Source organism: Pseudopipra pipra, chromosome 3 (genome assembly GCF_036250125.1).
Source record: "Pseudopipra pipra isolate bDixPip1 chromosome 3, bDixPip1.hap1, whole genome shotgun sequence".
Classification (NCBI taxonomy): Eukaryota; Metazoa; Chordata; class Aves; order Passeriformes; family Pipridae; genus Pseudopipra; species Pseudopipra pipra.
Window position 1 is genome coordinate 65,041,565 of NC_087551.1, and position 144,179 is coordinate 65,185,743.

At 36.3% G+C, this 144,179-nt stretch overlaps 1 protein-coding gene and 1 long non-coding RNA gene across 11 annotated transcripts; one reads left to right on the forward strand and one right to left on the reverse strand.

Annotated features, from left to right (window-relative positions):
- The first annotated feature begins 23,496 nt into the window (after positions 1–23,496).
- Positions 23,497–102,376, forward strand: TBC1D32 (TBC1 domain family member 32). Of its 10 annotated transcripts, none has more exons than XM_064649660.1 (35): positions 23,582–23,597; positions 24,492–24,575; positions 25,760–25,914; positions 28,805–28,966; positions 30,147–30,324; positions 30,918–30,989; positions 32,131–32,256; positions 33,128–33,206; positions 33,338–33,438; positions 33,525–33,586; positions 34,063–34,207; positions 34,918–34,977; positions 36,834–36,933; positions 37,205–37,342; positions 38,733–38,825; positions 39,069–39,211; positions 43,194–43,318; positions 44,440–44,641; positions 47,949–48,031; positions 50,100–50,238; positions 50,947–51,034; positions 52,508–52,626; positions 53,259–53,375; positions 56,726–56,814; positions 66,860–66,982; positions 68,231–68,339; positions 69,176–69,284; positions 79,708–79,833; positions 84,090–84,173; positions 93,997–94,066; positions 94,855–94,970; positions 95,893–96,047; positions 97,458–97,598; positions 99,267–99,455; positions 101,683–102,376. In XM_064649660.1, exons 3-35 carry the CDS (start codon positions 25,760–25,762, stop codon positions 101,800–101,802), a joined length of 3,918 nt encoding a protein of 1,305 aa, XP_064505730.1. In that variant the 5' UTR covers positions 23,582–23,597; positions 24,492–24,575; the 3' UTR covers positions 101,803–102,376. The 10 variants fall into 10 exon arrangements, with proteins under 10 accessions (XP_064505732.1, XP_064505724.1, XP_064505722.1 ...); XM_064649659.1 differs by lacking the exon at positions 23,582–23,597 and adding an exon at positions 23,621–23,944; XM_064649652.1 differs by lacking the exon at positions 24,492–24,575 and having other exon boundaries at positions 23,499–23,597.
- On the reverse strand, positions 92,095–93,201 carry LOC135411699 (uncharacterized). The gene is made up of 2 exons (XR_010429260.1): positions 93,045–93,201; positions 92,095–92,503 (listed from the first exon to the last, which is right to left on the reverse strand). It is a non-coding gene; the product is annotated as an uncharacterized LOC135411699 (long non-coding RNA).
- Positions 102,377–144,179: the final 41,803 nt, after the last annotated feature.

Consider the following 144,179-nt stretch of genomic DNA (forward strand, 5'->3'; position numbering starts at 1 on the left):
AATCAACTATCTTTTCTGAAAATCCTTGTCTTCACCTTTTATCATGCTCACACTGTGTCACCCTGAACAAGCACTTGGAGGGAGCTCTGAACACCTATCCCCTTTCTCCTTGTAGTGGAGCCTTCTTCCATACACTACCTCACTGAAGTTAGTCAAGTCACTTTTACAGTGATCAAAATTAACAGGAGAACCACACTGTGGTTTGTTGCATTAAAGAAGCTGCCACTACCACTTTAAATAACAAATTTAAGTGTTTTGTTTCAAGCCTCCAGCAACCACTGCAAAATCCAAGTGGCAGAAATAACCTCATCGGTCAAGTACAAATCCAGCTTCCTGCCTTTCCTGTGTCCTTGATATGACCACTTATTTCTTGTCACTCAGGCCACAGATTCTGCTTTCTTTGTATCCAGTCTTGTACAAAATGCATGGAGAAATCACTGTGTAGCTATAATTCATTTTTTGTTCTCCCTGCCCTCCGAAGACATTCTTAGGTTGCAGTGAGCGCTGACTGTTCCTTTAGTGTTACAATTGCATTAACAATGCCAAAACTCAGAATTAAGAGAAAGTATTAGCTAGAAGTACACGAAAAAATGAGGTTAGTGTAGAAAAGACCACCAAGGATCTGTGTTGGAGCAGACCAATCAGTACCTGCAGTATCTCTACAGCTTTTTTTAATTAGCAAAGAAAAATCTTTTTCTCACATTTCATTGTATTCTTCATAACATATCTATAATGTGCTAATGGTTTCTAAAGCAAACACATGGCCCCATCAACTTTTCATGCTTCCCATGGTTTTTGTATCATTACAGTGGAAGTTGTACTATGGCACAGAAAAGTCTTCTCAGTAGACTGAGGGGAAGGAGAGGATGGTGTGACTTTTTACTAAATTGCCTACGCAGACAAGGTACACGTGGCAAAGTGTACCACCAGTGTTTTACAACTATTCAGCACTGGCCAAACACTGGTGAAAAAAGTGGGAGCTTTATGGCTGGCTTGCATGCTCAGTCTCTCTGATCTGTCAGAGGTTCATATAGCTTACAGGACCCAGACAGCTGCCTGCTTGTTCAGTGGACTGTGGTTTTCTGTTCTACACACTAGTCAGGCACAAGCCGAATGTTTGTTTTGGCACAAGCAGGAAAGGTTATATTGTTATACATTAATGGTCTAAACTTTATTTCTGACACGCATAATAGAAAATTAAAATGTTTGCCATACACTTGTACAGCGTGTGACTAGGAATATGAGTCAGTATGATGCTGTGCTGAAGGAAAAGCCTAAACCAATGGAAACACCTATTTCTTCTTAAGTATTTCTGCTACCATCACATCAATATACCGCCAGATAAAGCAGCTGTTGTTAATCTCCTACTCAGTACATGCATAATCAGGGTGGGCCTAATGACTACTATTTGCTACCAAACCAGTGGCGACAGGCATTGGCATATAGACAACTGTATGATATTTGCTGTACCGTGCACATTGTTAGGCAGACCTCATTACCAAAGGAGAAATGCTCCAGCCCTGCTGGGTAGGCAGGGATCCTATCTTGGTTTCCTGGGACCAGTTTTCTATTGCAGGCACCTTCCATCTAAAGAGCACAACCAGGATTTAGATTGTGAATGGTTTAATTTCTGTGAATAATCTTCTTTATCCTTTGGGTAAACAATAATGTTTCACAGTTTAAGACTTACATTGCTGACTCTGGGCTTTTCCACATTGAAAAAAAAATCAAGGAAAGGAATCCACTGTGCTCAGCCCCATTGACTGTACTGAAAAGCAGCTCAGCTAACACTGCAGCACCATCTCCCCAGGCACATTAGGCTTGCTAAGTGCGAGCTGCAGATCTGCTCAGGAGCGCTGAGAGCAGAAGCTTTTACAACTATCTTGTCCAACTGAAAATAACTGGAAAAGATTTTGCAGCCTAGAAAAAAAAAGTAGGGATATGAACGAAATAAACTCCAACTTGTCTAGTAGTCATCTAGTAATTCTTAATAAGAATTTCTTTTAGAATTGTTCTCCATTGTCCCCCCAAAATCTGAATCAAATATTCATTAGCTAAAAAACTGCTTTAGATTTTGTGTTTTGTCCTGAAGGTTTAGGCAAATAAAGATTTTGTTGTTTTTCACCCTTCCAACTTTGTGCAGCCTAATTCAGTTCAATAATCACCAAACCTATCTTCAAAATATATTTAATAACTTAATTTAATAACTTATATTTTCATGTAAAATTAGCTTAATTTTCCTTGCTGTTAATAAAGCCACTTAAAGCATCCTTCAGTAGCATAGTGAAAACAGGTCTATTGATTGACTCTTCCCATAACACAAATTATCAATTGTCACACATGTGGAGAGGGAAGAACAGTTCAGTGAAGCAAAATGTCTGTTCAGGAGGAGTACATCTATGATTCAACAAGCAGGGTATCACTTTTACAAAGCACACCCATCCTTCATTTGTCAAATGACTGCAAAGAATTAATAAAATTTTTTTTCAATGCAGTTTCAGCTTTTTAAGAAAGATTACAGTCAGTGAGGCATTGTGTCTGATTTCATGCTTCTCTCTTCTCCCTCATTTCAGCAGACCACCAGACCACAACCACAGGCACAGTAGAGAAATATTCCTGTGATGTGGTTTCTGAAATTTGTTTGTTTTTCTTCACTTGGTAAAGGCTTATTCATTTCCATGCTCTAAGCCAATCCTGTTCCCAGTCAATGATAGCTGTGTGAATGCATTTGAATGCTGAATTTGGCTTTTTGTGTTCAGCTGGTTTCATAACACCTTTTTCTGACTCAGTGTTCATGCTGGCAAATAAGTCCAATCTTTAGGAAGTAGAGTTACCAGTCAGCAGGTCTTTTTAATAGTAAATAGATCTATTCCTACTACTTTGATTCTATTTTCTTTTTTCTTAAATTTAAAATCAAAATCTTATTTTTAAGAACTGTTTAGAGTCCACACTAGATTAAGATTTCAGGTGTAAATAACATATTGTTCAACCTTAACAGAGCTCAGTCATGCCTGGTGCCTCCTGTAACCAATTGACAAAGCTACTTACAGAATAAGAACAGGCTTTCAGAAGGAAAAACTTAGCATAATTTCTAAACATATCCTTTACAGAATGCAGACATCGAGAGTTTAACAAAGGCTAAAACATCAAAATGCTTGGGAGGTCCTTGGTCCAGCTCTGCTACAGGAGGCTCCATTCTGAGGTCAGACTGGGGTGCTCCTGTGACGTCAAACAGGTCCTGAGGCAGACGCACTCATGGTACTCCACTGTCACCAGACTCCTGGTAAACACAATCCATTACTCGCTATCCTTTGAGCACAACCATCCAACTGCTATTTAACCAACTACCTGTCCACCCATCCACAATGTAATGACAACTTAGTTACAAGAATTTTTTAGGAAACTCTGTTGGAAGCCTTGCTAAAGTCATGGTAAATGACATCCACTTCCGTCAGCTTGGTCAGGTATGATCACTCCCTGGAAAATCCATGCTGTCTGTTGCCAAAGACATCTTTCTTCACCTGCCCCAAAAAGTCCTTCAAGAGGACTTGCTCCATGGTTTTCCTTGGGATCAGTGTTTTGGAGACTACTCTATGTGTAGAAATTGTTCCAACATCCATGTAAAATAAATCATATTGCGTTTCCTTCTATGCTACTGGATGGATTTGAAACCTTCAGAGTGGATACAACATTTGGTTAATCACTGAACTTCATTTAAGTTGGTATCTTCAGGAACCCCATTCATTAAATTCCATTTCTTTCATGAGATCTTTTGTCCATTGCTTGACAGCTGAATTTAAGGCTTATGTTACAAAATTCCATCAAAGCTACTGAAATCTGTGAATATAGGCAAGGGAAGCTTTTTTTTCCAGAAGACAAGTGATGACCATAATTCATTCATTTAAATTCATTGTTAAAACAATGCCTTCTTTTAATTTATTATTAGAATTGTACATATACATTTATTTGCATACTTTTAACTGTCTATTGTTAAAGAAACCTGAGTTATGCTTTGAAATAACTCAGTTATGCTTTTGTGATAACAAAAGAGTTAGAAAATACATTGTTTTGCGTATTTTACCTGTGTTTGGGATAAATGCTCAACCCTAGTATGAGTGTCCACTGAGATGTCTGAAAGCTGGTTTTGCAGGAAAAGTTCACTTGACATTTCCAAATTCCAAGTCAAAAAGTACATTTTTTTTTTTAGCATATAGCTTCTCGCTTGCTCCTGTTATTTTTATTCTGTAGTCAAAAACCTTCTCATAAGAGGAAGAGGAGGGGCAGATGCTGATCTTGTCTATGGGGTGACCACTGACAGGACCTGAGGGAATAGCCTGAAGTTGTGTTAGGGGAGGTTTAGTTTGGATATTAGAAAGAGGCTCTTCTCTCAGAGGGTGGTTGGGCACTGGAACTTTATTTTCTTTCTTCCTTTCTCCATACCCTTGTAGTTTCATATGATGAAATAGGGATTGCAATTATCCTGTCTGTCTGGGAGACCATTAACAAGAACTCAGATTTTCTTCTCCCCCCACCCTCAATCTCTATGTCATACTGCAGGGAAATACATAGATTTTGAGGGTCCTGCAGTAGATTTGGAGGTAGATCTAATTCCAGTCTTAACTGTGTATTTTGGGATTGCACGTGGATTCCATTAGAAAGAAAAACTGTTTTCTGCTTTGGCTTCTGAATCAGACCAGCCACCAACCTTCATGGTCTGTGAATATTTCAGCTCACTGTCATAGTCTTTTCTTGTGGTGCATGTGTTAAAGAGGGAAAATGACAATATCAGGCATTTACATCTCAGCAGAAGCTTGCCAGAGTTTAACAGGACAAAGAAGAAATATTTCATTAAGTACTCTTACTTCTCAAAATCATCCTGCAAATTATACATATGTATATTAAAAAAGAGTCTTGTAGAAAAAGTTTCAAAAATGTTAGTAGAAAGTGTATCAAAGCCAAGATATATCCTCCCTACTATCTCTAGTGATAAGGGTAGACAACATCCTAATACTTTGCAGTTAGGAAGATTTAGTTCAGTCTCAAGATACTAAAAGGAGAGTAACTCAATTAAATATTTGAAGGCTATCTGTAACTGTGCCATTAGCCAACAAAAATGAGGATGTGCTTCATCAACTGTGTCCAGCTTTCATCTTCACAATTCAAAAAAGACATGCACAGATTGGAGAGGGTCCAAAGGAGGGCCACAAAGATGATCTACAAGAACTACAAGAAAAATTGAAGGAGTTAGATTTTTCTGTCATGGAAAGAAAAGGTTCAGGAGTGACTTCATCACAATTTTCTAATACTTAAAGGGCAGCTACAAAGAGGACAGAAAGGTCACTCCTCACAAGGACCGACATGGAGAGAACAAGGGACAACGGGCACAAGTTACATGAGGGCAGGTTTCATCTTGATATAAGGAAGAAATTTTTCACAGTGAGAACAATCTCCCCAGGCATGTAGTGGAGTCTTCATCACTGGAGAGGGTGCTGATATCATCAGGGCTCCCTTTCACATGAAAGTTTGTACCAGATGAACTTCCTATGTCTCTTCTGACTTAGGCTGTTCAATTATTCTGTGATGCAATCTACAGAAAGGTTTTTGTTAACACTTAGCCATGAGTTTGTGCTGGTTTTGGTTTTTTTATTGGGGTTTGTTTGGTTGGTTGATTTTTGTTTGGGATTTTTTTTGGCAGGGGGTTGGTGTTTGGGTGGGGTTGTTTTGTTTTGTTGGGGTTTTTGTTGGTTTTTGTTTTTAATGCAGGAATTCCATCCAGCCTGAAACTGAGAAGCACATGGGACAATTTACCATTTGCTTGCCTGAACAAGAAAACATCAGAGATCTCTCCAAAATGTTTTATTATCTCCTTTATCTCATCCTCTTTACAATTCTCTTGGACTCTAAATCAGAGTGGATAAACTATTTGAGGATTTGGTTCTGACATGAATGATTGTTTTCTGTCTTGGCTGCAACTCATAGTCAGTGCTGAAAAAGAGGCTTTTGTGCCACACATTACCATTCTTCGTGTGACTTCTGGCTGTCTAAAATAGCAAAATTATCACTGTTCCAGTGACCTCTTTTTTCCTTGATGAAGGATCATGCTTATTTTCTAAACTAAATTACTTTGAACATTTAAGTTGGCAGGGATAAAGTAGGGGGAAAATTCCACAGTTGAGAAATCACAGTAAAATGAGAGGAAAGGATTATAAATATCAACCAACAAAATGTAATTTGTGTATTAAACTTGGATAGATTGTTTACTATCTTCATTTGACGTAACTTTAAAGCACATTTCCAGCACATGACCCACAAGGATTTAAAACCATATGAAATTCTAGTTATCAGAAAAAAATAGATGACCCCAGAGGATATTCTGATTTAGTTTTAAAGGCTGGAAAAATTGCAAAATTGCATCTTGAGGTCAGAAGTAGCTGGAAATACCCCCAACATTTACAGAGGAAAGATCTTGTGAAAATTTAGCCAAAACCTCATGAATACCTGGGTGTACATAGTCAGGAGATACATGCTAAGAAGAAAATTAGGAGTTCCAAGCTTTGCAAATTAATGTCTTCAATAGCTCATTAAAAATAATGATGCATGATGCCCACCTTGTTACACAAATTTACCAGTCAAATATTGAAATCTGAATAGGACAATTTGGCTAATAGGCTGAGAATTTTTAAATTACTTTTAATAAGCAGAAAACATTACTAAATGAAGAAGAAGTTCAGTGAAGAGTAACAGAATTGTTCAGAAGGTTGGGACAAATTATAAGCTAAAATTAAAAGTGCTGAATACATAAAACTTAGCAAAGGTTTACTGAGGGGCAATGTAACCAGTCACAGATATTTTTTAAAAAACATTAATCTCAATATGATATGGATAAAGTAATGCTGGAAACATCAGTGTAAAAGTGCAGATGAATTATATGAATCAGTTGGCCTCTGATTTAAAAAAAAAAAAGAGTTTTTTGTGAAAAGGGAGGGAAAAGTCATAATACTACCATCACTGGGAAGGTAATTACATTTCAAATAGCTAAAGAAACAAGTCAGAAAGAGTTTCTCACTGTTGCTGTAGTTACCACTGACTATAACAGTGAGCAAGTGTTTCAGGGAATGAGGGTGAGCCATGGTGTTCCCTTGACTTGCTGGATAAGATTGCTTCAGAAAGATATTCTGACCAACACAACTGTGGTCTCACAGCCATTATCCAAACCTCTCTAAATTCATTGGAGTCTTTCCACTGACTTAAATAGACTCTGACATTCTCTCATAGTGAAATGAACTTATGGCTAGCACCCAAAGTTCAAGAAAGCCTAGGGGACAAAGTCTTGACCTCTCTCTGTCTAACAAGGGGAAAAAAAAAAAAAGAACAGTAGGGGGAGAGGGCAGGGCAGGCAGAACTTATAAAGGAGAATAGCAACTTCGGGGCTATCTCCACCATGGAGAAAATTATAAGGAAGGGAAGAGTGATCATAGGAACCTGGTTCAAGGAAGAGCGAGGAAGAATAGCCTGGCACAGAGAGGGAATAGTACAGTTGGCAGCCCTGTCATGGAGCTCTGATAAGAGCTGCAGGGATTTAAGGTCCTTCAAGTACCTCTCCCACTTTCCTATTCCCATTGCAAATTCAAATAAAACTGAAAGCAAAAAAGCAAAGGATAGAAAGATTAAAGGTTTTGCATTGATGGCAAGAGAAAATAAGTAGGCCAATTATGAGAAAAAAAAGTAATGCAAATCACAGACATATAAAATGCAGTGTCCTGTATTCATAAGTTAACACTGAAGAGAACGTTTTTGCTCAGAAAAACACTTTCTGGTTAAAGTGAAGGATGGATAATCAGAAAAGATGATTAGCTTATGGGAATGGTATAAATGGTCCTATATTACTCAAGGAATTCCACCAGCTTGGATGAAGCAGAATGGATGTCCTTAGAAAGAGATTATGAGAAGAGATGGGAAGAAACAGAACACCCACATCAGAAAACTGGTGAAATCCATATTAACAATAAGCTTTCATTAACAATATTTTAGCCTAAAACTGCACTATGAGAGCCTTAAAATTTGTCTTCCTTGGAGATGGCAAGCAGATCAGCTCTAACCATTTCTGAGGGCACAGTCCCTCACTCAGGCAAGTGTCATGGTCCAGATGGAAGGTGCTAGTCAGGGCTTTCACCAGCAGTGAGTTCAGTGGAAGAGTTTTGCCTCCATCCCCATGCCAGCCAGTCCAAGTACTAATATTTATTCAAATAGGATAAACAGCAGAAACAATTTTTGAAGAAATAGAAATTCAGTTTATTAGGACTGTGGAAACTCAGTGCCAGATATTTGAAAGTATAATCAAACCACTTAAGTCCAGCCATAACATTTAGATTTTGTTTAATCCTAATGTATTTTTGTAACTGATTTTTGATGAATCAGCCTTTTAAAAATCTTTACATAAACTGTTCTTTGAATTTATATGCAAATATTATCCTTTATAAACCTAAATATTGGCATATATTCCTACAACAGTTTACAAGTATGATTGGTAACTACCTTTCAGATTATTCCTAGATTTTTTGATGGTAAATACCATCCAAAGAGAGGAAAATGCTACCTTTTTAGATATCACTAGAATAAACAGCCTTGGAGATCACAAAATTCCCTCTGCTAACATGTTGGCAAGAAGCTAATCTGGACATGGTGGGTTAGCTTGATTTTGTTCAGATTGTTTGCTTAGCATATGCAATGAGAACAGTTTGGAAAATAACCTACATTACAAATGAGGTACATCAAAGACTGCTAGAGTGTCACATTTTGATGTTCCTAGTTGGCCAAAATGGCCACTCTTACCTGAAATTGAAGTGAGATACTGGATTAGCACCAAATTCAAAACAAGCAACAATGCAATTTCTTAAAGACTTACTGAGCTTTCATACCAGGTCAAGTACATTTAGGATGAGATAAGACCAGGAAAGGGACTGTGGACATCCTTCTGCTTATGAAACAAGGATTTCCTACTCTTTTCTGTTCTGTAGAGAAGATTATTCTGGGAAGTATTGGAAAACATCTGAAAGACAACACAGTCATCAGTCACAGCCAGCACAGCTTCATGAGAGGAAAGTCCTCCTTATCCAACCTGATTTCCTTTTATGACAAGGTAACCCACCAGGTTGATCAAGGGAAGCCAGTTGATGTAATCTTTTTGGACTTTAGTAAAGCTTTTAATATGGCCTATCATAGTATCCTTCTGGACAAAATGTCTAGCCCACAGCTGCATAAACGTATCATGTGGTGGGTGAGCAATTGGCTCACAGGTCGAGCACAGAGGGTAATAGTGAATGGGGTGACATCAGACTGGCTACCTGTCACTAGTGGGATTCCACAGGGCTCCCTCCATCTTAGGCCCTGTTCTCTTCAGCATCTTCATAAATGACTTGGATGCAGGAGTGCAAGGGATACTATGCAAGTTTCCAGATGACACAAAACAGGGAGGAGCTGTTGACTCCCTCAAAGGCAGGGAGGCCCTGCAGAGAGACCTCAACAAATTGGAGGACTGGCCAATCACCAACCATAGGAAGTTCAACAAGGGAAAGTGCTGGACTCTGCACCTGGGATGGGGCAACCTCAGATGTTCATACAGACCGGAGAATGAGATGCTGGAAAGCAGTGACATGGAAAGGGCCCTGGAGATCCTGGTCAATGGCAAGTTGAATATGAGTCAGCAGTGCCCTGGCAGCCAGGAGGGCCAACTGTGTCCTGGGGGGCATCAGGCAAAGCACCACCAGCCAGTCGAGGGAGGGGATTGTCCCTCTCTGCTCTGCACTAGTGCGGCCTCACCTGGAATATTGTGTGTAGTTTTGGGCACCTCAATATAAGAAAGATATTAAGCTCTTAGAGAGCATCTACAGGAGGGCAATGAAGATGGTGAAGGGTCTTAAGGGGAAGTCATATGAGGAGCAGCTGAGGTCACTTGGTCTGTTCAGCCTGGAGAAGAGGAGACTGAGGGGAAACCTCATCATAGTCTACAACTTCCTTGTGAGGGGAAGAGGAGGGTTAGGCACTGATCTCTTCTCTGTGGTGACCAGTAATAGAGCCCGAAGGAATAGCTTGAAGTTGTGTCAGGGGAGGTTTAGTTTGGATATTAGAAAAGGTTCTTCACCCAAAGGGTAGCTGGGTACTGGAACAGGCTCCCCATGTGAGTAGTCACGGCACCAAGCCTGATGAAGTTCAAGAAGTGTTTTGACAATACTCTCAGGCACATGGTGTGACTCCTGGGGATGGTCCTGTGCAGGGCTGATTTGGACTTGATGGTCCTTGTGGGTTCCTTCCAACTCGGCATAATCTGTGATTGTTAAAAAAAGGAAAGAACCTTTCATCTTCTTATGTGCCACGTGTTGCTCCTACTGCAATGTATGCTTCTTAAACTTCCTAAGAAACTTGCTTCTACCTATTCACATGGAAGCTTCCATACTTACATAATTTCTCTTGTGCTGCAGGCATCTTCATCCCTGTCCAGTAGTCTGGAGCAGTCAAAAAAGTCAGAGAGACTACAGTGCAAAAGTCATAGTCTGAGTTAACAGGATGAGCAAAGAGACAAAGATTTGGCATAGCTAGCCTTACACATGGTAAAGGGCCCAAAGATGGCTTGTTAGACCAAAAAGTCTCTAATCTCACCTTTTAAGAGGAGCAGAGATTCAAACTTCATCTTGTGTCACCTCAGATTTCCAACAGGTCTTCCCAACCAGTTAAAGCTATCATTTTACTGAAACATCTATAATATTCATGCTGTATTTTGGTGCAGTCTATAATTACCTGCTCATACAGAAGCTGTCAGGTCTCCTCAACTTTGTTTATATATTTCTTATAGTAAAGTATCACAAAACACTCCCTCTGAGTAAAACATCCTGCTTAACATATAGAAACATATAAAACCCCTCCAATAACATATTGCTATTTTATATATAATACTGCAGCTCTAACATCATCTCACACCATTTTCAGTTAGTACATCCTATATAAACACCCTCAAACATCGCATTTGAAATGCAAACGTATAGAAATAATATAGGATACAAACATATGCAAACATATAGGATATAAACATATAGGATACAAACATATGCAAACATATAGGATAATGAAATAATTTACTATGTATCTATTCAGCACAATGTAACATAAAGACAAAGCAATATTAAGTGTTGCTTAAACAGGCACTATAAATAGTTGGGATTTAAGGAGTCAGACATTTTAAAGAGTTCAGACGATACTAAAAATTAGACAGCAAATGTAACAGGGTTTACCTGGGGAGACTTTTAGTTCTTTCTGCATATGTTCTTTAAATGTACTCTTATAATACCAGGAATGACTAGGTCACTAATGCTAGGGTAGACAAATGTGATTTCTTTCTGATAGTTCCATTACACTAGCATAAAACTGAAGTGGAGAATGATGCAGGTGAAATAGCTCCACTGATCTTGTATTGCTGTAAGACTGTAACAGTGTTAAGACAGTCTGTGTTATTCATACTGGAAAAATTATTCAGGACAAATTAATGTGCATAATGTATTATGAACCAAAACTTTGGTGCCCTGATACAAACAATATGTAGTGTTGGGAGATGACAGGTTCAACTAACTTATTAAATAAGATACAAATTACCTTTGACAGACAAATGATATGAAAGGCTGACAGAAATTTTTCTTCATGCTGCCTCTCTTTCAAATAAAACTTCTAAAACACAACATATATAAGCACTTCCTTGTACATTTGATCCAGATTGCCTTTCACTCCCTTCTGTACCCCATGCAGGTTTTAATTTGCTGTAATATTTGTCTGACAAAAAGTCTTAAAATTATACAAAATAAGAGACAATTTGAATACTTCTATGAAGATACAAACATTTTCTACTTCCTAACCCTATTACGTTATCCTAGGTATCAGAAATTGATGTAAGAACCATCACTGACCTAGAGAAAAAGGCACATGTGAAAAATGGAAAACTCTTCGGACGAGATTCAGCAGGAACTCTGGTATAAACAGAACTTGGTAAACTTTATATCCCAAAGTGAAAATTAGGGTGCAGCCTCCTTGGAATTTGAAGATCCCAAATGCCTGCACACCTCTTCACACTTCAGTCTCACAGTGCTCACTGACACTATCTAGCTCAGCCCTAGAAACTGGGAACTCAAAACAAACCCTCTCCTAGGAGAATTTTATAATTGGTGAGAAGAAGGCTAGGCTGAGCAGGACTTTCCTGTTCTGCTGAGAATTTGTGAAGGTCAGGATTTGCCAAAGAGGGAGGAAAAAGCCCACAAGGGGGAGCTTGGCTCTGCAGAAACACTAGGACACTTGGATAGGAGTGAGTTGTGGGACTGTATCTAATGTCAGAAATTATCATGCATTTTATACTAAACAGTTACTGGACTTAATAAAAAGAAAAGTACCAACACTCCCACATCAGTACATAACCACAGTGCTCCAGTCAAGCTTCATCCCTGTATAAGATTTTCAGCTACAGGAATTTGCAATTCTTTTGGGAAAGGAATTTGTTCCTTCCCTTCCCTGTGGAACTCACAATATGGATTGCTGAAAAAGGAAGGTTTGGGGTCCCTCAGGCTGGAGGATGTCTAATATGCAGATCTACTATTGCTAATCTCTCCTAAGGCAGAGACAGGGCACACGCTGAAAAGACACCAGGAGCTTTGCCAAGCTTATTCAAGCAGTCTTGATGGGCACTTACCCTCAGGAGAGAATATGGACTTTGGATACCAAAAGTAGAGAGAGGCATGTACCCACACCCCTGAACAAGGCACCTAAGATCCAGAGAATGATTTGAAGGACAATCCTTCACTTTATATCTTCTACCTGAAGCTTCCTTGTTCAGTATATCAGGGAAGGCAAAAAATGACCAGATTGGTCAAAGACCCATCCAATGTGGCCTTGAACACTTCCAGGGATGGGGCATCACCACCTTCCCATTGAATAATTTCTATCTAATTTAAATTTACCTAATGTAAATGCAAATTTATTTAGTCTCTAAATTTCCCCTTTTATATAACTATGTCAGTCCATGATGGATAGGAATTGGAATGTCCTGGTTAAAATGAAAAAAAAAAAATCTGCATAGGGGTGAATAAGAGAAAGAATAAATGGTTCAGTTCTGCAAAGTGAAATTCTTGGCATCCATTGCCTTCAGAAACAACTGAGAATGTGCAATAACCCTCAGGAGTGATCTTCAAATATCCTCTGCAGCAAAGCACTACAAACATAAGCTAATTTAAAAAAAACAAGTGTAAAAGCCATAAAATTCTAGCAGAGCTTATTTACTGCTTTATACCAAGATCTATGCTTGTATAAAATTTCATGAAATTGCACCTAATTTACCATGGATTATTTCTTGAATAAAAAGTAGGAAGAAAGTGACTAATAATTTCCCTATATTTTTATATAGGTAACCCACCTATAATAAAAAATGCAGCAGCTCTGTTTTGTAATGCTATGTTTATTGTATTGAGTTATATGCAATACAATACATATCAATACTGTATGGTGCATAAGCAATAAAATAAAGAGTATAAAACACAATGGCATTACAATTATTTAGTGTTAAAAACACTATAAAGCATCAGAGTAGCTAGCAAAATTATGCTGAAAACTAAGCAGGAATGTATTTTTAAAGTTTTTAGAGAACTTTGCCAAGTACTACTGATCTGTGAATATATCCTCCTTAAAACTTAAAACCACCTCCACTGGTGTAATTTGAGATAGATCAATGGCATAAATCAAGTTAATCAACATACACCAGCCTAGAGTCTACATCCACAAGAATTCTTCCCTTCAGCTACTTCATTATTCTCCAGTGCAAGCCAAGGAACCTGAGTTAAGCAAAAAAGAGTGCACCAAAGGAAGAAAGACCTTAAAATAGTAATTATCACATTATTAGCACACTTTGCATGCTACAGGAATGCTCCAAGGATTCAGAACAGAGTAATGTCTCCAATCAAGCCATTACAAATTCACAAAACCCATTTGACAGATGAGAAAGGGATGAGGATTACACTCAGCCATATCAAAACAGGATATACTCCCATTTTCTTTGACCGTAGAGCCAAGTTATGAGGTTCCAACACCCATCATCAAGAACTGACTTCTCCCACTTCAGAATCACAGCTCTTTCCCCTTCAGCAGCACTGACTTGCACACTGCAGGTCTGGTGTAGTAAATAAGACTATTTACAAGTCTGGAAAAAAGATACCTTCTGAATCAAGGGACCTAAGTCCTACCTTGTAGATTTAAATAAGCTTCTGACTCAGGAGAACAGGGACTCACTGTGTGTTTTTTTTGGCAGTTGCCCCAAACAGGTATTTATAAGTGCAATTACCTGGATGGAGAAGATGGTTCTCTGGAAAAAAAGAATGGAAGAGATGAGTTTTCTGAACTGAAGAAGAGAACAGGGATCTGGACAGGTTGGATTGATGGGCCAAGGCCAGTAGTATGAAGTTCAACAAGGTCAACTGCTGACTCCTACACTTGGGTCAGAACAACCCCATGCAGTGGTACAGGCTGGGGTAAGACTGGCTGGAAAGGTGCCTGGCAGAAAAGGCCTTGGGAGTGCTGGTCAACAGCTGCTGAATATGAGCCAGCAGTGTGCCCAGGTGGCCAAGAAGGCCAATAACATCCTGGTTGGTATCAAAAATAGTGTGACCAGCAGGATTAGGGCAGTGATTGTCCCTCTGTATTCAGCACTGGTGAGGCCACATCTCAAGTACTGTGTCCAGTTCTGGGCCCCCTCAATTCAGGAAGAGCATTGAGGTGCTGGAGCTGGTCCAGAGAAGGGCAATGAAGCTGGTGAAGGGTGTGGAGCACATGTCCTATGAGGAGCAGCTGAGGGAGCTGGGGTTGTTTAGCCTGGGGAAAAGAAGGCTCAGAGGAGACCTTATCACTCTCTACAACTATGTGAAAGGAGATTGTAGCCAGGTGGGTGTCGGCCTCTTCTCCTAGGCAACTAGCAACAGGACAAGAGGACATAGTCTCAAGCTGTGCCAGGGGAGGTTCAGGCTGGACATCAGAAGGAATTTCTTCACAGTAAGAGATATTAAAGATTGGAATGAGTTGTCCAGGGAGGCAGTGGAGTCACCATCCTTGGAGTGTTCAAGAAATGACTTAGCGCCATGGTCTAGTTGCCAAAGTGGTGATGGGTCCAAGGTTGAACTTGATGGTCTTAGAGGTCTTTTCCAACATAAATGATTCTGTGATTCATGTCAGATGAATGTATTTGCAGATTTCCAGAATCACATTCATCCTTATCACTAAAATTCACTGAATTATACTGAGATGAGGGTGACATATTGACTGTAATAACGCAAAATTGTAACATATATTTTTTTACTACTCCAAAGAAATTAGATTCATTATCTTAAGAAATGTCTGTTTGTTACCAATAGGATTCCATGGTATGACAGATTCTGTTACACAACAATCTTAAATTCAGTTTTCGTTAAAAGACCGTTCTTCGTGGATGAAGGCATTCAGGACTCTGCTTTTCTTCACCCAGTTTTCTTTATGTCAGAAATCATATTTGTTCAGAGAAGCTCCAAAAACTTTTCTTGGATGTAAAATTCTCTTAGGATCACAGACATTATCTAAGCAAAATAAAAGAAAAAGTAAAAACAAATGTTTTCTGGAGTTTAAATAAACAGTGTTGTTACCAAGCAATGCTTTTACTATTTCTTTAAAACATCACTTTGATGTCTGAGGAGGTCACAGTTTGCTAGGACAGAAAATATTTGAAAAACAAAGCACACAGTTCATGTTGCTGAAAGTACACAGAGGAATAAAGCACGGCAAAGGATGGGCCAAATTCTGTCTTACAAAGAGTACAACTTTAAATAAGCAGCAAAGAGCATGATTTGCTTACTTTTCAAGCATTTTACAACATACCAAAAATGAACAGAACAAAGTTTTCTGTGCGTCACATCTGGCTTGATTAATCAGTACTTCTAGAAGAAACTCTTACAAGCAGACTATAACTTATATTAACAAGAGAATATAAAGCAACAGCTTACATAGCAAATGTCTCAAGTACTTGACTCCCTGCAAATACTAAGATTACAGACAGCGCTTGGTTGATGATGCAGGAAGGAAATTGCATTGTGTTTGATGCTGGGATTCAGAACTATAGCAGGATAAGCCATTGTGTAAGGAAAGCTGTAGTATATCTCGATGGATACAATTTTCAGAAGACAGATGGGAAACTGAGGTTAGAGAAGGTATGACGGCTTAACACAAAACCACCTACACAGGCTTTGTGGTATATATGGTGTAATAAAGGAAGCGATAGCAATGACATATTTTAGGGAAATCCAAGAGGGACAAAAATGCAAAAAAGGAATAGCAGTCAGTATTTGCAACAGAATACCACATCAGCAGCTCAGAGGAGCTGATGAATGAATTCTGAAATGTCAACGTGGCAGGTGCAGGAATTAACACTAATCCTGGGAGGAAATCTGAAGGAAGTGTCCTCAGCGATACTGTACAAAAGATGAACATAAAATTGAGCAATTATAAAGATATTCAACCTCAGGATATCAAAGTACTGGTTTTCAAGGTGTGGTGGTTTCAGAGCCCCAAAAATCCAATTTCTAATCTCCAAGTCCCAAATCCCCCCTTCCCCCCACAATTTGTTTCAGTGTGAGAGGGTTTTCCAGACATAACACAACTCAGTATGGGGGGAAGGGAATTATATTCCAATTTATTACTACACAACAAATACTATAATACATTATATACAACAATTCTAATTATCTCTCCTATGGTAAAAACAATATATATGTACAGATCAAATCCCTCCTTTCCCTCCAAATATAAGTTCAGAAGAAAAGAAGAGAATCACTTTTAAGACAGCACAATCTTTTCCAAGCAGCAGATTCACTCCATCGTAGTTGGAAAATATCTCTCTCTCTCTCTTCATTACCACACAGGGGTTTCCTCTCACCCCTTGGCCCTTCGGCTCCAGCCAAAGGTCTCTCTCTCGTGGACTGAAATAGCAGGGACAGGCTTGCCTCACCACGTCATATCATGAAGTGTAGGGCATCTTCGTGACAGTCCCTTCCTCAGAGGATTCAAGTTCCTCCTGAGTCAAAACATTCAGGGCTGTTCAGTTCAGGTTTTGCCCCAAGCATTCCAACAGAGCTCCTTTGCTCCGTCTCAAACTGCCAGCATGGCGAACGGGGGAAAGGAAAGCCTCTTCCCCCCTGCATTCCTCCTGGCCGGCCCAGTCCAGCTCCAGGACACCTCTGCATTTCAGGACTCCCTTCAAGTGGAAGTCCACCTCCTCCTCTTTCAAAAAAAGGGTCTCCAAAGGTTTGGGGAAAGTAAAGTCAGGTCTCACCCCAAACAGTCTCTGTTGAGCTTAGTCCTCTCTCTGTCGGATAGCTCTGTGTCTCTCAGCTTGGTTCCGTGCCTTCTCTGCTGCTTGTTATCTTTTTTGGCTTTCAGCCACAACTCTCTGTTCAGTGCTGAACACTGTTCCGAGTTCCTGCAGCCCCTAGCCGGGGCTAGGGGGCCTCAGCCCCCAGTGGGGCTCTTGGTCCCTCTCTCCTCGTGGCCTAAAACATGGCTACTTCTCTTCCAACTACCTCATCTCCATTCTTTTCCAGCTTGTTGCAATATGTTGATTTTCACAGGAGTGAAAACACAGCTCTGATTGGCTCCACACCAAGAACCCCACCCCCCTGGAGCTGACCACTTCCCAACTACAGGGGAAAACTCTTTTCACTCATGACACAAGGTAGCACAGAAAGTCATTGGTAAGGACAAGAAGAAAGACTGACAATCCTAAGGCACAGGAATATTAATGTACAACTACTAAAAAGGCCGCCAGGTTTGCCGAGCAAACTCCTTAGGAAGCACAGTGCAATAAATTCTGCCAGCATAATTTAAAATTATAGCTTTTGTATTCCATACATATTTGGGAGGGGAGATTACTTTTTTTAAAAACTGCAGTTCCTTCCTTACTTTTCTCTAAGGATGAGACATCCAGGTCTGAAAGTATGAGAGGATTTGGGAAGTCCATTTGAATCAGTGAAGACTCACAGGGAAGCCTCTGCCTAAGTTTTGCACCTCCTTTGGCAGCATGGCCATTGGCAGCAATGCAATTCACAGAATCGCAGAATGGGTAAGGTTAGAAGTGACCACTGAAAGTCATCTGGTCCAACCTCCCTGCTCAAGTAGGGACCCCTAGAGCACATTTCACAGGATTGCATCCAGACAGTTCTTGAATATCTCCAGTGAGGGAGACTCCACAACTTCTGGGCAACCTGTTCCAGTGCGTGGTCACCTGCACAGTAAAGACGTTCTTCCTCATATGCAGGTGAAAATTCTGTGTTTCCATTTCTTCTCATTGCCTGTTATCCTATTGCTTGGCAGCACTGAGAAGAGCGTGGTTGCCCCCTCTTGACACTCTCCCTTCAGATATTCTTATATATTGATGAGTTTCTCTCTCAGATATCTCTTCTCTACGATGAACAGGCCCAACTTCATCAGCCTTTCTTCATAAGTGAGGTGCTCCCATCCTCTAATCACCTTCATCACCCTCTGCTGGACCTGCTACAGGAGCTCCATGTCTCTCTTTTACTGAGAAGCCCTTTCTCAGAGTGGTGTTTCTGGGGCAGCAGTACCAGTACTTGGGCCCTTGTCCTGGATGCGCTGTGGGAGCATGAGAGTCTGGAGTGCAAGACAAAGGGAAGGAGAGCCCTGCTGCAGAGATGTCTTTGCATGCTTACATGATCCTCCATTCAGATTGCATCTGGGATCTGCAAATCCCTGTGCAGACAACTGCTAGCAAAATGAAAGGAGAAGAGAGTTCTCTAAATTGTTCCTATTTCTAATGTTGTAGCTGCCTTACCTCAGTAGCAAAAAACATTTCATAATAGTGCAGTGTACTACATCTAAAGCAAAAGGAGAGGTGTTATAGATTCTCTTTCAATTAAAACCCTGCAATACTGGTTAGAGACAGTTGTCCTGAGTGACTCCAGCAGTGATTTTAAATGATTAAGATCAAATGGAGGAATGGAACTGAAAGGAACCCTACAGATAGACTATAATCTTCCTTCAGTGATCACACATACTATTTGCAGTGTTTTGAAGTGCTAATGTAATGCCTACAAATGAGCTAACAGTTCACTTCAGAAAATGTGTATGATACAGACTTCACTAAAGCTAATGAAATGGATAATTTTAACTGCAAGCAATGGTAAATTGTCAATTAAAAACATTTAATACTTTTGGAATATTCCTTTAGCTTCTGATTTTTTACTGGGCAAAAGAATAAGCAATTCTATCACTCCAGGTCAACATAATTTCTTTCATATTCTGTAGTGATATTGTACATTATATGTCTACAACCACAATATCTATGCCATCAAAGTTTGATTTTAGCATAATGGTCATAAATACAAATATATTTACATTGAAATAAATGCTGTATTACAGGTCAATAGGTTCAAAAGTCAGACATCCACACAAGTTCTGAATATTGCTGCCACCTTCAGGAAACACATGATAAAAAAAGGCCAAAATATTATGTAGAAAAGAAATGGCAAATAAATTGGAGATTTATGATGCCACTTGGTTATTGTATTGTACTTCTGTAAAGTTAATTTTCATAATAGTATATAAAGATAATCGTACTATTCTCAATTACCAATAAAGACATAAGTCCAGTGTTAAGAGATTTGCCTAAGAACAGTCAGAGCCAGTGACACACATGTCCTTATCTCCTTGAAGTTTCACCGAGAGAGCTGTGGATAAGAAAATTACATTACTGGCATTTGGATATATTGTCAATGAAGCTTATTTTGTCTTTGATTCTTTGAGGGAGTTACTTAGCATTACAGTAAAGATTTTATTACTTGCACTGAACCTCAGTTCCAGTGGTTACTTTTCTAACCACAAGCAGAGCATCTATTGAAAACTGCATCATAAAATACAGATGGAAAAATCAGTGCCGATATATTCACTAAGTTAAATTTTTAATCAATAACATTCCTGATTGTTAGTGGACAGGCTGTTATCAAGTGGGTGCTTTACAATGTTATGTGAGAGTCCTATCGATTTCCTGCCAGTTTCTCACTTCTCAGAAAAAAGAGATCAGGAATAGCAATGTAAGCTCTTCAGTCTTTTTGAAATGTCAGCATAACTGAAGTTTAATTACGAAATAAGCAAACTGACCAAATTTTATTTTTTGATTCCTGTTAGAGCTTACAAGCATCTCATATCAGTTGAGCTCTTAATAGGAACATACGAAGTCATCTGATGTAACTTTAGACTAAAGTCATGACACTTTTTTCCTTGTTACAGAACTGATATAAATTCTCTATGGATGTGTTTTAACACAAGTCTTCCAAGTGCAGCTGATAGTATGAAGTGATCCAGCCTGCAAACCTCATGACGATTTACTCACCAATTCCTTAGTGTTTGTTTAAACAGAAACATCTAGCAATGGGCTAGTATTTCCCCAGAGTGTACAGGGAGGAAAGGACAGATGGTCTCCAAAACAGAAAATTTCCTTTGGAGATTATTTAAAAAGATTTTCCCATCAGCAGTAATATTTTAAGCAGTTTCCTTTGGGATATTTATGATTAGATTATGATCTAGTAAAGTCTCAAAACATGTTCATTGTTCCTCCAGATTTGAGAAACTCCCATGAATGTGATGTGAGAGGGCAACAAATGCCACAGTGGTCATAAAAGGGTTGATAAATTGTCTTCATCTTTTACTTGGAGGCTTAAGAACAGCTTAAGGGATGTCAGAGGGTGCAGAAAGGTGGTATAGACTTCTTGTGCTACCTCCAGAACCAGAATTCACACTTACTTCTCCTTTCTGAACATTCATTTTAGTCCTAGTTTGTGAAACTTTAAAGTGAGGATACCTTGGCTCCTTCTGATCTTGATTTAGCTCTGAAATGGGAGTAGAGAAAGTTGATTTTGTTTTGTTTTGGGTTTTTTTTTGGTCAAGTGTACTTTGCCCTCCTCTTTAGTTGATATACACTCCTTTGAAAACTGTATCAGCCAAGGCAAGGCTTCAAGTGGGATTTCAATACATACTGCTTAGGCTAAATTATTCTATTAGATACTAGAACCCAATTCCTTTAGTAGGTCCTACATATGGAGTTGTTGAAAGTCTTAGATAAACATTCTTGGAGAAACCAAAGGCTGTCCACTAACTACATAAAATCAAAATCTCTCCAGACCTTTTAGTGTAATCCAAAAAAGGGTGGGTTTGTAGGCAGTTACAATGAAGAAAAAGAGAAGAGTCAGAACAGAGCAGACGGAGAGGAGAGAAATTATATCCCCGGTGTAATGACATGAGCACCAAGACCAGCTGTTTCCACTACTACCATTAGCTGTAAAGAAGATTCCTTTATTTTCCACAGTTTTCTCCCCTCTGATCTGCCACATTGGAGACACTGCAGGAACATTTTAAATTTACACAAATTTGTAATAAACTGCTAATTCAAATACTGGCATATGTTCAAGGTATGGGGAGAGAATCTTTTAAATTAAATTAAACTTCTCTATAACACTTTAATTACATTCCTATAATGTTTCACAGTTTGGAACTTTGCTTATATCATATGCTACACATTCTAAGAACTTGTGCATTTCTTGTTTCCTCTAAGTTTCTAAAATTATGGAAGTCAGCACTAAGACTTTCTAGCAATGTTGAAATCTTAAGAAGACTTATTTTTATCTCATGCCTTCCTGAGCTGGGGTTAGGAGCCAGGTTTTCCTGTTTGGACAACTGGGAGTGAACATTTGGAATATTTTTACCAATGAGAAGGATGTCTTAGTGTAAGATAGAATGGAATTTTCACCAGTGTGAAATCCACATGAGCAATTTTAGTGGCTGAAACCTCTCTCATATGACTGACCTCCATCTGTGTAAACATAATGCATTTCAGATTAGTGTTGTTCACTCTGCAGTATCACCCTCACAGAGTATCTGCCTTGATGGCAAATGGCATCTGAGCCAGCTTTGCTCATTAGAAAGGGCCCCAGCTTACAACTGCTGCAAACATGTGGCTAACAAATCTGGGTGAAGTACAGAAGGTGAAAGAGGGTAGAAAGGAATGGAAGGATTTCAGAAACACCACAGGTACCATAAGGACATCTTGCTGTGATGCCATTACAAGTGCAGTTTTTCTTATAGGGTGTTTTATAAGATAGGAAGGGCATGTTAAACTAAAGGCTCTTTGACTAAGGACTGAACACTATGTACATTGCATTTCTTTATTCCATATCAGCTATGAAACTGAGATGTTATTGCTTGAATCAGCACTTGTGAAGTGATAGAGAAATTAGCAGTGTTGTACCACTACTTGTAAGTAGGTATGAGGACAGAAAAGAAGCAAACTACACTGTGTCTTGGGAAAGAAGCACCTGGCATGGATGAGGAATAAGATGCTGTCACTTGTAGCCCATTCCAAACAGTGAATTTATAGATGTAGAGAGTGCATGGCCAAGCTAACAGGACTCTGGTGAGTGTACTGAAGATCTTGCAAGCAGCAGTCAGCAGACAATTTTTCCAGTTTTGTTTCATGGGTACCTGAGGGCCCTGGCCACTTCAAAGCACTGAAGAGATCAGTGTTAAAGGTACTTACAACAATTCTGTTGTAAGTGATCAAAATCTTGTTGATGAGGAACAAGCAGTGAGACAGGTTTATGTTGCAATTCCTGAATCATCACTTTTTGGTGGAAATACTGCCGTTTACATGCTTGGCCCCAACATACCAGTAGTTCTACTGTGCAAGTGGATCCCCACACTGAGGTAGAGCTCTGTTAACTGAAGGGGCTACAGATCCATTTAGAGGAACATATCACCATGGAGGATTAGCATTACGTGAAAGATTAACATTAAAGGAATATGTCATCGTGGAAGCGAAGCATTACCGACATTATCTGAATCATTAGAAAAATATAGGAATCAAGGATAATAATGTACAACGTATCACCTTACATGAAAGCACTGACAAACATGAGTTTTTATTATAACTAAATTCTGGATTTTTGTATCTGAACAAATAGGAAATGATTCCAAATCAAACTGCTGTTGCTGTTTTGTGTTATGCATTTATTTGTTGAACAGAAAAAAATACTATTTGCTCTTTTTTTGGTAATATTTCCTTCGTCACAGGAGGAGATGAAGAGTTATAGAGCACCGAAAAATACCTCGCCATTCATTATTTTATTTATTGTTACAATCTGCTTCCCTGCTGATAAAAACTGGGAATAACAGCATGACTGTATTCCTTCGATTTCAGCGGAAAACCTGGGGGCCACCACGGACTGGACAGACAGGAGCCCTGACACACCAGCCTGGAGACAGGGAGGTCCATGTTATCAGCAACTGAGTGCGTGGGGAGTCCCTTATGGATAAACGTATCCCAGATCCACAACTTTACCGAGCCCCTCAAAGCGACGCGCCGCAGCAGCAGCGCCCTCCCGCCCCCGGCGGCGGGAGCGGGCGGGCTGCGGCCTCTCGCGATGTTACCAGGGGTCCTGCGAGACTCGGAAGCGGCCGCCGCCGTTGCCAAGGGCTGCCGCCGCCGCGAGGTGATTCCCGCCGGGAAGGGGGCAGGGAGCCGTGCAGGGAGCCGGGCAGAGGCAGGGAGCCGGGCAGGGGCGCGCAAGGCGATACCCCGGAGTCTGGGCGGAACCAGGAGTGCGGGGCTCCCGGGGCGGGGGAGCGCGGCGCGGACGGCGGACAGCCGAGGCGCCCGGACAGAGCCCGACCGCGCCGTCAGCGACGGCGTGACAGGAGCACCTGGCCAGGTTTAGCTTGTGCCGACGCTTTTGAAAGAGACCAGCTGCTCTGCTCGTACGTGGGTTGCCCTAAGAATGCTGGTCGCTGCCCAGAACTGGTGCGCAGCTGAGTGACCGGCAATAAAGCTCGAGAGGGGGTAGGAATTCTCTCGCGCTGCTCATATTCTGGGAACTGCTGTCCTTGGTTTGTTGCTAAAATTGCCACTCCTTTTTTTCGTTGCCCTACTCAAGCAAAGGCTTGTGTAAGGATAAACGGGCCGCTTCTGGATCGTCCCGTGGGCTGGAGGGCGGGATTTGCAGTTGTGCGGCAGTGCCGGCAAAATGAGTTTGACCTTGAAAAGACTACCTAAACTGGGTTTTGGGTAAGGTTTTTTTAGGGAGAAAACCATCATTTAAACGTTGCCAGGAAACTGAATGGGGGATGTGCCTGCTGGGGAAAAAAAAAAAAAAAAGCAAAGCAAACACCAGAAAACCAAACACAACAAACCACTTTACGAAAGTAAGATAAGTATCTCTGTTAGTGATTACATAAGTCAAGAGTTTTTAAAGAAGATATTCTCTTGATTTGTCTCTATGAAAAAATTTCAGTGGGGCTTTGCCCCGACTGCTTTCTAGTATCTGGATAATTTGTACTTTTAAAAATGCCTATTTATACCAGAATACTAAGTGATTTTTTTACCCCAGGGGATTAGGATATTATCCAATATTAAGGTTTATATAGACTATATCCTGAGATTCTAATTTATAAGAGGACAGCAAATCAAGGGGGTAAGTATATTACAAGGGATTTGCAGTGTTTTGTTTGTTTGTTCTGAATTTAGTTTAATGCTATTTTTGGTAAGATGATTGAGTTAATATTGAATTATATTTGATCAAAATAAAATGTTCAGCAACTGCACTACTTGTTACAGAGGACTGCTAAGTTGGTGAACTATTACTTTTTATAAGAGGTAACTCCACCAGCTGGTGCTATATGGCTTTGGGTTGGGGTTTTTTTGTTTTTTTGGGGAGGGGTTTGTGTGTATATTGTTTATTCACAGGTGCTTAGAAAGTCTTTGATTTCTTAATTAAAAAAAAAGTCAAAGGTCTCTACTAGAAACATATAAGTTAGAACTCCCACTGAGGGTTGAAAGTCTTCATTGGCATATAATGATGTTTAAGCCCTTAATTTTGGTTAATTAATTAATCAAGATCAAAATCGAGCTTTTGTCTTTTTTTTTTGCAACCCTTGAGAATTTAACTGATTGTCTTCTGGACTTGACAGATGTTTCCATTTTCTCACTGTTTCTGCTCCTCCCAGTTTTTCCCAGTAGATGAAGTTTAATTTGACAGAACTCTGTCAGGTCACTGCAGATGATTACCACAGGGTAGTTAAACAGGTCTGATAATTCCACCTGCCCTTTCAGAAGCTGACAGCACTTTCAATCATGGACACGGCAACAGCTCTGAATAGAGGGATCCAAAAATCAGAACTGGATGAGAAGCAGCTGAGAGACTTGTAGAGTTTTCTTATTAAGATACAGTCATTACTCCTGTAAAACTCTCCCTCCTTTTTATTTTTTTAGCCTACAATGTACTCTTGTGACTATTTGATGGGCAAGTCCTCAAGCAACTACAAATAGGAGTATTCAGACTTTTCTTAATGTGATATTTCTTTTAAGAATATTGTGCTACAATTTCAGGAGTTTCATTAAATTTGATTATTTTGATTATTTTGTTTTGTGTGAAGTTTTCCTCTCTGATCGTGTGTTTTGGTAGAAAATCTCATGTTTTGATTGTTTTGTTTTGTGTGAAGTTTTCCTCTCTGATCGTGTGTTTTGGTAGAAAATCTCATGTTGTTGATAATAGGAAAAAATTGGTAGTTTAAGGGAACTGTGCTTTTCTTAGCATCTTGAGGAGAGGAAAACCCCTAAACTATGAGCGCTTGTTATTCTTCTATTTGTTTTCTACAGATGTCTCACTTTACAAGTGAAGATGAAGCTCTATTACAGTCTATGCTTAGACAGTTGCTGCAGAGCATAAAGGAAAAAATTACTGGAGCCCCATCAGTAGAATGTGCAGAAGAGATTCTCCTGCATTTGGAGGAAACGGATGAGAATTTTCACAAGTAAAATATTTTTGCTCTTTTTAGTTTTTTGAAGAAGGTGATATGTGCTAAACTATATTATTCGTGGGAAACGTCTGCATTTCATATTGCTTTGCAAATATGTATATATTTATATATACAGATATTCCTGTCAATAATCAACTCTCAGATGATGCTAATTTAGAGAATAAAATTAATTTTGCCATTTTTCTGGTTTGCATTTTTTTCCTCCACTCTTGGTAATATATGTTAACTGTAACAGTAATTTATGAGCTGTTTATGAGAGAGGAATTTACAAAACTACCAAGCAGTCAAATGATGCATGTACACATGTAATCTATTAAATGTGCACATGAAGAGGAGCAAGAAGAAATCCTCACTGAAGGCTGTCAGTGTTTTTGACACTTGCTAGACAATATAATCTTGTTTTTCAAAATAAAGTAAATTTTCAGAAGACTGTTTGGCTTTCATATTTGATTGTTCCGTCTGGCCTATATTACTGAACATGTTAATTTTATCATGTATATCATGAACATGTTTGTCTTATCTTGAACTTATCATGAACTGAACATGTTTATCTTATCTTGTTATTCTTTTAATTTATGTTTTAAATAAAGCAGAAATGTATCCTCATCACACTTCTGTTAAATCAGACTTGACAGTATGACCTCACTTACATGGGATCTAGATTTCTGGAGCGCACACTCCTCTTTCTGTGATGTTCTAACTTGATTATTTTTTTACTACATCGGAGATTTTCAGTATGCATTTTATGACAAGCTAAGAGACTATCGAGCTGAAATGATGTTGAAGACATTTTAATAAGGCCCAGAGCTCTGAGATGTGACGGCTTCTGAAAAAGCTCGTTCCCTGACAGTTTTTTTCAGAAGTGGCACTACCTTCATTCTCTTAAATTTATGTAGTTTTTAACATTCCTTTGTCAGTGGTAGAAGTTCGATAAAAGTAAATAAATGAAATAGAACTAGAGATTATCTAAAATTTCACTATAACTTTAAACCTTTGAAACTTGTGTGCATTCTGAAGATTCTTTAAAACGTATTTTAGCTCAATTTTAATTTGTATTACAAATTGTATTGGGTGATGCTTCTGTTGGCACTCTTGTGAATTTTGAGCACCAGGTTCCTGGGTGACAAGCGTGAGAGTAAAAGGACTTGGTTATAAACACATCAAAGATGATGCTAATTGAAAGTTACGTGTAATTTTGAAAGAAAAACATTTTTCCTTAAAAGAAGATATGTAAAATAAAAAAGCTCAAACAACAAAAAACCTATGAAATTACTTCTGTCAATGTTTCTTCTGAGAACGTAATAGGAGAATAGCCAGGTTGAGGGAGTAAATTCTACAGCTGGTGGAAACGGTGCCTATATAGCTTTTTACTTTAGAACAGTGAAACCATGACATCCATTACTTTTTTCTTATATGTTTATATTCTTATATTCTTATATGGAGGTCCTAAAGATATTTTCTTTTCATGAGAATGGTTTTATGTTACATTTAATGGAAAATCAAATGATGCTTTCAATGCAGACCATGAGCGTTACTCTTTGGTGCTGGAATATTTCTGGGGGTATTCTTGTCTCGTTCATCACCCACAGCAGTGCAGATTGGTTTTCACAGAAGGTCAGAGAAGTTCTATGGTGCTTTCTTAGTGAGGCCATTAAGAAATTTTCTCCTTGACCCTTAACGCATCCACCAAGTCTGCAAGCTCCTTGTTAGTACTGTGTGCTTTTGGTCTGTCCAATACTCTAGTTCAGCTTAGCATTTTGATCAGCATTGTTTCTGCTTCATGGTTATTTTGCCTCAGTAATTTTACCAGATTTTGAGGCCTTACTTTATCCTTTGTTCCCACTTAGATGTAGAAAAGACAGAAATTCAAGATCCTCAGAAAACTAATAAAAAGGAAAATTGAATTGAGGATTTTAAACTATATAAGTAGCATATTTTCTGTTAGATTAGGGGTTTTTTAACACCAACCCTCATCATACTTCCTTTGTAAGCCCCACCAGATAAGTCTGACTTGATTCTGCATGTGAAGAAGGAGATCTGTCATTGCTGTAACACTGAATTGTTACAAAATATTTTTAAGGAGGAAGAATGATACAGAAGATCTAGACTAGGACATCAAGAAGACATAAACTTAGTGGCATGAATAATGATGTGATTGCTCTGTATTTCGGAGTGCAGCAGTCACTGCAAAAACATATACCCTGTTGCAATACCTATAGCTAATACCGAGATGGAGGACTCAGGGAGAGTCTTTAGTTGGAAATCCAATTCTGATTATTCATTCTTGTTTTCACAAGTTTCTGTGAGCATCTGATCATAAGAGTCCATAAGAGTGCTAATTTCCTTACGTAATCACAGATGGCAGTTTTGTAAGTTTGACTGAGATCTTTTGCATACTGTTAAGACATGTAGAATTTCATAAGCCTTAGATATGCTTATCTGCTCTAATTCATAAACTGAGTTTTCTGTGTTTCCTTTAATCTTGTGTGCATAACACATAAATAATAATACCAGAGAGTTATACTGAAGGACAGTGATATGTTCAGGATGCTCCAAGTAATGTTTCCTTTGGAATTTTAAATTTGAAATTTCTTGATATTCTGTGATTTTTGTCTACAAAACCTTACTCTTCTTTCTGAGTGGACTTTTACTATTTGATATTGTTTCTTCCTGCAATATGCTGGTAATTACCATATTGAAGAAACTCAGACTTTAATGTGTTTTTATTCACTGTTGAAGTGTACTTCTATGCAAGTCATAACCTTTGCCTTGAAGTAACAGGTCTGCTAAGAGAGGAGATAGTGAATGTTGGTATCATGTTGAAAATATTTCACGGTAAAGTCAAGGATACCTGTTACATTATAATTTTGTGTATTTCTTGCAGCTATGAGTTTGTGAAATACCTTAGACAGTATATAAAAAATACTGTGGGACCTGTGATTGAAGAAGAAACAGAAAAATATACTTCTGCTCAAAATCAGAGTGAAATATCTGGCTATGACACACTTGTCCAACATCTTACTAAGAAGACCCGTGAATCAAAAGAGTGAGTATATACATGTAATTCACAACTCTCTTTCTTCTTGGTCCTAGTCATCCTTTCTCTTTTCCATACTCATTTTGAAAAAATAAAATCTGAACCAGTAATTCTGAACCTGTAACAAAAGTCAGTGGTAAGCAGTTCAGATATTCCCACCTTACGTTCCAATTTGTCACACTTAGTCTCATCCTGGAATTAAGGTTATGAACTATTTCATAAAAACACTGATAGCAAATATGTGAAGTTTTTGTGGCATTTAAGATTTTAATATCAGTGGTCATTTTTATGTGTTGCAGAGGAAGAAAACAAAAAAACAAGGCTTTTACTTTCACCTGGAAAATAGATCTTAGGGTGACTGTTTTTCAGATTACACTGTTTGTATCATTTTGTTTCAAGGATCAGGACCTTAGAGTTCTTGTGCTCATTAAAATTGGTAAAAGAAACTCCAGTGAACTAAATATGTCTGTATCTCATATTTTTAATTTGACAGGAGGATATTAAAGCACAATATGATAATTCATATTTTTGATGACTGGAATAAGTAAAAATAGCCTTAAAGTAAACAAATAATTTGAAATAAAATATCAACATTTTACAATAGGATGTTTTCCTGAAGCATTTTTTATTTTGAATTGTTTCCCTGTGGATATTATTCAATTTATGTAAGTTAGAAAACCCCTGGTTTTGTTGAAAGAAAATTATTTTGTGTGCGTGTCCTGTACTCAAGATCTTGAATCAGGATGATGAGTTCTCTTCTACTGAGTCTGCTTTGGGGTTATAGCAGAACTAAAATTGGATGTTGAAACTAGAAGAAACATAAACAGTAACAAAAATGAGAACTGTCCTGTTTTCTCAGGGACAGGTCCTCCCTTTTGGTGGATTTACATTGTTCTTTCTTAACATCCCAGAACAGAATTATACTAGTGGTATTTCATTGAATGGTTTTAGAAGGACAAAAAAAGGAATTTTATTATAATTTTAAGATACAGTTATCTGAAACATCTAAGGTACATACATATTTTGTTGCACATTTTGGATTTGCAGTTGGTATTCATTAATTACTGTAAATTCAGTGAGTTTAGGTCCAATTAGCTTTGTGTCATATTCAGTTATTTATGATTTAGCAATTTTTTTTTACATAGTGATTTTTATGTTCTTTAATATTAAAATCATCTTTGCTTTGAAGATACCGAGAAATGATGCATGCTTTGAAGAATGTCATGATGGTTGTGGTAGAATCTTTGATTAACAAATTTGAAGAAGATCGGATGCATAATAAAGAGCTGGATAGTAAAACAAAGAAAGAACGTCAGAGTGGCTATTTCACAGACAACTGTTCTGACAGTGACTCCTCGTTCAACCAAGTACAGTGTGTTTTCTCTCTTTGTTATGAAATAAGCATGGTACTGCTAAACTGAGTGGAGATTGAGAACAGCCTTAGAAAAAGATTCATTCTTCCTATCTTCCAAGTTACCTTTCTTTCACTTGCCAACTAACCTTTAGGCAGCATATGCTAGATAAGGTTAATATGATGGCTATCTGCTTTGCAGTACCTATCCAAGTATTGTATAGCAAAAGATAAATTAATGGTAAATGCACTGTTATCTAACTTTTTGTTCATTTAGTTTAGGAACCAAATTACATGCTGTTCATTTCCAGATTACTGCACTATGCTATATTGCTTATTGAATAAATTATTGTAAGGGATTTTATGAAGATACAGGAAACTTTGAGTAAAGCAAAGCAAAATGTGTAATGCTAATTTCACTGTGGTAAATTTAAGTTTGGGCAAACAGCAGAAAACATTTTGAATGTTGACTTTATTGTTAAGTTACTAAAAATGTTGAAGTTCTAATTATTAAAAGTAAATTAGGTATCAGGAAGACTGATGATTTTAATCTTCTGCTGTTCAGTTTAATAAAATATATTGATGATCATTTTATAATGTGTGTTGCAGAGTTATGCGTTCATGAGTCAAGAACAATTGCAGCTGCTCACAGAAAGGCTTGACCCTATTCAGCCTAAGGAAGTGAGTTTAGAAGCAAAATGAAATGTTAATACAAATGAATGTTTATGGCATATTGGAGAACAGACTGTATGTACATAAGAGTTGCTGTGTTAATAAGTGGAAACTGTTGGTTCATGTATCTTGGCTTCAGTGCAGCAATTGCTCTGCAGTGCAGTATTTCATTGTTTGTAGCTGTGTGGTTCAAAAAGTAGTGTTGCAGCAGGTATCTATTTTTTTTAGAAGTTTATGTACTATAGATTTGCATTTTTAATTTGAAAAAAGTTGTTCTGTGAGAAATAAAGTTTGTCCTGTATATGTGTCCCTTGCCCTTCTTGGTAACTTCTGTACTGCCCTTTGAGTTACCCCTATCACAAGAGAGAGATGCCTGCTGATTTGCCAACGAGCTACTGCCAGATGGAATGTATAAAGTCCAAGTTAGGTTTGCTTTCCTGTCAGTGGCAGTATTAATTTGTGTCTCTAACCAGCAATCAGCACCAGCTGCTGCTACTTTAGAAGCTTGGAGAGATACCAGTTTGAGCATGCTGTCTCAGTGTGGTTTGTTTGGGATTGTCTGGCAGTTGAAAAAAGCATAGTAGGTAGGAACTGGTATAAACATTGTGATTGAGTTTTATTAGAAAGCCAGGTGAAAAGTCTGATGCTATTAAATATTGTTAAAATTTCCTGTAGTTTGTTTTAGTAAGATGAAATAGATTACTAGAGATTACAGTTGTCTGTGAATAGAACCGTGAAAAGTTACTTAAAAATATTTAGAATACAATACTGATGAAAATTCAGCAGTAAAAATAATGTCTAATAAGGGTAAGTGTCCACTTCCCTTAACTGACAGATTTAGGCAGCTGTATCCTCTGATAACAAAATATTTGATTACAAGAAGAAAGTAGAACATAAACCTTGCATCCAGTATTGAAAACCTATTTAAACTGGTTTTGTTGCTTCTCCAAATACATGTTTTTTCCCCTCAGTGATGTAGTGTTTTGTCTAAATGACCATAAAAAGTATAGCAGAAGATAAGTACTCTAGAATTCCTTATCTACAGCCAGGGTCTGTTCCTTCTTTCGTTCCTATAAATTATATTGTAAATTATGTATTTGAGAGGTTGCTCTGAATGGACGTGTCGTGTTTGTCTTTTTGACCACTTCAGGTTCGACAAGAAGCATTGCAGATGCTGTGCTTTGCCCCCCCCTCCGATATACTGAGCTCTGAGAATTGGCCAAATCTGCGTAAGCATCTGACGATTTCTCTGTCGGATCCTGATGCAACGTTCAGTGTAAGCAAATGTTTTCTATATAGTTATCAGATATGTACCCATAGTAAAGAGTAATGAAGAGGTGTAAGAAGCTACATATGTATTACAAGTAGTCCAGCAGGGTCCCAAGACATTTTATTATTTGTGTATGGGTCACATAAACTACTTTTTTAAGTGAAAGAACTACATGATTCCAGTAAGTCTTGGTTTAAAGGATTGCAATAGGTTTTCAATAGAATATTTAGGCACTCATTTCCATATCTTTTAATGGGAATGAAGAGGTTTGATTTTCTTATAGCAAAAAGACATGTAAAAAATTGACAAAACTATTCTGTAAAACAGTTCATGTTAATATTTTCTGTTTAAGTCAGGCTTATGCTCTATGATGATGAGAAAATGATACATAGTAATATTACACAGGCACTGATAATGAAAAAAATGGCAGCTGCTTAAGCTGCTTTTAGATTATTTATTATGTCAATTAAAATTAGTTTCTTCTCTTTGAATTTTAAAATAATTACAAAATAGATAGGAAAGTTGCCCCAGCTGCTGTCATATATTTCTCTTTCAGCTTAGTTCTACAGTTTCTTTTAAAACAGTGCTAATTAAAAGTTTCTGAGGCGTAATGAAAAAGTAGAATAGCGTTCCTTGAGCTACTTTGTATCTCAGCGAGGCTTTGCATTGGTGCTGTCAGTTAAAGTATTTGAGTAAAATTTCCTTTGGACTGTGGGTACTTCTGTGATGTATATTTTTATAAAACATATTTAACATCTCTACAGATTTCTGAGTCATATGTAATATTAAGAACGATGCCAATGCATATTAATTATTTTGCAATTGTAGTACACAGTTACATGAGTATTTAATACATTGCTTGCTTTTTCACCCTTAGGAGAAAATTCTTAGGTTCTATGCAAAAACCTTTTCTTCTTCACCATTTAATATGACAAGAGAAGTCTATACAAGTTTAGGTATGTGCATTTAATTATATTTCAGACTTCATGACTCATGTAATTCCCAAAAATCAGTATAATACAGTCTGCTTTGTCACTGTTGTCATGGAGGTAAAGTGTTTTTTTCTTTTTTCTTTTTTCTTTTTTAGCAAGACACTTGGAGTTGTACTTTCTTTCTGGAGAACACTCTCTTCGTATTTCAGCTGGTCTGGATGTATCTAACACAGATATAAATCGTTTACTTAAAAAGGTATAAATGAACTTTCTGTACCTTTTTTATCATTACTGAAACATCATGCAATACTTATTTTTTAATTTTAATCATTATGTTTTCAGGTTCGCCTTTTAAATGAGTACCAAAAGGAAGCACCATCTTCCTGGATTCGGCATCCAGAAAAGTATGTTACCTTCAAAACCATGTAACTGTTTCTTAATTTAATCATTTTTGACATATAATTAGACGCATGTAATTTTAGCAAAGTGTTGATTACAGGATGCACAATGGCTGGTCAGTGACAGTAGGGGAAATAAAAATATAGAGTGGGAAAATTAGAATAGGGAAGTTGCATAGTAGTCATATTAAGCTGCTGACTTAGCTTTTGAAGTGTTCTATGTACTTCTGAGCAAAAAACTAATGTGGATGTTTTAAAAGTAACAAGAGTAATATTTAGCACTTACAAAAGATGTAATAATTTAGATTATACATGCATGTTAGTTTTATTTATGGTACTACAAAGAATTAATATCCCTACAAGATAAAGTTAATATTGTTGATATTTATGATTTACATAAGGTTTTACAAGAAGTTTGTCCTGAATATTACTGGTGAAAAGACTTAATTTTTGGTTTCATTTTTTCCTATTTGTGTCATAAGGTACATGGAAGATGTAGTGGAGAGTACCTTGTCACTTTTGTCAGTAAAACACGAGCCTAATCATCCTGCCTGTCCAGATTTTTTGGGTCCCATGTACTTCTTAGCTCTGCTAGATATCAAAGCAGTATGGTTTAAAAAGTGGACGGTAAGCAAAAAATCTCCAACTTAACAACTTTTTAATGTCTAACATATATTTTGACAAGTCTGAGTTATGACATCACAGACCTATTGTGTCCTATAACAACTTATACCAAGAACTGTAATTAAGAAAGTCTGAGGTTTTTTTCGACATTATTTCCACTGCTTTTTAATATTACTCTGTCCCTCAATTTTTGTTCAGTTACCAATTTGCACAGAATTTCTGAGTATTTCTTGTGCTTTCAGTCCCTTTAGTATAATTGACTGACAACCATCAAAGGATACAAGTAGTTTTCTGAAAGAAGTGATGAGCAGGAAAGTGCAGTTATATATGACACACTACACACAACTTGCTAACTTCCAGTGGGCACTGGAGCTTTTTGCAGCCTACCATGTGTAAACTTATAATTTAGGATTTACATGGGAATGTCAAAACACGTAGTTTAGCATTTCAGTAGTTATTGGTTTTCTGTTTTACTGAATGTTCTACTACACTTTTTTCTAATGTCATAATTTTTTTTGTCATCTGAAATGAACTGCAAACAAAAGTCTCAGTTGAGTATAATACTGATTTACATGAGCTGGAGTTCAATACATTGAGTATGTATTGTGCACAGGATCCCTAATAGAAAAGAATCAGAGATCAAAATGTCTGCTTTTTTGTTTAAAAAGCAAAACATGTTTGCAGTTGACATTACATCTTCTTTGTCATTTAAGCATGCATATTACAGCAGAAGAGTGGTACTTAGGCTTTTGGAAAAGAAATATAAATCCTTGGTAAGTACTTCTCTTAATATATTTTATTGATTATATATTCTATATACAGAATATATTTTATAAATATAAATTTTATAAATATAAATATATATAAATATTTATAAATTTTATAAATATAAATTTTATAAATAAAATTTATTGATAGAACAAGGAGTAATGGCTTCAAACTGTAAGAGGGTAGATTTAAATTAGTTATTAGGAAGAACTTCTTTGCTGTGATGGTGAGGAGGTACTGGAACAGGTTGCCCAGAGAAGCTGTAAATGTCCCATCCCTAGCAGTGTTCAAGGGCAGGTTGGATGGGGCTTTGAGCAACCTGGTCTAGTGAACAGTGTCCCTGTCCCTGCTCATGTGACAGTTTGGAACTAGGTGATTTTTAACATCCCTTCTGTCCCAGACCATTCAATAATTCTATGATTTAGCAAGGCAAATTTACTTGCAACTTACTCTTCTTTTACACAATGTGGTTGGAACAAACGTTTTTCCTTTTATTCTGTTCCATATTTGTCTTTCCTTAAATGAATGATTGCAAATGCAGAGAAGGGTATGTGACCAGCATATTTATATCAGGTGTTTAAGTAGGATTATTATTTATTTGTTTGTTATGTTTTTGTTATGTTGTATTCATATTTAGAATTATTGGAATTAGAGTTATTTCCAAAAATGCATAAAAATGGGAAATGGTGCATGAAAAAATATCATAAATACTCTGCTCTATTCGGATTTTTGATGGAAAGAGACTAAAAAAACCACAATTGTGTTCTTTGAGTTGTGATATGAAGCACTAAGGATTCAAAATGTCAGCAAGATAAATCAAAATGGGAAAATATATTCAGTAATATAGATGTTAATCCTGTGAAATATTTTGTATGGGCAGATCTCTACACTGGGATGGAAATGACTTTTTTTTCCAATATGACAAATATGGATACGAGATCCATTCGTATAGACAGGACTTTACCTATGTTTTGCAAAATCTTTTAATAGAAATGAAATATAATGTAAAACATATGGGACTGATAAAACCTTAAGATGGGAGAAGAGGATACAGACAACTGTAAAAGATCTTTATTTTGTTTATCTGTATGCATAGAACAGAGCATAGAATAAAGCATGTTCCATGCAACAAAGAGTTTATGATAGAAAGTCTATGAGCAGAGTAGTCTAATCTAATATATAAGCACAGGGTAAACATCTGATTAAGTTTGGTTTTTTTTCTTATTGTGCTTCTCTGTATATTTTACTTACACTTGTGAATAAATCTTGGCAGCTGGAAACTGTAATAAATGTAAGTGTTCTTCTCAGATCATAAGAAAACAGAAAAAATGAGCTTAATGCCATCTGGAACTAGAACAATATGCTTTGTGTTTCCTTGCTAAAACCATGCTTATAATTTTTAAACTTTTATATACCTTGGTAAGATTATAATGGTATGGTAATGATATGCCACTTCTGCAAAGATAAGTAATATCACTGTCAGCACCCAGCAACCAAACTTACAGTTTAGTAAGTGTATTCAAGGCAGAGTTTTTCTCTGTGGAAAATGAAAATCTTCCGTAGTAGTGACAATGTGGAAATCACAGATTGCCGTTGGCTTCTCAAACCACTTGCATATTCTCTGTACTCTTTTTCATAGATTGTCTTAATGCTTGTCATGTGATGATAATAATAATGTTAGTGTATTTTAATACTCTTTAAAATTTTGCCTCCTGGTGGCTAATCCATCCAAAGCACCGAAATATGAGGTCATTAAAGTGGATATTTAAGTTCTTGTGTTAAAGGACAGTACTTACGTAAAGAGAGAATGAGTTTATTGTAAAATATCAAGTAGTTTATTATTTTGTGCTTTATTCCACAGATTAATGCAGCTGTCCAGCAATGTTTTGATTATTTTGAATTTTGCAAGGCAGAAATTAATAAAAGTTCCAAAGTCAGTGGCTTCTTCCAGCAGCACTGCAGTGAGTATCTTTGTATGTCTCGCATAATATGCATATATATCCACATTCTTTAGGTCTTTGAGCGTGCTCCCTTGAGAGGAAGACATTGCGAACATTGTTTTTCTTCCCAAAATCTTATATGACTGTCTTTTGAGAGGACACTAGTAGCAGTGGTTAGTTACTTAAGCTGTCTTTATATATGAAATGATCCACTTGTGTTGCAGGTAGTAGCTAGGTACTGTGAAGGAAACTAAAAGAGTAAATTTCTAATTTTTTTGCTTTATTGTTAAAGGTGATAAGCAGAATTTTTCTTACACTGGACAAGAATTGCAGTACATCTATTTTGTTCATTCACTGTGCCTCTTAGGAAGATTGTTGATCTATAAGGAAGGCCAGAATCTCTTTCCAGTACAGCTGAAAAATAGAAAAGGTAAGGGGAGGGTTGAGGACAATGGAACCTGTTGAGAAACACTTCATCCATACTTGATATATGTTTTCATTCCAGTGTTGTGGACATTTGTAGAACAACAAATGTAGACAATTGTAGAACAACATTCTGTTCAATTTTGTGCCTGGAAACTTTCATAAAGTTGGTATAGGTAATTTTGAGCACCTACGTAGTTTTTTAATCTTTGATGGATGTGGTTGAGTAGATTGTTTATGTATTTAGTTTTAATTTATTTATATTAATATATTTAATATATTAATTTCATGTTGAAGGGCAGTTGAATCAGCGTGTAAGTGTGCATAATATTTCTGTCAAACCAGTTGATGTAATTGGTTGGAAGAGAGACATGTCCAGGGACCGAAACTGTTTTTCAAGTGTCAAACAAAATCAGTATTTCAAGCTAATTGCAAATTGAAAAGAAGTGCTCTGAGTTTAACCTATTAATTAAGATAAAATAATGGTAGAAGAATAGTTTGGTACCCATGGAGCAGAGTTGTTAATAAGGACAGAAGATATGAGATGGAAGAGCCCTCAGACATCCAAAAAGTCTACATAGAGTAATACGTTGTGCAAGTATGTGAGGGCACCTGTAGTATTCCGTTACTTTAGTATCTCTATTACTTCAGTGTAGAATTCAAAACTTGACTGGATACTAATTCTGAACCTTCCCTTTTGTCCCTCTGGTTTGAGGATCAGGACTTGATACATCCAGTGTAGAGCACTTATAAGAAACATCTGCTCACATAGGGCTTTTGTCGTTTATGGATTATCTGTATAACGCCATTCAAGCAGGGATCCGTGGATGGTGGTTGCTGCTTTTCTCTCCCCTACAAACGTAACAATCTTGCTATCTGTTTTCTTAATAGTGTCCTTCTCAGCTTTATAGATAGCAACTATTTATTCACAAGTTGTCTGATTTATTAACATTATTAGATTAAACCTGGAGCAATAGTTCCCAACTTGCGTTTAGCTACATTTGTTGGGTTTGTTTCAGACCTGAGAAGGAATTATCTGTCAGCCTGTCTTTTTTCCAGTTGTTTCAGCTAATCTAATAGTAAGATAATGCTTTTTTTCTACGGCCACCTATATTGACCATTCTCAAATATTGGCTGACATTTGTTTCAGTGAAAGACATTGTAAAATTTCACTTGGCTAAACTGAGAGCCAAGATCAAGGCTTGTAAGTTGATCATGAAATGCAATAGAGTCCCAGGGACATGCATGTCCTTTGCTTTATTACTTGTACATAGCTGATTTCCTCAATACAGCAAAGCATTCTTTACATATATTCACAAAATCCATTTTATGTGGAAAATTAAAGTTATACTTTAATTTGCAGATTAATTTCCTGTGATTTGTTTTTTTTTTAATAGATAGTGTATCCATTACCGATATGTTGGTGTTATTTACTCAGCTTATTTATTACTCTCCAAGTTACCCAAAGACAGCTTTGACAGCACATACAGGTAAATGCTTTTTTTTCATTATATGCTAATATATGTAATGAGTCATGGGATAACTTATTTTGCAATTTTTAATTTGTGTCTGTTATTTGTACAGATTTTTCTTTTCCTTTCCTTTCTTACCCTTCCTTCCTCCCTCTGTGTTAAATCAGTGCTTAACGAAATTGTAGTTCAGAAGCAACTACATAAACCATATAGATATTTGTGTAAGTTAAAATATAAATAAATATTTCTTGTGTTCACCAGACAGTTATTCTCCAGAAGGTCTTGTTATGGAGATTCTTCAGGTTTTTTGTGATCAAACAGGATGTGTGGCTGAATGTTTATATACAGATGCAGTGATAGATGCCCTACTTCATCCTGTTCAAAGTTTGCTGAGTGGCACAGAGGTTTGTAGTAATCTTCCAAGAAATTTTTACATCTATAGAATATTACCATTTTTCTGTGTAGATTTATTTACTCACGTGATATGGTAGCTTCTGTGGTATTTTTTGCATTAGCTATTGTGGTATGCATTAACTAGCTTAAGCTGTCATTATGATTGATCTGACAAACTTGGTTTTCTTCAAATCTTGTGAATGGTAGCAAAAATTGTACTGTAGTGAGACTGTACAAAAATATTGCTTAATTTTTTTTATTGGTTTTGGTTTTTCTTCTGTCATTTGCAATATTTCTTGGATAAATATTTGCTTTACCTGCTATTTGAAAGGCAACCTATTTTTATTTTTAAATTCAATTGGCAATTTGAAGTTGTGTTCTCAGTGAGTATTACATGTAAAATATTTAATTCTTTATGGGAAACTACTATTTTCTGAATTGATAAAAGGAAGAGGGTTTTTTTTTGTTCTTTTTTTTAAACTCTTCTGTAAGAATTATAAAAATATTGGGAAACATTGTCTGTCTGTAGGTGGTTGAAAATCTAGTTATAGTCTGTCTGTCCTGTTGCTTTTGTTTTGACTGAGATGATTTAATTGATCTAGGTGACTGTAAGTCTCAAGACAGGCTGTGGGTCTGAAATGCCCATGGAGGAGCCTGAGCTGTCTTACATGAAGAGACTTTAAAGAAATTATTGGCTAAGAAGTTTTGAATTTACGTCCTAAAACTCAGTTTGGGTCCTGAACTTAAATATCTCATCTAGGTTCTTAAAGTTGAATTTTGTCAGTATCCTTCTGCTGACTTTTTCAGTACAGTTTATTTTCCAGAACAGATTCTTCATATTAAATCCTGAAAATATTTTTACCCGTATAGAAATATTCTAGTGCTCTTTCAAAAGTGTAAACAACCAGTTACAAGTACATATTTTAAAGTATGTATTTCTCTAAATCTTAAAACCATAGTCCTGTAAAAACTTGATCATGCCAATAACGTAACTCTTCTGTGGGCTCTTCTGTGCTGAATACAGTAGCATGACTTATACGTTTTATATAAGGCTAACTGTGGATGCTTTTGCATGACTAACACTTAATGTTGTGTAGTTTTTAGTGTACATAGCAAAAACGTAGTGGAAATTTTTTTAAGTACAAAAATGACCAAGTCTGCATATGCTTTGAACATTGATATCTAAATCTGAAAACAGTACTAAGGCAATACTTTATTGATTTGCTGTCGTGGAGGCCTGTGCAATACCCCAGGCAGTCTTTGTGGTCACATGATATTCTAAAGTGTATACAACTCTTTTCTTCTTTGTTATACATTAGTAGTTAAAAATAAATTATCTCAACAATTAATATCTTCCCTTTTTTTTTTTGTTGTTGTTTCTGCTGTGCTCAGCTATCTCTCTTAAGTAGCTGAACTCTTAACAAATTGTAAGCCCTCCTATGACTTTGTAACTGGTCTAACAAAAAAACAGCTCATGTCCAGGAATATTTAATGCAATGTAGCTGCAGGAGGCTGTGTATGTGTTGTGAATCTGGAACATGTCGTATTTGTTCTAGTTTGTATTGCATCTGGCAAACCAATAGCTAAAAAAGATAGAAAAAGAGAGAATTACCCTCTTTCTCTTTTACAAGAATTTGAACTGGTTTTGTTTCCCAGCAAAGCCATTGGCACTTCTTAGACACCCAGTAATCCTAGTTCTGAACCATGCCTGTCTCAAAGGGAAGGCTAAGACCATGCATGCTTCTTTCTTCAGCTGGAGTTGGGCAGTGGGTAGCTCTGGACTTGCATGTGGGGCTCCTTGGTTGTATGGTGGACCTAATGAGCAACCACAATGCTGTTATTTTACATTTGGGTTCTGAGTTCACTTGGATAAGTGCAAGCCTTACTTGCCTTTTAAGCAGAGTTGTATATCTGTAGGAGAGAGGGGAGGAGAAACTCAGTGAGCAGGAGTTGTCAGAAGGATCAGTTTGTGGGCAGCAATATTGACCTTTTGGACTCTGCAACCTCTGAGTTGCTGCTGAAGCATACCTGGTGCAGAAGATTGCATTCACATTTTAAATAAACAAAGTATGGTAGTTTTGGTGGGTTTTTTTTTTTGTTGTTGTTGTTTTTATTATTATTTACATTTTTTTTGGTGTTTCACAGAGAAAGTAAAATAATAACAGACTTGAAGGAACAGTGACAGCCCAATATGTTCTTTTCTTAGGATCCTGAAGAAATATACCCACTGACCTGAAAATAAAAGGTCAGGGAGATTTTTAACTGTCTGTCATTGAAAATTTGAACGGAAAAGAACAAGCCAAAATTGTATCTTTCTCTTGGGTTGCCTTGACCCACCAGGATTAATAGTACATTCCTTAGATTTTAAAGTAGGAAGGCTATTTATTTTTCTTCTGTGCACTATATAAAATATAAAGCTACCTATAAGAGAAGACGTAGGAGCTGGATTGAATGGTATTTTAAAATAATTTCTCTTGTGAGTCCAGCTGTCATTCATGATTAACAGAAGAGTGGAAAAGATTTAAGCAGTGGACTTTAACTTCAGCAGAGTTGTGCTTTATTGCCTATTCTGACATACTAAATATTTAACAAGTGTTACTGGAAACAGTAGTCTCACCAAGCTCTCTATTGCCTAAAATTCATCTCACTGTTGACTTCACGCTATTGTCCTGGGTGTCAATAGGGGAAAGCTACCACACAGGACTTCTCACTTTGCAAACTGTCCTCCTCCTTTTTTAGCATGTTTATGCATAAATGCTAGGAATTTGTAGTGTTTCTCAGTCCCTGAGTGAGAAGGGATGCTTTGGGTATCTTGATTGTATTACTGAGGCGTATGGACAGGAACAGTTTTGCCCAGCACCTTTAGGATGCTGCTTTAAGTTGTACAGAACTACAGCTGCTGTCAGGCCCTTGGCACATCTCTGTCCTGTTCTCATTCCCTGCCTGTACTATGTCGTGGCAGCAGTGAAGCCCACTGTCCCATTGGTCTGAATCTTGACTTTCAGACATGGTTTGCTTCACCTCGGTCCTACCTTTTCACTATAAATCCAGTTGCATGGTGATCATTGGGCTGTGTTTGATCCTGGTCACTGTGTCTGGAGTTGACTCTAACTCACCAGCTTGTTTTCCTGGCTTAACCTTGGATCTCCCCCATCACTGTACAGGGAATCTGAACTGGTAGGTGCACCAGGTTACTATCACTGGACCTTGATTGGGTATGTTGGGACTGCCTGCCCATCTGATGGCAAACAAGGCCTTTGCCTGCCTTCTTACCATGTTCAGCTCCTGGCTTCTTGTCCCTTGCAGAGCTTCCTGACAGGTTCTTCATGGAGCACCCAGTTCTGCTTGTGTACCTATGGAGTATTGACATCACTTATTAACAGGCAATGGCAAATTTAACATTAATTTGGGCAGTGTATTCATTAGTCATGATAACCGTACCAGTTAGTCTGAATACCAGTGTTAAATGTTCAAGTCTGCTTGATTACAGCGTAATTGTTTGTTATACAGTGCTGTGAAGTGAATAAGAAATTGATAGAGGACTATTTCTTTACCCCAGTGAGGAGGCTTTCCTCAAGCGAGGTGGACGTAGAAGATCTTTTTGGGAATTGGAATTCCATTTCTAGCCAAAGAGTTGCCAATGCATCAAGGAGGGAGTTAGCATGTTTCTCACCTTGATTCCACTATTGTTCTTTCACCTTTAAATGGCATACCAAGAGCCTTTGCACATTCATGGTGGGAAGGGAGAAAAAGTTTAGAAATGCCTGTTCTTTGTATTTGTGCAGTCATTGAACTTCTGCTGAAATAATTAAAAGTGGCATTTGGGATGCAGATTTCTATGATGGCATTTGAACATAGGCTGTTTACTTACTATGTTTAAGCCATTAAGAAATCATTAGAAAGGTGACCTTCAGATACCTAAGACAGACTTGAAAAAATGGTTTTCACAAAAACATTAAAATTAAAACTTCCTTTTTTCTCTCTTCCAAATAGGTGTGTATAAATTGTCTTGAAACCACTTTGTTTGATGTAGCTGATATTTTGGCAAGGATTACTGCTTCAGAAGATGGTCTTTCTCTTCTTCTGTATGGAGAAAATGAAAAAAATTCCAAAGATAGGTAAGAGAGCATTAATGAATGGCATTAGTGAGCACTTCTATGAATTACATTATTCTTATAGACACATTTTCTCTTCTTTCATTTATCTATAATGTGATACATTTTGTTTATGTTTGGAGTAACGTATCTGATTATAAAGTAAAGTACTAAGTGTTTTGGAGAATGTATTATGAGGGTATTTATGTGTAGAACTGGATGAAATGACAATGTAAAGAAATACTTATAATAAGGGAGATTTCCATGTTTTACTTATTTTTCTAATTCATGTGAGAACTTTCATTTCTCTGAATGTAATTCCAGTAAATTCATGGTGCTACTGTTCAGACCAATGGCCTCTCTTTTCCATTTTTCTTTGATTTTAGAATAAATATTAAAATAAACCAAATTTATTGAAAGAATAGATTTAATGTTGCATTCACTTCTCAATATAGCTAGTAGAGACCGATCCTTTATAAGAAGCTCCCATGTGTAGTGTTGTGCCTCATTTAGCATCAGTGTGATCCTATAGGTTGTATATTGTTGGCTGATGCTTACACTGCAAACAGCAATAAAATTGAGATGAGCCTTTGAAAATAGCTAAGCTGCAGGTCCTGAAAATGTTTGGACTGTATGTCTTCTAAGTGGAGAAGTCTCAAAATTATGTTTTTAAGGGGGTGGTAGTAAGATAGCATTTTGGAGAAAGAGTTGTCCTGGGCATTACAAATGTAGAATACTTGAGAAGGACATCTTGGATAGGAAAAAATGAGAAGAAGGACAAATTTTATCTTGTAGTGATATACTTAACACTGATTAAGCAGAAGGAAAAATGATTGTCTGGTTACTCTTCAGAATTGGACTCCTCTAAAACACAGTCTGTGTAGTTCATGGTCATGTGGGCTGGATGGAAGACAATGGATGTATTTTTGCATTGTGTAGACCTGTTAGCCAAAGTAAAATCACTTGCTGTACATTTCTTCTGACTGGTGTAGCAAGTTATAGCTTGTCTCTCCATAGTGGGTCATAGACTCTTTCTGTATTTTCTTTTGCCATAGAAAAATTTAAAGTAGTTTAGTCAGAGGATTTGCTTCAAGGCTTATTGATTACTGCAAAACAACATTTTAAATGTGTTATTTTATTTCTAGTCCTACAGCTGCTCATGTAATTGTTCAGTTCACAAAGAAACTTCTTCATGATGACCTTTCTCTTTTATCTGGATCCGAGCTTTTGCCAGTTGTTAAAGGAGCTTTCATTTTTATATGTCGTCAAATGTACAGAACTTGTGAAGGCCTGCAGATGTTAATTCCTTATGGCTTGCATGAATCTATTGCAGAGGCCTGGAGAAAGGTAAATCTTACTTTTGGATTGGGGAAATTAGAAAAAATCTTACACTAAGAGGTTCGACTTGTGTAATAGTTGTTCTTTGCTTCAGGTCGAGTATATTTAAGTAGTGAGATAGTACTTGAAAATTTAAAAATTAAATTCTACTTTTCAAACTTTCCTTCTGTATGTAAACCTAACAGAAGCTTGATTTGAGAATTCTATGTCTTAAGATTAAAAGAGGAATTCTAAAGATGCATCAGTAGACCTGTCATTCACTCTACTTGGTGCTTGAGGTCACTTGATGTCATGATAACCACTGTCCACCAGAGATCTTGTTGTCACTCTTGGTTTGGGATATTTTGAAAGAAAAGACTACTGAGATGTGCTCTTACTAATTTTTGGTAAACTAGTTGGTTACAGTGAGAATCATGGAGAAGAAAATGTAGATTCCAAATATTTGATTTAAACAGTTAGGCACCATAGAATTATCCTCAAAAGAGACCATAATGCAAAGTGCCAGGCAGGAGTTCTTGTCTTACCTGTGTACAGATATCTTATGAAGTGTAGACTCTGTCTTTCAGCTTTGGTTTGATTGCTAATCCAGTGCTTTTTCTGCAGGCAAGAAAGAACTTGGATCGAACAGTTCTGTGTATTCTGCTTTCTGTTATCACAGAATCACAGAATGGGTAATATTGGAAGGGACTACAGGGGGTTATCTTGTCCACCCTTCCTGCTCAAGCAGGGTCATCCTAGAGCATATGGCACAGGATTCTGTCCAGACAGTTCTTGAATAGTGACGGAAATTCCATGACCACTCTCTGTTCCAGTGCATGGTCACTTGCACAGTAAAGAAGTTCATCCCCATATTCAGGTGGAACTACTGTACATCAGTTTCTGCCCATTACCTCTTGTCCTGTTGCTTGGCACCACTGAGAAGAGCCTGGTTCCATCCTCTTGGCACCCTCCCTTCAGATACTTATGTACAGCCTCTTCTTGAGGCTGAACAGGCCCAACTCCCTCAGCCTTTCCTCATAAGGGAGATGCTTCAGTCCCCGTATCATCTTCAGTTCAGTTATGAATTTACTGAACAAGGTATATGGATCTCTGCCTTATTCATTATACTTTTCTATTTTCATTGTTCCAATAGTCATATGCAATAGTGTGAAAATTCTTATGTATTATAAAAGTTTACTTCAGATGAAGAAATGACAGCAGTTCCTTCAAATGCAGTTTTCAAGAAGTTCACAGTGAAGCAAATTTAATAAAAACGTTTGAATCTAAAACAACACTGGCACCATTTAGGTAAAAGTAGCAAACAAATCTTCAGCTTCGGCTTCCAGCTAAACTGAAAGCATATTTAAGCTATAGGTATTAGGACTCTTAGTGGAAGACCACTGCATTATTCATACTGAAAAATGGAACCATGTTTTTTTTTTTTCCTCTGGTGACTCTAAAGTATTTTCTTAGAGAAGGATCAGACCAAGCTGGGACAAAGAATTGGCTAAAGACTAAGTGGTTTTTTTTTTCTGGAGGCAAGGAAGCAGGAGGGAAAATGAATGCAAGGTAAAGAGAATGGAACAGCTATTTTTCCTGTCAAATGTTATATGCTTTTATTATGATTAGACATTTAAAAAGTACAATCACAGTGTAAACTGAAGCAGAAAATATCAGAAAGATAGAACATAAATAGAAGAGACTTAAATCACCAGCTTGTGGGTATTTCTCACTGCTTCAAATATGAATATTGTCACAAAGGCATACATTTTTATTGTAAATAAATATATTATTAATTAGAATCGTAATTATATCGCAGTAGACTATGTTTTTCATCAAAGAATGTTGGTTTTGAAACTTATATTCTTCCTTACATTGAAAACTGGAGGTTTTTTTCTTGAATTAAGGAACTTAGTTCACTTGAATCATGCTGTAATTTACATAACTCATCAATCTGTTCATTTTTTTATGCTTTCCTATTGTGTAACTAGTCAGTCTTACTTGAACTAAACCGTTGCTCTATTTAATGTTTATCACGGGCAGACTGTTAAAAGCTTTTGATGGGCATTTCCAGTTATTTGCTCTAAAACTCATTTACACATATACAAAAGACTTCTTAGCACATTAAAATCCTTTATTATGGTATAGAACATTATTTAGAGGAATTGTCTTGACACATACAAGATATGTAGACTGAATGTATTGAATTTAAAAAAAAGAATCATTTAACTGACAAAATGCCATTTCTATCCATCACTTTAGTGGTCAAATTGAGACTGAAGTATCAACATAGTCAGGACTTCAGGAATCAACAAGATAGTTCAGGAAAGTTCCATTTGCAACTCCATCATGCTAAAGTTATTTTCTGTCATTGTTCAATTTTAAAACACCTGCAGTTTATAAAATATTCTACCATTTATAGCGTAGCAAAAATGATGGACTTTCCAAGCAGTAGTGTCAATTTTTAAATGGCTAGACTGGTAATTTGTTTTCTTTTCATTTACATGTCTCTTGAAGTTTTAAGACTGACAGAGAAACAATTTTTTTCTTGGCAGATTCTGATGAAATTCTGGGACAGAATTTATACAGATGATAATAAAAGGGGAGCAACAGATCTAGTACACTGACTAGTTTAATAGAGGAATCTTTTGTGGATTTATTATGTCATGTTTATAAGACAGTAAATTAAGGACTGCTAACTTTCATTTGAATTGTGCAATTTGCTTTTTATCCCTAGAAACATAAAACAATTTAAATAATTAATTTAAAATATACAATGTCTTTCACACCAGGTATTTTCAAGTATTATTTAAACCATAAACTCCATCAAATATAAAAATATGTATATATATTTATGTCTGTAGCTCTATCTCCATACCAATATAGATAAATTTATATAATTTATAAATAAATAAAAGTGGCATAATCAATAAATTTGATGTTGCATTGTTGACTCCAGAGACTGTTATTTCCATTTCCTGTGACAGAAGTGGAGTAAGGAGTTGTGTTTGATTTTTTTTTTTTTTCCTTTTAAATACCAGTTTTTGCTTTGGGAATCTCCAGGTGGGAAGTAAAGAGGTTTTATTTAAGAATTCTAATAAAAATTTTAAAAATATACTAGCTTTAAAATTGTTTATACCCAAGGAAGAAGGAGAAAATAAGCTTGTCTGGAATAAAAAATGTAGTGGAATAGTGTATTCTGTGCCAAAGACTAAACTAAAACCTGATCACTGTTATTTTTTTCTTTAATATATAACATGAGAATTAGCAAGATCTGGAGTTTAAAAATAGTGTAAATAAACAGTAAGGAGGTACTTATTTATTTTTTATTTTACAGACAAATTTGCTTTCAGAAAGAGTATCTACTCCTGTAGCTGGTGCAGACTCGACTTCATCAATAAGTCTGGAGTCAAAAAACACGTAAGTTTATGCTTAATTTATGTACAGGTACAAGTGTGAACAGACACTGCTTCTTTAACCACAGTTGAGACATCTTGTAACCCCATGTCTTTGTTTTAGTTTGATCCCAGATGTCAACTAAATACCACACAGCTGTTCACATCCCAGTGGGATGGGGAGGAGCATCAGGGAAAAAGGAAATTAAAATTCATGGATTGAGTGATATGAACAGTCTAATAATTGAAACAAAGTAAAATTTGGTAATACTAATAATAGTAATACTACTAATGATAATAATAACAATAAGAGTAATGAAAAGGATAAATAACATACAAGAGAAATGAGTGACGTGTAACACAATTGCTCACCGCTCTCCGACTGATACTCAGCTCATCACTGAACAGTGATTGTCCCCTCCTGGCCAAATCCCCCCAGCTTATATACTGAGCATGATGTCCTGTGGTATGGAATATCCCTTTGGCCAATTCAGTTCAGCTGTTCTGTACTCTCTCATGGCTTCTTGTGCACCTGCTCACCTGCAGAGCATGGGAAACTGGAAACTCCGTGACTTGGATAAGACTAGTCGGCAACAACTAAAAACATCAGTTTTAGCAACATCATTCTCATCCTAAATCCAAAACACAGCACTGTACCAGCTACTAAGAAGGAAATGCACTCTTTCCCAGCCAAAACCAGGACAGTCTTTTTGCGAAAATGATAGTGGTAGGTAGAGGGATTGAAATCATCCCAGCATAGGTCTCAGTAGAGTTACAAAATTGTTCCTGACCTTTGAGGAATTTCTTAGCTTAGAGAGTGGTATAAAATTGACTTATAGCTGATTCTCTTTAACTACAGAATTTGGTTTGAGGAAAATGTGAATTGGAAAGCATAGAACAGAACAGCTGTTAGTTTATCTTAGGGCTTTGATGTGCTGCTAATTTAAAATGCTGTTCTGCTGAATCATATTTACACCTTCGAAGTATTACGTAGTAACATTGGCCAATGTTGGTATTAGTGCAGAAACTAGTTAGTTAAGTAGATTCTTACATATACTTCACCATAGATTTAATGTATAATTTGTAAAGACACCTCAACAGTTATTACTGTAGCCTGCAGTGGTAGCATGTGGACTGGTTATAGCAATTCAAATCTAGTAGCAAAAAGAGATCTATGGATGCAGAGCTCTGACTCTACCATTAAAATAAGCAACAATGTCTTCCTAGCATCTAAGTTTTTCATTTAACTGTGGAATAAGACATGCTGATAATTTTCTGGGTGTAATCTTTGCTTCTGAACATGACGCACAGGAATTCTGCAGAAGTAGTGATTAAATTTTGAGGTGATGGGTCACTGCTATTGGAGAAGCTGCATGCTGCTTGCTGATGTGTATCTCAGAAATGGAAATGAGATCCAGTAAGCAAATGCTTTTAAAAAAGCAGGATTACAACAGTCTAGTGATACCTGCAGGAGTGGTACCTAGTCATGGATGATGTAATTGCTTCACTTTTCTTTGTAGGGCAGAAGGTATCATCATAGTTTATTCTTGCAGTTGCTATTCTTCCTACCATGTGTGTAGAAAATATTTTCCATGTACTGCTCTTAATACATGAAGCTATTATGTAAATATAACACCTTTCTTCATAATTCTGTACTAATCTCTAACAGGAACCTTTAGCTCCTCAAATGTGAGTTTCTCATGATGTTTTTACATTGCTGAGAAATTCTGTGCCTGCTTTGCCAACTTGTAACTCCACATTAATACCTGAAGACTGTATAGAGTCAGATAGTAAGTCATACATATGTTTAAGGATGGCATAGGTCTTTTGGGTTCCCCATTACATCATCTTTCTATTCTGTGTTCCTACCTAATAGTTTCACCAAGATGAGTTTGAGTGTTTGCACAAAATACAGTCTCATATATATTATCTATTTTACAAATGCTTTTTTAAAAATAACATAAATTTATAAAATAACCATAGAGTTCAGTGAGTGAAGTACTGTTGTTTTTCAAAGTTAGAAATTGTATGTTTTCTTTTTTTCCCATGCTTTTATACATATAATTTTTAATTACTATTTGTTACTCTTGCAGTTTGTTATGGGAAGAGACTTTGTTAGACGCCTTGCTAAATTTTTCTATGACACCCAAAGGATTATTTCTGCTTCATAGTACAGGTGCCATGAATGACTGTGTGAACTTTATGTTCAGCAGTTTATTAAAAAAAATCCAGGTAAGCATTACCGAGTGTGCATGGTTTTTCTTTATGTTTTAATTACTACAGTAAAAGAAAGAAGAAAGAAAATAAATCCGGAAACCATGCTGTTACTTACTTTTTGCAAAAATGAATGTAAAATGTAACTTATAATCTTTGATATTGGTGGCACACTGAATCTAAGTTTGTTGGATGTTGCTCATCTTCACAATTCTGGGCATATATTTAGTTTCTCAGACTTTTTACTGTACAGGTTGAAATGCTAGGAAAGATATTTTTTCTTTTTTTTTTTTTCTTCTAAGTGCAGATTTTTCTAGACCAAGCTGGCAGGTGATGCTGAAATCTAGATATGCTAGACAGTACTTAAAATATAACAAAAAAATCAAATAATATGCATTTTTAGGGCAAAAAAGTAATGTCACAGACATCCTACTGAATGTGTGCAAAAACCATTATAATACTAATGGTTTTATTTGCTGGTATTACATGTCTCTAACCAGAGTCTTTGCATTTAAATTTTTAAAAGATACTTGATAAAGATGTTTGGTTTGGAGTCTGACCCTGGTAGGTGTGCAGAGGGTAATATCTGTGAGCCGTTCAAGTCTAATCATGAAATGGATTAAATTCTGTAAACAAGTGTAAGAAAGATCAATATTTAAGAGATCATTTCAGAGTTTCATGTCTTCTGAGTAACTAACACTGTGCTTCTATATTTGTTATCAACAGACAAATGAATATGAAGAGCTTGGTAATCAGGTGATTGTTACACAAATGGCAACAACACCAATGGGTGCGGTAGCTCTACAGAGTTCAGGTAAATTGAAGAATGCTGTAGTCTTGTATATTAGAAAAGTGAGAAAGATGTTAAAAAAGATAAACTGAGTGGAATAATTACACAGTATTAACAAAGACTGCTTAAATGTCTGTTAATTTCTTCTTAATTGAAACTTATTCTCTCCAGCTTTCAAGTCATTCATTAATCTTGATGCCACATTTGGGAGTTTGTTTTATTTTTTCTTCTGAAATAATGCAAGATCTTTACTTCATTGGTTTGGATTTCCAGAAATTTCCTGTATGTGTGTGAAGACATTTATACTGCTTAAAAATAAGTTAGGAACAATTTGCAAGTGCTTCTTATTGATCTGCAGATCAGAATTAATAATTGTTGATATCTTTAATTTATGTGTACATTTCCATGGTTATTGACTGCTCAGAGAGTGAGGAACTTCAAAGGCCTGAATGTCATTGGTGCACTTATACAGTAGTGAGATGTAAATGAAAATGTCTGAATTGGCAATTATTATATGTCAACCCATAGCACAAAGTCCCTTCAGGTTCAATCTCAGATTACTCAACTGTTACCATATCAGCAGTCCAAGTAGTCATTATATTAAAAATAGAATCTCATCAATAAAATAGAGGTACTGTCTTAAGTTGCTAAGGAAGTTCATGAGGTACAAAAGTTGAAAATCTTCTCTCCGAGTATGTAGAAGTGACTGGTGTGTAACTAAGATGACTTGACTGAAAGACTGTCAGAAAGGCAGGCAAATTCTGCTAGTCAAGGAAACTGATTGTTAGTTGCTTATTATTTATGCCTCTGGGATTTTTCAGAAAGCAGGGAGCAGATCTACTTGAGGAGTTACCCATCTGCCCTCTTTAAGGTTCTCAGCCAAATTGCTTCTTACGGGCCTTGGCGTCAAAGACAAATGATAGACCAAACAGCATTGATTTTCAGCCCTGAGAGGTTGTGTGATGTATGTAAAGTTTCTGTTAAGCCTGTAACTTACCTTTGAAGATTTCAGAGTTAGATGGCTATCTTTCCTCTTCTCTTTAAATATTTAATATTTTAAATTCAACTAGTAGTGCTTCTCCTAAATTATTTTTTTTGTCCTTTTCTTTGTGGTATGTTTTAATTTATTAATGAATTATAGTAAATCAGTATTTTTAGAACCATAGAGAGAGTACTAGCTAGGCCTTGATCTGTTGCAGTTAACTTGTTAAAGAAGATCAGCAGCTCATTTATATGGACGATATATAAATATCGTCCTAATCTAATGTAATAGTCTTTGGAAACTGTTGCTGTAGATTTTAGATTGAATATAAGCAGACCACTGTAGAAAAGTAGTTTTAACTAAAGGATTGAGAATAGCAGGGAGAGTAACCCTCAGGCAGTCTGTCTTATGAAATTTTAGTCTGCAGTGTAGAGAATTTTGAGAATCTGAGTTAGAAGTTTAGTGTAAAATGTTTTTAATATGAAATTGATAATTAGAACAAAAATTTTCTTTAGGCTTTATAAAGGCACTTGTAACTGAACTGTGGTCTCTTTTGGAGTGTGGAAAAGATGATTTGAGGATTACGCAACCCAAATCTGCTCCAGTTGACCCTATTGACCAAAGCTGTCAGAAGGTGAGAAATTATTTAATCTTATTATTTAGTCTTATTTAATCATAGAAAAAAAACACAACAATGCTGTGTTTCAGATAGGATGATACATATCTTTCTGTAAATTTTTATTGCATCTAATCTTACTTCTTGGCACATGTGTCAAAGCTGGTGTAATACACTGATCAAATGATGATTGAAAGGATACTTGTGTTGCTTGGCAGGTCACAATGCCAAGCATTCACTGTAAATTAATGAATAACAATCGTGACAAAACTGAAAGTCTTAAATACTGACCATCAGTTCATGTATCTGATTACTGTAGTAGAATCAGGAAGAGTGATGTGTTATAGCGTATTCTGTGTGATTTTAGAATTATGTGATGAAATACTGTAATTTTCAAAATTGCTATACAACGTCATAAATAATACATATATGTCACATATAATACATATTTCACCGACACTACTGCCCTTTTAGATTATACAGATGCCTGCCAGGGTACGCAGTCTTATTTTGAGCAGCTCTGTTTATGTCAAGTTCAGCCTGTAAAGGATAAAAACAAACAATCTAAATGGGAAATAATTGCTAATATATACTTAATTATACTTAACTGGTTAATACTCTCTTTTGTCCCTCCTTTTTTCTTTCTCTAGTCTTTTTTGTCTCTGATAAACTTGCTCACTTACCCTGCAGTTTTTGAGCTCCTGAGTAAACAAAATATGCCAAATAAACCAATGTATTCATTCCGTGAAGTACCCTCAGATGTTATTGTAAGTATTTTGAAAGAAAAATAAATACTTCTGTGAAGACATATATCCTAAAAAAATGTTATTTTTTTGTAATAGAATAAGGTATTTTCTCTTCTTATTGAGAGATTTTGAATTTTTCTGCATTTTGTATTATATACAGCATGAGGGCAGTATGTGCACATATCACTTCATGTTAACTTAAATTTTCATTTTGAAATCCTAAAGATAATATAAAATTTGATGCCTAATTTAAAGGTCATCTTTTCTGGCTTGTGCTAGAATTGTGTTTTTCCATGGGAAAAAAGTGGCATACGTAAACCCCTCTGTATGTGCATGCAGTTACATGCTGGAAAATGTGTATACTTGTATTTCATACAATATTGCTCTATCACACTATCTGTGGATTTAAACAGAATTTAAAAAACCTACAAAACCAAAGTATAGAACCACAATACCTTCAGCTTTTTTGAATAACACATGATTCACACACACACACACAAAAAATCAGTAATTGGAAAGCTAGTGATAAAGGCATATTTCAGAAAAATAGTTTCACCACTTCTGTATTTAGCATTATTTTGTATTTGATCATCCAACCACAGTCCATTAGGGTTTTTTTTCTCATATACAAAGCACAGACAAGTTTAATTTGTGACCTTGAGTAGCAATTAAAATCAGATTTTTTTTCTAATGAGCTAGCACTTCAAATTGCTGTTATGCTGAAGTGTCTGTTTAGCACAAACTCTGGATTGGTGGTAGCTTAGATTGTTTAGACAGAGTATATCATAAATAGTGTATGTTATGTTTGGAAGGGATTTTTGAGTTCTTCTTTGTAATGTTGTTTTGATGATTTCAGGAGGAAATGGGATGATAAATTTCATTTTTCCAATCTACTCAATTGGAATGAGTAGTATGTCCACCAATGGATAGTTCTATGCAGTCATGAAGTTTTTTGAGCTACTGGGATCAAGTGAGATAGATGTATATTGAAGGTGATAAATATTTGAGAGATTTCAAATTGCGGTAGATCTTAAGTAATGATTTTTGTGACTTTTGAAAGCCACTGTTGTTTTCATTTCTGAGGCACTTCAGTATTTTTATGGAAATCTCTAGTTTCCAGACATACCAATACCAATACAATTGCTCAAAGTTCCCTGAGCAGTTACAGATGTTTTTGATGGGGTTTGTCTCAAGTACTGTGCAGCAGTGGGTTTTGTGAGTCTAAGATAGACATCCAAGATTATATAGTTAACAAAAAATAAATTGTCAGATTGTCTAATGTTACTTGAACATATAATAGCTATGTAGACTAAGTACTTAGAAAACTTCTGCAGTTAAGCAGAAATAGAGGTTTGCTAGAACCATGTTTTTGGGCAGTGATTGCACAAAGTGAAAGATAAAAGATTTTGACCGGATATAACTATGATTAGAAAGCAAAGTAAAAGCAATTTCTATGCTACTAAAAGATTTGATTGGAAGACCTAATTACTCTGTGGGCTTCATTTTTTCCTCTGTTGCTGAATCATGTCACATTGCCACAGAATCTGACTTGTTTATGCTGAACTATATGTGATAATGCACAGAACTTAATCATCTTTGTATGCCCTTTATTTCTTAAATGCACAGGATTTAAACATTTGTTCCTCCTTTATGTTTTTATCTGACTAGTTGCATCATTAACTGAGCACATTATTAGTTGGGCTTTTACTATTTTCAACTATTGACTAAAACCAGGTTTTTATTTTGTGCCCTTTAGAAAATTTTTCCTAATACATTCAAGATCTCTCTTTACTGTATTTGGCATGTAAAGATATTTTAGAAAATGGAGTACATAAATCAAGAGTCCTACCTGCCTCCAGTCTTGCTTTGAGGGTATCTACTGTAATGTATTCAAGGGAATCTAGCTTGGAAGGTACCCTCCAGATCTGTAGCTTTGAAAGACATTAAAACAGGTGATCTTTTTTTTTCACTGATTATGGAGAATCTCGTATTTAGAATAGTTAATCTTAAATGTTCAAAGTAGATGACATCTGACCTGTAATATTTAATAACTGCTCTGTAGCTAAGCAGTGCAGATCTATCTGCACATTTTTCTGGTGGGACAGTGTGTTAGATCTCATTCATAATCTTCCTTCCTAAAATCTCAAAACAGAGTTTGGTCTCCTTTCTTAGTAGTCCTCTCACTGTGCTTGCTCTTTCCATTCTTGCAGGCTCCAAACTTTGATGTATAAATGAGAGAAGGAGGTTGTTGCTAGAGAAATATCCCTTAGCATTTAAGTCTTTGTATGTGCAAATATCTAAAAAAGTCTTAAACCGCAAACAAATCAGTTGCTTACATTACCAATTTTGTGAACAGCCTTGGGGGCCAAGTTGAATTATTTTAGTGTGAATGATATATGTGGAAAAATCTGTCTCCCTCACCATCCCAAAAAATCTAATAGGAGAAATATGCTTTCACCATATTTTAAATGAGAATGCATTTTATGAAGCCAGTTTACTTGGACAAGTTCTAGACCTGTTTTTCTACTATTTTCAGTTTTACTTGCGATTTTTAGTTTTCTCTGTTGAAAAGCAGAGCTTTGGTTGATTTCATGAAAGTATGGATCTTAACTTTTCTCTCATATTATATTGAAATAACTCATTGATCTAACTAGTTGAATAATAACTCCCTCTGCTGTCTCTGAAATGGTACTTAAATATGGAGGAAATAAATGTTTTCATTTAATCCAGATTAAATAAAACTCATGAGGGGCTTGTCGTTTGTGAGCATAGCACAGCAATCTGTTTCTGAGGTAACATCAGTGAATGTTTTTGTGCATTTCTTAGTCTTTTAATGAAATTATTTCTTAGAAGCAGTTTGGATATGCAGTGAACCAGAGGGGAAGATAATTAGGTTGGATTTGTGGAAGAAGTGGGAAGCAGCCACAGGTCACTGTCTGTTACATGAGATGCTCTAGGATAAGGGGTGTAAGCCTCGACATCTGAGCCAAGCCTTGCTACATCGAGAATAAATGGCTGTGTCTTGCAGCATGTGGTACTAACTAGTGTTAGAAAGGGTATTATATTAAAGAAATTGCTGTTCAACATTTTTGTTGTGGTTTAATACTAAAGAACTAGGATAGTTGATATGCAACGATCTTTTCGTATGCTTAGTGAATTATATTTTTTAACAGATTTCTTTTTTTCCTAACCTTCTGCATAGTTTCTTTTGGCCATTGACTTTTGAGTGGAAAACACCTCTTGTTACAGAAATAATTTCAATGGATATTTCAGTAATGGTTTTCATTTAACAGTAAACATCCCTATGAAACTATTATTTGCATAAAATATAAAATTATGCTTGTTTTTTCTCCTTTCTCTTCCTTTGGCAGGATATCATTGACAGGCTTATAATTTTAAATTCAGAAGCTAAAATTCATTCCTTATTCAGTTATGAACAATCCCATATATTTGGTCTGAGGTAAGTTGCTTGGCTTTTTTTATTCTCTGGTCTGACCATTAACTAAATAGGATATAACATGCTTGGATGTGTTACTTCTGACAAGATAATATTGTTTGGGTTTTATTATGTATGAAGGTGAAATTCCCCTCTTTTTTTAGCATAAGATTAAATGAAAAATGACCTGCAAAATGAGAACAGTGATGAATTCAATGTTATTACCTGTAAATGGTTATATTGTAATATGAGAAGCAGTGGTAGAAATTACATGTTATTTTGCCTACTTGATTATAAAAAGCGTGTTGTACATCACTGTAGTGTATAAAACAAAAATCATACCAAAATGCTAAAATAAACAAATTACTGTGTTTATATCAGAGTTTGGTTTATGTAGTCTCCCTGTACTTAAAATTATTTTTTTTAAGTCTTGGTTTAATTATAACCAATTTTATCAAAACTTATTTTGAGGAGAGTACCATTTGATCCCAAATATTTCTAGAACCTGAAGGCACACTTAAAATATGCTCACACTGTCATGCTCATGTTTTGTAATATTAAGTGCTTTATAATATTTTAACATTGTGTTGCCTTAAGAGACCACAGAAAACAGGACTCTGAGCCAACTTAGGGTATAAGATAAGATAAAATGAGTAGGTCCTTTAATTTCAGACCTGAGGCCCACAGGAATACACGACACATCTCCCGTATCCACGGGATTCCACAATTTAAGGTATTGTCCCATCCAATCCCAGATTTATCCGCCCCCCAGCATCTCCCCCTGGCACACCCCTCTGGAAATTGAGGCAGGGGGCTCTGGGACCCCCTCTTCCTCATCCTCCTCTTCATCAAAGCACGTTCAGTCCTTGGAGCTTCTCCAAAGTTCTGGGTTTGAAGGTCACTTTGCCTGTGTCCAGACCAGGGTGCAGATGTTGTTAAACAGAATAAAGGCCTACCTTGAAGGAAGTCTAAACAAGCTAACAGAATTTTGAGAGAGTGAAATGGGATGGGGTAACAGTGTTGGGTAAATGTGTAAACTACTGTGCTAAGGGTAATAATACAACTACTTCTAAAATCTACAAAAAGCTAAAAATCAAAAAATCCATAGACATCAATTGAAATTAGTTTCTGCATTTTTATTCTGTTTTCCAAAGATGAATATATAAATCCTTGCATTCACGTTTTTTTTAGGAACATATATTTTGTGCAACTGAAATAAAAGATCATATTACAGTGTACTTCATAGTATGGAAAACTTTGATAACCTTGCTTGAGCAGTTGATTAAGTCCTGCAACATTAGCTTTCTGCAGCTGTATTTGTACTTTGATATCACAGTAAAATTATTTCATACTATGTATGAATAGCCATAAGATACAGTATAATTCACTGATAAGGATGAGCATGGAGGAGATGAACAATGGCAGAGTTTGGAGTTGGGAGATAAATGATTTTGCCATATGAATCAGAATTTATAGATGCTGCTTTGGAGGAAATCATTAGTTTATAGAGGAATGAGAAGTCCTAAAATGAAATTTGAAAAATAAAATACTGTTTTTCATTTAGAATTAGACTGGCTCCATAAAAAGATTGACAGAACTTCCATTGATTTAATTAGGATTAAGAGAAAGTGAGATGGTTTTCAGTTTAAAATAACAGGTGGTTGAGCAGCACCAAGCCTGACAGAGTTCAAGAGGCGTTTGGACATAGCTCTCAGGTACATGGTGTGATTATTGGGGTTATCCTGTGCAGGGCCAGGAGTTGGACTCAGTGATTCTTGTGAGTCCCTTCCAACTCAGGATTTACAGTATTAAGACTTACAAGAAACCCTAGCCTGTATTATCTGAACATGAGAGATACACAGTTCATTTTACAGTTCCATGATCTTTCGTGTGGATGCTCCTGACTGCAGACATCTGTAAAACAAACCTTCCCTTGTGTAGTTGGTTTGCTCCTTGACCAAATTTCATCAAGAATACCAAGTTCAGCAGCAGTTAGATCGGATAATTTTAGATGCTAATGCTCTGAAAATTTAGAAATTAGAAAGAACAAAAGATCTACGTTTCTCTTTGCTGCTATGTAGAAATAAAATATATAGGTGTTTTTGGTAACTGCAGCATTGAAAAACAGAATGATTTTGTGAAATATTTGTCTAGAAACATTTCTTCTAGACTTATTACGAATAGTACAACCAAAGCCACGTTCCTTTAATTGTTCACAGATTTACACAGCCATATACTTTCTATTTGTACATGTTCCTCACCCAGAGCTGAGTGCTGAACTTCATATCTGTTTAACTTACAGGTTATATTCCAAAGGTCTTGCTTTTCTTGTTCAAAACATTTACAGATTTACCTTTGCGAATGTCAAACAACTTCTTCAATTCAAAACTACATTTTTCTTCATGTGCATGCTGAGCTTTAGTGACTTAAAATTATTTTATTAGTTCTTTAATTACATATAAAACTTAGAATATATAGATACTTCCACAGTCTGTTTAATCCAGAATGCACAGGTGTATCTATTTATGTTTGTAGTGTTAATGCTGCATTTTCAAAGGGAAACATAGGGAAGCTAGATATGGTTTGCAAAGCCAGTGTCTCTCAGTGCATTCATACAGACTAGGGCATGTGTGATCAAGGTAAAATACTCAGTACCACAATAATTTTTGTATAGAAAGATTTTCAAACTGTCAGTTCAACTTTCAACTGCAAAGCAGATTTATGGTATTTAGAATAGAGAAGTCTCACAGTCGGCTTGTATTGGTTGATAAAAGAACACTGAAAGCTGTCTTAACCACTCTTTTGTACAGGCTGAAAATCTGGATGCACAGGAACTAATGCAAAAATTCTCAGTGCTTTTTCTGTTTTAGAAGATTGTGAACTTAAATTGCCATCAGAGCACAAATCCTAGAGAAAGTAAAATGACAGCAGTAATGAAAGTAAATTTTTAACATACTAAACACAGAGATTTTTCTTAATTTAATGATGTTTTATTTCTTTGCTACAAGTGTTCCCATTGATCTGATCTTAGAAGGTATTGCATGTGAGAAATAACAATTTTCTTAAAATCTGACACTAGAAGTCTTAGCCACTTCCCTTTCAAGACCAAGTTCTTTGAATTTCTGTAACTTATATTAACAAAGGAATTAAGAAAACAGCAGTAAAATACTTTTTCTTTCAGATTTATGGTTTTATATGTCATCAAGGCAACTTAGCTAGTATTGCAGTACGGTGAATACATCCATGAGTTTTGAGTTTTTACAGCCTACCAAGAAACTATATGCATAATATATATATTTTCAAAGCTTCTGCCTAAAGCCTGATTCAGGCATTTGCATACTGCTGTTCTTTCTATTCAGAAAATGAGTTTTCTGTGAATGTTAGTGACACCGTGTTGTTGGCAGGATTGAAGTGTGGCAGAGTAACAGATTTGTACCTTTGATAATCAACCTTCCGTCTCTAAAAAATATCAGTACTCCAAAATAAATTCAAAGATAATCTTTCAGTGTCGGCTTGAATAAAAAGCAGAAGGAGTAACAGTGTTATTGGGAATATGCATGGACTTTGGGCAGTGGGAGGGGATCAGAGTAGGCAGCTTTGCAAAAATTTTCTTCATTTAACAGAGTGCTTTCTTAACATACACTGTTCCTGGAAATTATTTTTTCCTTTTTTCTTTTTTTTTCATGCATATGTGATAATATGACAGTAATAGGCATCAGAATACTTTGAAGAGGAAGACTAGACCCTTTCTTTCTTTGCCTGTCTTATATACATACATATGCCACTATCGAATTTGTGTTTTTCTTTTTTTTCTCCCAGTGACTTACTTTGGCCATAAATCAGTAAAACTCCTAAATATTGTGAGATCAAATTTTGTATGTACATTCTGAATTGGAAGAATCTTTGTTAGCCACACCCCTGTTCACTGAGACACCACGTGCTAGTGGGTGTCAAGCAGCCAGGACAGCACTCTGTTCAAGAATTTGGCTTTCTGCAGGGAGATACTTGGATGACTCTGAGGGTAAATCCTGTTCTTTCAGATATGCAAATTGCAACTGTTTTCTTTGTCATACAAAATACCATGGTGAATATATTTTTTATTTATAATGCTAGTTTTCTTGCTTACTGAATGGGTGCAGAAGATGGTAAAAATGCATTTTGTCTATTTCTGTTGCTCTACAAAACTACTAGAGAAAGATTTAGGAAAGAAAGTTTAAATAGCTTATATTAAACTGACATAAAAATCAATCGGTCTCTTGAAATTTGCCTCAAAGCAGTATGTCTTAGTAAAAATTTCATCTAGTGCACTCCAATGAAATCCAGATGAATGAATTAAATCCTGCAGGAGCTGGGAAATGAAAAAGAGTGTGATAGGCCAAAGATAACTTTGTGGGTTTAGGAAATACAGATAACAAACACCCTTGTGTTCTTTTCCTTTCTTTTTTTCAACTACATTTTAAACACCACGCCTTATATATAATTGAATTTTAATAATTAGGTATATTAAGTGTATATAAGTAGTTTGTTCCCTTAACTGTACTTATATGTATTGTTAATTAAGAGATGGTGCGATTTTAATGATTGTAACACAATGGGAGAGCATTAATTGTCTTGTTTTCTAAAGGTAGAAGACACGAATCCTGATAATTCTTTTTCTTCAGGTCAACATGCTGTTTAGATTTAATCTCTCTTTCCCTTTCTCTTTATTAAAAAGCATTCTGAGTAGCAGAATCTAAAGGTAAAAGAGGACAGAGTCTGTATTGCTAGTGATTATTGGTGATGGCGTTTTGCAACAGGATTGTGTGGGCATGCTTCCACATCATCTGTGATCATTTTTTTGTGAGTTTATATGTTAATAGTAGTTTGTTAGGGTTATTAATTGAAAACAATTTATTAATAATAAAATAGAAACATCAGATTCTGTGATCAGATTATGTCACTTACTTTTCTTAACTTCACTGAGGGAAATCCAAAACACTTTTCTTTGGAGTCCTCTAGGCTGTAAGTGATGCTCATGGAAAACATTTTTGTTTAGCTAGGGAAACTTTTACAGTTGGCAGTCACATTACATGTGATTTCTAGGTACATGGGGTAGCTAAAGTGGTGTGGTGCTCTCTTGAAAATCTTTTCATGTGGAAATCATCTTAAGGAATACATCAGTCCCTGAGTTTTCTCACTAGGAGAAACATGACTGCCCTGAGGTAGTAGCTTCCACTGCCCCAGACATTGAAGGTGTAACTTCTATATCCAGAAGAGCTCATATTTTTTTTTTAAAACTGTGCTTTGCCTTCAGTGGAACAATTACAAGTCTTGATCCTTTAGCAAGACCAAGTGTAGAGACATCTTCTCTCTGCTCCTTACTGATGCCTCTTGTTCAGTCTGCAAAGTCAGCGTGCAAAGGCCGTTTGCATTCCAGTGCTGACTAGGTAGCTTTTACCTTCCTTGGGGTTTTTTTGGTAGCCCTTTGCCTTTCTCTGCGTGTTTGGCACTTGACAGTAGTTGCCACTCAGTATTTGGATCCATGTTCTTGTTGAAGCTCAGGTTGTTACTCAAAGTAGTATAATAGAGAATAAATCAGTTGGTAATGTAGGCTCTGATGTTAAACATTTTGAGGCTGTCTCCCATGATGACAATACTGGAATTGTTTAATGAAAGTTTTGCTTTGGCTTTCACTGTTGGTATATGTACTTATTTAGGAAGAAGGAGATCCTGCTGCTGCAAAGAAGTTCCAGTCCTTGTTTTATTCCATTTAAGTTTTTAATCTTTATTTCTGCAAAAGAAAAGAAAAATCTTACTTTGTCCCACAGCTGGGGGAGAGCTCTCTACAAATGTCATGCTTTATATTTTGCACTGGCCTTAATCAGCCATGCCTATATCTACAGAAGGCAGTAACTGCAAGCCAAAAGAAAACCTTTCACTAAGGACCAATTTAACATTTCAGGATCACATCACAGGAACACCTTGCAGGCAGCATAGACATAAGAATTTCATGTTTAGTTAGCCATTGCATGCTTTATGAACACATACATTACAGAGATTGTAGTATAGTTTATTTTGGATTTGCTAGTTTATATTTTTCCATATGGTGGATGGACTGCTGATTATAGCATGAAATTTTATCTTCTTTTGGTGGACTGTGTACTGGCTGTGAATGAGTTAATTTTTTTAATAGCACTCTACATAGGTGCTGTGTTTTGAATTTGTGACTAAAACAGTATTGATACTACACTGGCGTTTCCACTGACACTGTGCAAGGAACTGCTCAGGACTTACTTTTTTTTCCCACTCCCCAGCAAGTAGGCTAGGGGTCTGCAAGAGGTTGGGAACAAACACGGCTGGGACAGCTGACCTGAGCTGACCAGATGGATGTTCTATGCCATATTATATCCCCCTCAGTAATAAAAACCGGGGGTTTAGGGTTTGAAGGTAACCATTGCTCAGAGAGTGTCTAGACACTGGTCTGCTTGTGGAAAGTGAGGAGTGAATGAGCAGCTGGGTGAGTGCTTAGTTGCTGACTGGTGTCAACCCACTGCAGACTCATTCAGGAGCAGTATCTTGCATCTTTCACCTCCAGCTGAGCATTTGCTGATATCCTTGAAGTGAGAACAGAGCATCAGATTGACTTTGGAAAGAACTTATATTATGAAAGTAAGGAAGATTGGTGTATTGGAGTCTAGTGGGAACTGCAGAAAAATAAAATTGGGTTTACCATAATAAAGGTGGTGTTTGAGAGAGCCATGATTTGATATTAGGAGAAAAAAAAGACAACTTGTGAAAATGGGAATTCTTTAAATGGAACTCACAGAAAAAATACTGAGAAGTTTGATAATAAGCTGTCCTCATAATATGTGTTTGTAGCAACTCAGAGAAAATCATGGGCAGTTTAATTATATTATTTTCAGATGAAAAATTTTAAAAGAGGCAACATAAAAAGTGGCAAGGTTTATATACTAGCTGGTTTATATCCCATGAAGGACTTCTGTTCTGTTGTAATTAAAGGGGTCATTATGATTCCACCTACCAAAACCATGGAGATAGTTGGTTTGTGGAGATACACAAGTACTAGCTAGAATGCTTTTTTTTTAGGTTAGGCGTTTCTACAGTGATGTATAAGTTGTGAAATTGTAGTTGATGTAGTAGAATGCAGGGAGCACCTTCCAAGAAAGACAGGGATAGGACAGGAAATGCAGAATTCAGAACAAAATTACTTTTTGCTACCATATATGATATGTATTTTAATATTTTTTAATTTTTTTAAAATTACAATTCTATAAAAGACTGCTTCCAGATAATCTTTTGGTTTATCTGCATTACACTTTGTTCCTGGCAATATGGTATATCTTATTAGTAGTGTTCCCAGAAGTATATAATCAGATTTGAAAGGGAGAGGAAAGATTGTGTAGTACAACTGTAGTGCAACTGCTCTGCTCAGAGTGAGTTCAACTAGAGAGTATGACTCAGGGCTCTGTCCAGTCTGATTTAGAATACTGCCAAGGCTGGTGATCCTGCAGCATCTCTGGGCAGTTTGTTCTAGTATTTCACCATTGTCACAGTATGTTAAAATGGAATTTCCTGTCTTTCAGTTCATGCCCATTGCATCTAGTCCTTTCACTGGCTATCACTGAAAAGTCTGACTCAGTTTTCAAACTTTCCTGTCAGATGCTTATACACATTGACAGGATCTCCCCTGAGGATCCTCTTCTCCAGGCTGAGCAGTCACAGCTCTCTCAGCCCCTGTGTCAAATGGCTCAAACCCTTTATCATCTTCTTGACCTTTTGCTGGACCTTCTCCATTGCATTGATACTTTTACTGGGGAGCCCAGAACTGGACCCATCACTCCAAGCTGTAACCTTACGTGTACCAACAGAGGTGCAGGGTCACCTCCCTCTCATGATCTTTTGGCAGCACTCTTTGTTACACAGCACAGGATGCCACTGGCCTTCAAACCAGCATGTTGCTGGTTTGTGTTCAACCTGTTGTCCACCAGGAGCCCCCAGGTTCTTGTCTTCAGAGATGCTTTCTAACTGATCAGTCCCAGCCTGTACTGTTGTGTGGGGTTCTTCCGAGGTACAAGACCTTGTATCAAAGCCTGTATTCCACTTTTTAGCAGTATTCAAGTTGAGAATTCTATCTTCTGCATCCAAACAAAATTTTAAAATATATCTGAAAAAGATATGCTTTGATTTTATTGTATTATATGTGTAAAGGTTTTATACATTTTCATAAGCATGCACTCTGTATAGGTGGAATATTGAGATGAGGAGTCTGATCCAATTCTCAAGTTTCAAATGGAATGAAAAAGAACCAAAAACGAAAAAACTCCACAGCCATATTCAAGTATATTTACAAATGTACACACAATATGACATTTTTTTTAGTTGCAAACTTTAGTCTATACATTTATGACTTTAAAAGGCACAATAATGGAATATTACCTTTAACTAAATATATGTACTTCAGTGATAGCATTTTTAACTGGATTTTTCTGTGTAGGTGAAAATTTCATTTGAATTCCTAAGCAGCAGCTGCTCATGTTAGATCTTGTGTATTTTGCCATTTATCCTACCACTATCCCATCTACCTAGTTTTATTTGCTTATGTTTGGTTGGGTTGGGGTTTTTTTGCTCTGCCTTGTCTACCAGAGGAGATGTTTTAAGGCATTCTCAGCCACCAGTCTTCTTCCAAGTGGTTTTTAACTGCTGGAAACACATCTTTGCCATTTATTATACTTAAGAGAAGAAGTTATCTATCTTCATAATGGTTTCAATGCTATTTTCTGGATTTTTTTCCTCTATATAATAATAATAATAATAATAATAAAAATTATAGTTGAGCTGTCATTTCTTCTGTGATTTAGAAAAGTACTGGAAACAAATCAATGTCACAAAATAGTTAATGTATATTAAATAAAACCTGAAGAGGACTGAAACTGAGCAGGTCAAGTTGTATTAAAAAACAACAGGAAAAAAAGAGACATTTTCATCTTGATTTTATCCTTGGCCACAATTGTCTGAATTTGCAGGTGTTAAATTATTGAGAGAATGGCTTGTGAATTTTTGCTGTTGTTAGGAGAAGCATATTGGAATTACAGGGAAGAAAATAAGCACTGACTAACAGACTACAAATTTAAAATAGTATGTATTTTCCAGTTCGTATCAAGTCTTATGTGAATGCAAAATATAACGCTGATCAGACTTAATTTGTTGTGTGTTATGACTGTGATAAAACAGGAAATAAAACAGTAAAAAGAACATTTAGTCATAGTATTTTTCTTGAACAGGAAGCCCTCAATGAAATTATTCTGTTGTGGTCTTAGAGTGAATAGATTAGTTTAAAAAAATTGCATGATTTGGATTGCTCTGTGTCAGATTTATATGAAAATATTTTGGAATACTTTCACCATTAAGTTGTCCTGAAGTAAAAGAAAATTGTATATAATATACTGTCATGTGCTCTTGTGATTATTAATTTAATTCACCATTGTTTTACTTTCTCTGGAAAAAAACGAACACAGAAGATTTGTTGGTTTTGTTACACATTAAATCTTTTATTGTTTTTGAACTGTGTTAAATTGGATTATACAGAGGGGCTTAAAAACCTATTTTCTCAAGGAAAGATATTTTTTTTCTTTCTGCCTTCCTTCCCCTTCAGACAACCTGATTCTAAGTTGCCTTACCAGCCTATTATTATATAATTTCCTTACATTTCACATGGAATGTCTTACTAAGTCTGCATCACTTTTGTTACTCTGTGATATAAAATCAAAAGCAGACTGAACTGACCAGTGGATATTTTCTCTGGTTGTTCAATGCACACAAAAAAATCTGTTGGAAACCATTCCCTGCTTGCTTACGGTCGTGCCACTTGAGTGGCTAAAAAGGATATAAAAGAGTGTTCCTGACCTAGTTCTATCTGGGTGTTTTTCAGATACTTCAAGTTGGTTTTTCTGTTGATTTTTTCCCCCCTCTCTTTCTATTGTGAGATCTCATAAACGCATTCACTTTTGTCTTATTGTGCATTACTGGATTCCTGACTGATGTTCTGTTGTTTCAATGTGTCCTTCTGCAGGTTGTTAAATGTGCTGTGCTGTGAGCTCAATACCCTTTTACTCTTGGAGACTCAGTATAAAGTGTCACAAGTTTTACTGACTGCTCAGGAGGAAAACGTCACAGAAACTTCAGAAGGACCAGGGTAAGAACTGACTGATGTAAATGTTATTTTAACTGTCAAACTCTTCTCCTGAGAACAAATGCATGGATGCCTTAGTGGCTTCAAACATACAAATGCTTTCACTTAAACTGGCTATTAATGTGCGCAGGTTTCCTTGTGCAGGTTTGTCAGCAGTCTTAAATTATGAAAAGATACAATGGTCTTCTCTTTCTCCCATGTCCACACCAAAAATATAAGAAATAAAAAAGCAAATATTTTTCTACTTTTGATTTGTATTAATCTTAGTTGTTTCTTAAACAAAAAGTGTGCATAACTTGCATATGTAAATATGCCTTCTAATTCTGTATGTTTTTTAATGTTATGTATTTATTATAAAATTAGAGTATTGCTTTAATGTTTATGAATTAAAGGCATCATCTGTACTTTGGGTTTTTTTGAGAGGGTGTTTTTTTTGTTGTTGTTGTGGTTTGGTTTTGGCTTTTTTATTTATTTATAACTTAGTTGACTCTCCAACTTCTGTGACTTTCCATTACTGTCTTCTAAGTAAAATTACACAGCACATCCTTTCAAAAGGAAAAGTATATTTTTGGGTCAGAAGTGGACAGTCATTTAGTTACAGACATTTTTTCCTTTCTCACAGCATGCTGAGTGTTAAGAATTTTCCTCTTGCTGTTTGTTGTATGTAGGTGAAGTCTCCACAGATATAGATCATAGTTATTTACCATTTGAGGATGAAACCTACTATTTCCGTACTGAGGCAAAAGTTTTATTAAGAACCCTGGTGTATAAAAACTGGATATTATAGCTTTTAAAAAATTTGTGTCTTGGCCTGCACAATGACTTCAGACAGCAAGACAGCTGTCTTTTAAGTTGTGAATAACTCTACATATTTGCGACAGCAGAAGTATACTGGTAGGCCAAATAAGGAACAAATTTTGATGGTCCATTAACTATCTTTACTCTAATTACTGAACACGTGGACATAACAAAGCTTGTAAATTTTCTAATCTTATGTGTCCAGTAATTGCTCAAATGTTTCTAATCAGTAATACGTAGCAAATACAAAGTTAGAATAATGCTCAGAGACAAAATACTTCATGTTTCTGTTTATTTCCTTATGTCTATGTGTATTCCTGGTTGCCTTTAAGTCCAGTGTCTTTCTCGAAGTATTCTTTCATATAAAAGTTTTTTGAATTAGTCAGTAAATCAAATTCTAATTTTTGGAGTTTTTTATGTTTCTCTTAGTTTTGTTTGGTTTTTTTTCCACAGAGTTTTTATAATTGATGGTCTGTCAGTGGAGAGAAACCACATTCTTGTAAGAATAAATCTGATTGGAGGACCACAGGAAAGGATTTTGCCTTTGAGAGCACTAGATAAGGTTAGAACCTAAAGTTTAGCAGTTTCTCTTTGCTTAACTCCTGACTTCATTAATTGAACATTTTTGCTGATAATTCAGCATGTGAAAAATTACTTAAATTAAGAATTACTAGACCACCTTTAGCTTTATAAAGTGCTAACATTTAAAGAAGTGATATACTGAAAAAATTGTTCCCACTATCTGGGGATTGGCATGTACCTAGGACATACTGCATTCAGATGACAAGTGTATTTTGCTCCATTTTGATGTTACTTTTAAGCGAATACAGTTTATATTTTTTTTGCTTTTATATTTCTGTGGATTTTTTTATTAGCTTTCCATTTGTCTTCCTTTTATTTTATATTTTTTTGATGCTTGGGTTTTCATATGCAGTATCTAATACGTGGAGCTTTCATCAATTCTCTAACTTAGAGTGTTTGTTAGGCAACACCTTTAAGTGTTCTAGTTCTCCCTGGCTGTCAGTCTCATAAAGATGAAATGAAAATTACTATCAGCACAACCAAGACACCTAGATCAGTGTATGAAATTGGAAATACAGTTTTGTGTTTTGTGGTTTTTTTAAAAATTTTTATAAAACTTGCAATTTCCTCTGTGTTTGAAATAAAAGCTGTAAAATCAAAACTGTCAGTGGTATATATCATAAAAAACTCTGGCTCAAATACTTTTTGGATTTTGTATCTTTTCTTTAAGTTATGGTACATCTCGTTGCAAATTGTAATATCAAGTGTCATATTGATGGATAGGTAGTAATTCTGGGAACTGCACCTTTGTGTGTTAATTGCACAAAAGCTATCAATGCTTCTCCTAAATTAATTTATTTTTGGTCCTGTTTCTAGGGCAGTGATCCATATCCTTGGCCAATGTTTTCATCGTTCCCTTTGCCAAAGTGCTATCTTGCAGGAATTCCTAGGAAAGCTGAATTCAGACAAGGTACATACAAAGCATGTAAGCAGTGTAGATGTCACACAAGCATCTTGGTCAATTTTAAAATTTCCTTTTCCTTCCTCCTTGCCCCTCCACTCCCCCCCTCACATCCCACGGATTATAATCTATTTAAGTACTTAAGTATATTTTATTGTTGGCTGCATTTCGAGCTAAATAAATTGGTTTGGTTTTGCTTGTCTGGTTTTGTGCAACTGTCAATCTGCAAAGCTCTGTTTAGTAATCTAATTCTTATGCAAACGTCAAGATTAACCTTTTGGCTGGTGTCAGGTGGGTGACTCATAAGGTACATTTGTATCATCCCTCTAGTAACTGAAGCAAGACAGTGTGGTTAAGCTACAGATTTTTTTTTACACTATTTTTGTGATTCACTTCCCCGTGTTTACAAAGCTTGGTGGTGTGTGAAATAGAAAGCTTTTAGGATAGTTGGTTTCCACATTGAACATCAATTTGGAATGTGAGCAGACTGAAGAATCCTTTGAAGAAGTGACTAGTCACAGCAGTTTAATTCACACAGAGAAACCTGTTTAAGGTTTTAGTTTGCATAGACAATGCAAAAGAATCTGATTAATAGTTTAGTAAATAATTCATTATATTTGTTCATGTTTACTATATCCTTGAGATGTACTTATTGGAAATTATTTGCTAATTTCCTTAGCAGAGACAGATTTTCAGAAGTGGTAGAAATTCTATATTAACTGTAGAAGACAAAACAGTCTGTTTGTAAATCTCTAGGAAAAAATAACTTGAGAAGGTGATTCCCTGCTCCCACAAGAGGAAAGGCTATGTAATTATAAAAGAAGGGAGTTTTCTATATCTTTTCTAGGCTTCCCAAGGCAATATTCATAAGACAACAATCGGATAAAAAGTGGGTGCCCAGTTGTTTTAAATATGTCTTCAGGGAGGCAGTAGTATCTCTCTTGGGTTGGAAAAGCATATCATATTGTATCCCTCAGAACTTCTCTGTTCTCTTGTTCAGAGCAATTCTCTTGCTCATCATTACATAGTGGCATAGTGGAATAACGATTACAATTGTCCCTTTTGCAGATGTCAACCAGCTAGGAAAACTTGGGTAAAACTTTGATTAACAGTAAGTTTGCTGAAATAAAGTTTCAAGGGTTTGCAAATGAATTTGATGAATAATTGAAATAATGGTATCAAAGAAGTATTTCAATTTGAAGTGGCATTTTTGGTATTAACCGTATCTTAAGTAAAAGATTATATAACTGCAAAATGAACAGAACATTTGGTTTCAGAGTCAAAATATTTTGTGTTTGTTATTTGAAAAAAGGAAAGCAAACATTGAAAGTGTTCTGTTTCAGTACTCCAAAATCACGAAACTGTGAACATATGATTTGCCAGACTGAAGCTTTCAGTATGCGTAAGTTATTTTGACAGAAAGTGTTGGAATAAATAGACCTAAAATGAAAAGAATAAAATTCATAAATCACTATTCCACTGCTTGGGAAAACAGACATCAAGAGCAAGAGTAGAAAATGGAGAATATCTGAACTGTATTCTTCAGCACTACACTATGGCAGTGATAGAAGTGCTCTTCCACAAGAGAGGTTAAAAATATGATTATGATAAAGATCTGTATGTTACATTTATACAAGATAGAAGAGCACCTTTACACAACTTCTTTGGGGTTTTCAATATTCAGAATTCATATTGTGTGTTACTTGCACAGCTTGCTCAGAGGTTTAAAAACAGGTTAGAAAAACACTTGTTAAATTTTAATTCTGCCTCAGTGCAAGGAGATGGACAGGGTTCACACAGACTTACGCAAGAATTCTGCAGCCATGAAAAACACTTGTACATCGTATGAGGAGGAATGCATGACTACTTCTTCGTATCTGTCATCAAGGACTGAAAGCCAGCACAATATTTCTGTTGTTCCCTGAACCTGTCTGTGTTCAGATTTAATGCTGCAGTGTTCCATTATGTAACCTTTGTGGTATCATTCCTGTCCTCTTTTTTGGGCTTTTCTAGGACACGAATAATTAAGTCTACTAGATTCATATTACTATTAAATAATATAAAGGGTTTTTTGGCTGCAAAAGCTGTAACTGTAGGTTTTGTTCTGTCTGTCCTGACCTCTTACTTGCCTCCTCTCTTATTGCCCATGTGACAAGGACACCTAAAGAGAAGCTTACCTTTTCTTTCTGCTTTGAAAATACGTCCTGTATCCAACATACAGTTGTGATATCAGGTGTAAAAATATAACCTGAGTTGATATTTTTTTAATGTATCTATAGAATAGATATTGGAAATGGCCAGGGGAGAGTTAAAAAAATAATAATAAAGTTTACAGATGTAATATAACACTGCTGATACTGCTGGTTTTGACCCTCCTTTTAGATAGAGTTGAAGGACAGCTGCAATAACAGAACCTTTGTTTCCCAGAAGAGTATCTCAACTAATGGAAGGTGTCTTTCTGAGTGCAGGCTGAAATTGCTTACTGAATATTTTGGAACTAGTGAGCTGAATTGAGGTCAGGGAACAGGAAGCTTCATTTCCACAGCTCTAGACCTCATGTAGCCTGTGACTGTGTCTAGTGTAACACAAGCCATGGAAGCCACTTTCACTCTCATGCTGAAAGTAATGTAAAAGGGGTTGATACTAAAAAGGACTTACTCACACTGAGTTTTCAGTAAAGAAAACCTAAGAAATGGGTGGATTTTTTTTATTCTCTCTCTAAATTCTTTTGAAGGGGGATCAGAATGGGCTGCCCAAGGTGGTGGTAGAGTCACCATCCCTGGAGGTATTTAAGAATAGACTGGATATGGCACTTACTACCGTGGTCTGGTTGACAGGGGGATGCTAGGTCAAAGGTTAGACTCAATCTAAGAGGTTTTTTCCAACCTAGTTGATTCTGCGATTGTGTGACAGTGGTAAACGTGTGACACTGGCACCTTTTTGGGTGTTCAGTTTGGGGTGGAAAGGGAGGAGAACTAATGAGCTGTAAGAAAAAGCAGAGCAGTGCTAACTCAGATTATTCTGATAGAACATGTGTTTCCCAGCACGAAGGCCTGAAGGCTGCAACTAAGAGAACACTTTTTAACACTCTTGCTATTATTCTGTGCAGTTGTAGTGCTCAGAGATATCACTCATGCAAGTGGATATTTAGACTAATTGCGTCAAAAATTAATTTATTGTAATTTATGTTGGTAAAATTAGTAACTGAATTGGAGTTTTGGAGTAATTTCTGCATTTCATGATGACACTTTGAGTGAGTAGACTCACCCCAAAAGTATATTTGTATTTGGGAAAAATCTGTAGTGCTTCACTGTTTACAACCATCTGCACTGGTTTTGCAGATGTAGGTATTGGTCCATGTGGTATATGTGTCTGTCGGAAAGGATTTATAGAAAAATAAACTCACTTGGTTGTGTATTAATATGCACAAATTCTTTCAGCCGGTACTCAGAGTTTGAAAACTATTGGTTAGCAGTATATTAATGATGCACTTCTGTCTAAGATAATTTATGGTGAAGCTTCAAATGATTTATGTGAATCATTATTTAGGTGTGGAAATTAATTATGCCATTTCCACTTGTTTACACTGCAGCAAGACACCTGTTGCTTTTCTTTTGTTTTAATTGTTCAATTATTATTTCATTAAGATAATTTGAGGAAGAACTATCAAGTGGTTTTCAAAGAATGATAGTTCTTTATCATTCAGGAAACAACTATGAAGAAGTTATTTTTTTTACTTGTAATTTTAACTATAGTGTAGATTTTTAAAAGTTAAACTCTTTAGAACTCTTTAGAACTCTATTAAACTGTAATATTCACTGTTCTATTTGCCCACATGATGTTTTCCTTTTCTACTTCTAGCTCTGCAGTTATGACAGTTGGTAATGAGTGTGGCTGAAGAAGTGTCCATAAATGTTCTGCATTGATGCATTCACTTCTTGGCATTTCCCTAAACTTAGGTATCCCACCATACATTAATTTTACTTCCTTCTGGACTCGTACAGTCCAGAATTGCTGCCAAAAATCTTTGGTAATGTTCTTAAAGTATTTTGATAATTTATCTCAACCACTGTTCTCTGAGTTCTTTGCTTTGTACTTCTGACTTAAATGGGAACATGCTGCCATGTTTCTGTGTTGGTTTTTTGGGGGGGCTTTTTTGGTTTTTTTGTTTGTTTTGGTTTGTTTGGTTTTGTTTTGGGTTTTGTTTTGGGGTTTGTTTCTAAATCTGATCTCAGCACTGTTTTTTTAATACCTGTTTGAAACTAGCAGTTGCTTCTTAATTTTTATTCTAAATTTTCTCTGTCAAAGAATCAGCTATATTAGCTTTCTTGTTATCCCTTGTAATTTCACATAAACGTCTTTATCACCTACACTTCTTTGACTTGTCCTCCTTTTTATATTTCTCTCAATATTCATGTATGAGACTCTTGTCTTTTGCTTTTAAGTCCACTAAGTTAATAAAAGATAAAAGAGCAGTGAGTAAACAGGTCTATGAGAACTGTACATGGGGCTTCCTAAATTATATATCCTTATATGGATTTGTTTTCATGTAGTAGTCAAATACAATATCGTCAGGTTATTCATTATCTCTCAATTTAAATTTTGAATAAGAGACACATGGATTTACAGATCTTAGTTTCTTTGTCACAGAAAAGCACTTTTATCACAATGCATAATCAGATGAGAAAGGGTTTGTTGCATTTCTTACATTTTCTAAAACATTGATGAATTTTCCTAGGTCTTACTTGCTTTAGACACAAAAGCTAGCTGAAGAATTATTTGAAGAATTATAAAGCAGCATCTTTCAGGGAAGGAGGTCAATTTAAACTTGCAGTTATGGTGTGGTGGTTCAGATTTCATACATATAGGTAACTGTAGATTATTTATAGTGCAGTTTCGTAGCTTCATAAACTGGTAAATGTGATGGTTTTTTTTTTTCACATGACTACACAGAGCAACCAATGCTAGCACAAAGCAAGGGATGGGATGGCAAAATATAACCACATATGAGGAAGAAAGCAGAAGTGCAGCAGATTAATTAAATTTACATTAGTTTCTTTTCACTCATGGTATATTTAAAAGCTCACTAGCATCAGTAGAGGAAGGTCTTACTCCTTTTCTTCCTCACTTTTTCTTTCTATTGACTTTTTTTCCTTTCCTTCTGCTGTTCCCTCACCTTCTGTCCTTTACCCCATTCAGCAGTTCTGATATTTCTTCCAGAAAAAAAAAAAGTAAAGTCATTAATTTAGGATAACTAGTGACTCATTTAATGACATACCAGAAAAGAGAATAAAGAAAAGCAGAACTTCTTTTTTTTTGGCATTGCTGTGTGTTTAGAACACCTCTAGTGGTAGTGTGAAAGCCCACGCTCAGTAACAAGTAGTATGGGTAGCCCAGGACTGTGCAGTTGTTTGAGTTCCGGCTCTGTGATAATATTGTTGGACAAGTTATAGTTGCATTCTAAATTGCGAAAGTGGGCTGATGTTTATTTGCTATCGTGAGGTTTTTGAAGCAATTTTCATTCAAAAAACCTCCCAAGATTTTCTCTTTTTTTTTTTTTTTTTTTTTTCTTTTTCTTTCTTTCCTTTGTACTATGATGACCTGCTGGCAGAAGTGGTAGTCCACATTTAATGACAAGTTAGGGGAGCAAGTGGTTTATCTGGAAGAAAATGAGAAGCAGCAAGTTTCCACAATATAATGCCAGTTACAGGATGTAATGGATGTATTAAATACATGACCACTACAGAATCTTGGTTGCATGGATCTTAAGTTTGTTTCTCTGTCATTTGAGTTTGAACATTCTTGTGTTCTCTCTGAGTATCCTAAGTCTTGCATCCTCCTTGAGTGAGAGAGAGGAAGTCCACTGGTTATATAAAAATGATTTCCTATTTTCAGTAGGTTGCTTGCCACTCACTGTTCTAATGACAGGCAGAACACATGCCTATCTGCATTGGTTATCCTCCAAGTTGCTTAAGATCCTTTTTTATTAAATATTACCTTCCCAGAGGAACCTCAAGGCAAGTACAGTGGTCCATGGTATTTAGCAAAAGTTCAGAAAATACTGTTAATCCTGCAACCTTCGTTTCCTTATCCTGTTGTTGGAGCATAAATGAACATTGTAGAAGGTTACATGTTTAAATAGCACAATTTTGGATTCATTGACCCTGCTGGATAGTAGCGTGTGCACATTTCAGCAATCACAAAGATTTAAGCTTGTAAAACCTATAGGAGAGGAAGAATATTAGAGACACAAACTGTGCAAAATAAAATCTAGGGATCATACAAAGAAGCCAGGAGGGGGCAGCAGAGATGCCATAAGCTTGAAATCCTGCTTTCTTGAGAGGATACTTTTTAGTAGTTTTATTTCCTTCAGAGGATTCAAAGTTTCACCCTTGTCTCTGGTGAGTTGACTGATTAAATCTTAGCTTGTAGTTTCTGGTCCTTGTCTGCCAAACTGATTTAATGCAATCCATAAGGAAGTAAAATAACTATTTAACTTGTACAGAGGAGTGTTGCTTTGCAGTTGTAAGATTTTCTTCAATATTCACCTGTTACAGAAGTAACAGAAAAGGGCAGATAAAGAACTAGAAATCCTACTGACAATACTGTAAGAGTTAAATTCTTTTTCACATTAAATTTTGATAAATAGGCTGTTCTAAGCGTCAGTGCGTGTTATTTGGAAAGAGACTGAGGACTAGTTATTTGAGGATAACAGAGACATTTCAGGTTAATTAATTTGGAATCGTTATTAATTATAATAATTACTATAATAAACTTATTTTGAAATGTTAGGTATTGTATAATAATTTCCAATAACAGGGATACAATTTACTAATTATAAATCAGGAGGGTCTTAGATGAGCTTAAAATAAATTATATGCAAAATTGGAATTCTATTGAAAATATTCCAGTAATTTTTAAAGAATAAGATAGTTTGAAAATAGTATTTTGAAACTGAAATGCTACAAAGAAGAAAGTAACAGAAAATATTTTAAATAGCCATAGACTGGCTCAAACAATTGTTACGTTTCATGACAGAATTCGTTTCTGTAGTGCCCAAAATGTAGAAACAAAGAACAAAGAAGAGCTTGCAAGGTCTGAAGAACCTTCATTCCTTAGTTAGTAGTAGTGTCGGCTACAATCCTTTCATAATGATGGGAACTGCGTGGTCCCACAGCAGAGGGAGTGTGTACAGCTGGAGCAAGTGCATGTGGATTTACCTTCTCACAGATACTATCTTTTTATTTTTCCCCTCAAGTTGACCAGAAAGTATTTCATAGCAGTGTCAAGTACACTGGGAACCAAGCTGCCTAACAAGAGGCAGTCTCATTGACTGTTTCCATTTTGTAGGATTTTGATCAGTTTTATCTTGCATAAAATTACTTTCTAAAATTACTTGGCATTTGAACTTGAAATTTGTTCTGGCTTCAGAAAAACAATTTAAAAAGTCAGCCGTTCCCAAAATATTAAAATGTTTAAACAAATGTTGCTTATGGTAAGAAATTATGTCCTCTTTGATTTCCCAAAGCATATGTATACATTATTTTAGTTGCTATCTTGCATATAATTTTCAGTGCTCAGCATCATCACACTTAATGGTAACTTGCTTGTTCAAGGTACTTCCTTGTTCAGTGTGAATTCCAAGATAGACATTTTGGTTACATAAGATTTTTTATTTAAATAAAGAATTCTTAAGGCTTTAAGTACAAACATCATACTGTTGAAAGCCAACTTAATATTGTCTTGTATGATTACACATGGTAGTTCTGCATTTGTCACTATGGTTCTGTTTTCAAACTTCAGTGAGTGTCAGCTGTTTGTGAAATTGAGTCCCAGAGACTGTGAGATTTTATTCTAGAAAATTGGTAAAGTATGTGTAATTTCCTCCAACTCAGTAGAACATAGAAGTGAAAAAAATCGCTTCTAGCCAAGAGAGAAGAGAACATACTTTCCTTTTGTCATGGCATCAATGACAATTTTAACTTCAAAGGCATGTCTCCCTATTGTAAAGAGGTAATGTGTCTTTAGTAGCAAGGTAAGAGTAACACTAAGGAGCAATCTTTGAAATTCTTTCTTTTCATTAAAAATAAATATTTCATTAAAATCTTTTTCATAAACTGTCCCACAAATTTCTTTAATAATCAAGCTGAACATGTAATGAAAAACATTATATTTGTGCCTCATATATAACAATTATACCAAAGACTGTGTTTTAATAATGCTCAGGTAAAAAGTCAACCATTCAGAAGTTAAAAAGAATGCTTAAATTATATTGTTTCAGCCTCTGACAGGACCAGCAAAAAACCTGTGGCTCTGGGCTGGAGCATGTTGGGTACACCTAGATTCTTCAGAAAACTTAATTAAAATTTCTGAGTTTCTCTAAAAGTTAACACAAAACTTGCAAGAGGACATTTCAGCAACAGCAGAAGTATACTTTTAGTCTAATGTTTTGTCCCAAATTTAAGTCCTTATACTAATGTTGAGAAACACTGGAGATTATCAGCAAAGCCATTGCAAGAATTCTCATAACACAAGGAGCCCAATATATTTTTGGCAAATTTACTTGATAGGTGTCCTAGCAGCCTGAAGGCATACACATCCAAAGCAGCAGCATCTGAGGGAAACCTTCTTACAGAAAGAAGCAGAAATTTTCTGTGGAACACTGTTGTGTTGCTATCTTATCATGCTTCATTTCATGTTCTAAAAACTGTGCTGCCATCTCACTAGGGAATGCAGGGCTGGAGAGTAGTGCCACAGAAAAGGACCTGAGGGTCCTGGTCAACAGCAAGTTGAGTGTGAGTCAGCAGTACCATGGCAGCCAGGAGGGCCAACCCTGGGGGGCATCAGGCAAAGCATCGCCAGCCAGTCGAGGGAGGGGATTGTCCCTCTCTGCTCTGCGCTGGGGTGACCTCACCTTGAATATCGTGTGCAGTTTGGGCATCACAATATAAGAAAGATACTAAGCTATTAGTGTCCGAAGGAGGGCAATGAAGATGGTGAAGGGCCTTGAGGAGCAGCTGAGGTCACTTGGTCTGTTCAGCCTCGAGAAGATGAGACTGAGACTTCCTTGTGAGGAGAAGAGGGGGGTCAGGCACTGATCTCTTCTCTGTGGTGACCAGCGACAGGACTCAAGGGAATGGCCTGAAGTTGTGTCAGGGGAGGTTTAGTTTGGGTATTAGAAAGAGGTTGTTCACCCAGAGGGTGGTTGGGCACTAGAACAGGCTCCCCAGGGAAGTGGTCTCAGCAACAGGCCTGCCAGAGTTCAAGAAGTGTTGGACACTGCTCTCAGACATATGGTGTGACTCTTGGGGTGTCCTGTGCAGGGCCAGGAGTTGGACTCAATGATCCTTGTCGGTCCAACTCACTATATTCTGTGATTTTGTAATAGGGAAAGCAAAAGCCACACACACAAGCAAAGCGAAACAAGAAATTAATTCCCTGATTCCCGCGGGCAGGCACGTCTTTAGCCATCTCCAGGAGAGCAGGGCCCCATAACACATAACAGTTACTTGGGAAGACAAATGCAATCGCAGAATCAATTAGGTTGGAAAAGATCTCAGAGATCTTCAAGTCCAACCTTTGACTTAATACCACCATATCAACTATAATCATGTCAACATCACTCCTTTCCTTTTTCTTCCCCCCACTTCATGTACTGATGGTGTCATATCATGTGAAATATCCCTTTGTTCAGCTGTCCCAGCTGCGTCTCCTCCCAGTTTCCAATGCACCCTCAGCCTCCTTGCCAGCATGGCAGTATGAAAGCAGAAGAGTCATTGACTCTGTCTAAGCGCTGCTCAGCAGTAACAAAAATGTCTCTATATTATCATTGCTGTGTTCAGCACAAATCCAAGACATACTCCCATCCTAGCCACTGTGAAGAAAATTAACTCTACCCCAGCCAAAATAAGCACAAAAAGCCATCAGTAGGTAGAATGAATATTTCTGTTTTGTATAAAGCAGAATGTCATCAGCTTTAGGACTGCTTCTCCAGTTTAAAAATTCTCTTAGGATAAGGCATATTTATGTCATTTCTTTTTCAAAAGGTATGAGGTCTGCCAAAACTACCCATGGCAATGGGGTTGGAACTAGATGACCTTTAAGGTCCCATTAAACCCAAACCGGTCAGAGGAGTTCCCCGGGCAGATGGAGCTCGTCAGCCCTGTAAGGCCATCCATCTAAGAGAAGGTCACTCTAAACAAACCTACGTCCTGAGGACCTCGCTGCCACTGTCCGAGCTTCGCTCGGCCCCGGCAGATGAACCTCAGGATTAAAGGGTGGGCTCAGTTCAGCGCACACTGTGTCTCACCTAAAAAATCCACTGCGCAGGCTCGAAAGGTAATGACCTTTCCCAAATCTTCGTTCGCGAAGACTGGCCATACAAACCCAAACCATTCTATCGTTCTATGATCATTGCAGAATAACACTAATTTTTAATTTCTTCTAGATAACGATCTTGACAAGCTCTTGACACTCTTGAAAAGTCCAGAGAAGCCAACCGGGTGGGCAGAAAATTGTAGAAAACAGTTCTGCAAAGTCATGAAAGCCAGATCGGATAGTATCAGTGGACCAGGTGAGTATAACTCAATAAGTTTAACAAAGGAAGCAAACAGAAGACCACTAGTAAGCAACTGTTCTTTAAAATTTCTTTGAGGATTACATTATCAGTACAAGTAGCCAAAAATTTTGTATTGATTTTAGAAACTATTTCAGTGGGATTTTCCCAAGAAAATAGGGTTTGTGCTTTATGTCCTATTTTTCTCTCTTTATGTCTTTATGACCATAATCCCTCTGTGTTTCAAGTGAAATTTGTCACAGAAAGAGGACTCAAATGTGAGTTTTTGTTTTAGATCTCTGAAGGGCCTATTCTTCTCTGTAAGAAGAACACACATTCTCTAAGCTCAATTAGGTGCTTTTTAATGTGGACAAATCTTCTACCTTGAAGATCACTGAGATCTTGACTCTGCCTCTGGTCTGTTCTTGTTTTTCAGTATGACCGCTTTAAAAATACTTTATTTGCAAAAGAATTTTTTAGAATAATACAAAAGAGTTGTTTACCTTTTTATGTCCTTGATTTTTCAAGGAAGCTTGTGTCAGAATTAGGATGGAACAGTGGGTCTTTCATGTTACAGAGGAAGAACAATTGCAGATCAAAACTTCTTTCTTCTGTCCCCCAAACCAGTTTGGAGCCATTTCCAAATTAATATCCTGTAAGCCATGTGAGTGCATGTGAATGTGCATGCAGGTGTGTAAAGATTATGGCATTTGGGTAGGATTTGAAAGGTTGTTTTTTCCATTAATAAAGAAGATTTGCAACCTTTAATGGAATCACTGACAGAATTCTTATTATCTTGCTTTCTTCTTTTCAAAGAAAATACAGGTTGTTCCTTTGTCATTTTAATGTACAGTAATTGAAAGTCCTCCTTGTTTTTGCCTTTAAGAGTGGAATTGTTAACTGTGTTTTTCATACATTCATTATATTCAGTATAATGAATGTATGGTTGATGGAGTTGAAAATTTCTGACACTACTCAAAAAAGTCATCGGTCCAAGATTTTCACTCTTGAATTTTTAACCTCTAACACAAGTCAAGCAGAACTACTGTTAACTCTTAAGAGAGGGTTTTTTGCATTTTCCCTTAAACTCCTTTGAAGCATCTGGATCATACATAGAATATGATCCAGTATAGATCATGGAATATGATCATAGAATATGATCCAGTAACACTAATTCCATTAGAGGATTCAAAAAAATCTGATACTTTTCACAGTTTTTGATCTTTTTGACTTAAAACTTTCAGAGTAGGGATCAGATAACCTCTCATGGTCGTTACCTATTAAAACAGTTTTAATCGCATCAATTTTTTCAATCAGTGTTCTTATGCAGTTTTAAAGCCATTTCAATTACCTTCCTTTCGTACCAAAGGAAAAAAAAATCCTTTAGGAATTTGGATATTTTATGAGCATAGTGCAATGATTTAAAACTCTTTCATTTATTTTGTATATGATTATACATTCCTACATTAAAATTCTCTTTATTTTGTGTGTGAATTAAATTTGCATTAGGTGATTGCCAGTCTCCTAAAAAGTTCAACACTAATACAGCCAAGCTACCATAATTTAAGAAAATCAACATTTTCACCGAGTTGGTAGGCCACATAAACTCTGCATGAGAATTTGGGCTTTTACAGCAATACCGACTGTACTGTACAATGAACCTGCTGAAATTTCTTTTGTCTGCTTTTCCAGTTATATGAAGAATCAGTGAAATAGTTTCCAGGATAGTGTCCAAATGGTAGCTAAATGATTTAGTATTAGAAGACAAAAATTAAAATAGCTACTTGTCGTTTCACATGGACATTCCTTTGGGAGAGACACTGTCTTGTGAAAACACTCTATTTATGTATGAACCATGTGTGTTTTGATAAATTCTTATTTGTGTCTTCCTCTCTCAAACTTGATTAAAAGTTTTTCAGAGATCCTGACAGGCACATAGATAAATACTTTCAAATGTTGGAAATCAGTTTAGTGCTTGAGTTTCAAAAAATTGCTTAACAGTTGTGCTGTCACTTCTCTTATTAACTGAAGGGCTAAACTGAAGTATTCAAGTACTAGGTCAAGCTTGTGGATATCTTCCAACAAAAAGGGAAGAAATGTACAATGTCCTGACTTGGTTTTAAATTTTCTGAATTATGAGGTGGTTTAGTCTTAACATAGTTCCCGTTTATTATCATAGTATGGCATATTTCAGTAATCACCATACTAATAGTCATACAGTAAACATATAGCTAGTTAAAAATTTTAAATTTAATTTCTGCTTTTTACTATCTACAGCTCCAGGAATAGACACGTTTGCTCATTTTACACAAATATTTGGTATATTATTTGTGGGCCAAATTCCACTAAGCATATTAGTGGAGATTAGTGAGCTTGTTTATTCTCCCAAAATGAATAAATTGTTATTCTTCTGTAAAATAAATTGCTTTTCCTAGCCCTATGTGGTTTATTAACCATGATTAAAAATAGCTATGTTATATTTAATTAGCAGTTTCTTTTCACTATAAGATTGCTTAGGAATATAGATTACATGTGTAATTTTTTTTTGTTTTGATTAATAGTCCTTTGCAATGCAAAATTAATTTTGTTACTGTTGGGTTGGTAACTAACTGTAAATTCATGTTTAGCTGTTGTAGTGGAACTTCTTTAGTATTACCAAAAGTCAGGCTTTTAAAAACTTTTTATGGAGTCATTCACTGTGAATTAATTTCTGTAAATGTTTTAGACAACTAATCAAAACAAAAAAAATCATGATTAAATGTCAGTATGTTAGTTAGAAATGGTTGGAAGAAGAGTTAATTATCTTTATGATATCTTTTTTTTAATTGTTTTTCTGGCATAACAAGCATCAAACTGTGGGTAGAGGTTCTGTCTTTCTCCTCCTCCTCATTCCTGAAAGAACTTGCTCTGCAGTCTCCTGTGGTAGTTTTCCTGACAGCAAGGCAAATTCAAGAGTTTTCTAGTTTTCTCCATTGCACCTCCACCACAGATTGTTTGCCTTACTTGTGCTGCTACAGCTGCTCATACAGTTATTTGCTTAGTAGTAGTGGAACTAGGTGATCTTTAAAGTCCCTTCCAACCCAGGCCATTCTATGATTCTACGAATTATTTAAGACCAGCAAAACCACCTGTGGGTGCATGGAGTTACGTGCAGGAACAGGGGAACAGGAGCTGAAACTTCATTGCTATTAAATTGAGGTGCTGCCAAGGAAATGGTAACATGCAGCCTGTAAACAGGAAATCTCATAAGTAGCTGCACTTGTTGCACTCTAAATACACTCCCTTGCTTTGCATTATTGTGAAAAGAAGGTTATATCACTAAAATTTAAATCCTGTTTGTCGAGATAACAGCTGTTCATTGTTCTTATCTTAAATTCTTAATAAAGCTTACATTCTACAGGCCTGCTCCACGCAGTATGAGTAAAGGCTCCTTGTATCCTTTGTTTTAACTTGTATGATGTTATGTGCTCAGTTGCCGTAGCCTCAAACTTGCAGAATTGAGGTATCAGGAACAGTTTTGATAATGATTTGTCATTGAGAGTTCTTGTTAACTTCCTGGCTCACTTCCTCTCAAAGTGGGAGATAAGATTTCCTCCCATAGTGAACAGATATCAGCATCTCACTCATCTATGCAGTATCTGCAGACTCAAAAGTTCCATAGCAAGAACTGAATAAGAACCTTCACGGTCATCGCTAAATACAGAATTCCCCAAAGGAAGTGCTCCTGTTGCATAATTTTAAGTGAATAATTTTTATCTTGTGATGGTTTATCTTGAGGGGGTTTTATATTGGGTTTTTGTGTAGACATCCCTTAAAACTTCATGTACTTCCGTTAGCATAATTTTGTGGTGGTGTCAGTTTTTTGTTGTTTGTGAGTTGGTTTTATTTGAGGTTTTGTTTATTTCCTGTCTACATACAGAGACAAATATGGTAAAATATTATAGTTTAATTATAGTTAATTTTCATTTCATATTGAAACCATGTGACAAATTATGAAGTAATCCTTGGAGGATATAAAGATAATATGGGATTCTCTTTCTGTTTACACTGAATATATTTTGAGTGAAGCTATTAAAATTTAATTTAAGTTAGGAATGGTGTTAGGAATGCGAACGCACAATGCATGCTTTGAGTTGTTGCCCCATAAAAATATGAATAAGTATGCAGGAATTTAAATAGCTTTACTTGCTCACGTATTGTCATTTTTTTAAGTAATGTAGTTCCACATTTTGTTCATTGCCTCTAATGTTTTAATGGGTTTTTACATTTTTCAGTTTTGGCAGAATTAATTGAAAAGTTCGTGTCACATCTTTCTGAAAGCCGAACGGACTGTTATTTCAGCACGGGAAACTATAAAGGTCAGTTTCCTAATAATTTATTGCCATGCAGCCTCTTCATATTTAAATTACTTTCCTTCTAAATGTAACTGTAGCGTTTTGGGAGTTGTTTAAAATGTTCTTTCACAGTTCAGAAATTCATTACTTAACTGGTGGGAAATATCTCACTTTGGACCAAAAGGTAATGTGCTTGAGTAAAGAGTACAGGTAATTATTAGTGATGGGCTTTCACATTTCTATGTGTGTAAGGGAAAAATAGAGATGCAGAACAGGTGAGATTATGATTCAAAGTATTTGTTGACAGCTATTATAGCATGATTTGCAAACCTGGTGACATAAATATTTAAGATGGTGTAAGCAATCTGGCACACCTTTTGAAAGTCCCACAATATATAATCAACTAATAGGTATGCAATTTATATAGCATTAAAGGATATGTGTTAAAGAACTGTTATTGTTGTCAGAGTAATCTGAGTGTTAGTTTTTTACAGATGTCATGCTTACAGCCAAGAACAAAGGATGAATGATAAAGTTGATTTATTCTGAGTGTAAAGTAATGCATTTTAATGCTTTGAAGCACTGGCAAAATTAGAAGATTTAGAAGCAATGTTAATATCTGCTGGAAAATGTGCTTTTCTTTCTTCACTGTTTGTCCAGGACTCCTCTTAGGTTGTAGTTCAGCCATTTAGAGTACTTACTGTGCAACTAACTGTGGAGAACTAAGCCTGCTTTGGGGAGAGTCTGTTATTTATACTGATATTTTATTTTCCTATCCATAGGATGCAGATATAGTATCCTTGGAGACTTCAGGCTTGCCTTTGAAGTTTCAAAGCATAAAACCCCTTTAGTAATTCAGAAGCTCTCTTTCATTTATGTAGTGGCCTTTACCATCTGAAAGCTTGGAAACAGAATACCCTCAATTTTGTTTGAGAATGTCTATTTGCTTAATGAAGAGAGTTACTGAAGTGACACATTTTATCACAATTTTATTTTTTCTTAGAAGATCCTGGAAGTGTTTTGTGTTGTCCTGCATTAGATTGTCATTTACTTTTCAATTTCTTTTGAGTCAGAATGATCAATAAAATAATTTCATGGACTCATAAGGCTTACTAATTACATATTTCTGACACATCCTAATTCAAACAATTATTTTGATTTTTCCTTTAAAAGCTCACACAATGTCTTTATGTTGTAAATTATTTATCTGACACGTAGACTGCCCCTCTTGCTCCTTGACAGGCATCTCTTTCTTTAGTTCCAAGTACCACACATTCTCCAGTCAAATTGAAGGCCCAGGCGGGATTTTCTTTTCTGCCTTGGGGAATGCATATCTCTCATTTCTTTGGAGAAAAGTATAGCCTGCAGACCTAACTTTGCAAGATTATCTTAGTGTTTCCTGTTAAAAAAACAGGAAAACCCACGTGGTTTGAATAAGGGAAAAACTAACCTTCTAGAGGAAGAACAAACATCTGCGAAGCCTCCAAATGGATGCCTTGCCCAGCAAATACAGCAATTCTGCTCTTTCTTAATCATGATAGCTAAGTGCTTCCATACAATGTGAAAAAACTCTAAGGAAAAGAAGCAGTAGGCCTTACTCTGTTCACTTAGTTGTTGAATACCTTAGTTTTAATCCACTCTTCTTAACATTTTGGTCAAAGCTAGGATTTAAAACACGTTCAGGAAGGTTGAACCTAGATCTTCTATTTAACTGATTTCACCATAAACCACTTATTAGGTGCATTATTTATCTAAAATTTAATGCCAACTTTGAAGAAAGACCACATTTGAAAATCTTGTGACAGTTGCATACATTGAATTAATATTTTAGGATGAAATATCCCAAAAAATAGATACAGAGACAGAGATAACATAGTGAAAGCCTCAGTTCTTGCTTTTCTTGAGCTTGACAGGTTTTCTTTTCTTTTCATGATAAACAACTGTCATGGTTTGAGATGGCCCCAAAATCCAATTCCCTAGCTCCATCCCCCCTCGCACATCTCAACCTAATGTGAGATGGGTTTTTCCAGACAATACATGCTAGACTCAAAGTGGGGGAAAGGGAATATATTACAATGACTGTACAAATAAATACCATATCACATTATACACACGATCACAACTATCTCTACCATGACATATGTATTTACAATGATCAGATCTCTTCTCCCCTCCAAATAAAAGTCCAGGAGGGAAAGAAGGACAGATCCCTTCCAGTCCTTAAGCAGCAGCTCCTCTTCTGTCCTCCATGCAGCAGTAACTGGGTTGTTGTAGCTGGATCTCTGTTCAACATACACAAGGGGGTCTCCAAGCCCCTCGGCTCTCCTTCGGTCCAAGCAAAGGCCTCACCTGTGGACTGCCAGCAGGGACAAGACTTGCATCACCACAGGCATATCACGAAATGCGGGGGCATCTTCGTGAAAGTCCCTTCCTCAGGGGATTCAAGTTCCCGTTTGCAGAGCTCCGTGCTCTGTCTCCAGGCAGCGGGGGGGGCGAAGCCCTCCTCCACATTCCTTTGGCTGTCCTGGTCCAGCTTCAGGACGCCTTTGAGCTTCTCAGCTCCTCTCTGTAAGTGCTGTAGCACTCCAAGGCTTTTTCAAGTAAGAGTCCATCATCTTCCTCCTTCCAGGAGGTCTCAAAGGAGTTTTGGGGGGTCTGGTACAGTCTTACCCCAAACTCTGTCTCTCAGCTGCTGGTTCTCTCTCTCTCCCTTTCCAGGAGTCTTTTCTCTGGTGCTGCATGTTGCTTCTGCTGCTCCTTCAGTTCAGGTCCTTATCTCTGGCTCTTGCCACCATTTCTCTGGTCAGTCCTGGCTGCTGCTCTGTGCCCATGGAGAAAAACATCTCCCGGCATAACTACAGGCACCTAGCCCAGCTTTATGCTGTTCCAGGTCCCTGCAGCCCCCCAGCCAGGGACTGGGAGGCCCCAGAGGGCCCGAGGGGCTTGGAGCCCCTTCCTCGTGGCTCTACAACATGGCCACCTCTCCTCAACAACCAAAACTACAACTCATCTCTTCCGGTCTGGTTGTGAGATGTTGACATTTCTGCAGGAGCGCCCATTGGACAGAATTTCAAAACTTCCAAGGGTTTCCACCCCTTGGGGTCTACCACTTCTCTTAGCCTCTGGGGGGAAAACAAAATTCAAACCACTACAACAACTCAGTCTGTCTGATACTGCTTTTTGTGTTTTCTGAATGGGCATTATTCAGGCACCATTGGACACTAATTCTGGATAAGTCTGCCTATTCAAATATCAAATAAAGGCTGCAACATTTAAAGGGTTGTCTGATGAGCAGTTTTCATGTGCAAATGCTTTTCATATTGTATGTGCTTTAATGAAGACAGGCTTGGAAATAGGAGAGTGAGAAGTCCTCTCAAGGATAGTCAGTAATCTGGTGGTAAGAAACTAATGTGAAATGTGGGCAAAGGGCTCATGGTGTCTTATTGTGTTCTTTCCCTGTTAGCAACACCATTAGCACAGACTTTTTTGTGTAGAGTTCTCCAGTCCAGCAGAGAATGTTACTCAATCAAACAGCACTTGTTTCATCAAGGGTTTCTTTTAAGTTTTATAGGAAAATATTTATTAAGATTTCATAGCACCTTTTTCAGAGAGGTGTAGCAATAAGGGTTGACCAGGGAAGCTAGTTTAGGCCAATAAATTAATGCTGATTGACATGAAACAGAAGTCTGGCTCTAAAATTGAATCTATGATCATACTCCACTCTGAAATAGTAAAAGAACTTGATTGTAAAATTGGTTGTATAGCTAACTTCACACTCATTTCAGGTTCTCTTTTACATCAAAAAAATATACAGGGTGGCATTCCTATGAAGGTAGGGTAATGCACTTTGAGTACTCGAGTCTGCATTATGCTTCCTATATTTGTACTGGAGAGACAAACAAAACACACTCAAATTTTTATTTGTTTAAAATTAGGTTTATCACTGATTGAATAGCGAGTGATCAAATTTCTGTGTGTTTCCCACAGTTTTCTGCTAATCTTCATGAAACGTTGCAATTTTTTCATAGAGAATTATTGAATGACATATTATTTCACAGTATCTTTTTTGTATGCTCACGTGTAAGAGCTGTCTAAGCTAAATCCTAAAACTACTGTTACAGTAGAGACATTTTTCTGTATTAGGTAAAGTTAATAAGGAAGAAGGTAACATCTTCCTAGCTCCACATCTATGTAAGCCAAACATGCACTTGGCGATTGCCCAGACCCAATAAATTTGGGTCTGAGGAACTGAAAACAGTTTCTGATAGTTGTTTAATGAAGACAAGTCACATTTTTCATGAAAGTGGATTCAGTACAGCACAAAGATATTCAGTGTTTATCATATTTCTTGGCATGAGAAATTGATTATGTTAAAAAATGACAGCTTTGTAAACGTGTAGCTAGTTGTAATTAGAATAACACAGTCATCCATCTGCTGTGGAACCCCTCAGGATTTCAGTCTATTATAAAATTGCAAATATGGAAAAATCAAATTAGTTTGGGTTGTTATCATTTTCAAGATGAGAGAAGGAAAAATCTGATAAACCACTATGCAGTTGCAATTTTTAATTATAAACCAACAAAAATCTTACATGAAGTTTACTTGCTGCTAGCAGCAATGACACTGCTGTGATGTGGATTGATGACTGAATCTGTGTGTTATATGTTAATGATCTCTGTCTGTTCCCTTTCCTAGAATTAATACTTTCTAGTTTGCTTTCATTTTTCGTTCTTCTTAATAAAACCCAAAATACTGAAAACCAAATCATTGATGCGTAGCTGTAAAAGGCAAGAGAATGGCAAGAAACTGAAATTTGCTATAGTATAAAATACTGTGCATTATGCCTTAGGGATATGAAGTTCCTAAAACAGCCTCTTGCTCTTTCTGTTAGCAAATTCCAGTTCAATGCAAAAGAAATCTTTTGTGGAAATGTCTAAGTTTTCTCAAGGTTTCAACAAACCCATTTATCAGAGAAATTCCATGTGCAGAGTCATTTAATATGTTGGTGTCTGTGCTTTTTAATTGATCTCCACCATATGTTGCAGACTGCCCAAACTTGGGAATACTGCAACCTTTTTTGATTGGCAGGTTTTTTTGGTAGCTCTACTTTTGCAGATGCCCTTGCAGTTGAGTCTCCTTTTTCCGCTGGACTTTGTGAAGCAGCTCCTCCATGTACTGCCAAAGGGACAGAACCTCAGGGCTTTCAGGCCTTGGCCATTACACTCAAATGTCACGGTGTGTTCCTTCTTCTAGATTAGGCTTAGTTCTCCAACTGAACAAAATCTCATATGAATTTCCTACCATTTAATGAGCTCTTAATCTTTGAAGGGTCAGGTGGGTTGAGTAACGAACTAAGAAATTTTAAAAACACCAGTGGGAAGGTATCAGTATAGAGCTGTTCAGAAGGAGTAGCAAATGAGTAATACAGGTTTTCAACCCCAAATTGGTCTTAAAGGGAAGGAAAAGGAAGGGCATTCTTACATTCTTCCTGCATCATTTGATTAATCCACTTCTTTAAAGACTGTTCTCCACTTTAAAGATGCTGTCAGCAGAAAGCATTTTTCCCACTGCCAGTTTAGGTAATGGATTGAAAGCGTGGGTCATTCTTAATGAGGCTGTTGCCAAAAATAGCTTGAGTATTTGTTATGACCAATACATAAAGAAGCTCTAATATGAATATTTTGATTTTGTACTGTTATGACAAGCGTACTGATGACATAACATATACGTTCAATACTGAGGGTGGAATAGCACATGAGATTACCTATCTCTGAGAAGCCAACAACATTTTCCAGCAAGTACTCTTGGATATTGTTTATGTTGTCTCCATTTGCAGTTCAAATCCAACATAGTAATACTTTTCTTTGAAATAAGATTTTTTTATGGACAATTATATATTCTAACAAGGAATATGAGATTCAGACTGTCAGAAGTACTCTAGATGAGTAGCCTGGTGGAGGAGGTGACACCATCAAAAAATTGTAGCAAATGACAGAGCAGAACATAGAGAAACTCATGACTTTTGCTGTATCCCAAGTGCAAATAATGTTTTAAAATAGAAGACTTTCATAAGAACATCAGAGAGAGGATGGATACTGACAGAACATAAAGATTTATATTGACTGCTTGGGCACCTGTCCATGGGCAATGTTTAGGTACCTGTTGAAGAATAAGAAAAAACCTGCCCATTTTTAACAAAAAAAAAAACAAAACAAAACAAAACAAAAATTATGAATTCCACAATTTCAGTTTATATGGACCAAGCCAAGGACTAGAGATCTGATACAGAATGTACCTACTACATACTTGTAAGATTTTTGAAGCATCTGCAGGAATAATGCAGGTGACCCTGGTTATCATGGGATTTTCAGAATCCAGAATGCTTGCAGAATAGTTACTTGCATAGTTCCTTTGAATCAAAAGTCTTTTCCATCCATACAAAGAAAACTAATCTTTCTGAACATCACTGAAGTTAAAATTCAGCATGCATTAACATTTTCCAAAGATCATTTATGTAGACATAAACACTTTTGGCCAGGGCATCAGGGAGTGAAAAAGCTAAATCAATAATGTGAGAGCTTTAATAATCTTCTTCACTTAACACAAAAGGAAGCTAGTGGTTTCTTTGGGGTAATAGCACTTTAAACAGGCAAATAAATTAAATATTATCTAAACACTATACAAGTTCTCTGAAATATGCTGTAAGCTGTTTCAGCTTGGCATCCTGTCATTTCAGTATGAATGCAGTGTAGCCCGTTTTCTGATTTAAACACATAAAAGATTCGTCATGGTAAGAGGGAAAATGAATAGGAAAGCAGTCTTCCATATAAGTTGTAAAGTTGATTGAAGTCTAGTCTGATAGAGAGAATACTACAGGACTGTGCATGCCAGTTAACTTACTCTGAAATGTTTATAGCTATAGATCAAGTTCAATAATTATACGTAGTTGCCTTTGGAAATCATGCCTTATGGTGGTTTGGTTTTATGCTCCTGAATGCTACAAAACATTCTGAAAAGTACTGCCCATTGAGGTGCTTTCTATTATAACAATTTTTTAAAATTGTACATCAGCTCCCAGAGAATTCTGGTATCCTTCAAGTCGCTCATTTGGCTCAATTTCTAGTTTACAGTGGTTTACATTTTTAAAGAAAGAAGTGTAAAGTATCAGTTCAACATAGATGTTTTTGTTTTATTAGATAAATAAAAAGGTAGCTGCCAAAGCATGTTTTTCATTCCATTTAATAATAGCCAGAGTGCTGTATTATGTTGTTATTAATTCACAGTTCAGAGAGGTGTTCTGGCCTTTGAGGATAAATGGCATTCTTATTTAGAAAACTGATATGTCTGTGCCTTTTGTTATGAAGCCTATTGTGTTTCAAGGCAGTTATATCTGGTGTATTAAAAAATATCTGTCAAATAAGTTTTGTAGAAAATTAACTGAGTATATTGATTCAGAGGTATGGGCATCATTACAATAGTACAGTCACAACATATTCCTCCAAGCTTACTAGTCAGCTTTTTAATCATGGATTGCAATATGCAGTATTTAAATATTCCACTTGTTTTTAATAACATTTTTCTAAGTTTAATGGGGCATTTAAGGTTTCTGGGTCCATTTTTTAATCAGTGGGAAGTTGTCCTTTGTGTATTCTAAATGACTTTATAGTTTTCTAAAGCCTAGTCTTCCCACTCTTTTAAGTGGTAAACAAAAAGGAAAATAAAAACTTTTTACACAGGACAAAGAACCATAGTTTGCATGTTCCCATCATGAGTTGTGATACCGTGTGATAGAAAATTATTATTCAGTCCAAACTCTATGTTAATTTTATCTTCTTTCACAATACAGGGGAAAATATCAAAAGGAAAACTGATAGGGAGAAAACCCTTTTCAGCAACTAACAAATTATTACAAGAGAGAAGAAATGGCAATGAGAATCAGTGAAGTCAGTTGTGGTTTTTTAATGTTAATGGGAAATAAGCATTCAGTACTTGTAAACTGTTACAAAATGGAAAGTGGGCTCAGACTGTGGATTGAGCTATTCCTCATTACACCCTTGCTGGACTGGAATCCGAGCTCCTGCATTGCCACCTGCAAGAGGATCCATCTCAGAATGGAGGGAGAGCTGTATTGTGGCTTAGAGGTTGTTGTACCCTTTGCATCTGTCCTACCATTAAATAAATGGTGGTGTTAGGACTGAATTAGCCATTAGCCATCACCAACTCATTCAAATTCCCCCTATTTTCTAAGATGTAAGTATGCCTCTTGCCTTCATGGTTGCACGCAGGAACTTGAAAATGAATTGACTTAGTATGGTAATTGCAGACTGAGTAAACAGCTAACTTGGAACAGGAGCTGTAAAAAGTTAAGAACTGTTTCAGTTATCTCTTGGTTTTTAACTGAAAGGCCCTGTAATTTTATAAGTATTCTTCCAAATATTGCATTGCTGGTATGCTATATGAAAGGTATTGGAGCTTCTGTTCTTTGGGTAAAAAAACCCTCTCTGATGTGGGTTTATATTTCAATCCCGTCAGATTATTGAATAAATTTGTTTTACTCGAAGATCAGTTGATTTTTCTTATGCATAAATGTATTTGTCAAAAGTACGAGGTAATTTTTCATTACTCTTAACACTTTAAATTATTGTCCTCTGTGAAAACTGTAAAACAGAGTGAGGTTTTTTTTCTTGCCATACTTCCTCTGCTGAATTTTACTGCTATTGCTAAGTGTAATTAGTAATTTTGTTGTATTATTTTCTTCATAAAAATTTCAACTTAACTCGTTTGATCAGAGTGCCTTTTTTTGGGGGGGGGGGTGGTGGGGCTTTCCTTCCTGAACCTATTTCATTTTTAATCCCTTAGTCCCTGTTTGCTTACCAGGAACATAGAATGTTTACCTGAATGAGAAGCAAGGGAATCCTTCCATTTGATTTCTCTATCTGTCTGAGGATATAGAAAAAATACATATTAAGTTACTGTGTGATCTGCTTAATCAGATTTTTACATTTATCATTTACATGAATATATTTTAACTTCTGCTGCCATATCTATTACATTTTTAACAAATGTTGTCAGTTATTAGGGTTTTTTATTTGTTTCATTTGTTGCTGTTTTTTAAGTAGCGCTTTCAAAGAATTATATTAAAGGTTTAAGCCCTCAGTTTTGTAACTTGTAATATTATTAGACTGTAATGTTTGAAGTATAGTTATATAAGACAATACATGTTCATGGTAGAAAAAATGCCCATTTTTAATTGAATTTAGAATTTAAAATTTAAGAAAATACTTCAGCAGAGGTTTCTTTAATTTTTCTAACTTGGATTTTTAATTTAAACAAATACAGAAAATGGAGTATGTGTTACTGTGTGAAAAAAATGCATAGAAGTACAGGATTTTTAAAATCCATGAGTTATAAAATTTTCTCTGATTCATGTAAAAATAGAACTTTCTTTAATAAAGTTGGAATTACAGCTAAGAGACTTTAAGGCCACTGGAATGGAAGAAAGTAGATCAGAATAGGTTGCCTTGTCTGATTTCTAGGCAAAAAATGATAAAGTGCTACTAAGAAATGGGACTGAAAAAGGCGTTGCTCGCTTACATCATGCTGTTAAGCTAATGATAACCATACTAACTGTGAGGATTTCTTTATAAAGAAGGTGATTTTCATAAAAAACAATATATGAAGAATGCAGTTTCTTGATGTATCCTTTCCAAACTCTGCTAAACTAATTTCGAATAAGAAACAGTTCTGGAGAATTGGTATGCATACATAAAAGAAGCTTTTCATTCGTATTCAGTTAAAATCATATTTCCCATAATACTTTATTTAATTTATTTCCTTTTGTTTTAGCCATGGAAATAGATGTGAAGAAAGAAAGCCTTTCATCTGTGCAGCAGCTCGGTGTTGAAATGACAGTCAGGTACATGGTATTAAAATATTTCCTTAGAGTATTTCGAAATTTGTTTGATTTTCATGGAATGACTTTAATGATGCTTAATCCATCAACTCATTGCTTTATACTACCTAAATCCAAGATAAACTTCAAGAAAATGAATTCTAACTGTAAATTAAAAAAGGTATTAGCACATAATTAAATTATCTTTACAGATTATATATGTTATTATCCTGCATTTTTGTAAAGACTAATTGTAACTTGATAGTAAGATTTACCATAAAATTGCATTATCCTGAATTAAGTGTCTTTTTTTCCCTTGCATTACTTCTCTAAATGGTTCTGTTTAGCTAAGCTTGGTTATATGCCATTTAAACATTTTATTTGGCTGGTAATTTTCAGAGCTGTGATGAAGAAAAAGCTAAGATGTCTGTACTGTTGCTATCTTTAGCATTAATATTTGAATTCTGATTATAATAATTACGTGTACAATGTAGTTATATCAAATTCTAAATATTGTATGTGAAGAAACTGAGTCCTGTCTGAGTACTTACTCCTCCCCATGATAGTCTCCAAAACTGAACTAAAAGGAGTTTAGGTGAGGAACTGTAACACTGAGTAGGAGATGTTTGGTGTGTATCCTTCCTAGGTGGAGCATAATAGGTTTTCTTTAGTCATTTATATGTACATATACAACACAGTAATTAACAATGCTATGACAGATTTGCTGTTACAGGCTTATTAAATATGAGTTGTTGCTTTTAGGTATTAAAAAAAGTATTTAAACAGTTTTGGTTTTGAACTTTTTGTGCTAGATATGGAAAATATTTAAACTTGCTAAAAGAAGATGCTGAAAATGGGCTGTGTTTTGTGTTAATGAATTGTGAGAAATTCCTGAAACAACAGCAAAGAACTGTGGTATCTTCACTTTGTATCCTTTGTTGATGGTATAAATTATAATGCCTAAAAATGCCAGTGGAATTTGAAGTCTTGCTTTGGGCTTTTGATAGTGGCATAGATGTGTAATATTTACAGAAAACAATTTTTAAAAAGCAGCACTTTTACTTTGAAAATCTGATAAGTTAAAATGCACACCCAGTGCACCCAAGAAAATGTTCACCCTTTTGTTCCCATACTTTTTTTGAAGTGCAAGTCTCATTCATTTTTGTCATTAACTGTTTTGGAGTGGGATCAAATCTTTGTATGTTATAAAGAGTCTGCAGCAATACAGCTTTGAACATTAATGAGTATTTGTGGTACTTCCACAATATCAGCACTGTTAATGGTTTTGCCTTCAACAGGAATGTTTTGACTTCTGACTCTTTTAGATCTAATGTGGAACTTTTTTTTTTTAACAAAACAGATACACCTTTCCAACAAACTTTGCTCTATTCTTCATGTATTACACTTGTGTATCACTGTTAAATACACTTAAGATATATTAGTCATAATATGCTTAATCTCGTTTTTAAAGCTTTTCTTTTACTTTCTTTTTTTTTCCTATAATTTTAACAACTCATGTTCTCCACTGTTCTCCTTTCTTGTACTCTATAAGCACACTTGTTTTGGTGCAGGGTTTTTTGTATTTGCTTGGGTTTTGTTTACTTTCGTTGGTTTAGCTTGACTACTTATGGACTGAAAGAAAATTAGTGTATGGGGAAAACAAATTATTTCTCTTAATTCAGTTTGAGAGACAATTGTGTCTCAAGATGCTGCCTTCTGTGCAGCTATATTCCCCTTGGCCCATCTCTAAAAAACCTCTGTGAGCACAGCCTGGGGAGGAGAAGGGCTGTAGTTCCTGGAGGGCAGTGAGGAGGAGATCTCTGCCTGAGTTCCTTAACCTTCTCATTCAGGCTGCTTGCAGGAGCGCTATGCTGGCTATGACTGGTTTGCATCTTCCATCTTCCTCATAATGTCAGGGGACAGGGAGAGGACGCTGACGTTTCTTCAGCAATTTTCATGTCTTCTTGTTTCAGCATTTCTCTGGCTACCAAGACTGCATTTATCTGTAAGAATTTAAAATCTGTGTCTTTCTGAAAGGCAGCTTTGAAAGTTTATAAAGGAGACTTGATTAATTTCCTTTCTTTTGGTGTGTTTTTTTTTTGTTTTTTTAATGCATTAGGTTTACATTAAAGCCCCCTAACTAAATATGTAACCCTGGAAAATTACTCAGAAAAATATAGTTTTGACAGTTGCTCAAATTGTTGTTTAAAAGGAGTGAAATAGCAAGTGGACTGATAGTAAAGACAGTGTTGTTGAATCTTTAAGCTGGCAGTAAAGCAAACTTTGTTAGTGCCATTAAATTCTGTGCAAAGGCTGCAATACTATTGAATGACCTTTTTTTAATTATTGTAGTGTGCAAGTCCATCCATCTGATTTTTTTTTAGTAAAAGTATCAGTTTTGAAATTTACTTAATACATTAGAATATATTTAGTAAATTTTAAACATTCTTACTGCAAAAATACTATGTGATTGACGATTTTCAATTGTCAGTGTTTTGGATCAAGTTTGTAGTATAGAAAACGTCATTTCTATCTTTCATTAGGCTGTTTCCATCTATTTAAAATAAAACCCTTTGTACATTGTCAAGTTGCCTTGAATGTCTTGAACATAAACTCTAAACCAACTGTAGTCTCTACTAGAGAACTCTGGGGTATAAGATGCATGGAGTAGATTCCATACCTCTTGTGCATGTAGAATAATGTATGCATTAATATCATAGATCTGTCTTGTCACTAGAACGGATGACCATATTGGTCCATTCACAGCACTGAGTTTGGCCCTGAGGTTGTTCCAGCCTAATGAAATTCATGCTGGAATTTGCTCCATTGTGTGAATATAATTGTGCTGAAAACCATTGGTGCCAAGGACTCATTACCTAGAAGCTGGGCATTAATATCCAGAGCCTTCCATAGGGATAAAACCTCTGCTGCTTTTGCTGCATAAAATAGAATTTCACTCATACAGTTCACACGTCCTACAAAGAAATGTGCTTACAGAAGAAAACTTCAAATACCATAGAAGTTCCATTCCACCAATAAATGGGGAAAAAAAAATCCAACAGAAATTGGTCTTTTTTTTATTTCTGTTCCTTTGTTTAAAATATAACAATGGTTTCTTCAACCCTTCGACAGTTCAAGCCTATATACAATAAAGAACTGGACTCTAATTAAAAGGAATAATCAGAATATGTTATCAACACTTTTCTTTAGTTTTACTACAAGTTTTTATTGATGGTAGTATGACCTTTTTTGTTTATTCTGTTTCCTGTCTCTAAAATAATCAGCATGATTAATCTTACGTGTCAAAGTGTATATTTTTATATATTGTTCTCAGCAAAATATTATAAAAAACAAATTTTTGTAGTCTATGATCCTATTCCTCAATTTTTTTGTTGATGATTATGTTGTTAACCAGATTCACCTGCCTATTACAACAGTGGAATATGGCATCCATCCAGTCTATTTTTGCAGTGCTCACCACATTGAAATGTTGCTGAAAGCTGAGTTGCCACTTGTCTGTTCAGCCTTCCACATGTCTGGCTTCACTCCATCCCAGGTAACTGATCTAAGTGTATTGAAGTATCATCAGCCTTTTGACTTAAATGCACAAAATCAAGAACACTGAGGAACTACTGTGGTTTTTTTGTGCAGCACTTGTGTAGTGGTTATGAAACTGGGGGTAAGAGATGGTATTGACCACATAATGACTTAGAGCATCTGAAAATAGAAAGCACCTGACTGGTAGAATAATGACAGTGTACTGAAGCTGATGACCTTCTATTACATATTCATGCGGAAAACTTGATAAAAATAATATATACTAAATGCTCAGATTTAGCATTAAAACTAAACTGAGTATCTGGAATAATTCTCTAAATTTTCTATAGGTGGGAAATGAGTAATTTGGAATAGTTATATAATAGGAAGCAGTTCCGGTGATATTAGAGCAAAATTAATTTTATATGAGCTACCATTTCTGTTACAGTCAGGTAACGCAATATTCTTTTATAGTAAAGAGATGTTACTAAAGAAGAATAGTTATCTATAATGATAGCTTTCATTTTGTGTACTTGGTATGAAACATTACTTATAAAGACTGCAATCATGATGAGGCATAAAGAGCTTCATGCAGTAATGAGTTAGAAGGCCAATGCAGAAGACATCACACCACAGAAAGAAAGCTTATTGCTGTGCCGAGGCAAGGAAAATGTTGTTCATCTTACGCCTTCAAAATTCCTTTTTGCTGCAAGATTTGCAGCTGAAGAGGCTTCTTAATGGGGGCAGATGCCAGTGTGGTTCAGACATTGCTTCAAATAGCTTGGGGTTGGTCTTTGAGAAGATTGGCAGATGAGGAAATTTATCTCAGCATAGGAATGAGGTGCTTATAATAAGGTTCCTTCTTTTGGGGTGTGAAAACACATGGGGAGAGTCACTTCTTCTTCACCTACTCTTGTGCAAATTACACTTTTTTTAATTGTGTGCACTCAGTAATGGACTAGTTACTGTTCTAAACTGCTGGCAAGGATTTTTTCATTTATTTATCGGGCTACTGAAATGCTGCTGGTGGGTGCCACTGTATCTTTTGTGTGATTTTGCAGTTCTACTGCAGCATTAAAAAGAAACAAACTCTGAACTGTGGAAACAGTTCTGATGTATTTAAGTGATTGTGTGCATCAATAAATACCTCAAAACAGATTTACTGCCAGAGTACGGCTGTTGTCATCTAATTAGAATCCTGGTATCTCTCCTGCTGCATATTTTTAAACACTTAAAGGACTGATTAGCAGAAGATTTGTGGTCTAGAACTAAATGAAATGTCCAGTATACATCTTAATACATTGTAATTTAGAACAGGAAAAAGGAGTCACTAACTGTGTTCCATACCCACTTCATTAAATGAAAATGTGTCTTAAGGAAGGGCCTAATATTCATTTATAAGGCAAAGAACTAATGTAAAGGAAAAACCACATCGAACACACCTTCATCACTGTCATTGCCCTTTAGGCCACATTTAAAAAAAAGTCTTGAAAAAAATGACTTTTGTTTTCCTTGGACTTTGATTTTTATCTCTCAACCTCAGGAGTTGCTGGAATATACTCAAGTAAGTGAGATGCATGGATACAGGGTGTTAAGTTTAGCTGAACTCACTAGAAGTCTGTTCAGAGGCTGTGCATGACTGAATGTCTACAATTATTTAATTATATATAATTTCATTCTTATCTAGATTTGTCTGCAGTGGATAACTCAGTGTTTCTGGAATTACATGGACTGGAGTGAGATCTGTCACTACATTGCTATCTGTATTTTACTTGGTCCTGATTATCAAATATATATGTGTATTTCTGTGTTCAGACACCTACAGCAAGACATTCTGAAGCACACTGAAGCCCAAGATCTTCAGGTTTTTCTTAAAGTAATTGTTTATTTTTTAATTTTTCGGTTGCTGAGGAGAAACAAGGCTCTCAATACTGAAAACATACTTAATCTGGAACTCTTACTGAGTTTCACTTAGTTATTTTAAGTGAGTGGGATAATACTTCAATTTGATTCATTCCCTGGCAGGAAACTGTGGCATAGTATTTTCTAGAGAATAGCTTTCTTGTGGTTTGTCCTAATCAGTTCCCTTCATAAGCAAAGTAAATAGCCACATTAAGTCATGTATGTGGACCCAATCTCATTAAAATAGATGCTCTCCAGAAAAGGTGAGTTTACACAGTGGTCTCTTACTGAAGCTTGAAGAGATGTGTCAACAAGCTCAGCGAGCTTTCATATTGATGAGATGGCAATTACTGTACAACCAGCCACACAATTTCATATTCTTTCGATATTATAAATTATGTTTGGGTTTTTTTGATTTTTTGCAGGGTACTGCTTAGCTGCAGTCACAAATGGATACAATATTTTATTCTTCTTCACAGAGACATTTTTGCTGTTTTCTCTAGTCTTTTTTCTCCTGTCAAAAATTCTTCTGAGAACTGCATCTTAGTCTGTCCTAAGAATAGTAGTTTTCTGAGTAGCTTGCATCCAACTTAGATATTCTTAAATGTGAATAATATGTCAGTTCAGTTAGTTTCATTGCAAATGTTTGGTACGCAGTCTAATGAATGTATTGTTTAGTTTTCCCTGGTTTTGGACAATGTGGCTTAAAAGCTACGTCTCTATGGCATTACTAGATAGTATATGTAAATTATAGAAGAGAGAATTTGTATGTTGCCACTTACAGTATAAACAGGCCAAAGATTTGACATGGTACTGTTAAATTAATGAGAAAAAATGTATCTTAATGCAGTAGCGGAATATCAACAATTAATTGAGTGACCATTGCAGTAAAAAAGTTCATAGCATAGTCTTGCTTCTGATAGCTCTTAATTAATAGAAATTTTAAAAAAAGGAAAAATAGAACCGTAGAATGGTTTGGGTTGGAAGGGACCCTAAAGACCATCCAGTTTCAACCTCCTGCCGGGATACCTTCAGCTAGCCCAGGTTGCTCAAAGCCCCATCCAGTCTGGCCTTTAGCACTTCCAGGGGGGGCATGCTCAGGCTCTGCTCTGAGCAACCTGTGCCAGTGCTTCACCATCCTCACAGTCAAGTTCTTCCTAATATCTAATCTAAACCTACTCTGAGTTTGAAGCCATTCCCCTGGCCTGTCACTACATGCCATTCAATTTCAGCTATATATATGATATATATATTTTATACTCCACTGTAGTCAGCCTTCTCAAAGTGCATGAAGAACAACTTGAAAGGTAAAATTACCTGTGTGTAGGGGAGGAGAAACACAAAGACTATTTTGAATTCCTGTTCAGATGCCAAAGTGCAGCCTTCCAAGCCTGAATATATGTTCTCAGGAGAATTCCACTTAGGAGAGATGCACAGTCAATACACCAGAGGTACAACATGTGTCCACAGGGACTGTCTGGCTGCAGAGAATTTTTTGCAGCACATGGTGCCAGCAGTGGTAATACTGATTAGCAGATGAGGGGAACACAACAGCAACGAATTCACCCATTTCACGTAAGTGTTCTTCAGGACCCCGCTTTCCATGGTGCATCCACCTTCTCCATCTAATATAGTAGCCATTGCAAGGAACATGGTCTGTTTGGTTTTTTTTCCTCAGGGCAACTTCTTTTACTCTGTGTTTTGGAATTGCTAAGAATTACTCACTTGTGGTGATGCAGAAATACTTTGTCTGGATAAAGGTCTTCCTTTATCACTGATTCTAAAAATATCTCTTGGTTTTCTTGAGAATCTAGCTGGATATAAAAGCCACACTTATCATGCCCTGTGTTGGTGTAGAAATCTTTTTTCAAAAGAATATTTTAGTACCTGGCTTTCCCTTCTTAAAGCTTACTTTGTTTTTCTTAAAAATCTTCGATGTTATGTTCTCTAAAAATGAGATAAACAATGTCCACATGAAATAAAACTATCTGATACCAAGTCTGCAATTAGAAATAACTGTCTGGAAGCAGATATTGCCAAATATGTATTTCTAAATAAAATGTAATAAAATCTATTTTACACATCCAGTCTATGACAAGCAGAACAAAATAGGCTATCTTTAGAAGCTTAGAATTCATTAAATTTGAGTTGTGCATCTTTTTTTCCTAGCTAATAAATGTTTTTTGTGTGTATTTGTTCAGGAAGAAGCACTCCATGGATTTCGAGTGAGTGATTATTTAGACTACATGGAAAAGTTGGAGGCAATCTACAGACCTATGCTGCTGAAAGACATGAGGACCATAAGAGTGCAGAATACATAGATGAAGCAAACAAGCACTTTATTTTCCAGTTTTGGTTACATCCTTTAAAAGGATGCTGATTGATTGATTGATTGATTGATTGATACATCAGTCTCACCTAAAATCAGCCAGGCTGTTTAAATGTACATACTGTAAAAAAAAATAGCAAGGGTTTTCAGAATATAGTTTTTCAAAATGAAGTACCTTAAGTTTGATGACCAAATTTTCCCATACAGGCTATGTGCACAGTCTCATTTTCAGTTAGCAGAAGGCAGCTTCAGAACCCACGTGTAGGATGCTTGATCTTATAAAGCCTTGAACCTCTTCCCAAGTCATTGTATCATTGTCATCTCCTTGTTGCAGTCCTAAAACCTTCATATTTTGTTAGGGTCTGACAAAGGGAATTTTTTTTCTATTTAGGAACAACTGTGTGTTCATGTACATGAGAAGTCAACAAATGAAAAACAAATTCTCTGTTCTGACTTTGTGGATAATGTTGAGAAAATGGGATGTTCAAATATATGCAATGAAAAAAACACTTTATATTCCTGTCTTTTTAAAAATAAAATAAATAATTTTATGTTATAAAACATAATTAGTTTTCCTGTCTTAATGAAATTATAATCTTTAAAAATTATTGTTTTTCAGAGATATGAATAGCAGGTCACTCAAGGGTTTCTCGTTCACTTATGCAGAGAGCGTATGTCACATGGAAAGAAAATCTCCAATTAGAACAGTTATTAAAATTTATTCTTAAATTTTGTTTATTAATGTATTTATATGGAAAAATGGAGAAAAACTGTGATCTGTTTTGCCTCATCCTTACCATCACTAGACATGTCTTCTCTCTCCCTCATACCCACTCTATATTATTTTTAGATTGTTTGTTCTTTTAATTTTGCAAGATTTTTTTTCCCCTCCTCATTTTTGTATTTTGTTGGCTTCTTCTGTTCAGGGCTTTTCAACTGTACTTAAAGGTATTCTCTCAGTAGATGCAATAATTCCCATTTCTCTCTACCCTGTATTTTTCATTCTCTGCTACAAGAGGCATTATGGTGAAGTGGACTTTTGGTCTGTTTCTCATATACCACCTCACCTGTAGAACTTTCTGTTTCAAAGCTGTCTCATGCGTTACTCGCAAATTCACTGCCTGAGTATTGGGAAGGTTGAAAGAGTTCAGACAGTAGGATTAGCTTGGTTTACAAGGCCAATAGGTTAGGTGTCAGGAAAAGGTTTTTCACCCAGAGCGTGGTTGAGCACTAGAACATGCTTCCTGGGGAAGTGATCACATCACTAAGCCTGTCTGAGTTCAGAAGCATTTGGACAACTCTCAGACACATGGTGTGATTCTTGGGGTGTCCTGTGCAGGGCCAGGTGTTGGACTTGATGATCCCTGTGGGTTCCTCCCAGCTTAGCATATTCTGTAAGGTTCAAAAACTCTCTTGGAGCAAAACTTTTAGGAAAATTTTAGAACAGAGGCATCCACGCATGAAGTGAGACAGGCTTGTCTGCTTTTTTCTCTTGTAATACACTACATACAGAACAGGCATTTGTTGTGTTCTGACCCACAGCTTTCCCCTCAGAGTAACTGTACTGATCTTTTGTAATACTCATTCATTCATACAGATAGTTTTGACTGATGATCTCTGACTTCAGTGTGAGGGTTGAGCTTGTCTTGTTGCTTGCCTGTCCTCAATCAAAACTTACAAGCTCCTGGATTTACAAAGTCTTTCCATAAAACTGCCTAGTGATTCTTTAGTGACATCAATATCAAGTTCTTAAACAGTTTTTTGTAAACAGGATTATTTTTGGGTTGGTCTTGAACATTATACCTGTTTTTATCACAAGATACTCATTTTCCCTGAGTAAATTTACAACAATTATTCTGAAGTTTCTTGACATTTGTGCTTCCTCCTTCAACTACGCAGAGTTTCTAAAAAACAAATACTGAATATATATTTTTATTATTAGATCTATGCATTCTTAGGATTTCAGTTTCATTTCAGCCCAAGTAATAGTTGCACCACTTTAAACTGAAGTGAAAGGCCCCGTTTCTGCAGTTACCTTTAAAGAGATTTTTGGTCTTGGTAATTATTTAGCATAAAAAGTTGGTAAATTGACCCATATCTTGTAATATCAGACCCTTGGTATCTTGATGCTTCCAATTGTTTCTTTATCAAAGAAACAAGATTTAGCTTCTCTAGCAAAAAGTTACTTACTAGCTGTATTTTTAGATGAAGTCATCTTTATACTGTGAAGCATAAGTAATCAGCATAATTGATCACGTGTCTGCTGTAGCTTGTTTAGTAACTAAGCAGTATAAATTCTTCAAATGCATCCTAGTTATGTAGGTAACATTACCAGATGGTGTTACATAGTGCAAGTTAGGCATTAAGTAATTCTTTATTTGATTAGAAAAGTGGGGAAAATGCTATGTTTTGTCAACACCTGCAATACTATTTTCTTTACAGAATGTCTGGAATCCCAAAATATTTTTATTAGAATGCATGATAGAATAAATCTTTTCAAAGTCTAACAAAAGCCACAAATGTTGAATTTAGACTTATTCAATATTGTTACCACATTACTGTGAGATAAACTAAACATTACTGTAGAATTCTTGAAAAACAACTTTGTTAGATAAAAAGAATATCCATACAGAAATTGAGCAGATACACGAATTCAGATTATAAAACACATTAGAACACGCGGAAACATTTCTGAAATTATATGCAACCTAAGAGTGAACACTGACTAAGGTTTTGCCACTAATATCTATTTTACTGACTGTGCATTTCATAAGTTCAGGAGTTTAGCTTTTTTCACTGTCTAGCAAAAATATGTTTTAAGTATTTTTGGACTTTTGTGAACTGTGTTATCTCACCTACATTAATAAAAGAAGCTGGCAAGGATGAGGAAAGAATTATGACAAGAACTGATGGAACCAAGTATTTGCCTGACACAGAGGCCAAAGAATGTTATGACTTCCATAATATCTGTTCTTTTAACCTTAATAGCAGTCTCTCTTTTTTCAAGGTAACATTTTTTGGAATGTATCTCAAAACAGCCAAATAACAAACATCTGGATGGTGACTAACACTAGAACACTAATATATATCTGTTTCTAGAAATGCCATGCACTTTTCTAAAGAGACCATGGTTGATTACCAATTACGAAGTCATCAGTTCCTTTAGCAGCAGCAGAAGTTTGTCAAGAAAATTGTCTCTTGTGCTAGGCTTATGAGTAACCCAGGGACTCCTGCCACCCAAATAGCTACCATTTTGTATTCCTTGTCCTCCAGGAAATAAGAGAGAGGCACTGCAGAGCTGACCCTTAATATTAACAACTTTCATCAATATTGCATCAAATTAATCCAAAGAGGTACAGTACACAATAACAGGGAAGAGGAGTCAAATACAAATAAATTGAAAGCAAACAGCCTGACTACCTAAAGTGCTGGCATTGATAAAAGCACTTTTTGAATTGCCTCCAGCAATTCAATCAGCTGCAGTTTCCCCATCTGCAAAATAGCTGCATTTTCATACAGTTTATGTAGGTGCTGAGATGATTAATTAGAGAACATCGTAAAACATTTAGTGCATGAAAATTCTATGCAAATGCTAAATCTTAATACCTGCTAATAATATAAAGTCCCATTGTGCCCCATAACAGAAACAGGACATTGACACATGTTACAAGTAGACTGAAATAGAGCTTGAAGTGATAGTAGTCAGGGAAACCAATCTCATCTTCTTTGGATCAATGACAGCCTAAAAACAAATGACCATTTTAACAACAGATACCTGAAGACATGTTCATTATATTATATTACCCCCAGTTTGAGGACTCCCTCATCCTGCTTTGTGCATTTATATATAAATTTCTTCATTCATCTCCGTATTTTCTTTCGGGGAACTATTTAACTGACATGTAGAGAGTTTCTATCTCTAAATCTATTTGTATTTTCCTGGTTGCCTCTTCTAGTTTCTTTTTCCCTGCTTTCCATCTTGATTGTATCTGTCTCAGGCTTTTTCTCTCTCTTATTTTTAGCTGTCTCATTGTTCCCAGTCCCCAGTGACAGTCCAAGCACTAAAGGATAAGAAGTGTTTCCTTGCTTGTCCCTAAAATGTGTAATTAAACATGAGGTAAAATAAACATAATCATGCAACACCCCCCCCCCCCCCCGACACTAAATATATCCCCGCTTGGAAAAACTGAGAAGCCAGTTATAGGAAGATGACACTCCCAAATAAGCTGTCAGCAGTCCTGACCCAGGCTCCTACTGGAGGTAGCTAAGCACTGCTGCCTCTGCCTGTCTGTCATATCGCCCTGACCATAAGATGGGATGCCATACTGAATAGAAACATCTGTGTTATTTCCAGAAGACGTGCATTTTCCAGACTACTTCCTTCAGCTAGCCTCTGCAGCATGACTCAGCCTTTTCGGATAAACAGCAGGAATATAGAAAAATATTTTTCACCTGATGATGTCTGCCCTGTTGTCTTTTGACAAGTTATTTTACTTCTGGAAACTTTGAGCACCTGTCTAAAAAAAAAGCCAAAACCAATAATTCTTACTTGTTTTTGTAAAAATGACTTCTGCAGATGTGAACGATTTCCCCATTACTATATATAGTGTTTGTGCAACAAGAGAAATACTGGCAGTGGAAGCAACTAAAGCAACTAAGCTCTAAAACAAAATATTATAGGTGTGTTAAGAAAAAGAATAGATCAGTGGTAAATATTTATACTCTAAACTCTGGGTTTAGCTTGTTGAAGATGTCCATCTCAATCATTAGGTCAATAGATAAACAGTCTCAGCTTTTCTAATCCATTCTGTGTTGTCTTAAAGTACTTTCTAGATAATCCATAGCAATAGTCCATAGATTTCTAGAGGAGCTATGTTTGAATAACATTAAAAGATCCCAGTAAATAGGCTGAATTTCAGTATAGCATGCTATCATTAATGACAAGAGATCACAATACAGAATAAAAGCAGAATGGCTGAGTTGACATTCAGAAAGAAGTTGGGAAATGCCAGACTAAAACAAAGCTATGGTGTCATATAATGCACAGTACTGACACTGCTTTATGGCCAATCTGCATTTCATCACCTCCACCGTGAGAATCATCCTTTATTGCTTGTCCAGATAAGTGGTGGTGAACATGTACTCCTTTCAATTATTTACATTTTTGTTACAGGGATGATGCTTCAAGGATGGCAAGAAATTTGGCAAGCAGAATGGAGTTAGCATCATACAGTTTCAGGATACATGTTCTCTCTGTTCCTACTAAGAGCAATGCTCAGATTACTGCAGGTCCCTCACTCACTAGTGAGTTACAGCAGCAGCTTCCCAGGGAAGGAAATTATGAGCCTGTAAACATTTGAGAAAAAAGGTACATTATTAGCTGTTGTTACTGAAAACCAACGACTGCAAGCAATTCCTTTCTTGAGAAAAGAGAGCTGGTTCATCAGGCTTTTCCACACCAGTGCAAGAACACATAACAGGAGTTGCAGTGCAACAGGATCAGAAACTTCAACAAATCCAGTGAAGTGGGTGAAATTATAACACTCTCAGAACATTTCCAGATGACTGCAAAACTGATGGATACTAGGAAACTGTTATACAGTTCAGGTCCTATGAGATACATTGTAATTAAGTCCATTGGAGAGAAGATTGCTAGGTTAGACTATTAGAAGGGGATTTAGTGACTATCTGATGTGGAGATTTCTGACAACATCTTTTTAATCTAGCCTGACAATTTCCCCCTCACCCCACCGACCAAACAAGAAAATCATATCACCAAGAAGAATGTGGGAGATTAGGAATGAGGAGCTACAGTAACAAACTGGAAGAGGTTGTTGTTTTACAGTGAAGATAACTAACCAGTAGAACACAGTTTCTTTTTAAATAATAAATCAGCAGATCAATGTATTCAGTCATGATCTGATTTTATGAGATAACATGCAATTCTAGAACATGTCATTCTAAAATATGTAGTCTGTTCCAAGTTTCACAGCCTAAGTTATACAGTGAGTTTACTCTGCTATCTTATCTTTCAGTCCCTGAAATATATTTTAAAAAAATAATAATTCAGTTAGTATCAATGGGATATGATCTCTTGCAGTTCTCTTTTATATATTTTAGGGAAATCATAAAAAAATAATTCCCTCCAAAACCAACACCAGGAAGTAGAAATGGAGCAATCTCATGAAGAACAGCGAAAAAAAGGTATTTGAAGAATTTAAGAATGGTAATGACAGCACACATTTTCCCATTTAAAGTATAGTATATACCTATATACCATATTGGACTAGCTATCTTGCACTGGCCTCTTTAGCCACCAGTGTGCTTGTAGCAAATGTGGGTAGAGTCCTTCCCAAATCTTCGTTCGCGAAGCCCAGCCATGATGACGTTGGACTAGAACTGAAGATACAATTTTGACTATTTTAAGCAGATAAAAATTCAAAACTTGTTTGAAATGTAACATTGTATCTGTGCCAGAAGAAGTGACTGGTGTTTATTTCCCGCAAAGAAATTGTTTGGAGAGCTGCAGTATTTGCACTGTTTCTGCAAATCAATGGACTATATTCATGACACCTCTTCTGGCAGTTTGTATATTAACTAATCATACATAAGTAGACAGAGGTACAGGTCTTCAAAACTAAATTACTCAGCGTAGTTTCCAATAATTTAAAATGCCATTTTTATATACACAGATCACGTCCTTTCAGATTTCACTTTTGTTCAAAATCTGACCTAAAGGAGAACAATATTTTAAATTTCAGATCATGAATGAGGTACCAGTTTTATTACTTCATCTAACAGATTCAGAAAGTTTTGTATACTCAGCAAAGTATCAGGGAAAAAACATCTTCCCTGTGCCTCCAATACCAAACCACCACTAAATTAAAGAAGTCCCACAGCTCCAGAGCATAATGCTGTTTGATTTTGTTTCACCACAAAAAACCAAAAGGCCTTAAAGCATAATATACAGTGCAGTGGTGCATAGGGAGGTATCAATATGGTTTGAAAAATTAGTTTAGATGGGGTTAAATTGGGAACTGACACTTGACTAATATTTCATCAAGTCAGTTTCCTGCTCAACAATAGGAGGAAAGGAGAATACATGAAATTCGCTTGGAATGATGAATAGGGAAAGCAGGCTTTTTTGGAGTAGGTTTTTAAGGAAACAAACACCACAGAAATAAAAACTCCAGGGGAAATTAACAATTTCAAAGAAATTGGTGTTTACTCTCTCAAAAGATTTCATCTGCTCTTGGTATGTCCTGTGCTCTAACTCAAAGCCTATCCTGGTGTCAGATTCATCCATGTTGTGGGAATTAGTTTAAAATGGACTCAGCCTTTAAAATGCTGCTTGAGTTTAATACAGACATTCATAAGCCAACACAACACTCCATTTGAACCTCCCTCTCCTCAAAATTCTTGATGATAAGGTAAATTTTCTGGAGTTATCAAGGCTACCTCCTGCAGCACAGTTTTCACTTAGAAGGCAAATTATAAGTATTTTTTTTTCTTGATTTGTAAAATCCACTGTTGTGAACAATGCCATAATGTGTATACTATCACAATTTCTGTCATGGACTTTCTAGGTAAAGATTTCCGGTCCAAAAGAACTTATTCCCCATGTTGATTCAGGATTGTGTTTAGTTATAATGTTATTTTTCCTCTAGCTCTAAATCAACAGAGAAAAGCCTCCTGCTAGAAAACAGAAACCCAAAGTTTGGAACAAATACAATTTTGGCAAGGAATTCCTTCTGAGGGAAATTATAGACCCATGAAGCCAGTTAGACCATCTGTCTAAATCACTTTGGAGTCATTCAGATATTTGTAGGAAATTCATTTTGTACGGAACCTGGAAGTGAGGGGAAACCATGGTCTCTAGATACACAAACCCTTTCAGACTCCTGTGAAAATTAACTTTAATGAATTTTTAGCAAATCACTTAGAGTCTTGCAGCTTTTTCCTTTAGAGAAACTAATTTTATATCCTGAGTAATTACCTTCACCATCAACATGCAGTAGATTTGAAGCTTCCAAAGCATCCAGAACTGTGGCAGTGGGAGAATCTCAGTGTAGTGTTTAACAACATTGTTCTGTTTTTATGCTGCAACACTGCTGCAGCCTACCACTATGGCTGTTCTTAGTGTCAGTTGTTCTTCTTCTGTCAGCATAGAGTTTCAAACAGCTATTAACATCGTGCAATACTAACACACTATGCTAAGCAAAGCAATAAGATCTTCCACCCTGAAGTTGCTAGCTCTTTCTCTGTGTTGAATGGTAATGAGACTGTTTTCCTCAACAAAATTTTGACAACAAATTTCATCAAGCGTTTTCCAAAAGTACAGTGATTCTTTTCAGAGTAGCAAACCCTTTTAAATGTCTCCCATGAAAATAGTCCCCCTCTCTATCAGCACTGCCCCCCAAAACAACAAGGAATTATTTAAAATATATTCACTGCAGAAAGGCATAATAAAGAACTCCAAGGACGTGCTCTTATGTATAGCTAAAACAACTTAACAAGCTGCTATCTTCTATAATCCCTGCCCCTATGTTAAATACTCCCACTGCTTGCACCACTTTGATTCTTACCAGATCCTTCCACTACCTGGTTTATATCATTAAAGCAGTAGAGAGACATAATTTTATTTTGTGGAAGTTGTTTTCTAGATGCTCAGGTGGGGAGTGGGAGCCCCATCAAGGTTGCAAGGTGAACCTGTAACATGAGTAAAAGTGTACACATGGAAAAATCACTCCTCCACTTGTGTTACGAGCAGTTAAACTGTCATTTGTTACAGTAGAGAAGATGAAACTGTCAAAACCCCAATGTAAGAATAGTTTATTTTCCCCCCACATGAACGTATCCCACTATAAATTTCAGCTACTGAAGAAGTTTGAAAGATTTAAAGAAATACATTAACATTCTTTATGGTATAGCGTGGTCTGGGTTGTAAGCAGACAGTCTGACTTGACTTTAAAGGTAAATGTCAGAACTTGGCTTCCAACTATCTACCACAGTTGCCAGTGTCTATCTCTAAGGTTCTCATATACTCATATCACTTACATCTTTTTTAAAAAAACCCTCAGAATTACACAATTACTGCAACAGTATAAGATTACAAATTTATTTTAAAGGGTTTGTTATCTTCAAGTAGAAGGATGCACTCAAACCAGTAACTTTAAAGGGGTACTTGAACTATTACTTGCAAATTCCAGGTTGAAGACGATACAGTCATTAGAGCACTTCTATTTTCTAAGAAGGTGTTTGGAGCTTGCATTTTCTCAGTGAGATTGGAAATGGCCTCCTGACACTAGGCATAGGCTCCTTGCACAATGCTTTGCTCAGCCTGCTACTGTTTAGAAGTTGTCACAGCTCCTAATAGAAATCTGTCTGAAAGCTTGTCCCAAACAGAATACTCTATAGTGTCTGAGTGTTAAAGTATGAACAGTGTAGAAAACATATATGTCTCCAAAGGTCTTTTGTCTGCAGAGTTGCGCTTAGTTCCTGACTTCACATCCCTGCTCATGGGCAATGGCGTGCAAACCACAAGTTCTCCATGCTGCAGATCCACAACTGTACAACATGGAGAAGAATGTTTGTCCCCCTCCACTTTAGCTCCTGCAAGATCTGCAGGAAAGAGCCTTCTCCTTAGTATTTGTCCTAGCAGTTTCTATTGCAATTTCAAGACATGGAATAGAATGTATGAAGAATCCCTTGAAATACAGTAGCGGTCTCCTAGTTTGTGTTTATGAAAAAGTCAGCCACAAAAAGAATGTGCTGCTCACAAAGACCAAGACACCGAGCTGCACTTTCCGCTCCTCCATATGGTAAAGGCCAATGCTGACATATTTTTGTTTTATTCAATCCGAATGATAATTTCACTAAGATTAGATCAAGCTATTTGAAAATTCAACCTCAAAAGTTTCATCTATAAATAGAGAAAACCATGCTAAGACTCGATAAGTCTTTTCTACACAAAGGTACATTGAGGAATTTAGGCTAGATGTGATGGCTAAGTTATTATGTAATTTTAGAGTTATTTAATCTGGTTGAAGAAATTAAAGCTTTGAGTGTTCTGCTTGCAAAGAAAATTTTAGCATTATAAGCTCAGTGAACAGCAAGGCAAGGCACTTAATTTAAACTATAGCTTGGAAAAGTACATATTTTTGTCTGTTGGCCTCAAATTATCATTTTATTAAGATAAATCATTATTGTTAACAAAAAACAGATTTGGTTTGTTGAGGTTTTTTTAGAAATATTTTGCTTTTATTAATTCCAGAGCAACTGACCTAATAAGTTCCCAATTTTTCTTCTGATAAACTTTCTAGTTGGCTGTCAATATGGAGAATGAGAGCTCATAATATTCATTACAAATTTTAGCAAACATACTTTGATAATTTGTGGGGTGACCATGCAGTTTGATAGATTGCAATTATTATCAGTTAAATGTTTAATTCTTTCCACAAAGTAAACAGCCAACAAAGATTAACTCATTATGCAAATACAGGCAATGAACACTGTGTGCACAGTGGTGTAGCAGAGATGCACTGGCAGCGAGCTACTTAAGGTACACAGAGAAATCAGAACTTAAAACAGTAAATGTAATAATAAAAAACAATTAGGAGTGTAAACATTAGGTCTGAGACTAAGAAATTAGAAAAGAAATAACTATCAAATTAGTATGCCAGCATGGAGTTGGAATGCAAGGCCCTTCATAAAATAATCAGAGCACAACAGAGACCATCTGAATTTAAAACTGCAGTTTCAATGGATATGAAAGCATCCTCCACTTGCAACAATAATCAGCCCCTAGGGGTATATGAAATCAACAGAGTTCTTACCCTACTGTAGAATGGTGTTTTCTGTGCAATGCTTCACTGTGTTTACACAGCCAACAATTTCTTGACAGGGCCCTTTTGTTAAAACTACCAGGGTATTGGCTTCAGGCAGCTCTTTTTAAATTTCTTACAGTGAGGAGTTTTCCATAAAGGCACAGCAGGTATTTTGAAAACCCTACTTGCGTTACCTGAAACCAAGCTCTTCCTACTCTTACAGTCTGGCTGCTGTGAAAGTGGTGGCAACCTTATCAAGAGCAAAGAAGAAGATATTCATCTGGTTACACCAGACAAGTTGCCCAGGCTGGAAGCTAACAAGGCACAGCCCAGTCCAGGCTGGGAAGCCTTTCAGAGATATGAATGAACACGTGCCCATGTTATGTCCATACAATTTTCAGGCAAGGGTGATCAGCTTTGAATTACCACATCATTGCACATCTCCATGTCAGCCTAGCCAGTTCCAATCTCACTGAGAAACTGCAAGCTCTGAACACCTTCTTATAAAATAGAAGTGCTCAAATAGTTCCAGATTTTTAAATCAGGAAAAAAAAAATCAACTGGAAGTTCCAACTGTACGCATTTGTTTAGATAAAGTTATTCCAACAGCACTACAAGAGCTAGTAAATCCTGGAAACTAGCTTAAAGAAACATACTTGTTTCAAAGTTTGGGGCACTTAACACCTGGCATCCAATTCTTTGTGTAGGCATTCTAATTGCCGTGTGTACTCACGTGCTTCTGAAGGTGTTTTTTATACCTTTAGAAGGATCTAAGCCTTTAAAAATGGTGTTTGGATGTTTCACTGCCAGCTGTGGGTGTGTGTCCTAAGAATTTGCTCAGTTTCTTTGCAATATTTTGGTCATTCACAGTCAGCTGCAGATATACATCACTGATATATTACCATCCAATATCTAGCTGCTTTACAATATGATCTTCTTCAGGCTTTATCCACAAGCCACTAATAATCTACATCTCAACTATTTGTGTTAATTCAGGAGACCACTTTCTTTCTGACTCTCTTCAAATTGTGACTTACCCCTTCTCCTCACTCTGCAAGAGCCATTTACTTCTTTGTGAATAAAGAACACTCTTAGAGACTAAGTCTGTTCTGAAATGCAGCCATGCAGCATTCTACTTAGCCCAGAGATGAAAAGTACAAAAGCTCTTCAGCAGCAAAAGCATCAAAGAGGAGTTTAGACTGGGATAAAAATTAACTCCCTTCACTAACAAAAGTGTAAGGACTAAGTCCATGCTCAGTTTGACAGGGAACATGTTCCTTGCTGTATGTTAGACTGAAAGTAAAACACCAGTCTTAGAACCTGATATAGATGAGATGTTTGCAAAAAAAGCAAATACAGAGGAATTAATTACAAAATATCTTGGTTTCTCAACTTTCCAAGTAAACACCAAAAGTTGATTGGAGAAGGAAGGAGTGAAAGAAAAGAACCTCAAAAAAGTCCTCGAACCACTACAAATAAATAAAAATGGGGATAGACAGTGACCTTTTGCTCACTCTCTTCTGCTCCACACATCTGTCTAATGTCAATAGGAGAAAGGTATTTACACTTTATGATTGTGATAACATTATAATACAGGCCATTTCCCATAATACCAAAAGAATTAACACCCAAATACCTATCAATATTTTGGTTAATCTGCCTCTGATTTTTTATAAATTATTGCTGATCCCTGATCTAACTCTGTAGACATTTCAACCTGTGAAACTTCAGATAGGGAGATCTCCAAACTGAACCCAAACTCTAAAAGTTACACCTAGTTCCTCTATAATTCCTAGATCTGTATCATATAATACCTAAGTCTTTGGTATAATCTCAGCCTGCCTCCCTGTGCACAAAAGAGGTCAGTAAAAGAAATTTATACCAACTACTACTGCTACATGTATAACATTTCTAAAGAAACTCTAAGGATCTGTTATTTCACAACCTAAGGCCACTGTGCTTACTAGGAACAGTTTCTCAGCTTCACTTCTTTCTCTGTACTGCTTGTGCATATGACAGTGATCCTTATATGTACTGCTCCAGTTTCCCCTGAGCCCTGTTTGCCCATAACACCAGGGCTGCAGCAAGCTCATAAATACCTGCAGTTTAAAGCAGTAGAGATTAATTAATTTCAGGCCAGAGTTCTCTGACATAAGCTTTATAACTGATGGCCCACCCAAAATCATATTAGCACTTAGACAAACACTTATTTGAGTAGCATTTCTCCCCATCCTCTTTCTGCTTTATCTCCAGGAGCCAGGTGGGAGCATGCTGAGACAGAGGCTGTGTGAGGCCCAACTTGTAAGGGGCTCCATGATGGCATATGCCACTTCCAACATGGGTTCAAACCTGCTGAGTTTCTAGCAGATCATTTGAAACACATAAGTCCTCAGTTTTTTGATAAAATGTCTTTCTGAATCTTTGCAAAAACTGACCTTGGTATTTTTCATTCAAAGCTAATATTTTGAAAATCAAAAAGCAGCAAGACAAGTGCTCCAGCAGCCTGCAGTGGGAACCACACCAAGAACAAAGCAGAGAGAATATTTTGGCCATCCCTTCCAGGTGTCTGTATAAATGAATGCTATAATTTCTTTCTGTCTGCTTTTTTCCTCCCCTCTTTCCATAGCATATGCTAAAAGTTATTTTTTTTCCTTCCAATGTCCCTTTTCTGTGGGAGTGAGAGACCAGCAGCGCAGCTGTCTGGCAGCTGACCAAGGTCAACCTGACACAACCTGTTTTTTTCTGATATTGCCAGTCATCTATTTCCTGTGCTTTAAGAGGAAATCAAATACTTCATCTTTAATTATTACAGCTTTTTAGCTTTTCTTTCACTCACAAAAAAGGAACAACTATTTCTGGTATTTTCCACATTTTTGTAACACTGGAGTAAATGATGTAATTGTTTTGGGTTTTGGTTTTTTTTTTTTTTTTTAATAAATAACATTTACCTCATTCCCATGCTTTCAGATGGTTACTTTCCCAGTATACTGATGAATGGTGTGATGCAACTTTCACCCTTTTTGTGGCATCATCCATGGCTTCATTCAGCTTCAGGCAATTTAAGAATTCAACTGTGGAAAATCTCATTTATTCTAAGCCACTTGAAAGTAAAAACCAAATTGTAATGCTTGACCAGCTGAACAGATAACTGGTAGGATTTGCCACAGTGGCTATATTAAGAGGGCATATTTCCAAACATAGAGAGAAAAATCTATCTATGACAGTGAATACAGACTGACATTTTGAAGCCCTTCCCAAAGTCCTGTTGCATTCAGGTTTAATACCCAGTTCTCAAACGCATACAATCAAACTAATTGATCAAAACATAATCAACTAAACCTTAACCAAATACCCAGGTCGAATTTTCTTCAGTGACAATACTTGTGCGTATATTAGTACGGTAGAGGCTATCACACTTCTGCATGTTCATTCCTGAAGTATGGAAACAGTGAACTCAGTTATCTGTCTTCAGACTTGCAGAAACAATCTAAAGATACGTGTATAATGAGTTATGGTAAATTTTCACAGGTGGGTGCACAATTCTATTTATGATTAAGGTACCTGAACCCTGTATACAGTACTTGGCAAAAGATTTAACGGAAATTTACTGGTTTTTCTTACCCTTTCTCACAATATACAGTTTCTTCCTGCAGGTGGTCTCTGTTTTCAACACTATTTAGAATACACACCTCAGTTCCACTACTGCCTCTTCAGTCAGCACAGGTAAGCCAAACAAAGTTTTTTATTATGCTCTAAACCCAGTTTGTCTCCAGGTTGCTTCCAGACTCATCAATAAGTATTCATCTGTGTTTGTAGTCTGAGGTCTTCTCATGGTCCCGCAGCTATACTTTTAAGGCTTTTGTTACCATTCCAGGATTGTCATTAGACATTGTTAATGATTCTAAATTATGTTTGCCCTGAGGTGGAATCTCAGCACACCTTATTGCTAACTAGTATGCATGCTTATTATAGGGCTGCTAAAAATTCATAGCAGTGATTCACTAAAAGAATCTATCAGTACAAAGCAAGCATTTATTATCATTTATAGTGTCATGAAAAAATGTAGTTTCCCAAAAGTAAAAAATTCCCCAGCCCATGAAGAGTTAATAACTTTGAGCAACGTTTGATGACCCTGAGCAAAGATTACCTAGAAAGCAGATGTTCCAATGGAATTTCTGTTTCACAAAACACCCAGCAAAACACCCTGTCCTTATCTTCACCAAAAAGCCTTTTGTTACATTTTCTCTCCCCTGTCCAGCTGAGGGAAGGAGTGATAAAGCGGTTTCTGTGGGCACTTGGAATCCAGCTGGGGTCTATCCAACCACACTAGTCTGGGAAAAACCAGAAGTATCTAACGAATGTTGTCTCATTGGACACCAATTATTCTGTTTTAAAGGTATCTTACTCATGCAAACTCTTTTATCTCAAGCAAAGCAGTACTGAGTATGTCACAGAAGATCTTAATTCTGTCCACAAACAGAGCCCCAGGGGAGTCATTACCACCATCCGTTGCCACAGGCCCCTAATTACAGTTTAGGAGGATTCTTTCCCTGTTGATGCATCAAATGCCAGGTATTGAAATAAGACTAAGTAACAGGAAATTGAGCTACATACCAGCATGGGGGGAACTTTAATGAGAACAGAAGCTCCTTTGCGTCAGCAATATTCCCAGTAAATTTTATCTTTTTCCATGGATATCAGAACAGTGGAAAAAATTCCTCAGTTATATTCTTTAATAGAAACAGATAGACTCTTCTCTTAGAACCCGTAAGGAGTCTACCATCAGCCATTAAGCACTATGTACCTTCTTCCCCCTTAGAAAAATCAGAAGGTTTTGATTCCTTCCTTTTTAATTCTGCTTTCCCTTCCCCACTGTCCCCACACAAATAGCAAATGGTTGGGATATACCTCTTCTGGAGCAGATCCTACCCAAGCTCATTACCCTATCTCGACTGTTACCTGAGCTGTGACTAAAAGTTACAGCAAGTGAAGAGGCCCTCGTGAGATGGTGAGGTTATTGGCCAGTCAGCTGTGCTTTCAGTACCTACTGTCATAACTGAACTTTCATACGTATAGAGTTCATTCTAAGTTCACACTGGCCTCTGATAAAGTCAGGGTAATTTTCCCGTTGACTTCAACAGCATCAATAATTCACTCTTTGTTCTTCCACTTTATTTGTATGTAAAAGGTAAGATTTAGTGGCGTATCATTCACATGCTCAGCAGTACTTGCTGTATGAAAAGCACTGAGAAAATTAACAAAAAGGAACAATCATCTTATTGTTATCACTTTGCTATTTTAGCAGCATGCTAAGAGTTACACATGTAAAAAGAGTACAGAAAGCATTGCAAAGGTCTAACATTTCATTTTGCTTCAGAATATTCAAGTAACCTTTATTAATTGCATTGATTGTTACAAAATACAATCCCTAAATAAGAATGGAGTATTACCAACAGCTTTTTCACCTTTCCAAGAAAAGCAAAGCACTTGTTATAAAAGATTAATTAAAGGTGCATTAAGCCAAAAGTATGAGAAAGAAAGACTTAAATTATTAACATTCCAGTTCCACTTTAATGCTACTGGCTTTAACAGTATGTCAGTAGCAAATCCAAATTTTTCATTACAAAATAATAAAAAAAACCCACCTAGCCAGTCATTCAATCCTTCCTTATTTAGCAGAAATTTCTTCTGCTTTATTTGTATGTCGCTGTTTGTTCTCACTGTCCTGCAATGCTGCCTGCAATGTTTAGCTCTAATTGAATCCTAAGCTCTGAACCAGACAGACATTAACATGCCATACCCACATCCAGGACAAGGTCAGCTCTGCCAAGGGTTGGATTTTTGAAGATCCCAGATTGTTAATTCATTCCAGGCTTTTTAATATTATCCCACATAAGTTTACTACACACTATGATGTGGAATAAAATGGTTTATTCTTCTGTGAGGGTGCCTGGTAATCTAATAGCTTCAATGAGGAAGAAGGGAGATTTTATGAGCAATATATCAATGTCGTATGTGCAGTCTGTCAGGGAAAACTGACATTTGGTTCCTGTTGGTCCCAAGAATTGATCACTCTTCAACTGATAGAGACTGACTTGGTGCTTTAGCCTCGTTAAAGTATTTAGGATCATTCTCCAGGCTTTCAGAAATATCTGAAACTTAACCCCTTTTAAGAAAGTAACAGCCACTGTCAAAAGCTCACACTTTGAGAAAAGGGGAAAATAGAATATGAGCATTTTGCCTGACACTGTGGTCCTGAACAATAGCTTTCTTTGTGTATGTCTGACAAGCAAAGAGGCTCTTCTTACAGAATCTCACTGCTGATAAATTGATTTGGTATTGCAAAACTAACACAGACAGCTAAAGAGGCAAACAAGGAAAACAAGGAACTGTTCCTATTGCTTTCCTGTCTGTGTAAGAACTGATGCCATGCTTCATGGACCTTTCATTTACAAGTTGCACAACATTATTTGTTGTGCACACAACTGACTCTCATTTGATCAACCATCATTATCCTCACTCAGAATCAGATTGGTCTTTACTAAATATATAGAAAGATTACATTTCTGTAAATAGAAGTTATGATTCTGGACACGATCAGTGCATGCAGATCAGTCCGTTACAGTACATGGCTAAAAGTATCAAAAATTTTAAAATTTCCCACCCTCCTCAATTCTAACAGAAGTTACAAGTGAAAATTTCTATACATTTTTAGCATTCTAGGAAGAATGAGAAATCATATCTTTTTCCATTATTTTTAAGTAGGTTCTGATTTATTTTTGTAATAACAATGAAGCTTAATTGTGGCTTCGCGTTTATCTCATTAGAAGAGCTGATACTATGCAAAACTATAAAGACTCCCAGGCACTTAAAAATTCTTATGAATCACCATTTAAGGATCCAGATTTTATAGCTGAGACATTTCCTGAGCAATGCTCCATCCACCTGACCTATGCAAAGGTGACACTCCACAGCTGCCCAGCATTATGAGGTGACTGTGGGTTTCAAATGAGACTGTTGTACTCATAGAAACTAGTCAGAGGTATAAGCAGACCTAATGAAAAAAGTGCCTTGCTATACTTCTTCTTCCAAGAAACCGGGAAGATTTCTACATGACTCATTTTATTCTGTAACCGTCATGAGTCTTAACTGAACTACATGAAACTGTTTCTCTTTCACATTTTTTTATTTAGTTCTTCATGCATGACGACTGGCACTGTCGATTCCCTCGTTATTCACTCAGCAGAGACTGGAAAGTAAGACATTTATAAGGCCCTCTCAAAGACCTTTTACTGGGTAATATTTCCTTTAATTTTTTTCTTTTCTTTCTTTAGTTTCAGTCAAATCAAGAGCAACCCTCAAAACAGAGCCTATTGGGTATCCTGGAGTCCATTTAAAAGCCTTCCCTAAGGCTGTTTAAGTTGTTGTTTCCTGCTGTAGGCATTACAGTATGAGGACACCTTCAACAATTTCTCTTAGAAAATATTACTATACTAAAACCTCCTATTTCCTCAGATAAGTATGAAAAAATAAAAAAGAAACTTTTGGTTTACCCATCTCCAAGTATTACAACTTTTTGTAATGCACAAAGCACAGATATGAAGCTCTATTTCAACAGAGCCTTTTGGGACAATGTAATTTCTATTCTTCAGCAGCAGACAAAGAATGATGCGTCTATGCTGTCTCCTGGCAGCACTGATTATACTACATCTTTTAAACCTGTTATCAGCTCATTCTGAATACTGATGCCTTCCTGTTCAGGCTAGAACAATTTGATGCAGAAATCATCCTTTCCTGACTTTAATTCAGATCATTGGCATTTTCTAGCGCGTTGAGCTCCCACTGTCCTCCCAGGGCGACATTTGTGGGCAGAATACAGGTGGCAGATAAGTCTAAGTGCAACTCCTCCCCGCAGTTTCCTCGCCCACTGTAGGTTGGATATTTACCAGCTCTTACAGATGCCACCTTTGTGTGAGAAAGATCTTTCCTGAAAGAAGCAATATATGGTACTGCACTGCAATGAATTCCTGTTTTGTTTGCCTATTATGGCCAAATATCTCACCTCTTATACTTCTGTCTCCCCATCTCCTCCTCCCTCCAAAATCAATCCTACAATGATTTACAGTTACGGAGGATATTGTCTCTTTCCTATAACTCCATTTTTCCTTCAAGGAAAGATGAGAAAACTCCCAGTAAGATGGATGAAACATTAAATCTGAGCAGAGACAGTGCTCTGCTGACATAAAGTGGTCGGTGCTTCATCAAAATATCTGGCAACTACAAAAATTAACCCATATGAGGATCTGCTCCTAGGACTGCAGTGAGGATTGAACTTGAACACTGGTTTTAGCAATAAACAATTTGAAGATACATAAACAAGTAAATGCTGTGGTATTCTAATAAAAAATGTGAAGCTTTAGGTAAAAAAACAAAACAAAACAAAACAAAAACTCACAAAGCAAAATAGATACTCTATCTGCCTTGCCCTGAAACACACGTATATAATGTAGACAGTTTCTGCCTATCACAATGCAGTTAGTGTGGAGTAAAGGAAGAAGTGCTAGATAAAAGCTGAAATAAGCTACAACTTCAAAACCACCCAGAATATGTTTTTTAAAAGCCCATTAAGAAGAATAGGCTATTTAAAAAATCCTGAAGTGCTGTTCTGCACCTTTATAAAATTTCAGACTTCACATTTCAGTCCCAGAAATGAGTAGCAAAAAGAGCAAAGGACTTATCTTTTCTGTTCTTACTCTCACTACAAGACTTATAAGTAAAAACCTAGTCTCCATTCTAGAACCACAAATTGAATTCATCTGAAAAATGTAATGCATTTGGCCTCTAGTTCCCTTACGGTCAATAAATAGACACTTTAACCACTATGAAAATTGTTTCACTCCACATCTAAAAAGCACAGCCCACATCACAAATTATATTTCATTATAAAAGCAAGTGATTTCCTACTGTTTTTAGGGGAAACAATGTCACGGCTTCAGAGTTATGTGGCATTTCTGATTTAGCTAATGAGGCCACTATATGTTGCTAGCATTGTAAGGAAGTGAAGCTGACTTGCTCATTGATTTTAGTTTCCTTTGGAACTGATATTCTGCTTCTGGATGTATAATGAATAGATCTGCCACAAATTAATCTTACTAGGGTGAGGAAAGATGGCACAGACTGTTTTGTTCTTACCACTTCAAAAATCATTCTTCCCTACTTAGTTTTTCTGTCAGAAACAAAGTGAGTAGTTTTCTTCTAATCAAAGTGTGGTTAACCAAGATTTTCACCTTAGAATGAAATGAAAACTAGCAAAATCTCATCATTTGGAAGCTAAATGAAATGATAAAAGAGACCATGCCTTTTCACTGTCACTATATCTGTGACCCACACTGACTCTATTGATGGACAGACACATACCATCTGTGTAAAGAAATGTGACAATGTCCTTGCTAAGATGAAACCCTAGATACTGGGTATGAAACAAACCCACTTTCACAGAAAACTTTGTCTGCAGTCACCTTTTTTATTGTTGCAGTTGGATAATAAATATATCAATAAAAGGACATAGTCTTGTCCTATTTAGTCACTGACAGACATGTATCTGTATCATCTGCATGGACAAAATGTGGTATAAAAGGACAACATCTACTCTGTCAGCATTGCTTGTCAGTCCATATGCTCTGCATAGCGATTACATAGTCCCACCACCCATAACGTTCCCCTTCTATTCCATGTTGATAGCAAAGAGATGGACTATGATACATTTACTTTCACATCTCACCAACAAAATTTAACATGCATAATAAGAAAAGATCTACTTACTGCTACCTAAGATCAAAGTAGTAGATGTGACATCAAATACTTCAACTGCAAACATCTGCACAGGGAAAATGCTCTGATTCTGGACATTCAGGCAACGGTTTACTTGTCTGTTTACTGCTCTGTGGGGGCCTTTCATCACATCTGCCCCAAAACCCAAACCACTGTGTAGTCAGAGCCATGCAACTCGATCCCCAACCCATCCAGTGATACACACCATATACTCCCACCTTCAAAAGTGTAAATGAGGTGGATGGATGATTTTGATAGAATTAAAATGTAAGCATTCAAGCATTCCTAAAAGGACAACATAAATGCTCTGAACAAACCTAGCTGTAGGTTAAATTGAGGATTAAGAGACATTTGGCAGTATAGATTAAAACACCAATAAGAAAACAGCTTTTACAGAAAAGCCACAAATCTTTAGGCTAAACAAGTGATTTACTTGACCATAGCACAGACCACACACCTCACTCTATTTGATCTAAATCTAAATCTTAACATCAGGCTCAAGCAGTACAGAGTTGTCATGCTGAAAATATGGAAATATATTTGTTTGAACGCTGCCTTTCTTTAGTAGTTTGCATTTTTCTGATACTTTAATAAGCTACTCACTTTTAGAAATCCCAATTGCTAGGTACCTCTACACTGTAATCGATTTACCTTTAATGTCACTTTAAATTAAAATAAACACTGAAAAGCAAGTATCTAACCTTAAAAATCTGAGAGATTTAACAAGATAGTTTTTTTTCCCAGTGAGATCTATTCTCAGTTGCTGCAGTGGAGCACTCTAGTGTGGTGCACAGGGGTGTGTCCTGATCTAGGGGAATCTCAGGGGAGCAAAGAGACCTGCCAGCAGTCCACAGATCATGCCACAGTGGCTGATGAGACCCCGGTGAGGCCAGAAGCAATGTCAACCAAGCACCCCAACATCTATAAAAGAAGTCCCTGGAGAGCACCAGTAGCCAGGGGAGTGGCTGCAGAATGTTTTATTTTAGTTGGGCCTGGATTTGGGGTTTCCTTAGAGAGGGGATGCTGAACTTTAAGCCCTGCCCATGACCAGTTCAAAATGTTCCTGCACTGCATTGGCCCAGCAGCCAGTGAGCTCTGTCTTCCTCATGGCCAAGCTCTACTCTCCTGTAGAAACCCCCCCCCCTTTGCTTGAGCTAACTTTTGGGACAAGGTTTTGACCTTGAAACTCTGGGTATGAAGGAATGGCTTTGAAAATAGTCTGGACAATGATGAATCCCCAGCTTTCTCTTGACATTCTGTGAGAAGTCAATACACACATAAAAAAGCTGGTGTGATGTGCACTTTAAGGGCTAACTCCTTAACAAACATAAAAGCTATTACCTCAGTTGGTATTCTTGGTGGGAAGGAATGGGGGCCATTACAGGAGAATCAAGACAGAAAACATGAAATGCTATCTTACAATATCTGCTACCAGATTCAATTACTATAATTGTTCTGAAATGTCCCATACTGGAAAAACTAAACACATTGTCTCTCGTGTTAGAATGAGGTAGGGAAGAGAGATATGCTAATGTCACTGTGCCTGTTTTCTGCCCAGCCTTTTCATAAGTAATTTATCAAAATACCCTGTGTCCCAGGGTAAGGGCCAGGACTATGAATGTCAGGGTCTACTGACAAGGTAGATAATGCAATACCTTTTATTGGGTCAACAAATAAAATATTATGCTTTAGCTTTCAGGCCAAAAAAGCTCTGTCTTTTGGATGTTGTCAGAACTTCCAGAGTATGGCATTTAAATGAGACAGCTGATTTAAACTATTTCAGCTGTCCAACATGAATCACATTTAGGGCCGCAGCAAAAAGAAAAGCCTTCTAGGAGAAAATGACAGGCAAGATGCCCATGAGCCCTATTTCCTGTTTTAGAGAACCTGTCCTGATATGTCTAACTCTAAAATTATTCTATACTTTTCTTCAAAGGTATTGCACAGGCTGTGTAAAAATTGTCAAAATGAGAATTAGATGTTGAGATACACAAGGGGAAATTACACTGCCTTATTAGTGTGCAAGTGACTCAGGAAACCTTAAAAAGAAGAGAAATTTCTTAGAACATCTTCTGATGAAACTGATGAACATTGAGAGAAACAAAATAGAGACAGAAAAAAGCATTAGAGCTCCACTTAATTTAATGTAAACTAAACTAGCTAGAGGAAAACTAAAAAACTTCAGCAGAGAAAAAAAATAAACCAACACGAAAATTCCAGCAGGCCCTGATCTAATGAATCAGCTGTCTGAATAACATGACAAATTTTTTATGCATGATTAATTTTTTAGGTGAAGGCAGGTGAAAGACTAAATCATATTGTCAGTAAAGGTTCAAGGATGGGAAATGCAAGAGTAAAATTTTAAAATTTCTGAAATGGTTCTAAAGACATCTTGCTTGCTGCCTTTGATTGAAACTTTGAAAACTATAACCACAAGTGTAGATGAAGTTTTTACTTGTCTTATTCAAAAGGGTGATATAAAACATTAAACTACCTCCTGAAATGGTATATATGAATGGCAGAACCTGTGAATAGAGACCTTCTTAGCTCTAGGCCTCTGTCAAGGAGCAGATATGGGGAAAGAAGCATAGACAAAATGCTGATAGGGGTCTCTGTAACCTTCCAGCAAAGAAGGAGTAGCTGGCTAGGGAAACTAGTGCAAGGGCATACATTGCTCCTTTGTCTGAAATGACTCACCTTGTGAAAAAACAGGTTTCCTTAGGAAAGGATTACTCTTAGACCTTCAGCTAGTAAAATATCTCAGGCCTCTTTTACAGCTATTTTCTTTCACTGATTTATCTTTGGGGAGTTAAGGCACCATTTCATTAACTCCTGATGCTACATGTGAAAATAATTATTCTTATCCTCCTTTACAGCACCCAGTAAGTCCCATATATGGCTGCCACTGTCAGTTGCTTTATGACCCATTTAGTGCTTTTACATCTCTTGCAGAAGTGTCCCCAAATCCCTGTCTCTTCTCATAAGATATAATTTCACTGCAGACCACAAGATGATGACAAATCTCTGTACTTTTTAGTCTTTTTTCAAAGGCACATTAGTACTCTCTATGCTAAAAGAAGCAGTAAGCATTCTTTAGGCAAACTTCTTTATAGTCTTTAGTTCCCAGAGTAGTGGAAGAACACAGCTAGCAATGGGCAGTCACTTTGAAACAATCATGTAAGAGCACTAGCTCACCAGCACCTTGGCTTGAATGATTTATGAAACCCTCAAAATCATGAAACTGCTTAACCTATACCATACATGAATGCATGAGAACATTCTGTTTCTTTATCATGAAAGCAGATGTAATTGTCTAACATCTCAGACTCAAAAATGCCACTAAATTAGAACAAATTAAGAAATGTAATGCATATGAGGAATAGTCAGTATGTTATTTTTTGTAATTCATAGATTAACCTTTTCTATTATTTGTAATAAGTTATAAAGTCCTTTCCAAGTAGTGAACTAGCAGTCATTTTTTTCCTTTTTTCTTATAATAGTTCCTTTGGTATTACCTAAACATTTTCTAATATATTACTCATGTTGTCAAAGTGTTGATAATAATTACCTGAGTAGCATATTTAGAAACACAGTTTTCTCTCTAGATGTAGAATCAAATGCCATCTGTGAATTCATACAGAATTTTACATTTTCAGAACTCTTTGTACACTCTGAATAATTATTTCTCCAAGCAACATTATTAAAAACTCAATTGTGTCATATATTACTCTCATTCTAAATATGGATGCAGTGACAGAGAGGTAAAATAGGGTAACACAAAACAGCGTGGGCAGAGACACTGTTACTAAAGAGTATATACAATGCCCAGCTCAACACCGTTTGCTTTGTAGTTGCACCCATTAGGAATTACATGATTTTACTTCTCATCCAGAGTTCATCTGCTTATTTGCAGAACTTTGGAGTCTATAGTACAAGCCTAGGAACTACAGTTAGGCAGAGAATGACTTTTTGAGGTCCAGATGTATATCCCTTCCCCCATTCACATAGACCTCCTAGGTGGCAAATGTCTGTTGTTTATTTTTAAAATGGAATATTAAAAGCACAAGCAAATTTTGAGATCAGATCCTCTTCTTTATCACAACTACATCTGAGCTCAGCTTTACAAAACTGCCGCTCTATCTCCTTTACCCAGAGCTTAGCAACAGTTTTCATTTTTGGTGAAAAGGAAGCTTTGATAGCAACATATTTCACATATTGATCTGGTCACACAATCACGAAACTCACTCCAGTCTTGTTTCAAAGACCACTCCACTCCTCTTGATGGAAACATCCAAGCATCTGGATTTTCAGGTTGGTGAGGCACATTTCCTTTTGAAGATTGCTTTTGAAACGTAAATGCCTTACCAGTGTTACCATAGTGGATTAACCCTCCTATGCCTGCCTGGTCCCTTTGGAAAGTCTTAAAGTGTGGTGACAGCAGAGGAGTATGGCACCACAAGGACTTCCAGGATACAAAGTTCAGCTTGGAAAACAAACTGCAGCAGAACTGCAAATGCTGGTTATTATGCTTGCCCTGAGTACATGGGCCACAAGCAGGTAATGATTCTGTATAGGGGAGTAAACTAAGCCCTGTAAGAATCCTGCTCAAATCCTGCCTGCATCTCGTCCTTGATTCACACACTGATTATAAAACAAATGGAGGTATACAGATGTATATATACATTCGCAGGCACTACAATAAAATGTAAATACAAAATAACAAATTTTCAGTTTTAACAGAGGCCAAAACATTACCTACTATTATATTTTACTTGTATTTCCTTCTGTGTTACTTTGTTCTTTGTTGTCTCAGGTAAATAATAACTTATACAACTTCCATGAACTTTTCTGGATCATGGACTTCTACAAAACAGAGAAGGTCTACATGAAGTCCAGTCGCAGATAGTTTCCAAAATGCCTGAATACTCAGACTCTTAAAAATGGGGATAGACTATTTTTGAAAGGTTGCCTGATTCACTGCATTAAAAGAGCCCTTTAGGACCATGCAAAAAAATGTCCTGGAGGCGCACGTATTTAACTTCATATTAGTGAAAGAAAAAAAAAGAAAGAAAAAATTAGTTAAGAAGAACTGATTTTGAATTAATCATTAGTCATTCACAACAAGATTTCACTGTGCTCTTTGCTGATCTAAACAACATGGCAATATAACAAGGGATCTTTCTAGTCCTACTATAAATATTATTTTGAAATATTTAACTCTTTTTATTTCCCTAGTTACATTGCTAATTACCTAATTGAATATCTTTGAAGTATTAGATCATTGCCAATTGTGATACACAATTTTTTTATGACTCCAGCACAACATTAGAGCAAAAATGTGTTTCAATAAAATCACATAGCCCTAGATGAAACTTATTCCAGGCTATATATTTGGCATGCACAAATACATCCATGTTTACAAGCACTGGGGAGAAAATCTGGAGCAGGAAGTAGGTACCATAGAAAGAATATTGTGTTTTTCTTGATCATGATTTCTGTATCAATGAAATTATATATGTCTATGGTATAAATACTAGTTCTGTAAATAAAACACCTTGTAATGCTTCATATTTGATTGTTTATCACATAAAAGAATAGGCTTTAAACATCTTGTGAAGGGTGATCTCACATCATCAATGGATTACAAACAGATAATTTGTCAAATCTCTAAAATATTGAGTGCTAGTAAGAATTTTCTGCCAGTAGCACATGTTAAGCTCATGCTGGAAAAAATGGTCACACCAGTTGCACGCTTTCAAACATCAGTTCACTCTAGTAAAGCTCATTTCCTCCATTGATTCATGTTATGGCTTAGTCCTCTCCTGTTTGACTTGCACAGCATCAATAAAAGCAAAAGACCTTTTCTACTCAGAACTTTTAATGAAGCCTGGCTTCAAGAGACCTTTACTAAATTTCTTTTCTTTGCTGGTTGAGCACTTGTGCCTCCCTTTCAAATAGCTCTATGACATAAAGATACATTCAACCAAATTAAATCACTTGTCCCCTCTGCCACATGAGTGTTATCATGATGAAAAGTAAAGGACGTTAAGTCACTGTAGAAAATCAATTTGAACAAAAAGGTATTTTCTTATAAACAGTGTTGATTTGTTTGTTTTGTTGTTTATTTGTTTTCCCCAGAGGTTCTGAATCAGTTAACAGACATGATAGACAAAAAACATAATCGGATAAAAATGGAAGTCTCAAAAAAAGAAAAAAGAAGAAACATCTTCAGGTTATACACTCAGCCAGATTTTCAAATAGAACAGTTAGCTCTCTGGGAGATCAGATGATACCAATGATTTTGGTAAGGTTGCCTTTGATCTAACTGAAAATCTGCCCCACTTTTTTAGCACTGATTAAAACATTAGGACAGGTAACATTCTGTTGTAACTAGAGGCAAAATATTTCTTAGTCCACACACAGAAAAAGTGAATCTACATTAAAATAAAAAGGGTTTTTAACGTGATATCTTCTAAAGACTGCATAAAAACATTCCTAAACTTCTTCAGAAAACAACATGATTATGTACTTGCACATGATTTAAGTGCCAGAATTTAGGGTCAAGTTTTGATGCCCTGCAAAGATACAATACACCCATGCAGATTTAGCTCCGAAAATTTCCCTTCTCCGTCCAAACATCCATCTTTCTTTTTTCTAGGGTTGACTTTGAGAAAGATCATTCTTTACTTCCTCAGTGCTTTAAGCATTCAGTGTTATTACAGTCTGGAAGAACATATCAAAGTATTCCAATTTAAAAGTAAGCATATTTTAAATTAGAAATGGATAGTATTTGAAACAAGCTAACCAAATAAGTGGTAAATGATGATCTTCACATCAATAATTAATGCCTTCTTGATCAGACATGCCTATCAAATACTGATTATGGAGTTCAGTGAATTTCTGTCAGTCAGTGACCTGTGAAATGTGAATGAACAGACAGCATCCTGTCATCTGATGTTACGCACCATGAATCTCATTATCTCTTATGTTTCATGTTCTATCTTTAGATGGCTACAAAAGTGTGTTTAAGGCTTATCATCAGGGTTCACATTCGAATCTTTTTCTGTATACATAAAAATATCAACTGTATTCAGTTACCCTTTCTTAAAGTCTAACTTTCGTTGTTAACAGTGAAGGACTGAAGTTTAGAAAAAAGCAAGACTTAAAGCCAGTATCAAAGTGCTCAAGGAACAATAGAGTTTTGCACCAAATGCTGTAGTTGCTTAAATTCAAGCACATTATATTTGGAGAATAAAGATTTTCATATTCAGTGGTTTAGATTCAGATTATACCAGTCTGTAAAATTCAATAAGTGTTACTATTTCCTATCAAACTATTTTAAAAAATTTCAATCTACTCCAAATATTAGGATAAAGTGGCAAAAATTTGCATTTCTTAAAATAGATTTAATAAATACTCAGCTTCACTGAAAGCTTTATCTCTCATAATAGCAAAACAGAATTTTCTACAAGGTATTTGACAGCTTATTAAAATTACTGAAACTCCTCTTGGACACATAGGTATTTTTATATGACTGCTCAGTCCTTGACTAGTAAAACACTTGAGAAAGGAAAACAAAATAATAGATGTTCCAATCTGCTGAAGGGCTTCAGATTTGGCTGATGAACTGATCTACTAGCACCGTCTTCTTCTGAACAGCTGTTCCCTGGTTATTAATGAAGTTGTATGCTTCCATGCACAGATTCAAAAGGTCATGCAAAATTACTTTTGCCTGTACAGTACTACAAATCCTCTATGCTTTACATCTGTCCCATGTGCCTATCACTCACACTTCTGAACTTTGCTTAACTTTAGCACCTGGTGAACGTAACAGTCTGCTTGATGAAAGTAGAGACATAGCTCTTGGCCTTCATGTGTGACAGCAGCTTTCAAGACAAGGCAACATGGCTCATTTGACAGGCTTTAGACTTGTAGTACTAACATTAAAAAGTGATCTAGTTTCTACATCTTCAAAGAGCAAACATACATTTACAGTCTGAACAAAATTAAGTTTACATTAAAAGAAACATTTGACAAGAGTGAAGATTCTAGTGGTTATCCAAACCCTCTTGAGACATTGCTGGGGATGCTGAAAAGAGAGGAGAGAGGGAAATACTCTGCCCTGTAGTGTCACTTGTGTCACTTGGTTCTTCCTGAGACAAGAAACTCTTCAATTTTTTAGAGATATAGTTGTAAATAAAGCTGTCTTTCTCATGCAACTAAGTATCCTACCTAAGAGAAGTCTGGAGATCACTCATTCATGCAACATTCATAAAAACAGTGGGGGTACCATGTGTTTCAAGACACCGTTTGTCAGTACCGAGAACAGAATAAGAAAAAAACAAAATAGCTGGGGAAAATATTTATCTGCTTAGCTAATAAGCTGTATCTCCACAGAAATGATTTCTGGTTGTCTAAACCACTAGACTAGTGGTTTAGACATTTTATTTCTATAAAGACTACAAGTAAGTGACATGCATATCAAATCCACTTAATCGTTTAAATTATGGCTATTTTAAAGGGCAGATTATGTATGTGTTTCAGAAATGTTCCTCAAAACAGCACTGAAGTCAGAAAGTCTCAGCACACTAACTCTGCTTAGAATAGTACTCTTCTAGAACATGTTGAAAATCATTAATATTAACAAATAGAATATAAAAGTGTCATATTTACTAATATTTATTCTATATGTGTCAGTGTTAGGTACATCATATATATGTACCTATCTGTTAAGTACATCTTGGCTGTTTAAGCCTGGCCAGCATTCCTTGGTCTTGCTTCAGCTCCTGTAGTCATTTTTGGTCTACAGTGATCCCAGGCAGTAGAAGCCTGAGGAGCAACTTAATGCAAACTCTGAGTTCAATAACAATTATAGACCTCCTAGCTTTGTTTTTGGCTTCTGCATGAGACCCCCTCATTTTGTTACATTATAAGGACTGTGAATGTGATAAGGCCACATGAAAAGTTTGCCTTCTTCTAGAGGTTAGACTGCATCTCAGAAATCTTTGCTGGTGATGAATACTGCAGTATAGTGCAGGAGGTTGGCCGAAACTCCAGGTATGATGGTGAAGTCATGAACAAACCCCATACTGATAATAAAAGCTTGGCAGGTGCATAAGTAGTGATTCTCAGTTTTTTAATGAGAGTTTTTGATATATTAGGCCTGTTTCAAACATGTAAACCCAGCCTCTAGTGATGGTTTCTTATCAGCTTTCTTATGTTACAATGGTGATCAGCTTTCTTATATGTTACAATGGCTTTTCAATCAAGACACTCCTGTGCTTTTTCCTTCAGTCTATGTACAACTACATACAGTAATTAGGGAGAAGTTATTAAAAAGTTTAGTCAACTACAGTGTATTCTGTAAGATCATACTAAGGAGCACCTTCAAAAGTTCCTTCTTCAAACACAGACGGAATCTTTCTGTCGATATTTTTTGAGATAAAAAGCTTTACACATATTTGTTATTCTGTTAAGACTTTCTGGAATAGAGAAAAGTTGGCTGCAGGCATCAAATTTCTTCAAGGATGCAACTATTAATCAACTTGAACACAGGCCAAGAATGTACAGAGGCTTGTGAATTATTATACAGTCTCTCAAAAGAATTATACATTTGAAGATGACAGCGGTACTGTACAGAAATAAAACCACAAAATACTGCATATGTGTTTCAACTGTAAAATGGACTTTTTTTAATATTGGATGGGAAACTGAAATTTCTTTGTAACTACTATGTCAGATACCACAAGAGAAATTTTGGCTCTTAATTGAAGGAAATTAATTCCCTTAATTACAACATGCAGAAATTTAGAATTGTTTAGATTGTTTGTGTTGTTTTCACACTAGAGATAAAGAATACACACTCGTGTATAGGACAAGCACTTTTGAAATGTGTTTAAAACAGACAAATAATATTAATTTAGACCTACGGATCCAGCAGTAAAGCTTCTACTTAGAGAATCATGAACCAAGAAACATAAAAGCACAGATCCATTCTAGGCCTCCTACCTAGAATGGGAGGCCTAGGATTCTACCTAGAATCACCTTCTACCCTTTTCAAAGGGAGAAACACTATTAAAACTTATTACGACTGAGAAGCAAATTTTTCAATAAAAAAATAAAATATAGAGAGTTGATTCCGTAGCATGATGAATTACTGCCACGCTTAACATGCAAACATCCTTTACGTAAAAGAATTTTACACATACCAAGTGGTTGCAAAATATGTGAAAAAAATAATTTACTTGTTTTAAATTAAGAAAATCACAGTAAAATTTGAACTCACAGATTTATAAACATTACATAAGTGTTACATTAGCCAGTAGGGCACTTTTTTATTAGTTAATAAATGGCAGCTCACAGGTATTAGATTACCTCTAGGGAGATAAATTCTATTTTCCATGACTTCAATAGAAAAGGAATAAAAATTTCAAAGGAATACTAATAAAGATTCTGAATGTCAGTGCTTACACATTTTAAAGCCAGTACTTCCACTAGTTTATTCCCTTAACTAGATTTTTAGATATCCCACAGATTTGTTATGAGATACCTTGCACTCCTCACAAAGAGAAAATGAAGATTAAAAGGTTAGCTTTATAAACATAGGCTTTTCTGCATAATTTAGATTAATTAGGCTTCTATAAAAAGAAAAATTAAAAGGATCCATCCACCTGTTAATATTGTCTGGATAGTATTGTGGCTTTCCTTACACATGACCTGATGACAATTATCTCAAAGGTAAATATCAAAATTCACATTGCCTTCAAGGAAAGGCTGAAAAATAAGAAATCATTTTGTGATTTGTTTTAGAGTTACCATCAAGACATTGGATATATGCATGGAAATGAAAGAAGGCTAAACACATGTTTGAGTTACAGGCCAGAGTAAGGTGGGAACAACTGGTTCAAACCAAAAACCACAGGTATTAAGAAACAAGCAAAGGGCTTGAAACTCTTTATAAGAATGGTGTGGTATTTTCCCAGTCATTGTAGTATTTTTAACCTCACATTTCAAGGTAGCAGTGAGAAAAAAACATTAAATTACAGTGCCTTAAAGGTCTACAACTAAAGGAGAAAACCAGATGAAATTGAGACTTTGATCCATCTGGAAATTTAAATGCTGAAAACTTAAAATACAACAGGGATACATTTTGTTTTTTTTTACATTGCTATTATTTTCTAACATTGAAAGACACTCTTTAAAACATTGAAGTTAGAATGTTAATGAGCATAGGAGATTTTTATTTCAAAATAAACTCTTGAAACTGGTAAGTCAACAACTGGAGTGCATAGTGTCAACACCAGCTGTGTCATAGTTCCTTCTTTCCCTCTCAAGCCTTCTGACAAGGGAAAACCCAAGCTTTTAAAATTCACTACCGCATCAGGACACCATCACCACACCGAAAGGAAAACCAGTCATCATTTAACTTCAAAATCCTTGCCTTCTAGCACGTGCTGAAAGAAAATACTGTTCCTATTCTTTGAGCACAGACAGTCCTAAATCTCAAAATCACAGTCTATGTTTTTGTCTGAGGGTGGTATCCAAGTCAAAATCACTTCTTATATCTGTCTTCCTCCAGGGTCTGGAATCTCTTCTGCTCAAGCACTTCACTCTCAAGATCTAAATTTCAAATCTTAGTTGTATCTATCTCTGACTGGAGTTTGTCAGAAACTTAAGGTTTCATGTCCCATCCATCCTGAAGTTTTAAAATCTCAACTTCCCATCCAAGGACTGTCATCAGAGATTGCACCAGCAAATGAGATTTGAGAGAATTTAAAACTTCATAATTGTTTTAAATTACTTCCTTCTTCAACACTAACAAGAGCACATTTTAAATCCATGGATAATATTGCTTTTCTTTGCTCAGTTTTGAAATACATATTAAAAAGCAGATTTCTTTCACATACTTGTGCAAGCAATGATGCCTGAATGTAAATGAATGTCTTTTGTTCATAACTGCTTTTATCTTCTGAGTCATAGTTGCTTTCTGCAAAGCAACAGAACACGCTGATTCCTTTTCAAAGAAAACTGTGATGAAGTAGCTTATACATCTGCCACAGTAAAAAAGGATGTTCTTTTGTTAAACAAAAACAGAAGCCCCCCCCATCACAGCAATACCACTGTTAATTGCTGCACTGATTCCAGAAACAAAAACTCACAGTGCAAATAGCAACTGCTTACATAGTGCTGTGTGTCTACAAAGTTGTTGGAAGCTATTTGCAAGAAGCTTAAGACAGTTACTCCAGCACTTGTATTTCACAGTACAGAGGCTTCAGGAAAATTAATTCTTTAATTTCTGGTTTTTGAATCTTTGCTTTTCTTATCAGTTTACTTCACATGCAGTCACTGTTGATTTTAAGTAACTACTGCAGCACAGATCATTACTTGAAATAAAAGAGTCACTGATTCAGGCAGAAATATATTTCTTGGGGAAACCAGAGTTGCAACAGCATCCACACCACTGTGGTTTCACACCAGGTGTGCTGCCAGGCATCAGGTGAAGTAGCTTCTCTTCCATCCCTTGATTCATACCACAGTCCCTCTCGCTTGTGATTTCTATAAGCAACTGGAATAAACTTCTGCTCATTTATGATTAAATCCATGAGGGGGGGTGGGGGAAAGGTAGGACTTGACAAGATAGAGGACAGGACATAGACACATGACCAAAGCAAAAACTTTGAAGCGATGCCCTTAAAGCTGCATTTCAAAATCATGTTCCATCTCATTTTTTTATTGAGCTTACCAAATTTAATGAGCTTTCCTGAAAAGTAAAACTCAAGTGATTATACTTTTGCTGTCCCCTCAAAGACTTATTTCGTTCACATTTCAAAGTGGACAAATTTTTAAGGATATTAAAGTATTAATTTTCCCCCCTTGTTAGAAATTTACTTCCAGGGAGAAGAAAGATACAATTTATTTCTTTAGTAAAGGAAAATCAGAAAGAGCTTAGTCCAAATCTCTTTCAAGAAGCAGCAGCCAACATACAGAAAAAAAAATAATCTATTATCCATTAAGCAGGTGCACAGCTCCAGAAAAATGACACTCATGCTGTGGTATTTGCATGACAAAATATACAAATGTGGGCTGGTGTGCAAGGACTGGTGACAATAGGAAAGCAAGTTTCATTAGTTCTGCTACTAATGGAACAGTTTGTTTTAGCTTATAAACATTCTAGAAAAATTTAATGGCTACTAGAAACTTTGAAGATTACGTTTGATCATTATAGCATGAAATAGAGAAATTTATGTCTGTTTTAATTGAAAAGCTTAATGCAACCTTTATGGCAGTTACCTCCTGATGTATCCACAAACGTCTGCAGAAAAGTTTTTGCTGTGCCTATTTTACAAATGCCAGGAGATTCTATGAGAATTAGATGGTAAATACAGAGACAAATGAATGGAGATTCAATTAAGATGTTCATAATTAACACTTGAGAGTGATTAATTTGTCCTTTTTACTTTTTCTAGTTGTATAAAACAAGGGAAAAATAGTGCAATCCTAGAGAAATCATTTTAGTACTTCTCAGGGGAATACCTCTGCACACAATATATACTTAAAGAGTTAGATTCGATAATGTGTAGGTCAGCACCTCAAAACTCCAACTGCAGCACTCTAAAAAGTTTAATTCTTCTATTTCAGTTAGTCGAGTTTGTACTTATATGAGGTAAAACAAATATAATGAAGCTGCAAGGCCTCAAGCAGCAGAAAGACAATCCTGCTCTCTGATGCATCTGATGTTGTATAAACCATGTGCAGAAACCACTTTGTCCCCTGCAGACTGTCAGTTATAGGCTCAACACATGAGGGTCCAAAGATGAAAGCAGATTTGATACAGATCCTTAATACTTTCAAGAATGTGGATATATAATTCATAGTTCAGTTCTTACTGTAAGTATTTCCAGACAAAAAGCTATTGGAGACAACATAATGACAGAGTTCTGTGGAACTACTCTCATTTGGCAACTCTGCCATAATTTAGACCAGAGAGTATGGTACAGAGAGTATGTTACAGTCCATCAAAAAACTGGAGCCACATCTACCAGAAGAAAATATGTGTGAGGTGCTTAAAGGAGTATCTACAACCACAGGAGTCTTTCATGCACCACAAAACATGTATTTCTTCCTCTCCAGCAGCACCAGAAAAGCTCAATACTTATGCATTATGTGTAAGACTATACTGAATTTAAACATGAAAACTAAAAAGTAAAGTTTGAAAATCATGGAATCATGATTTGGATCATCTGGTCCAACCCCCTTGCAGTGAGCAGGGGCATCTTCAGCTAAATCTGGTTGCTCAGAGCACTGTCCAACTTGATCTTAAAATTTTTCACAGATGGTTTATCCACCACCTCTCTGGGCAACCTGTTCCAGTGTTTCACCACCTTCATTTTAAAAAAAGTTTTAATTTCTGTTCAATATAAACCTACCTTCTTTCAACTTAAAACTATTGCCTCTTGTCCTGTTGCTACAGGTCTTGGCAAAAAGTCTCCCTCCACATTTTTTATAAGCTCCCTCTAAGTATTGAAAGGCCACAATAAGGTCTCCCCAGAAACTTCTCTTATCCAGGCCGAACAGCTCCAACTCTCTCAGCCTGTCTTCATAGGAGAAGTGCTTCAGCCCTCTGATTACCTTCATGGCCCTCCTTTGGACCCACTCCAGCAGGTCCATATCCTTCTTATGTTGAGGACCCTGGAGCTGGACACAGTACTACAGGTGGGGTCTCATGAGAGCTGATTAGAGGGGAAGAATTGCCTCCCTCGACCTGCCGGCCACAATGCTTTTGTTGCAGCCCAGGATAGCATTGGCTTTCTGGGCTGCAAGCACACATTACTGGCTTGTGTCCAGCTTTTCATCTGCCAGTAACCCTAAGTCCTTCTCCCCAGGGCTGCTCCCAATCCCTTCATCCCTCAGCCTGTGTTTGTTCTTGGGATTGCCCCAACCCAGATGCATGACCTTGCAATGGTAACCTATATATATCTACATTGTCACAACTGTGTGTCTGGGCACCATCACACAGACTCTGTACAACTCACTGGGACATAATGTGGGTCAGACAATTCCCTCAACATTTACATGGGAGAATTTATATTCCTTTCTCCTCAGACCAGAGGTATGATCAGAAGCGGTTTATCAGGTTTCAATAAAAGCTTGCCTGGAGTTTAATGGCTCAAGTTGTTCACCTTCTGGCTTTATTTAGATCAAAATACTTGAAAGAAATAACAGAGGAAGCAAACCTCTCTTCACTATGAAATATGTGTTTGCACCATCCAGTGGATAATTGGTAGCTACATTACTGAAATATGTGAGCTCTTTGCTCCACTGGGAACACTTTGAATACTCTGTCAGAACAGATGTGGTGCATTCAAGTTACTAGTTAAGGTCAAAACAAATATAGCAGAAAAAAGCCCACTTAATTATCTGATAGCTTTTCTACAGCTTATATAAACAAGTTGAGGGAGGTGATGGCTGAATGGGCCCTTAGGTTGGTGATTTGCTAAATAGATAAGTAGCTGTTGGCTGGTACATACTCAAAACTTCATTTAAACTGGCAACTTGAGACTAGGAAATACAATTTACATCCTTACTGTATAGCATGAAAAAATGTCATGGCAGCCAGTATAAAATAGGATGCAAGAGGAAAAGCAAATGCTGAGCAAAGAGCTTGAATAATAAATATTAAAACCAAACCACAACTCAAAGAGTCCACGTATGTGAGAGAAAAACTTCATCTTACAGAAGTTCATAGAAAATAACATTCCTATAATTTTCTACAGAGGATCCAGAACTCTAACATTTCCATATGATGCTCAGTTTTGTAAATACTAGATACTATTGATGACCACTGATTTATGTGACAGTGGGACAATAAGTTTTCTATCACGTTTAAGGGTTTCACTATGGAACCATACTATAAGTTTATGTTTTTTGTTTTTTAAGTCAGTTTTATGAAATTAAATTAATAGCAAACAAACTAGTTCTGTGATTTCCACCTTATTCAGATAGTATGAAGCAAAGCAGTGTTGACACCAATCAATGTGGAATTCTGTGCACTAGATAGAGGGAGGCAGAGAGAGAAGAGCTGGAGGAAGAAAAGTCAAAATGATGACTTAGAAGAAAAATTGCCTAGAAAAATAAGCAAGGTGCTCAGGGTAAAGAATCTGAAGAAAAAACCCCAAACACCACAATCTCAAATATATCACATTGAGGAATAGGTCTCAGAGATGGAAACTGATGAAGAAAGACAAAAAAATTAATAAGAACATTGGAAGCTGTATGCTTCTACAGTGTTAATATGAAACATACAGATGTGTACATGGCACCCACATCTATGTTGATATATAAGAGATGTTCTTCCTCAAATAAAGTGCACACTACTGTGATATATAAGCTATCGTTATGCCTGAATTCAGATGACCACATTGACTTTGAGCCTGTTATTTAGGTGTCCAGTAAAGGTTACCAGAGTGCCAGTAAACAGATCATGCTCTACCAAGATGTTATGCATTTTTAAAATCCATGGAGATGCTGGTTTGGTAACACTTTAGTACTGCGTGGAGTACTTTCAGCAAAGTTATTTCTTATAGCCATCTCTTAACATGCAAAGTTCAGTACCTGGAGTTGGTAAAAGGAGTTAAAAGGAAATGAAAAAGCTAGATTGATGCAGTCTGGTATATGTCCAAAATAACTCATCAGTAAGAATTATTGTAAGATAGGATCTCTTTGAGCCTGATTATTTTAGTAGCCAATATGAGTTCTACTAGCTATGTTCTTTTCCTGTTTGCTTTAAGTAGGTTATCCCTGTTCTTCTTGGTATTTTCACACATAGGAAACACACGTATATATTTTGTGAATCATGAAGGACAGGCTAACCTTTTTCCAGAGATACATTCACATTATAATTGAACCACATGATGCTCCTGAGGTTCTTATAGATAGAAGACACTGAACTTACCTCTGGAACCAGTTATTTTCTCTTCTAAATCCTGGGTCAGAAGGAGATCATCAGAATTCATATACTTGAAAAGAAAAAAAAAAAATCTCTAGAAGCATCCTGAAAATTTAAAAGTCTTACCACCAACTAATTCTGGGTAAGTTATTGTAGTTTTAAATTTGTATTCAATATTTACTTATGTTCCATGTTTGTTCAGACTTTTGTTCCACATTTGTTCCACATTTGTTCAGTTATAAGAAATAATTCTAAAATAACTCCTATCTTATACCTGTTAAAATAAGACATTAAATGAACAACTACTCAGGATAAAAATACGTATTATTTCACAGCCACTTCTTGTCTTCCTATCTGAAGGCATGGTGACCAGGACTGCAAAGAAAATTTTCTTTAATGACACAATATTTAGATTTGATCTTTATAATTTCAAACACCACTGCTCTTGAAGTAACTGTCTTTGACAAACTTTCCTCACATCATAATATTTCTTCTTACCTCAGTATCTGGGGATTCTCCTGCACATATTTCAAAACTTAAAATTTTTATATGGAGTTAATTTATTAATCCACAAGATGAAAATGAAATTATATTATCAAGGCTCAAGATTATTATTAGAACTGGGAAATGCTTTGAATTGTTTTGATAGAAAATTAAATTTATGAAATTTAACTTGCAGTCAAATTTGCTGTGAACCCATTTACTATTTTATAATTACAATAAGACACTTAAAATGAAAAGTGAATTGAAAATTGAAAGCAGACACTTTTTCTCTTATAGCATTTTCAGACTATCTTGGTCTTATATACCAAAAATAGCCTCCCTTCTCTTTCACTAATATTTTAAAAAATAAAATTTGTTTCAGAAGTTTATTGAGATAAATTGGGGTCATTTCCCATCAGAAACCTGTTGAAGACTTAATGTTATTTTAAATTATCATGCATTTTTTTATGCAAGCTTTTTTGGCTTTTTGTGCATTTTTGGGTAGCTTTTCCAGTACGTTCACAATTTACATCAATTCAGATTTTTTGTTTTGAAGTCAGATATTCAAGATTCAACATAGAATAGCAGTGACTCACAGTATGTAAAATCCAGACAAGCCCTTTTCCAGAGTTTTGATTCTGAGAATAGAATTGTGCATCTCCATTTAGTGATTTCTTTACTGGTTTTAATAACCTTTAAGGTCTTATAAGCAATCAAGAAGCCCCTGCCAAGGTCAGTCTGTCTGCTAGGTAACATTCAAATACTTGGTGAAAGAACCTTTTCTCAAAGAGCCTGAAACCTAGGAAAATCTAGTTCTAGTTGGTTAGACTTAACTTGTCTTTCACTTTTCACTTGATTCTTGAATAATGTATGCCTCCGAGGTTTCTGCCAGGGCATCATATAGGAAGCCAAATTCAGAGTTAAATGTCTAACATAGAGAGATCTCATAGGAGTTAAGAGATTTAAGCAAGGCAGATGATCAGAGTCTTTCATGTCAGTAAGATACAAGCTAGATAGCAGTTCAGATCACATGTGGGTCAAACTACCCTCTCAAGGTGCCTAACATTTCAGTCTTGAAAGGAGTGGCCTGATGTAAATAATGATCATGAGTTATGAATCTTAGTTAAATATCCAAAAAGTTTGGGACAAGCATTTAAAAGTTCAATATGGTACATCCTCTGCTCATCCAAGGAACTGGAACAGCCCTCATGCTGTACATAAGCTGTCTGAGAGTCACAAACTAGGCATCCTGATCTGTGAGGGACATCTAAGAGGCATACCCTGGGAATAACTCCAGGAGCATATCCTGAGGAATAACTCCAGCATTACCCCAATATTGTTTGCATAAAAAACCACAGAAGCACGTGGAGAGGGGAGAGCTACCCTAGAAGCACAGGTATAAATGAAAAATATCTTATGCAAGTGCCCTAACAAACATACTGGTCAGGCATCCAGCTGTTGCTCCTTCTTTCATTTTCAGTATCCTTTACGTTTTTTGCATAGTAATCAAGTACTGGTAAATACAATCTGTAACTTACCAAAATGCTCTGACAATCAGGTTGTAATACTTATGCTGAACTTTTTTATCAATCAAGTCCACATAATCACACAAAAGTTCCTCTTTGAATCTGGGCTAACTACATTATAGGACACCAGATGATCATATACAGCACTTTGTCCTTCCAAATCCAGAAGGACAGAAAAAGAAGTTACATTGTTTTAAATACGAGTATATAGATGGTAGTTTACAGGTCTATGCATCTCCTTTCAGGCTCAAGCCATTATTTATAAACCTAGCATTAGTTAAACCAATACCAATACTTAGGAGACAACAAAATAATGCATTCTTCCACATGAAATTATGTCTGAAGGCCAATTTTCCGCATGTTATTCTTTTCTCTCTGACCAAAAGCTACATTTGAGTCATTAAGATGAAGAATTTTCCCTTTCAAATCAATGAAAGTTTCAATTCTGATTTCAGTTTGCAGATGGTGACAGTTTGTGAAATACAGGTTCCTGTACACTTGTCTGACTCAGATTTATCAGCAAGGTCAGACATGGCAGTGCAGGAAGCATTGTAATTAGAAAGGTGATTGTTCTGCCAGCTAGGTGTAAATTGTCCCAGCAGTGCACAGTGAAGCCTTTATTTTATGTGTAAATTAATTGCAGTAGCTATCAAACTACAGCTGGTAAGGCAACCAGCTGAGCATAAATGGAAATTCCAGACTGCCAGTGTTCCTGCTGGAAAAACAATGTCTTTACAACACGAACCTTCAGCTGTTTGAGGTGACAAGCTGGAAAGGGAAATGCCACCTCAAGAACTTGACTGCTTACTTATGCAAAGTTGACAGAAGAGTAGTGAGGGAAGAATGATGCTCTACTGGTTAGCAGAAGGCTTAGGAAAATCTAAGACATCTTGACCACTGCAAAAGTGGCTAAGTTTGGATGAGACTTATATTTGGAGATACAGTAATATATGGTTTTATTTCTTTCTTTACTTATGCTAAAGTTAAAACTTGTACTAGAACATCCTTCTCAACATTCTGCAAAAACTGATCTGATTATATGAATGCTCATTTGCCATGTGTAACTGTGTGAAAGTGTGCTGTTCTCACTTTTTTAAAAAAATGAATGTGATCTGCAGAACTATGGCTAAAAGGCAACTTAAAAAGCAGTTAATGGAAAAGACATTTCAGGGTTTATATTTGTTAGGGTGGTCTAGAATTCAAAACTTTACGAGTAAAAATAAATAAAATAATGCTACAGGAGGAAACCAGGTATAAATCTGCCATCCCTCAGGAGTATACCTGCCCTCGCGTAGGCTGCCCAGGACTGCAGCCCCTCAGAGACATACAGCACAGAGTACCTCCTTCCAAGAGCATGTCTCACAGAATCACAGAACATGCTGAGTTGGAAGGGACCAACAAGGATCAGTGAGTCTGACTAAACTTTCGACACTCTATTTACTTTGGTTTGCTTCACTGTGTGTCACCTACTGTGGTGGCTACTGCCCTTTGGTGTGTGTGAGGAAGGCACCATGTTCCAGCATGATCCACTGCTGTCCTTTGGCAGACCTGTAGCTGCCCCAAACTGTTCCATCTCTGCCTGGTATTGGAGACCATCCTGGCTGATGGTGTCTAAAAAATACTGGACATGGTGGACTATAAGCTGTACAAAAAGAAACAGATGAGCCAGAGATGAAAAGAAACAGCTGAAATGACTGATGAGGAAAGGTAACTGCAGCACGGCTTTTGACAGTTGCTGCCTGAAGCTGAAGAGAGATGATATGTTGTGTCCAGGCGAGTTCAAAAGGGCTGCAAAACAAGCTGACACTATCCTGAAAAAGTTTGCTTTTATGGTCTGTGAAAATACTAGCAGTTTCCTCTCATAAAGCCCATAAAATGTAATTCTACTACAGTATCAAAAACATTTTTAAATCATGTGGGCTTATTGAGTTTCAAAATTGAGTGTTTTTACTACAGTCATTGACTCAGTGTTCAGATAGAAAGCAAAAAAGCCAATTATAGCAATGATGAATAATGATAAAAAAACCCTCTTCAGTTTCAGAAAAAAAATAAAAATAAAATCTGATTTTCAGTATCTTAAGTTTGAATTTATTTCTACACAGTAACACAAACATTGGACCTACTTCTTTTTTGTATTTTAATAAGTTTCTCATTCCAGCAAAGCTGACATGGGGAGCTGTAAACCTCTAAATCTGTGCTTAGACTGCAGTCACTTATGGATTCAAAGCTTAAACTGAGGTCTCAAATACAGAGCAGAAACCTATGACTTCATCCATGTCCTGTGAAAGTGTGCTTCTGAAGAAGGGAGTTCTTCCAGGTTAAATACACACTGATGAGAACATCTGTGTTGGACACTTACCTCCCTTTCCCTTTTCTTCTTTTAAAGCCTGAAAATTCATTCATATAGGCTCTGGTAGTAGAGCAAGCTTGTTTGGAAAAGCATTTTCTAGGCTACTCTCATCATCCAAAATATGAATAACAAATTGAGAATAACCTTCCCTGGAATAAAGCTTCCATCAATCAAAACAAGGATGAAATACACCCACTCATTTACAAACAAGAGCATATAATCTATAATTTTTCCTTCTTTGCACCTGCTCACTTGTCCATCTGTGATCAAAGAGGGAGGAATGTGGTTGAGATCAGGAATTAAGAGTATGGATCTCATACCGTTGAAAATTCTCAATGGGCTTGCCCACTTCTAAAAAATTGCATTAATTAAGAATACTAATGCTCAATATGTCTGACTCAAGACTGG

Coding starts and splice junctions, on each gene's coding strand:
- TBC1D32 (XM_064649652.1), top strand. CDS start 23,529: ATGTTACCAGGGGTCCTGCGAGACTCGGAAGCGGCCGCCGCCGTTGCC. Junction 23,598..25,759: donor AGGGCTGCCGCCGCCGCGAG/GTGATTCCCGCC, acceptor TGTTTTCTACAG/ATGTCTCACTTTACAAGTGA. Junction 79,834..84,089: donor GGATAGTATCAGTGGACCAG/GTGAGTATAACT, acceptor TACATTTTTCAG/TTTTGGCAGAATTAATTGAA.